The following is a 144,179-nucleotide window of genomic DNA, read 5'->3' on the forward strand; positions in this document are numbered from 1 at the left end:
TCTGAATCAGACAACGGTCAAAACACGTTGAGACCACAACATTGACAACATCACCTTTTAAGTTGTTATAGTGAACTTGATAGCAGACTGTTTCTTATTTCCACCTCCAGCAGCTACAGAGTGTTTGTGTCACCTAATAAAGGTGAGTCCAGTATTCTCTCTCTGTTAGCTCTGTGTTTGGTCTCCACCAGTCCTGAGGGAAATATCTGGCTCTTTAGCTGCTAAATGCTCTCTGACTGAGTCTGTCTGCTGTTTGCTGCTCAGTAGGTTGTGTACAGTGTAGGGGTGTGGAAAATAATAGATTTTTAGACGCATTGCGATGCGGACTTGGACGATTATAAATCGATTCACAAATGTCAATAATTGATTATCTAGAGGTTAACTGATAAGGTGATAAGATAAGATAAGATAAGATAAGATAATGTTGACGGAACTAAAAAGGCAGAACTCTGAAATGCGGATGTGCAGCTCTGGACCATCTGTGCACAAAACGGAGATGTGTGTTGACCCGATAATGGTAATTGTAATCGAATTGAATCGTGAGAACAGTGAAGATGCACACCCCTAGTACAGCGTATACATTTCTTTCTGTATCTCAAAGCTCTTTTAAACAGAGAGTTCAAATGTGATCCAAACTAGTTACATAGTCTGCTAATCAGCACCTGTTTACTGGTTTCCACTTATTATTTATTTATTCACCATTCTCTATTCCAGTGCTGTTCATACTGTGTCATATTGTATATACTGTATACCAATACACCTACCTCAGGTCATAAGGTCATAGGTCTTATTTATTTTTTCCAGCATCCTTTGCTCTATGCTCCATCACACTGTATACATGTATACATGTATGCATGTATGTGTATGTGTACCTGTATATCATATCCACCTTCAACATGTACATAATGAGAATAGTTTACTCTTGCATCCTTTGCACTCTGTTGTTAATTCTGTAGTTTGTGTTGGATTTTATTTTATTATTATTTTATTTTTGTATAAGTAAGCACATCGTGAGCACAATCCAGAGTCAAATTCCTCGTATGTGTACACATACCTGGCAATAAAACTGATTCTGATTCTACTAAATGGTGTAACTGTCATCTCTGCCACACAGACAGAGAACACAAGGAGTAAAACGAAACAATTCACCCCATAGTGATACTATACCATACTATAAACCCGATTCTGAGCTTTTTGTTTTGGGGGATAAAGCCTTGCTGTAATTAGAGCAATGCAGACGGCCTCTGTGCTGGGGTATTGCGCAACACCAGCAAGAACACATCGTCTCACACAGTCAGCAGCGTTTTGTGTGCTCGTGACATTGCAAGTTCATCTTCCAAGAACAACTAGCAAGAATGTTCTCCCCAAGAACACAAGTCCATTCTTTGCATTCTTGGTTTGCAAAACGTCACCATGTCACATGACATTAAACCTTGCGGGAACAAGGCAACTGCAGTTGCTTTTCTCAGGCTGCAAAAAGTTGGAACCACACTTTTGCCTAGTCTCGCGGCATTTTTCTTTGCAATTGCCGCAAGATCAGTCTCTTGATCTCAGCTCACAGTAAGCTCACGCAGGTAGAATGTGTCCCACTTTAACACCTGGTTCTGAGTGGGCATCTAAATAATAAAAAAACATATATTTTTAAAAGGTCACTTCTCTTATTACTGGAGGAAGATTAGCAGTCTGTCCTCTCCTTCTACTCCTCAACATTAGTAATTTGTTCACAGTCGATACATTTTTATGACCCATTTGAAACCTGAGCCAGCTCCATTAGCTGAGTAAAGACTCTTCATTGAACCTTCAGACTTGTTTGGTTCCATATGACCTATTTACCTTTCCCTTACATTTTCAGTCAGGCCACATCTTGTGTGGTTTATGAATAACCTCAGTACTTTTTTAAACCATGACCACAATCTTTATCTCTTCCTTTTTTACATGTCATCTCTTTACTCGTGTTTCCTGTTTCTCTACACTGACTGTTCAATAGAAGCAAAAAGCAAAATAAATTCAAAACATTATCCTGTTAGTCAGACCACGACATCAGGCAGAGCTCACTTATGTCATGTTGGAAGACCACATCAAACTCCATCAAACTGTTGTTGAGGTATGAAGACTGGAGAATGAATACACAAAGCTTTAAGGCTCTGCTCTATTTGTGTTTGAAGCAACACAACAGTCAGCATCACCACTATGAGGCTGGTCTAAGTTAGACAAATTTCCTGCTGCTTTTTATGCTGTTGTAGTCTGTTTGCAGAACACTGAACAGCTTTATTGTGGCCTCTCAAACTGCTCAGTATAATAACAGGCACAGTAGTAAAGTTTAATCAGCTCACCTCCTTAGAAGTAATAGCTTCTTCCAAGAAGTGTAGTAAACTGTGGTGCTGTGTAAACACTGAATTAAACAGAAGTCTCATGAAAATGTTTGCAGTGCATAATTCAAGGTCACAATGGTGTGTGTGAGACCTTTAACCTCACACCTGAAACACCACTACCATCTCTCTACTGATCACTGCAAACAGTCACAACAGTCTAATTAATTTAATGTGTGGCGGGTATTTTTTAACTGTCTGCACATATATTTGTACATGCCTCATAAGGTTATTTGCTTTTTGTCACAGAGTCAGGATGCCTTATTTTAGGAAATGATTGATTTGTTTCTTTAATTTGGGGTGGTGGTGGTATAGAATAACACTAGCTTATAGGCTACTATTATACAGGCTATTACTTATTTTTACATAGTATTAAAAAGTAAATAAGTTATTTAACAAGTATTCCATCATATATTTACAGAATTCTATATAATAAGTATTTTGATTATGTTTGAAGGATACGTACTGTAACGGAATTAATTACACAGTTACACAGACCTCTGGCCTATGTAGTAATTGTAAGTCGCTTTGGATAAAAGTGTCAGCAAAATGAGGAAATGTAATCTCAGCGATGTGTGATTTGTAGAGATGACTTGGCTTGTTTCAAAGGGACTTTTACCATGCTCTTGTTTTACTTTCAGTATTTAGCATTCTTAGGTCAGCTTACAGTAAACGTGTTCATTCCCTGTTATCTCTTATGTCTTTCTATTCATTTTTATGTACACTGTTGTTCCTGGACTGTTAGAAGGGTTTCTAATTAAAAGTCTGAAGATTTTACAGGCACCTTAATTTGCATTTGACTCATTCATGTTGTGAAGTTACATGTTTTTATCAATGTTTCCCCTAGGATGGAGTTGTAGCAGCGGAGGTGAAGCCAAACATTTTTTTGTGCGTGTAGTGCGTAGTATGTCTGAATATAAAACCCCAACACAACATGTCTCAGCAGTGTTGCTCTTGTGTCCATGAGCATGCGATGCACGTCAGAATAGTTAAAATTTCAGTTTTTTCCAATTTGTTTTTGTGAGTTTAGAGGAATGTTTTGGTGGTGGTTGTGTTAGTCATGGTCAGGGGTTTGGGAGTCCTCCCCCAAGAAAATTTTAGTTTTCCAATGAAAAATATGTTATTCACATTGTATTGGGCCATTATTTTCACAATATCTCTGAACAAATAGTTGAAAAAGCTAGAACAGATAATAAATAAACAACACCCAAAGATCAGTCTACAACCTTTAGATTTGGGGAAAGTAATTTGGTTGGTTATGATGCTCTCCACAGTGATTTTACATTTATGGCACAGCATGTTTTGGGCATCACACCCTAAAACCCTGTTAAGATGACCTCAGAATCATTATAGGCAGGACTTTTGTGTCTTTATTTTAAAGCTTTTCACATTTATCTGACATTTATATAAAAATAGGCACCATGAGAAATCTCCCTTCTGAGGGCATTTTATTTGCATATTAAAATATTAAATGGGTTTTCTTTCCTACAGAGAATTATCAACTGAATCTGGAGCTCCACCCAGCTTTAAGGATCTTTAGAGTTTCCTCTCATCGTTTGTCTGTCCAGCCAAAAAGTACATTTTTAGTTTTGGTTTACTCGGGAGCAGAGCTAAGTTACACTTTCAGCACAGCTACAAAGTCATTTAAACCAAGTTTATATGACCCCAGACTCCCTCCAAAAGTCCACTGTGTCCATCTGCTTCTCTGCTGCCGGAGCTGATCGAAGCCATTCTACTAAATGTTTCTGCTCACACCAGAAGCGCTGCAGTGCGTCCCAGAAGCGTCCCAGCGTCAAGCAGCACAGACGAACCAGGCAGGAAGTCAGACACTGAGACGGCACAGAATCCGGTCAGTTTTCAAAATAAAATACCTGGTACAGACCATAGACTGTATATTAAAAGGTACTTATTCTGAAATGCTCCCTGTGGTAGTTGTGATGCACCCGTCAAGACGATGAATGAAAGCGGGCCACAGAGAGCTTTAAAGAATGGAGTAACGTTAGAAGCACAAAAGAACAGACCGTATTAAAAACAAGTCATTAACGTGGGGCATGCTACACGCTGTGCTGAACACAGTCCTGTTCCCGAAGCCCTCGTGACAGGACAAAATGGCGGCAGTGTTGGTTGTAACCATACTGAACGCCAGCCCCCCATCCATGAGCAACTGGAGGAACGAAAGCACCGCCGGCAGCGGACAGGCGACCGGGTCCGTCCCGCCAGCGTTGGAAAGCCGACCACTTAGAGGAGTAAGAGGACTGAGAGGAGGCAGACCTCGACCTCCGGATGGTGCGAACCACCTCCCGGGAGAGACCTAAGTCCTCCAGGTATCGCCTCTCAGTGGCCAGACCCAGAGAGGCTGGCCGAGGAGCAGGTAACTCCTGATCGCACCCCCTGCCTGAGAGAGAGCGTCCCCCTCCAGGGGAGTTTCCACGGCTGCCCCGCCAGCAACCGCTGGAGATAGGGAAACCAGGATGCGTTGGTGCGCACTGGGGCCACCAGAGTCACCGGCAAGTTTGAAAACTGCAGGCGATCCAGAATACACGGGATCAGCCGCTCTGGCGGAAAGCATACAGCAGCCGGAGAGGCCAATGGGGGTGCGCAATGGCACGTCCTGCGGGCTTAGTGAAAACCAAAGGGCGCACTGAGCATTCTCCTTGTTGGCAAACAGATCCACCTCTGCCCCGCCTCAACTGGAGCCAGATCTGGTCGCCAGATCGGGATGGAGGTGCCACTCGTCTGACCGAGGGCCCCCCTCGACATGATGTCCGCCCCTCTGTACAGCATGCCATTGATGTATTCTGCTCTGATGGAGAGCAGGTGAGTGTGCGCCCACAGGAGCAGCCAAGCAGCTGCGCCAAGCGCACCCCGCCCTGGCGGTTTATGTAGGCCTATGAAGGAGGCCCAGGGGGACTACCGTGTTGGCCGTCAACATAAGGCCCAGAAGCCTCATGACCAACAGAGCTGCCACCGCCGCTCGAGGGACAACACGGCAGAGCAGCTCCACCAAAGCATTCACCCTCTCCGGAGTCCAGTACCACGCCAAGATAGGTGAGTCTCTGGGAGGGGAGAGGAGCACTCTTCTTCCAGTTCACCGTGAAGCCCAGGTAAGACAGGTGTGCAACTAGCTGGCCCATCTGCACCATCGCTTTGTCCCGGGGCGGCGCTAGCAGCAGCAGGTTGTTCAGATAAAACAGTTGGAAAAAGTGCGCGGGGCCAGGGAGTAACCGAAGGGCAGGCAGTTGTATTGGTACTGGCCGCCCTGGAATGAAAACTGCAGAAACTTCCTGTGTGTGTGTATGACGGACACATGAAAGTACACGTCCTTCAGGGCGATGGAGGAGAGCCAGTCTCCCTGGCACACACACTCCATCACCTGTTTCACTGTTAACATGCGAAAAGGTCTCACCATAATCGCCCTGTTGAACAGTGACAGGTCCAGGATGGGCCTCTCACCGCCCATATTCTTATTGAGGAGAGTCTCCACAATCCCAGCGAAGGAGCAAGGGGGGGGGGGGGGGGACTGCAGCCAGTGGATCAGGCTGTCCATCCATCTGTGCAGCAAGCAGGAAGCGAGCCACTCCGAGTAGTGTCTCTGAAAGCAGTTGAACTTGCTGATGTGGCGCTCTGGTGGCCCTGAAGGGAAGCCACTTTGCTGCCGTCACGGTTCGGTTGGGGGGTTTGCCCAGCCACGGCCCATGGAGGAGGGGCCCTCTCAAAGGGCGGGGATGCCGGCCGTGGGGGGGCCAGGGTCAGGGGCGCCAACACACGCCGCCATGCAGGAGGGAGCGCCTCCCTGCAGGCATGTGCAAGTCAATCTGACGGCAAGGCGCAGCCACCGGGGGAGGCAAGCCAGCACTCACTCCACCAGGGCCCTCCACGCTCCGCCACCTGGGGGGGGGCCACATTGTGAGAGACCTTCACACACAGTCAGAGGGGTCTGTTGGGTGTCCTCCCGTGTGTGGCGGGGACGGAGATCACCCAGCACAATGAAGCCTGTGTGGCAGACACTGTGGCGTCTCGCCCCGTTCTGGACGGCTTGCTGGAAGACATTGTTCTTCTTGTTTTCCAGCTGGAAAGTCTTTTGCTCTTTAGACAAATCTTCTGCTCTTTAGACAGCTCAGTGCTGAAGAAAAATGGGGAGCCGATGGCTGTGTCTCACCATTGTGTATATATACAAGGTGCAGACGTAGGAGAGGCCCACGCTGTGGGTGGACTTAGACTAAAATTCTCAGTGCCGCGCAGGTGCACAGAAGGGGTAAACCCAATAGTGATAGCCTTAGAGGGCGAAGCCTATAATAATAATAAATAGAACCACAGTTATGAGTCCTGAATTAATCAATTCTGATTCCTGTGCTGCCTTCTGACCACAGCCTCTAGCCGAGCTGTCAAACCCAGACACCCACAGTTAAGAGTTGTGAACTAATCAATACTGTTTCCTGTGCTGACGGAGCCCATGCAGCTGCTGTGTGACGAGTGAACGAGGAGTCCAAGACAATTCACGCATGCGTGAAAATGAATGAATTACTCACTGAGACAACCCGTTCCTCCTGAGTCACATAAAAGATGAGGTTAAATGAATAAAACGTTCTTTGAATGACACAACACTAGAAGGAGGTTAACCCTGTCAGCCAGCATGTTGGCCGTGAGGCCGATGTACGTAGCTGAAGGGTTAACCAGTCGACATGCATATAATCAATAATTTAAGTTTAGGCACACACTGGGCAATGGGCGATACCACTTAATTCCTATACGATCCAATAAAACTCCTTCTGATTCTGATTCTTCTTTCATTTGATAAGAGCTGCTGAATTTTGCCTGTACGCACACATGCAGCGTTGTTGTTCGTCCGCATCCACGTCAATAGCGCTAAACTGTATGCCCCACATGTGGGGCTCCCTACTAGCCGGGGCACTGGGGTGGCCGCATCCATGCACCCACGCTGTCTCGGCTTACGGGTTCACTCTCAGAGCATCGTTTTCTGAGAAAAAGCTTTAAAAACACGACCTGCTCAGCAGCAGACAGGCTCAGTCAAAGAGCAGCTGGTGAACATAGTGGAGCATTTGGAAGCCGAAATTTTCAGATTGAACGTCATGTTTCCTTGCAACGTTGCGCAACGTTCTGCAATAGGCTTCGAGGTATGTTTTCTCCCGTTTGGTGGGCGTGTCTCAGGTGTTAAGTTTGTAAAAACAGCGGTTTTGCTATGTTTTGTCTGCGCTGAACTCATCCCTGACTTATCTCATCACTTGACTCCAATCCATCAACTTCCTGTAAAATTCTCCAGCTCTTCTGCCACTCATCACAAGATTGTTCTGCCTTTGTGGTACAGTCGGCCAACTGCTGGATGTGTAAATAAGGAAAAGCTTTCAACCGAGAACATTTCTACATCCCATGCACGTGCAGAGGGGGTGCAATGGGTGCTTGAGCACCTGCCCTTTTGCCCTTTGATGCCCAAAGTGCCCTTTTGTCAATGACAAATTTAATTAATTATTTTTAAATTTGTAAAGGTCCTTTTGTGAAGACCTGCCGAATCAAACTATTAGTAAAATGAATTAATAATAATTTCGCAGTAAATAACATGACCCACATTATGACCTTTCACCTGATGATCTCATCCGTGACGAGCCCTGTAGAAGTAACGTTAGCTGCCATCACTGTTCCGACAGCTATAGCCTACTTATCAGCCCTTTTTAAAACATCGTCATTTAAATCAGAACAGTATTTGAATAGATTTAATAGCAATCCTATTATAAACTAAATAACTGGAAATACATATAATAACGTCAGTGTCAATATAAAAGAAATAATATTCCTGACATCAAAGTGAAGAAGAAATGGCCCTATGTAGATTTTGTTATGGCGGGTGCGGTTAGGACTCAGGAGCAGACAGAGACAGCGATTGAGGTTCGAAAGAGGGTTTTTAATGATAATGTAGACAATGAGTGGAATAGTATTGGCGAATGATCCGGAGCTGGTCTGCGGAAGTGAAGATAGTGTGGTTGAATAGAGGTCCAGTAGTGGTGGCCTTGGCGTGGCGGGTGGAGTGGCAAATGGTGTAGCAAACGGAGATCCCAGGCGCTGAAGCAGACAGAGAATAACACGTTACTCTAGGTTCTTTCACAAAAACAAGGTAAATCATTAGACGTCCTCAAGAGGTTTGGCTGTGCGTAGTTACCACTGAAGTGAGAACAACAATCTGGCGCTGACAGTCAGGTGTGCAGAGTCTTTAAGCCAGGGCTTGATTGGCAGATAGTCAGCAGCTGTGCTGAGAGCCGGGAACCTGGGAAGACCACACCACACACAGAGAGACTGGCCAAACCACAACACACTCACAAGACTGGTCATGGATAGACCGTGACAGATTGCAGACAAAGGTATGAAATGTTAATGTGAAGGTAAATGCTGCTCTGTCATGGTTATTATGGGCCGAAAGAATGAACACACACACATCTTTTTAGATTTATTATTAGACATATAGTCAAAATCCAAATATATCTCAGATTCACTATGCAACATATAAAATCATTATCACAAATATTGCCTATACACTCTCACACACACACACACACACACACACACACACACACACACACACACACACACACACACACACACACACACACACCTGTCTATAGATTTGTCTCACTCTTACCCCTGCCTTGGCTAACCTCGTCCTTTCTCCCAGTACTGTTTCTTTCCCAGATTATTTCCCACACTTTTTTGAACCTGGTATCTTATCTCCTCTACCTGCAGCTCTGGGTGTGCAGCAGTCTCTGTGAGCATCTCCCTCTTATTTTCTCGTAGCAGTCAGCCTTGGCAGTGGCTACAGCACTACAGCAGGTCCGTCATAGTGAGCCAGTCCCAAATACTGTCAGCAATCTTTAAATCTTGTCATGGTCACATATTTCATCAGCTTATATATATCCTATGTTTGTTATAATATCTCTAGTCACAGATCACCTCCAGTAGTATCAGCAGCAACAAAAGCAGCAGCAGCAGCAGCATCACCGTCAACAGCAACTGTTCCCTGTAAGTTATGTCAGCCCACCGTGTTTTAAAGCTAGATCTGGGTATTCCCTGTGTTTCTTTTTCAAAACTGTGTCACAGCATTTGTTGATGTATCGATACAGAAGCATCTGTATACGCATATAATCAAGGATTACATTACAATATATTTCTGTATCGATATTTTGAGAACAGCCCTTTTTAAATCCTTGTTCCATGTGCCCCTTTTATACTTTGAGCACCTGCCCTTCCAAAGGTCTCTGCACGGCCCTGCTACATCCGACTTATTGAAGCATCTGCTCAAGCAGCACAGCAACGTGAAACTTAAAGAAAGAAACTCCGGCAGCTACTGTCACTGATGCTTGGACTCATCGGGAGAGAGTGGCGTTATTAATCTAACGTTTTGTAACTACTGAATAGTGCTCTTTGGGGGTGAAGGGGGGTGGTAGTGAAAGCAGTGTTTCCCATAATTAGCCTATAATTTGGATAATTATCACGCTGACCGCCGCATGTTGATTTTCTAATTTCTGGGCGTATTTAAAATCATATTTGATTGAGGAGCTGTATTGAGGAGCATATATTTGTGCAGCACCTCATCGTCCCCCCCTCCCCTGGTGATAGGTCATGTTATTGTTACAGCAAGTGTTGCTGCATCAAGTGCCAAAAAGAAATCAGTTACCACAGTTATAACATTATCCAGATATCTGAATTGTTCAATATTGATGTTCTTGTCTGGTGATAGGGTTGGATTTTTCAGTTTTCCTACATCATTTATTTTGATACACTTGTTTTGAAAGAACAGCTTTTAATATTTGCAGTCTCATTCAAAATTCTGTATACAACTGATGATTGTGGAGCTACAGCAAGCACATGAATTTTGTTCTAATTTAAACTTTGGTTGAAAAAACATTTTTCAAGTTGGAAAGCAGCAGATGATCAATCTGTTCCACTGATTTCATTCTATATAGACAAAGCTGTGGTCGCAGGTTCTTGGTTTTTCGAGTCTATTTACAACAACCAGGTCTGCTGTCTGCATCTGTCTCATCCACCGTTTCTCTGACTTTGGCAAAAGAAAAGACATCACCATTTAACACCAGACATATATGAATCACTGAACAAATCAGAAATGTGAAGCAATTTAAAGGTCTGGAACCAGGTTAAAACTATCCAACAAATTATTATAAAATGACACTAGGCTTATTTTACATTGAACTGTTTCTTCTAAAGGCTGTTCTGATCTCAGCACTGAAACAAAACAAAGTTCACAGACACTTCCTCTTTCCATGCCTGGTTAATGACAAAGGAGAAGTAGGTCACTGGACAAGCATGACTCCTCATTACTCCTTCTTCTCCTTATTATAAGATCAACAAAATCACAAGCTGTTATGTTGAACTTTGCTCTCCACATGCAACTGATATTTAGGCAGTTCACAATTTTACCAGCTAAAGCTTCACTGATATAAAATGTACACATTTATGAATAAAAATAATTTAGCTCTTTTTGAGTGTGACCACGACTTCACTTTGCGTGTCTGACAAGATGTTCTGTAAATGTTCTATGTGTCTCATCAGCGCCATAATGGCTCAGTAGAGGAACAGGTTTGAACCCAGATGCACGACTCAGAGACAAGCATGATTGGTTAAAGTTCATGGTCACAAAACAGGCAGAAAACTAAACCAGGTGGGCAGATGGGTGATGGGAATGGTGGGAAAGGGGTTACAGCAGGGCAGGAGTGAGAGGGTGGATCTGAACTGACTGGAGAGTTAGACTACATCCACATTACTACGTTTGTGTTTGAAAACACAAACAATCTTCTTCGTCCACACCACCGTTTTAGCTGCGTATTAGAATTGATCCTCGTCTGTGTTAAAACTATTGAAAACACACATCTAGTGGCCGTTCACGTACACTGGGAATGCGCGTGCCGGTGTAAACATTCAATTCAATTTTATTTATTTAGCATCAAATCACAACAACAGTTATCTCAGAGCGCTTTTCATAAAAGAGCAGATATAGACCATACTCTATGATGTTATTTACAGAAGCCCAACAATTCCCACCAAGAGCAAGCACTAGGTGACAGAGGCAAAGGAAAAGGCCATCTGCCTCGACCGGTTGGGGGTGAAGGAGAGAGAGAGAGAGAGAGAGAGAGAGAGAGAGAGAGAGGAATGGAAGGAGAGAGAGAGAGAGAGAGGAATGGAAGGAGAGAGAGAGAGAGAGAGAGAGAGGAATGGAAGGAGAGAGAGGGAGAGAGAGAGGAATGGAAGGAGAGAGAGAGGAGAGGGAGGCAGCCTACATAATACACAGACAGAAGTACAGAGAGTAAAGGTGATGTTGCCATAGACTGAATGAAAAACGGTACAGATATTTATTATTAATGATAATAATAACAATTATAACGATAGCCACAGATCCAGAGTACGGGAAAGGGAAGTTAGTAACATGCATTAATGGAATGAGATAGCATACAGACGGAGAGAAAGTAGAGGAGAGAGGAGCTCAGTGCATCATGGGAAATCCCCCGGCAGTCTAGGCCTATAGCAGCATAACTAAGGGATGGTTCAGGACTCACCTGAGCCAACTATAAGCTTTATCAAAGAGGAAAGTCTTAAGCCTACTTTGTACCATGTAAAGCGACCTTGAGCTCTGGAAAGGCGCTATAAATAAAACTTCTTCTTCTTCTTCTTCTACTCTTACATGTGGAGATGGTGTCTGCCTCCTGAACCCAAACTGGAACCTGGTTCCACAGGAGAGGAGCTTGATAGCTGAACGCTCTGGCTCCTAGTCTACTTTTGGAGACTCTAGGAACCACAAGTAACCCTGCATTCTGGGAGCGCAGTGCTCTGGTGGGGTAGTAAGGTACTATGAGCTCTTTAAGATAAGATGGTGCCTGACCATTAAGAGCTTTGTAGGTAAGAAGAAGGATTTTAAATTCTATTCTGGATTTTACTGGAAGCCAATGCAAAGAAGCTAAAACAGGAGAAATGTGATCTCTTTTCCTGGTTCCTGTCAGAACACGTGCTGCAGCATTCTGGATCAGCTGAAGAGTCTTAATGGACTTTTTGAGCCTGATAATAAAGAATTGCAGTAATCCAGCCTAGAAGTAACAAAAGTATACATTTGTGTTTTTGCTTTGCATGACTGATAAGACCCAGTCAGAAAGCTAAATGTGAGTGTCTGCCTCAAGTGGTTCGTTTTTGCCCGTCCTCTCTAATAGGCTACCCCAGAGTTTTAAAACGAAAATGGGCTCAGAAGTGTTTTCAAACTTCTCAATTTTAGGTCTTCGTATTCGCTGTTTTAGTCTTGATGGGTGTCGCAAACGTAGCAAAAGGTCTTCGTTTTAAAATTAAAACATAGTAGTGTGGATGGGGCTAGGGTGTGAGAGCTGGCTGGAGTAGAAACAGTTTCATTGCATATGGCTTTATAGCCTTTCCCTTTCTGCTTCTGGCTGGCTATCACATTAAAACCATTGAGCAAGACTGAGGATAATAGTTAATATTTTAAAGTGATATAATAGCGAAAGAAGCATTACTACTCTTGAAATCTATTTTTGATATACTATGCAGAGCTAATGTTAGCCCATAATAATCTGGGCTGCTCCAACAGTAAATCAAGGATCCCCAAAAGTGCCAAGTAAATGCGGCCTATTATACTCAGCAAACACTGGGACATCTGTTCACTGTAACAAATTGCTGTAAAATAACGGCTGATTTTGTACCGTTATTCGTAAATACAGCTGAATACTGTAAATGTTGACTCCTTGGGGATTTTTTGTTTTGTTGCCCGAGTCTGCCCACAACCCATCTTACCACAGTCATGTTGCTTCATCCCGCCATCTCATTTAGCACTTGGTTAATGTAATAAAAAAAAGTTGTTCAGTATTATAGAGTAGTGATTTTATTCAACATAATAGAAGGAATGATTGACATGAAGGTAAGAAGACAAAACAGAGAAAAACAACACTTTTTATATTCTTGTCATGTGTATCTGTGCACATTTTTGGGCCTGTCATGGATAAGATGGATCTCTCATTTTTCCTTCTTAAATGTTGGCTATATTTTGATATTGTGCTAAAAGGAAAAAAAAAATATATATATATACAGTGTATATATACTGAACAAAATCATAAAACTCAGACAACATGGGTATTGCACAGGTCTGCCTCAAGCCACTCGAAAATGTGCAGTTCCATCACCCAGCACAATACCACAAATGTTGCAAGTTTTGAGGGAGCGTGCAATTGGCATACTGACTGCAGGAATGTTCACCAGAGCTAGGCCTTTTGTGTACATAGAGAAAGTCTTAGATCTTGAGGCAAATGGGGGCAAAACAAAAGAGTTGCGTTTATAATTTTGTAAGGTGTAAATATAGGCCACATAAGATTATTATTACGCTAACGTTGTATTATTTATGGCCTATTCTTAATTTTCTTGTTCTTGCAGGTATATGACTATAATATGAAAAGCTTAAATAATAAGTTAACATAATAACGTCTCTTAATATTGATCACCTTCCGTGGTTCCATGGGAAATGCACCCCAGAGGAGTTGTTGTTGATCCAGATATTATTAAAACAAAAATATATAATTCTTTACTTCATTCAGGATTTGAATCGATAACAATAATAGCTTAAATATTACCATATCTTATTTTACTAATAATTTGAAATGGTTGTATAGAAAAAGTCAGGGGATCACCAAAGATCCTCCAGTGAGGAACATCAATGTATTTTAATGCAATCCATCAGAAAGATTATATATATATATATATATATATATATATATATATATATATATATATATAATATATATATATATATATATAAAACCTGAAGTTTAATTAATTAGGCCTCAGTATGGACATTTTGGTCTTTGGGGATAATTTTGGCTTTGTTAGTGCTTATGGCATGTATTTGGGCCAGGTTTATTATTATATTATATTATATTATTATGATTGTATAATGCATTAGAGGTTTTTTTTTATTTTTATAGCTTATAGAACGTCAATGGACAAAAATGTTTTGGGATTTCTTGTGTTTTATCCCACACAGCACAAAAAATAAAAGTCAATAAAAGTCAATATTGGTGCTAATCTTTGAAAAAATACCAGGCTCTGATAATCCTGCATAAAATCCACTTTGCCTTAAGTATGCATTTATTTTTATACTAAAAGACCTATTTGTATGTGTTTTTTGAATTCTTGCCTAAACTGTAGTGGTTGAATAATTATTTTTTGATTTGCCTGGAATTTATAATCTAACTAATACGGTTAAATCACTCATGTGCGACGGGTTGTTGCTGCATTTTGACGTCAGTTTTTTGGGCCTACATGGAAGCTTCATGCAGGCTTTGGTTGGCTTCACTGATCGATCTCTGGCTTACCCCCTTGGTCTCAACATGGCGAATGAAGCCACCATGCTCCCTCAAGGTTGTAATGCCATGTGATACAGTGACGTTTTGCTCTGGTGGAAGTCGGACACAATTTCTGACCAGCATGCCTTACAGTTTTTCTCTATTGCTAAAACACTAAAATCCATTGGCTGAACAAAGTTTGCAGTTGCCTGAACTCATTTAGCTAATTGTGCAGTCTGTTGTCAATACCTTAAACCATTTCACAATTAATAAAACACAATTTGCAGATCTGACTTAGACTTTTCAGCAGAACTCTAAACACATTCTCATTATCAAAACATATTCTGTAATCCATACTGGTAAACACAAGTGGCAACAATCAAATACAAGTAGAGAACACAACCACTCAAAATTTATTTCACTTATTTCAAGTCATGTGACACAACCAATATAAGCCTGTTCAGAGAGCACTGAATGCATGACTGATTGCAGGTTCATATCAACAAAGAACAAGAAGTACAGTATCACAGAAACAAAGGACAAGTTTGTGAGATGCAGGGTATAGTACTTTAAAAATAGGGGTACAAGGAGGAGGAAGAACAAAAAAATCGCAAAGAGCAAAGCAGAGTATAATTTCTGATCAATTTTGGTGATGATAGAACATGTTTTCACTCATCAAAAGACAATGATGGACAAATATGAAATTTGCTGGCCTAAGGTCCAATTAGTTTCTCTGGATGGGTCTGAAACAGTGGTGCTAAAATCTGTTGTAAGTAAGACCAGAAGAACCAAAACAGCAGATATCCAGAAGCTGCAAAAGTACTGAAAGCTGCTAATAATATAATAAATTAAAATAAAAATAGTAAATAAATAAAATGGCACTGTTTCTCTCTCATTGTCAGCAAATCCACAGGACTATCAGGTTTTTTTTAGATACTTAACTAAACTAGAGGCTCCTGGTCATTAGACCATTAGTTCATAAAGTTGGTTAGAGAAGATGCTGTAGGTTATAATAGAAATAAGTGATTAGCAGCTGAAAGTTACTTCATTTTAAACTATTACTACTAACGTATGTGCAGAGAAGAACGCTAATGCTGTTGGAAAATGCTTAAGAATCAGGATTTTGATTTGCTTGCACTGCCTTTCACAAGCGACCTTCAGATTCTTGAGAAGAAAAGTCATTACATGCTGTTAACCACATGGCCTGGGAGCTTTAATTAGCGTCATTTAGCTTGTGCACTCACGTCAAAAGCTCCATCACCTTTAGATTCAGCCTTGACCCTGTAACAGCCTAAAGTCTGCTGCCCTACAGTCATTTGGCCAGAAACAATGATCTCTCTTGGGGTCCTTATGTTTCCTCTTTTAGGCTTATAGTTAGGGCTAGGGTATTTAATGAATTCTTATAAAATTGGAAATTATTTATTTCTCGTTTTATAATTGTGTATTTCATTGTTTTTTAATGTGTGTATCTTGTTATGTTTTCTCAGCCTTTTATCCAATTCTGCAATCTTTGTGTCTCTGTTTTCTGTAAAGTGTACTGGGACCATATAGCTGGTGATTTTACACTTTAAATAAATTTGACTTGTTTTGACTTGTGGTGTACATAATTTGTCATACTTTGGATGAAAGGCCTTTGAGAGGGTCTGTAGGAAACGTTACATTCAAATGGAAATGTTTAAGTTTTTGTTGCAGCTGATACAAAACGCTGCTCCAGGCCGAACTTGTACTAAGAAAAGTGACGACATCACACCAACCCGTGCCTCATTCACTGGTAACCTGAGTTTTAGAATTAATTTTAAGATTTGACTGCTTTTCTTTAAAGCCTTGAATGGTCTGGCTCTGGTCTGTATCTATGATCTGCTAACTCACTCTGTGCCAGGTGCCGGGAACACAGCTGTGGAACTCTCAAGACCTTTTGTATTTTTTTGTTTCTATAGTGTTTGTAATAATTTAAATGATAAAATCAGGTGTTTCTGTATGAGGAACTTTTTCCAAGACTATTGAAAACAAAATACATCTTGCCTAAGTTGTTTGACACACTCCTCAGTGATCTGATCTGACTCCTGTGATTTTGTTTGCTTTTGTTCTAATAATAAAAAGCGCAGTTACTTTTTCATCAGGTGTCTCCCATCCTTACTTTCGTCACTTAACATCAATGGTTACTCCCTAATCCCCTACTGGGACGTACCATGCTGTCATGGACCATATTCAGCCATCATATCTCGGGACTGGATCCCATATTTGTATGGACAATTTCTATACCAGTCCCAAATTGTTCCTTCACTTGGCCAGCATGAAGTTTGGAGCCTGCTGTACCTTTAGGGACAACAGAAAAGGATGGGAGAGCAAATGCCCTCTCCAAAAAACTCCAACAGAGGCACAGGGAGATGGATCAGAGGGGGCCCCCTGGTCCAGGGTCCTGGTTTGGTTAAAGCGCTCAGCACTTCTAATCCCCTTGGGATGCTAGTGTGTCGTTTGATTCCTTACCTTAGATTCTACCCCGATGAAAGATCTGTGTGTATCACACAGATCTTTCATCGGTGTAGAATCAGTATCGGGGCCTTACTATAGTTTGAGTGGTCTGATCTAGCTTTCCTGGGTGTGTCTCCCCACCCACCTTTGATGACATGAATGTCAGAATCACCAGCCTGCCCTTCCTTCCATTCACTGGTGAACACACTCCTCCTTTGAGCAGCAGAGCATGTGGCTCCTGCTTTGTTGTGCAGACAGATTGGATTGATTAGTTTTACTGCTCACCTGTTTCGGTAGTTCTCGATTTTTCAGGTCAGTAGTGACGTTCACCAGTCCCATGTCAAAGCTGTTATCCCGTTCTCTGCCACAGTGGCTTCCACATAATAACGGGTCGCAAAGGCATCCCTCCAGATCTTTGGGTTTGTCTGCTGGCTAGGAGAGAAAGCATTTCTTCCAGCCCCCTTGTGCTCTAGCAGTCCTCTACTACATTCATTGCAACAAGTAAGGGTTTAGTAGTGTGAACTATCATAACGCCCCACCCTGGATTAGCCTGAGCAAAATGTTCAAATAAGCTCTGCCTCATTAAGGTGACCTCTGACCCTGAATCTAATACCCCTTGCAGCTCAACTCCTTCAATAGCTACTCTTATGGTCAGACTTTGCCCGACAAATGCTTCATTGGCCCTTACCTCTCCCAACAAGCCATCAGCCCCCACCCCTTGGGCCTCAGCAGCAGGAAGGTTTAGTTTAAATCTGCCTGGGTAACTGTAGACCTACTCTTACAAAACTACTACAATTCGGCCTACTGTGTTGGTGGTCTCACAAAATAAATGTATTAAAAAATAACTCACAACTCACAACTGCACTGTGAGATCAGCAACACACAAGAATTACAGCACATGATGAACAAGAACTGTCTGGCTGAACTGGTGTCCCGACTGTGTGGAGTGGACAAGACAGGGTTCCAAACAACAGGAGCACTGATCATGTTACCTTTGGACCTGCCAATGCTGCCACCAAGTGGAAAAAATAAGAAACCTCCCACTGTGGAAATGCAAGGCCTGTGATGTTGCCCTTTGTGTCGTCATTGATACAAATCGCCTCACCTGCTTTTTGTTGTACATTTCCTCACCTGCTTGTTCTAAATAGATGTATATAGTTGATGTTATCTCAGTTTTACCTTTTTATGTTCATATGACCATTTTGTGTGTTTGAAAGTAAAAAGAACCCTGCCATTTTCCAAATCTGATTTTTCGTGTTTTGTGTGTTCTGGGGCCCAATATGTTGATACAGTATGTCAAAGTGGAAAATTGATTTATTGTCATATAGGTGGTGGTGTCTCACAGCCTGGGGATAAAGCTGCTCTGCAGTCTGGTGGTACGGCAGCAGATACTTCTATATGTCTTCCCAGAAGGCAGCAGGGTGAACATGCTGTGGCTGCGTGGGTACTGTCCTAAAACATCCTTTGGGCTCTGTTGTTTTTTGCAAGATTAATATGTGAAGGCTGAGTGGAGGGCAGTGGAGATGGCATGGTCTGTGGATCTGTTGGTTCTGAAATGAAACTGCTGAGACAGTGAGCTGTTGAAGATTTTAGTAATAACATCAACTAGCTGATTGACAGATGTTTTTGTACACAGCCGGAGATGTTATCAGGCCCAGCTACACTCATATTCACCCTTAGCAGGACTCTTCTCACATCTGCTCAGTAAAGAAGGGAAGCTAAAAAGCCTTAGGTCTAATCTGGGTTAGTTTAGCTCTTTTCCCAGCTCGCTTTCCTCTTTTCCTGGCCTGATCACACCATTGCGGTGACGTCTGGTCCAGCTGGTCTGGTTGTATGGACGGGTGATGCCGTGGCCAGTGATCGTCTCCAGGTGCGCTGCACTCATGCTCAGGAGATGGTAACCAATGATTTTCTGAGCAGTTTCAGTCTTACTTGTCTCAGTAATAAAGGTGATAGAAAAAAAAAATTAAAAAAGGAGCAAAGCTTGTAAAGGACATTCAGCTGACTTCATTTCTGTCCACTGCAAAGACAATTTGCCAGCATCACACTCTGCAGTGTCTTTCTGGACACTGCAGAGTGAATGTGCTCTGTCTCCTCCTGTGGAGAAACATTTAGTTTAAGCAGAAACATCTTGTACATTTGTAAAGACGTCACAGAGTGTAGCTCAGTCAGACAGTCCTCAGCCAATGAACATGTAGAAAACACTGCTGTCTCACCTGCTGTTATCATCTGTCTGAATTCATCACTGACATTTCTCAGTCCAGATGTTTCTGTTTAGTGAAATATTGATAAATTAGTGACATCATTTACTGTAATTAAATGAATTCTTCTTCAACTGAAAAAAAAGTTTCTTTGGTATTTATGTCACACAGCTACATGTGCAATGATTGCTGGGTAATATGTGTATGGCTGCCCAATCTTAAGTTTCTATTTAATCATGTGAGAAGATGACAACACTCCAGAAACCGAGTGAAATGCAAAATCTGACAAGCAGACTAGCAGAGCACACGTATTTTGTTAATATGGAAAGAAATGAATTTAAGGTGAGGTATTTACTGCATATAATCTTATCAGTTGTTAAACAGTGGACAGGGAGGAAATAAGACACACAAATTTGCCAATATAGAGTTCCTTTCTAGACAAGAACACAGTGTGTGCGTGTGCAGTTTGTGTGTGTGTGTGTGTGTGTGTGTGTGAGCAGTTTATCATTAAACGGAAGGTGGAAGAGAGCAAGGTCTCTAACATTCACCAGCTCCGTGATGTGGAGTGGAAGAGGACACCAGTGGCAACCTGTGAAGCTCTGGTGAACTCCATGCCGAAGAGGGTTAAAGCAGTGCTGGAAAATAATGGTGGCCACACAAAATATTGACACTTTGGGCCCAATTTGGACATTTTCACTTAGGGGTGTCCTCACTTTTGTTGCCAGCGGTTTAGACATTAATGTCTGTGTGATGTGTTATTTTGAGGGGACAGCAAATACAGTATTTTGCTCCATTTTGGCTGAATGTGGATTTCATACATTTTATGATGTGTGCTAAATTCACACTCAGTGAAGACAGTTCAGATGAAACTGTGACAGGAATCAGATGGTGTGTCAGCTCTTTATCTGACTTTGACTTGACAGAGTGAATTTCACAGCCGACATTCAATCCACATTTAAAAACCTCATTTTAGAAGATTTTTCCCTCACTTCTGCTTCTGCTTCCACCCCACTGGACCTTATTTCAGAAAAAATATGTACGTATCAACGGTGGTGAGACAGATTATCTTTTTATCCCGTTAGAATTGATCCCAGAATTTCACGTATGATGTCTGTCAATTTACAGTAAAAAAGTTGCAGTTTGTTGTGAAACAGTAAAGTAACATTTAGTTTTGTGTGAAACCCCTTCAATGAACTACATCTTTCGTCTGGCACAATGCTTGCTAATGTTCAATGCTTGGTTGCTACTTGATTTTTAGTTTGCTGGTTGAAGTCACTGCATCTGCCAAAAGAACACCACGGTTGTATTTCAGCTTTATATAATGTAACGTCAACTCAATAGTTCACCGGTCATCTGCTCGGTTCCACTTCATGTGTGCACAATGTCCACAGTCATATTATACCTGTATAACATATCCTGCTGTAATATTGTTTCAGATTTAACTATAGAAAATGTAGTATATCTCTCAGTTTTGTGTATCTAAATAGTAATACTGTCTCAGCGATGTGTGATTTAAATATATTAATGACTTGGCTTGTTACAAAGGGACACATACAAGCCAGGTCACAGTAAACATATTGTGCTACTGACCAGACTGGACTTTTTAGTCTACATACTTGTTCACACATCAGTTATCAGTCTATTTTGTCTTATGTATTCATTTTCATGTACATTAAGGTGTTCTGTGTTTTACAGATGTGTTACTGTCCCGTCGGAAAATGAAAAGTCTGAAGATCTTATTTTAATTTGCATTAGACTTATTCACATCGTTAAGGTATGATGTGGGAAATTGTTTTAACCAACTCAGAAGGCATTGATTCCACTGCATTATATTTAGATTATACACACACACACACACACACACACACACACACAGCCCCCTCAGTGGCCAATCGCCCTGGTTCAGAGGGGCTAAAGTTTCTTGTCTCTCTGGGACAATCTAGTCAGGATTTGAAAGCTCTACATATAGTGGTTTTGGATCTGGCCCTGGTCTAATGTGGAGAAGCAGTGAAATTTCCCTTTTTTTCATTTCCACAAATAAAATAAAAGTAAAAAAAATAAACGCTTTTTCATATATAAAAAAAGTGTTTCAGACAGTGTTAAGCCTTTGCATAAAATGCATAACAGGAAAACATTCAAAATCTGTCATATAATGAACAATAGCTGGCTATTAGAGAGAGAGAAAGAAAGGGAGAGAGATGTCATATTGGTCATCCAGAAACCTATGGGGGAAGATAAGTGATTGCGAGAAGATGAAAGTGTCACCACCTGCACCGAAGTCTATGGTACTTGTGCTTGCTTTGCTTTCACATTAGGAGACATGAGAAATGTCCCACAGAGTAACCAATGAGGTCACAAGTGGTCCATGTTCAGCAGTTACCATAAAGAATCACAGGAGATGTGTCTCTTCAGGCCTGTTTTCAGAAGTAGGTTTAAGCACCTTCCAGTCAGCACCACCTTCACTCTTTCCATGTGACCTTTATCATAATTAACCAGAATATCATTCTGCATGTTAAACATGTTTTCTTTACATATACCATGATAGATTAAGAGGGAGTCTAGGCACATTTATGTTTTGACATAGTACTGGATTATTTCTACTTAGACACTTATTTGTAAGGTAAACAGTTCTTGTAAAAACTATAAATACTATCAAATCAGTAACAGGCCTAATTGTGTTTGGCTTGAGGACTCACACAGCTTTACAAAAACTTTATTGTACATTATAAAAACAAAATGTAGTGACAAACACAGATTTACACTAACATGAACACACTGACTCTCAGTAACTTCTGGACACATGCAGCTCAGCCAATAGCATTCATTATTAATACTAAATGTCATTACTGTCTGTGAGCCGACTGTAATTTTATTCAACATCAGTTGTGTTTTTATCAGCTGACTCAGCAGTGAGATACAATTTTAACTCACAGAAAAAGTCCACATGCTGAATATCACCGGCTGCCAGGAGTTTAATGAGGGAATGTTTCAAACAAAGATATTTCACCTGTTCAAAATATTGCTAAATTAATATTATTTGGAAGTTTCAATATTCAGCATGTGGACTACCTCTCCTCCTCTCACACGCTGATTTGGAGCTGTACCTGCACACTGCACACTATCCAGCCTCTCTGCTTTTGATCAAAGTCTCCATTTGTCCATCATGTTGCAGTTCAGATTGTATCCGTTTTCTGTTCCAGCTCTTTGTTCTGGTTTATGACAGATAAAGTCCAGTTTCAGTCGTATCCTGTGTTCAGATCCAGCTATGAGCTCTGTGACCACCACAGAAGAAGAAAGAAGCCTACATGTACAGTCACATGAAGATGATTGGCTGGAAGTCTGTAGCTCACTCCATGTTGTTATTACAGGCTGACTTCAGTCTCTGTACAGTAACATCTGTATGAGATAATGATCCAGACTGTAGACCAGCACTTCTGAAGAGGACGTGTTCAGCTTGTTGCTCAGCGTGCAGGACATTCAGCTGATTTCATTTCTCTCCACTGCAAAGACACTGTGCCAGCATCCAACTGGATTATCACTGGATTCTAGAGCACATTCACTCTGCAGTGTCCAGAAAGACTCTGCATGTTTATATGTGCTCTGTCTCCTCCTGTGGAGAAACATTTAGTTTAAGCAGAAACATCTTGTACATTTGTAAAGACGTCACAGAGTGTAGCTCAGTCAGACAGTCCTCAGCCAATGAACATGTAGAACACACTACTGTCTCACCTGCTGTTATCATCTGTCTGAATTCATCACTGACATTTCTCAGTCCAGATGTTTCTGTTTAGTGAAATATTGATAAATGAGTGACATCATTTACTGTAATTAAATTAATTCTTCTTCAACTGAAAAAAAAGTTTCTTTGGTATTTATGTCACACAGCTACATGTGCAATGATTGCTGGATAATATGTGTATGGCTGCCCAATCTTAAGTTTCTATTTAATCATGTGAGAAGATGACAACACTCCAGAAACCGGGTGAAATGTAAAATCTGACAAGCAGACTAGCAGAGCACACGTGTTTTGTTAATATGGAAAGAAATGAATTTAAGGTGAGGTATTTACTGCATATAATCTTATCAGTTGTTAAACAGTGGACAGGGAGGAAATAAGACACACAAATTTGCCAATAAAGAGTTCCTATCTAGACAAGAACACAGTGTGTGCGTGTGCAGTTTGTGTGTGTGTGTGTGTTGAGCAGTTTATCATTAAACGGAAGGTGGAAGAGAGCAAGGTCTCTAACATTCACCAGCTCCGTGATGTGGAGTGGAAGAGGACTCCAGTGGCAACCTGTGAAGCTCTGGTGAACTCCATGCCGAAGAGGGTTAAAGCAGTGCTGGAAAATAATGGTGGCCACACAAAATATTGACACTTTGGGCCCAATTTGGACATTTTCACTTAGGGGTGTACTCACTTTTGTTGCCAGCGGTTTAGACATTAATGTCTGTGTGATGTGTTATTTTGAGGGGACAGCAAATAGAGTATTTTGCTCCATTTTGGCTGAATGTGGATTTAATACATTTTATGATGTGTGCTAAATTCACACTCAGTGAAGACAGTTCAGATGAAACTGTGACAGGAATCAGATGGTGTGTCAGCTCTTTATCTGACTTTGACAATGCTTGCTAATGTTCAATGCTTGGTTGCTACTTGATTTTTAGTTTGCTGGTTGAAGTCACTGCATCTCCCAAAAGAACACCACGGTTGTATTTCAGCTTTATATAATGTAACGTCAACTCAATAGTTCACCGGTCATCTGCTCGGTTCCACTTCATGTGTGCACAATGTCCACAGTCATATTATACCTGTATAACATATCCTGCTGTAATATTGTTTCAGATTTAACTATAGAAAATGTAGTATATCTCTCAGTTTTGTGTATCTAAATAGTAATACTGTCTCAGCGATGTGTGATTTAAATATATTAATGACTTGGCTTGTTACAAAGGGACACATACAAGCCAGGTCACAGTAAACATATTGTGCTACTGACCAGACTGGACTTTTTAGTCTACATACTTGTTCACACATCAGTTATCAGTCTATTTTGTCTTATGTATTCATTTTCATGTACATTAAGGTGTTCTGTGTTTTACAGATGTGTTACTGTCCCGTCGGAAAATGAAAAGTCTGAAGATCTTATTTTAATTTGCATTAGACTTATTCACATCGTTAAGGTATGATGTGGGAAATTGTTTTAACCAACTCAGAAGGCATTGATTCCACTGCATTATATTTAGATTATACACACACACACACACACACACACACACAGCCCCCTCAGTGGCCAATCGCCCTGGTTCAGAGGGGCTAAAGTTTCTTGTCTCTCTGGGACAATCTAGTCAGGATTTGAAAGCTCTACATATAGTGGTTTTGGATCTGGCCCTGGTCTAATGTGGAGAAGCAGTGAAATTTCCCTTTTTTTCATTTCCACAAATAAAATAAAAGTAAAAAAAATAAACGCTTTTTCATATATAAAAAAAGTGTTTCAGACAGTGTTAAGCCTTTGCATAAAATGCATAACAGGAAAACATTCAAAATCTGTCATATAATGAACAATAGCTGGCTATTAGAGAGAGAGAAAGAAAGGGAGAGAGATGTCATATTGGTCATCCAGAAACCTATGGGGGAAGATAAGTGATTGCGAGAAGATGAAAGTGTCACCACCTGCACCGAAGTCTATGGTACTTGTGCTTGCTTTGCTTTCACATTAGGAGACATGAGAAATGTCCCACAGAGTAACCAATGAGGTCACAAGTGGTCCATGTTCAGCAGTTACCATAAAGAATCACAGGAGATGTGTCTCTTCAGGCCTGTTTTCAGAAGTAGGTTTAAGCACCTTCCAGTCAGCACCACCTTCACTCTTTCCATGTGACCTTTATCATAATTAACCAGAATATCATTCTGCATGTTAAACATGTTTTCTTTACATATACCATGATAGATTAAGAGGGAGTCTAGGCACATTTATGTTTTGACATAGTACTGGATTATTTCTACTTAGACACTTATTTGTAAGGTAAACAGTTCTTGTAAAAACTATAAATACTATCAAATCAGTAACAGGCCTAATTGTGTTTGGCTTGAGGACTCACACAGCTTTACAAAAACTTTATTGTACATTATAAAAACAAAATGTAGTGACAAACACAGATTTACACTAACATGAACACACTGACTCTCAGTAACTTCTGGACACATGCAGCTCAGCCAATAGCATTCATTATTAATACTAAATGTCATTACTGTCTGTGAGCCGACTGTAATTTCATTTAACATCTGTTGTGTTTTATCAGCTGACTCAGCAGGGAGATACAATTTTAACTCACGGAAAAAGTCCACATGCTGAATATCACAGGCTGCCAGGAGTTTAATGAGGGAATGTTTCAAACAAAGATATTTCACCTGTTCAAAATATTGCTAAATTAATATTATTTGGAAGTTTCAATATTCAGCATGTGGACTACCTCTCCTCCTCTCACACGCTGATTTGGAGCTGTACCTGCACACTGCACACTATCCAGCCTCTCTGCTTTTGATCAAAGTCTCCATTTGTCCATCATGTTGCAGTTCAGATTGTATCCGTTTTCTGTTCCAGCTCTTTGTTCTGGTTTATGACAGATAAAGTCCAGTTTCAGTCGTATCCTGTGTTCAGATCCAGCTATGAGCTCTGTGACCATCACAGAAGAAGAAAGAAGCCTACATGTACAGTCACATGAAGATGATTGGCTGGAAGTCTGCAGCTCACTCCATGTTGTTATTCCAGGCTGACTTCAGTCTCTGTACAGTAACATCTGTGTGAGATAATGATCCAGACTGTAGACCAGCACTTCTGAAGAGGACGTGTTCAGCTTGTAGCGCCGTGCAGGACATTCAGCTGATTTCATTTCTGTCCACTGCAAAGACACTGTGCCAGCATCCAACTGGATTATCACTGGATTCTAGAGCACATTCACTCTGCAGTGTCCAGAAAGACTCTGCATGTTTATATGTGCTCTGTCTCCTCCTGTGGAGAAACATTTAGTTTAAGCAGAAACATCTTGTACATTTGTAAAGACGTCACAGAGTGTAGCTCAGTCAGACAGTCCTCAGCCAATGAACATGTAGAACACACTGCTGTCTCACCTGCTGTTGACTGCTGTTTAAAATCTCTGATGTTTCTGCTCCATTCACCTGCTTTGTGAAATATTGATAAAAGAGTGATGTCATTATTTACAAGAAAAATCATTCCTACTTCCTACTGTACATACAGTAAAATGGACTTATAACAGTAAAGAGTATAAAACATACCATTTGGGGACTGTCTGCATTTGTTTTTCTTCCTGTAATGCAACATTACCAAAAAACAGCTTTTTAACAAATTGATGATGTGACAGACAATATTATCTTCTATCAGAAACATGATTTTTATTGTCTAAATGCAAATCTTACGTCTGTTTGGATGCCATTTTTCTTTTTTCTGGAAAAGTACCGTATAGCTACATATCCAGATATTAATAAAAAATAAATCCCCACAACAGCACCGGTCACAGCTCGTGTCCTGTCTGAACTTTGTTCTCCACATTCAGCATCGGTTGAAGCAGTTCCTGCTTTCAGGTTTATTGATTCACATCTGGAATGATAGAGGGACATTTTTATAGCAACATTTGTAGGAAACCATGAATTCACTGCTGCTGGAAGAGTTCAGATGTCTGAAGCTTCTCTTACTGTGTGTGCGGCTGACAGGACGTAAATGTCCCATTTGAAAATGTTCCACTGCTGCAGTCAGAGCACTTTGTGTCTGTGAATGCTGTTCCTGTACAAACACAGATTAAAGATAATGAAACTAGGTTAGTAAACATATTATGAAGCGATCAAATATTTCATCAAACATAATTTAATTTCAGTGGATTTAAAAAAGACATGTCACAAAATAATCTTGGCATTCTCTTTGAGGTTTTGAAGAGATTCTATTGCAGCTCCATCCATCCATTGTCAACCGCTTATCCTGCGTACAGGGTCGCGGGTTCTCATAATCATCATTTCATTTAATTCAATTATCATTATCAGAATTACAGAGCGAGATGGGATTTGATTCACTGTAAAGAAGGAGCCTCGGCAGCCTCATAATCAAACTGACCCCTGTTTGAGAGAAAACTTGAATTATTCAAATGTCATGAGTTTTAGTGCTATAATGTAATATACAATAAAATCAAATGTAACACTGCTAATATGTTGATGTCAGTTAACAACTGTCAAGAAATTACATACTTTTAACTTTCACTTTTGGCCAATGTAATATCAGTTTCTCTGCGCATGTAAACGACAAAAAGTGCAAAACTACTTTTTCCCCCAAAATAAACAGTTCCTGACAGATTGAGAGAATTCTTCTGCTTTGTCTACTCTTAAACTAATGTTGTCCATGTAACTATTAGGGTTTACATTATCCCAGTAAATCTTAAAGTTATTTAAGTTATTTTTATTTTTAAATCGTGTCAGATTAAGAAGCTAAAGCTGTTCAATGTATCCTACACACATGTAAAACAATATGTCCTGTAGGTAAATATAAGTTTGGGTCGGTCTTGGCATCAGCAGATACACAAAATGAAAGGACAACTGAGCAAACTCCATTTGCTGCTGAAGCATCTCATGAGAACAATTTGGAAGCGCCACAAAAAAGAAAAAGTAGACCTAACCCTACAAATCAAATGGAACATTTTTATGTTGGAAAAAATCTTAAAAACACAAACCCATCAATCCATGTATGTTTGTTTCTTTGATTATTTTGTTTCAAATCCGAGTCGGAAAAACCAACTAAACAAGTTGATTGATTCTGATATTTAATGTGTCAGACTAGTTTAGCTTTGTGTGTTACACTTGCTACACCTGCAGCAGATACACTTGGGATGATGGTGCCTGATTAAATGTAATTAGGATGAGCTTGAACATCAAAATAAGTGTTTTTTTTTTAGAAAAACAGCAGGCTCACGTTCAGTTTGTAACAAGTTGTATCCTGTCAGTTTGTCAGTCCTACCTGAAGAGAGGCTGTGAAGTCTACATGTTACGCAATATGAGAACCACATACAATATTATTTATCAAATTGGGTCGGACTTGATGAATTTAGGATACACGTGTGATAACGTCCGGTTTTCAAAGTAAGACGTCTGTACTGGATGGAAATGAGATTAATTGGATTATATTCACAGAAAGTATAAAACATATTACATGTGACCCTCTCGGGCGGGTGCATCCCTACACAACAGCTCCACACTGTTTAGACCTGACTTTTATTTTCTTCGTGGGATGGAAGCAGCATTACAGAGAGCCTCCAGCAGCAGTAGTGCATAGATGATACATAAAATCAGGAGTGTCGGACTTTATCCAGCCAGAGTAAACAACCACCGGCCGTCCGCAGTTTCCCGGGTCCGCAGGCAATGCAACCCATAGTAGGTCTACCGGAGAGGGAGCAGGATGCTGGAGCATTCAGGGCGAGGGAGAGGAGGTCACGGGAGCACAAACAATATGACTGGCTGGTGATCCTTCTGGCTGGATGAAGCCCGTCCCTCCAGATTTACGCATGATCCATGATGATACAGAAAAATTTATGGCAAAAATAGCATATTGTCAATATTTTAGAGACCCCCACAAAATTTCACAAATCATGTTTTCAGGGGAGCTCATGTCTCATTAAGAGGGGTCAAGCTCCCCCTGGCTCCCCTGTAGTTCGCACCCTGGCTGTAGTACTTGAGAAAAAACCCTTGATAAACATTTTGGGTAACAACCAACAAATCAGCTCAGCATGGTGTGCTATTTAAATAATGAATGAAAATTTGTGCTTTTACCCAGTCTGTGATCATCTGAAAGCTGCCTTCATGGTGACTGGATGATGTTTCTACAGATTTATTTTGGTGCTGTTCAGTTCTCTAGTGGGGCCCTGAATAGTACAAAATTTGATGATTCGATTGGAGGAGCCTGATTTGACTCCCAATCTCACAGTTGAATCTTCGCAGAGCTGTTATCAAACGAGGATTTTTGAATGACGACAAAACAAAACTTATGTTGTTTTCCAGTGCAAAATCAAAGTCACAGACACTTCAATACTTCTCAGGGCTGCGAGGTTGAGTCTGTATCTCAATACAAGTATCTCGGTATCCAAATTGATGATTCTCTCTCTTTTAGACCTCACATTCAGCAGTTGGTAAAAACTGAAGTTGAAACTGGGTTTTTATTTTAGAAACAAATGGTGTTTTTCCTTTGAGGCCAAAAGAAGGCTTGTTGCTGCCACTTTCATGTCAGTACTGGACTATGGCGATGTTACACACATGCATGCATCCTCTCAAAGCTTGAAACTGTTGGATACTGTTTACCACGGAGCTCCGAGGTTCATCACAAACTACATTTACATTTATTCATTTAGCTGACGCTTTTATCCAAATCGACTACTATGTCAGAGGTCGCACGCCTCTGGAGCAACGAGGGGTTAAGTGTCTTGCTCAGGGACACATTGGGTCACAAAAGGGAGTTGGACCTGGGTCTCTCACACCAAAGGCATAGTCTTATCCATTGCACCATCACCACCCCGATCCCTTCAGAGCCCCTCATCATTGCTCCTTGTATGAGCGGGTTGGTTGGTCTGCATTGTCCACCAGTGGACTTAATCATTGGCACATTCTTGTTTACAAGGCTATTCTTGGTCTGCTTCCCCCATACCTACAAACCTACATCAAAAAGAAAGGCACAGGAAGATATTGTCTTCGTTCTGAGGACTTATTACTACCATCTGTCCCTCAAGTCCGGACTGAATTGGGAAAAGGGGCGTTTAAGTATGCGGCCCCCTGTGCTTGGAATCAGCTGCAAAATGTCCTGAATCTTCAGGAGCCGGTTTCACTGGTTGCTTTTAAAGTATTAAATGACATGGAGGCTGTACACACTGGCTGTAGATGTTATGAATGATCACTCGGACGATCCTTGTAGTTTATTACTTGTGGTAATATATACTAAATTTAGATATTTTATGACCTTGTAACCCACTAATTACTCCCATCATAAATTGTTATATGTTTTCCTTTTATGTTATATGTTTTAATGTCTGCAACCTTGTTAATTGTGCTGCTGCCTGTCTTGGCCAGGATGCATTTGGAAAAGACATTTTTAATCTCAATGAGTTTTCTTTCTAGTTAAATAAAGGTTTAAAAAAAAGGAGAAAAAAAAAAGGATCATACCATTTTGGCGCTATGGCTCAATGTCTGATTTTACATAGAACTCCCAATAAGTTAATTTACTGCCATTATTTTATTAACATCAGCATATAATGCTGTAAGTAAACATGTGAAAAGAAAGAAGCTTTTAATAAATCTTTTTAAAGTGCGGGAATAAATCCAAAATGGTAACCTTAACCCTTCAGGAGGAGGCGTCAGTGCGCATGTCTAGCGTAGCGTGTGTGTGGGGTAAAATGGGTAGAAGGGGGAGAGAGACAGAGCACCAGCAGCGCAGGTTGGCTGGTGTTGGGCAAAGTTGGGTGAGAACTTTGCGGGACGTTCGGATCATTTATCATCATTGGTGAACCACACAGACAATATTACCGGTTCATTGTTTTTAAGCAGTACTTGGAATAGACCCACGAGGAAACGCGAGGTCCATGCAACTGTTGGTGAATTGACGGACATGCACAACTCTGCGCACGACCGGTGAATGGCAATAAACCTAAGTGTAGCTGTAAATATTTAGGTTACAGTGACTAATGAATAGAGACTGCAGCTCTGCAGCTTCTCAAAAACACACACGATTTGACTATCTACCAAAATCACCCATACGTCCTAGAGAGCTGAATGTTTTTCAGCACATCCACCGATATGCAACAAACATTTGTCTCATTGCAACCTGTGGTCAAATCAGAAGTCAGTCACTCTACATTTTTCAGAATCTGCTAAATCAATGAATGTGCACAAGTCTTTCATCAAACGCTACCAAAATCAACACAGACATTCTCTAGATGACCAATATTAAGTGTATCAAACGGTTTTTAAATCGGTCTAACAGTCAGTCTGCAATGATATCCAGTATCTTGCTCTAACTTGTACAGTATGCACAACATTTTGTTATTTGCTCAGTTTTAGATCAAATGCCATCAAAATAATTGACACCCAAAACGAGCAGAATGATGTGTGATTTATTTCAGAAATTTCTCACCAACATCTTGACTGTTGTAAGCATTTTAAATTTAAACTGACAAAACTGTCCAGGTCTGGCACATTTGACGTCACTACCTCAACTTGTGAGAAGGTGTGTGGAAACAGCCTCTCACCAGTGGCTCAGTCAGCACGTCGCCTACTCTGGAGATCTGAAGTTTCAGGGTTCAAAACCCCAGGTGACTGAGTCAGACTGGCTGACAGTGGGGGTGTTCAGATCATAGTGAGTCTAAGTTCTCTTTTATTTGGATCCTGTGACACTTTTCTTAATTTTCTCTGCCTGAAAGTGTTTGTATGAACCTTTGAACACAAAATGTCGCAGGTGGGTTGAACATTTCACCCAGTAGTCGGGTACATAATGACAACCAAGGTCAAAAAATCAAGTTTGCGTTTTCCCAATTATCTCAAAATCACTTAAATCTGGATCTGTTCTTCTTCTCTGAATGTTTCAAATGTTGCGTTTTTCGCGACTTGCTTGGATCCCGATCACTACTGCTTCCTGCTATATTTTAAAACTATAGTTACAGCCTTAAAGTCAGCACGAGGAAACCAACCTTTCTGTCTGATGTATTGTCCTGGTTGACAGCTTGTGTGTCTCTGTGCTGTCATACAGCCGTTCTCTGTAGATTCCAGACAGTAGAATCCCTCCAGTGGTTCACAAACTGCATCTGATGTTGTTGTACATGACGTATTTATCTTCAAACCAGAACCTGTCAGCACATGTAGAGGTTACATATGGAGATACTACACTTTTAATTTCAGGCTTAAACATTAAGGAAAATACAGCAAAGGCTGTGCTGATGTTAACAGCGTAATAATTCCACTGCAAAAGAAATCATGTTGAATGTCTTGTGGCTTACTTGTGACAAAATATCTTCACTCAGTATTTCACAACACACAAGGTCTTTGTTTCTGCATGTATTGTGGCACTTTAAGAGCAAAATCAGTAATGTACAGTAAACTCATTAAAAAGACTTTCTGCTTCTACATAATGACATTGTTAAAACAGTTTCCTCAGTTGTTCCACAGTATTAACAGTGGAACTTGCAGCAATAAGACGTACTGCCTTTAACTCCAGGCTCTAAGTTTCTACTGATGAAGAAATATTCACAGAAACCTACTTTCAACACAAGTTGAACAAAGAAAACATTGTCTACGTCCAGTCGGCTGACTCATGAAGGTTCCCTCAGTGCAGGGCAAACAGGAAGTTATTGTGAATTCTGTACAATGCGTTTTAACTCGACTTCCTGTTGAAAAGAAAACACCAATTTAATTTAATGTAATGTAATGTTTCTATTAAATGAAAAAGTTCAATCTTGGAGGGTAAAGCAGATGGTGTGAAATCTCTCTCTAACATTCAGTTGGGTCTTACCAGTAGGACACACAGGACAGCATTCATTCCCTCTCTGATACTCTCCTCGATGACATGTGAGGCCATTTCCTCTGCAGACATTCATCACGAGTATCTGTGAAGTGAAAGAAAAAGGTTTTTATCTCAGTGAAGCCTGGTTGTAAATCAAATACATGGATAGAAGCTGTTGAACTGAACTCTGATAGAAACCAGCAGCACTTTGTGTTTGTGTAGATCTGTTTCAGTCAGCCAGATAGTTAGAGGTCCAAAAGACACTAAATAAATTTACTATAATTTTACTATAACATTAAGAGTTCTCAGCATTTAACCTTTGCAGTTGAGTTACAGCAGAAAGTCACGTGAGAGAGGTCACATTTCTGCATTTGACATTGGAGTCATAAGAGGGAAGTCATCATGTGGACCAGCACATAAAATGCAGAGAGTTGCAATCTTACATTCCTGTCAAACTCAGAGCTGTCAGAGACATTTTATAGAGGAGGCACGCCAGTCAATCACATACTCAATATAACTCTGGGGAAATGGGGAAAGCCCATAATGGCAAAGATGGCGGTTTTCCCGCCCCTCCCGTGAGAAAGCCAATCGTCTGCTTTTAACAGCCAAAGCAGGAAACATACTGTATTTCAGCCAATCGGGTGGTTCCACTGACGTAAGGGTCTGTTTTACTTCTACTGTGCATGTGTGGCATTAGAAGTATAACCGGTCGGGAAAATGCTTTTTAAACCTTATTTTGGGGCAAAGTCGTCAAACTTTCAGTGATTTTTATCAGATTTTACTGCTGATTCTTTTCATGTAGTTTTTATGTCCCGGAGACCAGTAAGACTGCAGTTCTGGCCCTCTCCCCATTCTTTCAGATAGGAGCTTGGTCTTGCTAGTCCGAAATAGCTGCCCGGAGGCATTGCCAAGATCAATATCAATATTAATATCAATTTTATTATATGGCACACTTAAAACAACCAATGTGCTTTACAGGTTAACAATACAACAATAAAACAGAAATTACACACGCAATAAAACACAACATGCAGTTTAAGATGTCGCCAGGTGAGTCTGCATATGTTAAGGTGGAGGGAGATTAGTAAGGGTACATTGCAGACAGTGCAGCTGCATCGGGGCCCGCACTGTACAGGTGCCCATGACGGGAGCGGGCCACGCCAGGTTACAAGCTGGACTTTGTCAGTTACTTGGTAAGAATGCATCTAAATTCACCAACTAATAGTAGACACACAGCTCACCGAAGATCAAGTGGTATATACACCCTCAAATGTGCACATCCCCCTTTGCCGTGGTGTCAGTCAGTAGTTTACCCAAAAACATCTGTAGCAAGCAAAGTATAAATAAATTAGATTCCACAGAATGAATATGGTCTTACTTTCTTTGGGATTCGTGTCACCTACATTTGCAATGATGACTGCTGGGTAATTTGTGTATGGCTGCCCAATCCTAAGTTTCTATTTGATCATGTGACAAGACAACAAAACTTTAGCTGGGTGAAAGCGGGTGAACCGATACTCCCTCCCCATCATCCAGTGTGACTCCCCAGTCATCCCCAAAGATTGCAGCTGACCCCTCCCACCCTGAACACAAACTGTTTCAGACTCTCCCCTCTTGCAAGAGGCTGCGGTCCATCAGGACTAAAACATCTCGCCACAAAAACAGTTTCTTCCCGTCTGCAGCCCCCACAGACACTCCCCCCTTGCAAATAATACAAATGTCTATACAGTCATTCATTTCATATCATGCACAAACCTGGCACATTGCACATATTTGTTGTTAATTGTTAATCTTTGTCAATGTATATATATGTACACAATACTCTTTTCCATTGCAATACGTCTGCACAACACAAACCCGGAATAATTCACATGTAAAAATCTGCGACGTTGTTCTTTCTCTGCAAATAGTTGTATTATTTTTCTCTATTCGTTTTATATATATATATGTTTTTTTTTTGTCTATTCCATATTTATATATTTTCTACATTTATTTATGTCAACTCTATGTCTGTATAGACCTTATCAAAGCACTTTTACACGACATCTGCATTTCCAATTCAATCACTGGTGGGGGTTCAGTATCTTGCCCAAGGACACTTCAACATGCAGCCTGGAGGAGCCGGGGATTGAACTGCCGACCTTCCGATTAACAGGCAACCCTCTACTAGGAGCTCTACTCCTGAGCCACAGTTGCCACAGTAGTGTAAAACACTACTTGGCAATAAAGCTCCTTCTGAACAGGAGGAGAAGGTCGGAAAGCTCCCAAATAAGATTGTATTTAATTTTTTTACTGAAGACATTGTCAAAGATTTTGCTCAATGCAAGGCTGTCAGGTCCCCATTCAAATAGGTGAGAACAAGTGCTTTTACATTTGGTGCTTTTCTTTCTTATTCACCATAACGTCTTGCCTCTCTGTCAAAGAGGAATGTGGTTGCCACGAATCGGGAAGTTATTGTACTGAAAATGCCCGAAATAGTCAGCATCATTTCAGCAGTGGACTCCTCCCCTGCACTCAGCTGTCTGTAGTGAAGTTTCAGGATTTTGACAATGACAGCACTGGCCATGCTCTTTATAACTTTCTCTTTGATTTCTGTACTTATAAATACAATAGTCTAGGTGACACATTGCGTCTGTAAATCCATCACAGGATGGTACTTTAGATTGCTGCGTCTGGGCGCACAGCACAGCCATAGCAGCGCGTGACTGTGTTAAAGTCTACTTTAACACATGTAGACTTAATAAGTAAGTTAATATGGAAAGACAATTAATTTAAGGAGCTTTAAATTATGGAGGTTAGGTTACTGCATCTAATCTGATCAGTTGTTAAACGTGCAAAGCGAGGACACAAGACATTTGCCAATACAGGGTTTCCTATTAAACAGCTCCACTCTCTTCTTGTTCAGAGGTTAAAGGCAGAGCAGCAGCTTATCACTCTGCAGAGCTGATGGACAGAAAACCTTCAACGTTTCAGTTTACTTTTTCTATTTTCTTTCTCGACAGTGAAATGTTTGTTGATGTGTGAGGGAGAGCATTATAAAGACAAAGGTTTTACAAAGAATGAAATGTTGGAGAGGAGCGATTTGATGCATGAATTTCTGTCAAGCAAATAAAAACTTGCTTTCATAACAAATTATTTTACCAGTAATGCTGCAGCTGTCACAGGTTTTCTGCTAAACATCATTCTGTACCGCAGGATCAGAGTTTTCGTGGGCTGAAGAAGGCATCTTACTGAGATCTGGAATGAAGTGAGAGTAAAATGCAGAACAGGGACATCATCTGAAACAAAAAACACATCCATGCAGAGATTACACTAACAGCCAAGCAAACAGTTTCTTTTGAGCTTTCTGCAGTGAGCAGATGTCTGAAACATCTTTTAAATGAGAAACCTGGTTAACACAGATACATTTGTGCTGGAGAAACCTGTTTTTAGCTTCAAACTGTCCACACATGAGCTCCAGATGAGGAACCACAGGTGGACCCTGGAAGTCTTTTACCTTCACTGGGAATCTGTTTATTGACTGGTCACTCACCTTATAACTGATTTACTTTGGATCAGGATTTAATTTCCTGTCCCAATAATCATCTCACGACCCCCCAGATTTATCTTGTGACCCTTTGGAGGGACATGAATCCCAGGTTTGTAAACACCAGACTAAACTATCAAACGGTATATAAAATACTTAAAACTAGCTAAACCTCAACAGTACAATTCTGCTTATGTATTAACAATGATGTCATCAGGACCATTTTTCTGCAGATTCAGTATTTTAACCTTTTAGACTTCAGGTATTTTGCTGATAATACTTCTGTACTTAAACCTGCAATAATTTATTTTTCTGGTAACTTGGGAGGCAATGGAAAACTGAAGTCAAGCCAGCCCTCGCGCTGTTTTGCGATGCGTGTTTTTTCTAGGCATTACGGTAACATCGTGTCGCAGCACATTTCAAAATTCTGAAATAACAGCTGGAAACATTCGAACCACACAGAACCTGGACTCAAGAGTTTCAGCGGTAAGACAATATGTTATACGTGGACTACGTTTCCCTCTTTAATCGAAATATATCTCAACCAGCTCGACTCACCTGTTTGTGCTGACGCAGTTTAATGATTTTAGTTTATTTTTCTTCTTCTTCGTTTGATTTGATTGGCGGTTGGCAACCAGCATTTAGGAGCATTACCGCCACCTACCGGACTGGAATGTGGAACAGATTATGTGCAGACTAACATATTTAAAACAAATCAACAAATAAAACAAAACAAACAAAAAAATTAAATCTATATCCTTTCTATTAATCCTGTATCTTTTAGATATTTAATAAGGTGCTTAGATATTCCCCATGCTTTCCTCTACATATCCTCTACACTCAACCAGCACACGTTGAATGGTCTCTATGCTATTACATTTTACACAGTGTCCAGTTGGGTGTTTACTTATTTTATAAAGAGAATGGTTAAGCCCTGTGTGTCCTATCCTTAGACGGGTAATGACGGTCTCTGTCTTCCGGCACCCACCCAGTTTTCTTCCCAGACCAACATGTTTCTGTATACTGTAAAGATGTCTTCCAGTTTCATTTAGTTCCCAGTATTCTTGCCATATTTTTTGCATTTTCTCTTTAATGACTGTTTAACCTTCAGATTTACTTAGCAGAACTTGTCAACTGACTTTGATTTAAGTGCATGTTTTGACAGAATATCAGCATCTTCATTTCCCTCTACCCCTACATGGGCAGGAACCCAAACAAAGCAGACAATCAGTCCCTTATGATATAATCTACACAGAGAGCTATGAATACTAAATACCAGATCTAGCCTACAGTGGCGCTGCCCAGCTATCTGATGCAATGACCACTTTGCCTTCCTTGTTTTCTTCTACCCACTGCAATGCCATCAGAATGACCATAAGCTCAACTGTATATACTGATAGATGATCTGTTCTCTATTTAATGCCTATTTTGTGTGCAGGGATGTAAATTGCAGCTCCTGTCCTTCCGGTCTCTGGATATCATCAGTAAAGACCATGCGGTTATCTCTATAGTGCTGCTCTATGTAACTTTCTGCTATTCTTCCTGTGTGTGCTTGCTTGGATTTCCTTTTGATTATTTGCTAAATATGCAGGTCAATGGATGGATTTACAAAAAACTGGACTGGATATGGGACTGCTGGGATATATTTTATACCGCACAGGCCAAGGCTCTCTGCTTTCGCATTTCCCACCCATCCAAAACTGACACAGCTACTCTTATTGTGTTCCCAACATTCTTCTAGGATGGTTTTAGCGGGTTGAGAGCTACAGTGTCCCTGAAGATTAAGCCAGTATGTTAGCATAATTCTTGTTCTTCATGTCCTTAGTGGCTGTTCCCCCATTTCTACTTGCATGGCAGCCACTGGAGAGGTCTTAAATGCTCCACTGCATGTCCTTAAAGCTTGTGCCTGTTCCACATCTAGTTTTTTAAGATGCCATTCTGCTGCTGACATACAGTATATGCTATACATCCATAATCTAGTGTAGCTCTCATCAAGGTCTGATATATTTTAAGCAATGATGTTGTAGTAACCCCCAGTCCCTTCCTGACAGACGTATTAAAAGGTTATTGATTTTTTTTGCATTTGTCTTTGACCTTATCAGTGTCCTGTTTCCAGGTCAACTTTTCATCAAACAACACTCCTAACAGTCTGACAACTTTTACTTGTTCGAGGGTTTGATCATATAATTTTAAGGAAACTTCTTTATGTCTCCTGGAAAAACATATCACTTGTGTCTTTGCACCCATTATTTGCCCACCATTCCACCTCTATAATTGCTGCCTGTAATGTTTTCTGAATAAATTTTAAATTCCATCTTCTTACCCATAGGGCCCCATCGTCTGCATACAAGGACTTCCCAATACTTCTTTCCACTTTTTCAAAAATATCATTGATCATGATGTTAAATAGTACTGGACTACACACACTGCCTTGTGGAGTACCATTTTCAACTTTATAGAGTCTTGAATATTCTGTGCCCACCCTGACCTCTATTGCCCTGCCAAATAAGAAGTCCAACACCCAGTTGTACAGTCTACCACCTACATCTAATTTATTAAATTTAATAAGTAACCCTTCCTTCCATAACATATTGTATGCTTTTTTGATTTCAGATTCCAAACATAAAATAGAGTCCATTGTATTTCTCCCTTTCCTCACTTTGATATGGTGAGTACAAATCTCTGCTTTCTAGAAAGAATGTTAATCTGTCTGTTATCATATGCTCCATGGTTTTCCCTAACTGTGACGTGAGTGCTATTGGTCTATAACTTGATGGGTCTGATGTATCTTTCCCAGGTTTTACTATTGGTACTATGATTGATTGTTTCCATGCTATTGGTATTTTGCCTGTTTCCCAAATCTGTTTAAATAATCTTAAAACTACACTAAGTGCACTATCCTCCAACCGAGCTAACATGCTGTAACAGATGTTGTCCTACCCTGGAGATGATTATCCACATTACTGACTACTGCTGTTTTATTGCCACTTATTAAGACTGGCATTATATAGCTCCTTCTGATTCCACTCATTTTTCTAACCATTCCCCATATATCAGCCAGTGATGTCTCTCTTCCAATCTTATTGCAGTAATCCCTCCAGTATGCCTGTGATCTTTTATAATTAATTAATGTCTCTAATGTTTTTTTAACTACCTAAATGCCTTGTTTCTTCTTTTAATAGCTTTGCTACAATTTACATCCCACCATGGCACATTCTTTTTCACTCTGCTTCCTGTACTTCTTGGTATCGTTTCCTCTGCTGCATTTATAATGACTCCCACCAACTTTTTATTAAATTGGTCCACATCTGATAAATCTTCAATCATCTTAAACTCTCACACTTATCTTTACATCATTTTTTAAATGTGTCCCAATCTTCTCCATCTAATTTCCATCTTTATATCTTGAGTTTTCCTCATGATGTATCTCTACTCCGATTTTAACTATTATAGGGTAGTGATCACTACCTCCTGATGATGTATTTAACACCTCCCATGTGGTAATGCCTGCTACTCCCTGCGATACTAATGGTTAATTAAGTCAATTGCACTTTCTGTATTTTGAACACTGTTATATCTGGTGCCACTTCCATCATTCATGCAAACTAATCCCTTATCCACAATTAATTCCTCTATGATTAATCCATTATACTTTTTACTTCCCCATAGTGTACTATCTGCATTAAAATCACCGCACCAAACCACTTTATCCCGTGTTTGCCCACCCACAGTGTTCAATGTGTCTATGTTTAATCTTTTGCAAGGGCTTATTGTTAGTTCATCTCTTCCTGTCCAGCTTTTGACTACTATTGCTTCATGCTCTTTTCCTATACTCATTAAAATAACCTTGTCCCATTTAGCACAAACGTTGCTACGCTACCACCTTTTCCATTCACCCTATCATTCCTAATTGCTGTGTAACCCTGAATTACAAAGTCCCATTGTGGTTTTAGCCGTGTTTCCTATATGCATATAATATTGGGTTTATCTTGAAGGTTTGAAATAAAATTCCTGTCCATAAGCAATTAGACTTCTTGCATTCCATTGCAGTATAGTTAGGATCATGAAGATCCACCACCTCATGATAGTGCTTGTGAGCTTGCTGTTCCTCCACTTAATTGTTCCTCAACCTCCTCCCACACTAACCCCTTGATTCCTAAGTACTTTTCTACTGCTTTAACTATTATTTTGATTTTTTCTGTTTTCTTCTTTGTTTGCGCAGAACAATTTACCACATCGACCATAAACAAAACAAACTCATTTTTCCCCACCATCATAGTGTCTTCCTTGATTTTGTCACATCCCTCACAAGTTCTTGACTTTTTACATTTTGCACTAACTTGTTTACTGTTTGGTCTGTCTGGTTGCAAACTACTCTCTTGGTTGCTTCAGTGTATGTTATCCCTTCTGATGTTTTAATTCTCTGTATTTCTACAGCTCTCTTACTAGCCTCGCATCCCCTGAAGGCCGAGCTGTGTTCTCCTCCACAGTTACAGCATTTTAGCTTAACTCCTTTTAAGCATTTCCTGTACTCATGTTCACCACCGCATCTGCACACCTTTGTTTGCCCTTACATACAGCTGCTACATGTCCATATTTTTGACACTTAAGAGGTGTGGGAACATAATGTCTGACATCATAGAACACAGGGGCGTTTCCAGGCTCTTGACACATTGGGGCTTAGCCCAGCACACACCTCTTTCATGTTTTAACCCCCCACCCCCTTTCCCACCTACCCAAACTTCATCTATAAAGCAACAGTAAATTCTATATGTACCCTACATTTATTAGGACTAATTACGACTTATAATAATTAACATTGATAATATTAGGGGGTTCCTCCCCCAGAATAATTTGGGCTTTAAAACACTTAATTTTCTGCATTCAGGTGATTTTCTCTTCACCAATTTATTGAGGAAATGTCTCAGGTGACAATTCAAAATAAGAAGAATATATTGTAATATGATGCAGTAAGACTGTCAGACATTCTGTATTGCTGTCAGATATGTTTCTCCTGTAGATCAACTTTTCTCATTTAATTTAATCCCTTCTGAAGTAGCCTAATGTCTTTTTAAATGTGCATATGGCCCCTTTTCACCTCAATGATAAATTAGCTTAGTTAATGTGAATTCAATGAAGAATTATTTATAGCCAAAGTATACAATAGCGGGGTCTGGGGATCCTCCCCCAGACGATTTTAAGCATTAAACACTTAATTTTCCTGAATTCTGGAGACATTTTCTGCACCAATTTATGATGGAAATGTCTTTATTTTTATAAAGGAAGGACAAAATTTAGGTGGCAGGTGATAATTCAGAATATAAAAATATAACAGAATGTAATGCAGTAATCAGTAGCTTATTTTTTTTAAAAAGTTTATATCTATCTATTGGTTATTTTCACGCATTTGAAGAAACAGCTCCAGCAGAGGGGGAGGGAGTAGGTGCTGTAAGAGATGTGATTGGGCCAGCCCAATGTCAGCCTGATCGTTGGCCCATTTTTTAAAGAACCGTTAAGCCAGTATAAATAATCTGACTTGTAGCCTACTCGATGAGATGAGCGCACTGCTGTTCATCAGGAAGAAAACCGAAAGTGAAAACACTTGTGATCAGACAGAAATATCACCACAATTCCACACTAATGTTCACTTCAGCACTTTTGAAGTGCAGATCACATCCGCTTTAGAGGGAATGAAGCATCCTGGAGCAGAGAGACAGTCAAACAGGGCAAAGTGTCTCTGAGCGAGTGGGAGAGAGACAGCAGGACACAGAGGACAGGTGTCTGCGTCGCGGTCAAGTGTCATGATATTCTCTCACTACTTTGCAGCGACTGTTAACTTGCTATACACTGACGAGACACTGACTGACAACATTTATAATTAAATGTATTGATTACAATTTTGCCAGGGACAATTCAGAAGTCGCGGATAAGCCCGGAAGTTCTCTGTCTCTCTCTCTCTCCTCTCAGCTCTTTGAAGACCTGCAGCTCTTAGTCATTCTGTGTGTTGCTTTCAGATGTTTCTCCTGTAGATCAACTTTCCCATGACACACACACACACACACACACACACACACACACACACACACACACACACACACACACTTCAGTGGCTAATTGCCCCAGAAGCAGTCAACCTGGGGAAATGCTTGCCGTTATCCTCTTGAGCTTGAGATGCTAGTTTAATGGGCTATTTGGGAATTTGGCATAATGCATATATAATAATAATAATATTAAAAACTAAGCATTACATTTTTAAAGTTCAATAAATGAATGTTTCCTAAGTCATTATTTTTTCAAATGTTTAACTCTTGTTAAAAATAAGAAATGGTATTATGTTTGATGAAGAGCACATTATTTTTAGGACTCAAAGTTTAGGACTTGAGAATTGACTTGTAACTTGTCAGTCTTGACTGAGACTTGCCTGTTTCAACTGGTCTTGACTTGGGACTTGAGCGCTTGAGACTTACTTGTGACCTGTAAAAAAATGCCTTGGTCCTGTCTCTATACAAAGTAGAAATTTACAATTTACAATAGCTGGGGACTAGAGGTGCTACCAAACACCAAGCTCTGAGTGAGGATCTAATTAAAAACGTATTTTAAAATTAAAATTAAACATTTCATTTCTCAGTCTTGGAGAAAGAGTGGCAGATTCTCTCCTCCTTCTCCTCCTCAACAACATTGGTAATTTACTGGTACTGAGAAGCCGCTCAGTGAACCTTCAGACTCAGATTAGAGATACATTTGTTGCATATGACCTATTTACCTTTCCCTTACCTTTTCTGTTTCAGCCTTTTTTAACCATGACCACAATCTTTATCTCTTCCTTTGTTGCATGTCATGCCGTCTCTCTACCCGTGTTTCCTGTCTCTCTACACTGACTGTTCAATAAAGACAATCTAAAACAACATTATCCTGCCAGTAGGGCTGCAACATCAGCTCATTCAGCTCAAACCCCAGTTTTGTTGGTGAGGTATGAGGAGAAGGATTATACAAAGCTTTAAGGCTCTGTTGGTATTTTGTTTCTGAATGAAACACACTCAGCATAATTTCTGAGGCTTCAGCTCTTCATGTTAGACACATTTCCTGTTGCTTACTGTAGTAGCTTGTTTGCAGAACATTGTACAGCTTTAATGTGGCCTTACATTTGAATGTTTCAAACTGGATCAATACTCAGTACAATAACAGGCACAATAGTAAAGTTTCATCAGACTCACCTCTTTAGAAATGAGAGCTTCTTCTAAGAAGTGCAGTGAACTGTGGTGCTGTGAAAACGGTGAAGAAAATGTGTAGGATTTTTGCAGTGCATGATTCAAATGCAGTGTTGGGTAGTTACTCAAAAAAGAACAAGGCTAGAGTACAGTACTATAGTACTTACAATACTTACATAACTTAAAATAGGTTGTCCTTCCAACCATCTAGTGCAAATATTAACTTGCTGAAAATAATATCAATAAAAAAATAAGACACTGGCCCTCATCAAAATATCAGATTATGCTGAGACTTCAAAGGAAAAACATATCATATGAAATGTACTTTGAACTGTGCATTTAACAGACCAAACCCACACAACAAACTTACTGTAGCTCACTAGCTGAACTATGGCTTTAAAGTAGATTTTCTCTCTTACTGGACATGCTTTTGAAAGAGTGGTTATACCTCATGAGCAGGACTCTCAATCGTCAGAAAACCTGTTCCTCCTCAGAGTCAGCACAAGTAACGCATCCTCACAGGCTGAAGAGCCTCAACACAGGTGCACTAGAGGGTATCACAGTCCTTTCACGAAACAACATGAAGTAATACCTCCACCCTTCTCTGCCATTTCTGCGTCCTTGTGAACTGGCGCTAAAGACAAAAGTTAGGTCGGAAAAGTGTTACACAAACGCGCACGAAAAGGGACGTTTGATTTATTTTTCTCTCCTCCCGTTATGCAGATAGTTCAAGAACCACTTCGCAAGTAAAGTTATTATTTTGTTATTAGTAACTGTAATGTGATTACTGAAGTTATCAACAGTAACGGGTTACATTACTGCGTTACAGACAAAAGTAATCTTATTACAGTAATACTTTGTAACGTGTTGCCCCCAACACTCTTCAAATGACACCTTTAACTACGGTTACACCTGAAAAACCACCACCTCCCTCCTCTCACTGCAAACATAACAGTCTAAACAGTTAAAAGTGTGGAGAGAATTGTTTTATTTAAGTACTGAGGTACTTGGCAATAAGAAAAAATACAGTATAAATCCAGCTGATACATGATTACTTCTTAAAATGACATAGTGTTAAAAGGAAGGGCTCGTGTCCCCAAAGCGTTTTTTGCCAGAAAACGCAGGGAGCGCTAGCGGGCGCTAGCATTTTTGAGGCGCAGCGTTTTTTCCGTCTGCTTTGGTTGCTATGATACATTTGTGATACAAGTAGTTCAACCTGACTTTACTGCATGTAAAAATGTCAACACAGAGTACAGTGAGTTCAGATGTCCGATGTGAAGCTTCTCTTACTGTGTGTGCGGCTGACAGGACGTAAATGTCCCATCTGAAAATGTTCCACTGCTGCAGTCAGAGCACTCTGTGTCTGTGAATGCAGTTCCTGTACAAACACAGATTAGAGATAATTAAACCAGTTCAGTAAACATATTATAGAGCGATTAATTTCTTAAATGACATCATTACATTTCATCAGACTGATCTGTCTGGTTTAATTTCAGTGGATTTAAAAAAACACGACCCAAATCATAGCCTTCCAAATTTTTTTATATTTTAGGAAAAATTAATTTTGATGAGATGTTCTATTGCAGCTCTTTTTTCATAACTACAGAGCGAGATGGGATTTGAATCACTGTAAATCCACGACAAACAAGATGTTCTGTAAATGTTCTACGTGTCTCATCAGTGCCGTAATGGCTCAGTAGAGGAACAGGTTTGAACCCAGATGCACGACTCAGAGAAAAGCAGGATAGGTTAAAGTTCATGGTCACAAAACAGGCAGAAAACTAAACCAGGTGGGCAGATATGTGATGGGAATGGTGGGAAAGGGGTTACAGCAGGGCAGGAGTGAGAGGGTGGATCTGAACTGACTGGAGAGTTAGACTACATCCACATTACTACGTTTGTGTTTGAAAACACAAACAATCTTCTTTGTCCACACCACCGTTTTAGCTGTATATTAGAAGTGATCCCCGTCTGTATTGAAACTATTGAAAACACCCATCTAGTGGCCGTTCATGTACACTGGGAATGCGCGTGCCGGTGTAAACATTCAATTCAATTTTATTTTATTTATATAGCATCAAATCATAACAACAGTTATCTGTACTATGTGATGATACTTACAGAAACCCAACAATTCCCACCAAGAGCAAGCACTAGGTGACAGAGGCAAGGAAAAACTTCCTTTTAAGAAGCAGAAACCTCGAGCAAAACCATGGCTCAGGGTGGGCGGCCATCTGCCTCGACCGGTTGGGGATGAAGGAGAGAGAGAGACAGTGAGAGAGAGAGAGAAGGATGGAAGGACAGAGAGAGGAGAGGGAGGCAGCCTACACAATATACAGACAGAAGTAAGCAAAGGTGATGTTGCTATAGACTGAATGAAAAATGGTACAGATATTTATAGTAGTGTAAATGACAATAATCGTAATGTTAATGATTTTAATAACAATGATAACGATAGCCACAGATCCAGACTACGGGAAAGGGAAGAAGTCGAGTTAGTAACGTGCATTAATGGGATGAGGTTGCATACAGAGGGAGAGAAAGTAGAGGAGAGAGGAGCTCAGTGCATCATGGGAAATCCCCCAGCAGTCTAGACCTATATCAGCATAACTAAGGGATGGTTCAGGACTACCTGAGCCAGCCCTAACTATAAGCTTTATCAAAGAGGAAAGTCTTAAGCCTACTCTTAAATGTGGAGATGGTGTCTGCCTCCTGAACCCAAACTGGAACCTGGTTCCACAGGAGAGGAGCTTGATAGCTGAACGCTCTGGCTCCTAGTCTACTTTTGGAGACTCTAGCACTAAGATCTAATAAAACCAGTACAGAGACAAGTCCTGTGCTATGATGAACTTTAAAGTACTGTGGTACATAGCCTGTTGATAAAGATAGATTGATCATACCTAGTAGAGAAGTGCTGACTAAGGGTAAAACGTCTTAAAAAAAGCAGCTTAGTCAGGATGGGTTGTAAGAGGCAAGTTGATGGTTTAGATGAACAAATTACTGAAGTTAGTTGGTAAAGATTGAGGGAAGAAAAGCAGTCTAAACATATATCTGGTTTTACAGCTGTTTCTGAGGTTCCTGAGTTTGGAGATAAGTCGGTGCCAGTTGAGGGCAGGTCTTGGCGAATTCTGTTTCTAATAGTTAAAATTTTATCATTAAAGCTCATGAAGTCGTAACTACTGAGAGCTATGGGAATACTTGGCTCAATAGAGCTGTGACTGTCAGCCTGGCTACAGTGCTGAAAAGAAACCTGGGGTCGTTCCTATTTTCCTCTATTAATGACGAGTAGTACGCTGCTCTGGCATTAAGGAGGGCCTTCCTATAAGTTTTAAGACTATCTTGCCAAAGTAAACGAGAATTTTCCAGTTTGGTGGAACGCCAATTTCTCTCAAGTTTCCACAATATTTGCTTTAATTTGCGAGATTCAGTATTATACCATGGAGCTAACCGTCTTTGTTTTGTTATTTTCTTTTTTAGAGGGGCTACAGAGTCGAGTGTCATTCGCATCGAGCACTATCAACAAGATGATTGATTTGGGAGGGACTGAAATTAGCATCCTCCATTACTTTGTGACTTGATAATGAATTTAGAGCTCATGGAATCGCATCCTTAAATTTTGCTACAGCACATATCAGACAGACATCTTGTATAGACATTTTTGCCCAATGGCGTGTAGTTCAGTAATACAAACTCAAAAGTTATCAAACAGTGGTCAGATAAAAAGGGATTCTGTGGGAACACTATTATTATTATTATTATTATTGTTAGATTCAATTGGCTTCTCTCAGAGAGATAAACGCAGTACTAAAGCTGTCATTCTCAACATCCACATGAATATTAATATCCACTACAATAATAACTTTGTCCATTTTAAGGACTAAAGTTGACGAAAACTCTGCATTTTCAGATAAGAATTGAGAATACGGACCAGATGCTCGGTACGCTATAACAAATAGAATTGGTTGCAGTGATTTCCAACTTGGGTGTGAAAGACTAAAAGCAAGGCTTTCAAATTAGTTAATTTTGAAGCAGATAGTGTACTCTGCAATTTCAGAAGATTTGGAAAGCAAATTTACCACAGAGCAAATACGGCAACATGCATGTTACAAGTGTATAGTGTTATTTGCACAGTATACATTTTTTAATAACAATACAAAACCAAAAACACTGCCATTAGCATTGTGTTTTTGTTTATGTTTAGTTTCATTGCATATGGCTTTATAGCCTTTCCCTGTCTTGTGACCAGCTACAATACCCAATCGGAGGTCCTCGGTAAGCTCTTTGGTTTTAGCCATGACTTGCAATTAACTTGTAACTGAATGTAACTAGAGAACTGTTACTTCAGCTGTTCTCAATGTATATGTGATTTATAGGTGGTTAGAGTGCTCTCTCCAGGTAGTACTTACAAGACCAACATGAAACTTGTGGACACACACTGGTGCAACAAGGGTGTCAGTTTCATTTTAAGTGTGTTTGAATGCTGTTCTCGTTACAAACATTTTACTTTCTGCTTCTGGCTGGCTATCACATTAAAACCATTGAGCAAGACTGAGGATAATAGTTAATATTTTAAAGTGATAAAATAATAGTGAAAGCAGCATTACTACTCTTGAAATCTATTTTTGACATACTATGCTGGAGTAGAATTCACAGAATTAATGTTTAGTTAGCCCATAATAATGTTATATAATGTTAATGTTTTCTTGTTCTTGCTGGTATATGACTATAACACAAAAAGCTTAAATAAGTTAACATAATAACGCCTTTTAATATTGATCACCTTCCGTGGTTCCATGGGAAATGCACCCCAGAGGAGTTGTTGTTGATCCAGATATTATTAAAACAAAAATATATAATTCTTTACGTCATTCAGGATTTGAATCGATAACAGTAATATCTTAAATATTACCATATCTTATTTTACTAAGAATTTGAAATGGTTGTATAGAAAAAGTCAGGGGATCACCAAAGATCCTCCAGTGAGGAACATCAATGTCTTTTAACGCAATCCATCAGAAAGATTATATACACCTGAAGTTTAACTTAGGCCTCAGTATGGACATTTTTGTCTTTGTCTGTTTTGTTTTGGGGATAATTTTGGCTTTGTTAGTGCTTATGGCATGTATTTGGGCCAGGTTTATTATTATTATTATATCATAATATATGACTGTATAATGCACTAGAGGGGCTTTTGTTTTTATAGCTTATAGAATGTTAATGGATAAAATTGTTAGTTTTAGAAATAAAAGAAAGTTGTAGAAAGAAAGTGTGGAGAAGGCAAAATTGCCAAATTTAGCAGTTTTTAATTTCTGGCTTCTGCTCTCTTGCTTTTAAAGCTGTTAATTTTAAAATGAGCAAAACAATGAATGAAAATTTGGTAGTTGTGATCAGGGCTGATGTTGATTAAAAAATTTATGGAAGTGAAAGTGGAAAATAATAATATATAGTATTTTATAGGAGTTTTTTGGTCACAGACAGCATTGTCTGCTATAACCAGTGGGATTTCTTGTGTTTTATCCAACACAGCACAAAAAATAAAAGTGCATAAAAGTCAATATTGGTGCTAATCTTTGGTGCTAACAAATACCAGGCTCTGATAATCCTGCCAAATACAAACTGATGGTTGAATATTTTTTTTTGATTTGCCTGGAATTTATAATCTAATCTATAACTAATACGGTTAAATCACTCATGTGCGACGGGTTGTCGCAGCGCTTTGATGTCAGTTTCGGGCTTACATGGAACCCTCCATGCAGGCTTTGGTTGGCTTCACTGATCGATCTCTGGCTTACCCCCTTGGTCTCAACATGGCGAATGAAGCCACCATGCTCCCTCAAGATTGTAATGCAGTGACGTTTTGCTCTGGTGGAAGTCGGACACAATTTCTGACCAGCATGCCTTACAGTTTTTCTCTATTGCTAAAACACTAAAATCCATTGGCTGAACAAAGTTTGCAGTTGCCTGAACTCATTTAGCTAATTGTGCAGTCTGTTGTCAATACCTTAAACCATTTCACAATTAATAAAACACAATTTGCAGATCTGACTTAGACTTTACAGCAGAACTCTAAACACATTCTCATTATCAAAACATATTCTGCACTGTAATCCATACTGGTAAACACAAGTGGCAACAATCAAATACAAGTAGAGAACACAACCACTCAAAATTTATTTCACTTATTTCAAGTCATGTGACACAACCAATAACAGCCTGTTCAGAGAGCACTGAATGCATGACTGATTGCAGGTTCATATCAACAAAGAACAAGAAGTACAGTATCACAGAAACAAAGGACAAGTTTGTGAGATGCAGGGTATAGTATAGTACTGAAAGCTGCTAATAATATAATAAATTAAAATAAAATAGTAAATAAATAAAATGGCACTGTTTCTCTCTCATTGTCAGCAAATCCACAGGACTATCAGGTTTTTTTTCGATACTTGACTAAGCTAGAGGCTCCTGGTCATTAGACCATTAGTTCATAAAGTTGGTTAGAGAAGATGCTGTAGGTTATAATAGAAATAAGTGATTAGCAGCTGAAAGTTCCTTCATTTTAAACTAAAGTATGTGCAGAGAAGAACACTAATGCTGTTGGAAAATGCTTAAGAATCAGGATTTTGATTTGCTTGCATTGCCTTTCACAAACGACCTTCAGATTCTTGAGAAGAAAAGTCATTACATGCTGTTAACCACATGGCCTGGGAGCTTTACTTAGCGTCATTTAGCTTGTGCACTCACGTCAAAAGCTCCATCACCTTTAGATTCAGCCTTGACCCTGTAACAGCCTAAAGTCTGCTGCCCTACTCAGTCAATTTGGCCAGAAACAATGATCTCTCTTGGGGTCCTTATGTTTCCTCTTTTAGGCTTATAGTTAGGGCTAGGGTATTTAATGAATTCTTATAAAATTGGAAATTATTTATTTCTCGTTTTATAATTGTGTATTTCATTGTTTTTTAATGTGTGTATCTTGCTATGTTTTCTCAGCCTTTTTATCCAATTCTGCAATCTTTGTGTCTCTGTTTTCTGTAAAGTGTACTGGGACCATGTAGCTGGTGATTTTACACTTTAAATAAATTTGACTTGTTTTGACTTGTGGTGTACATAATTTGTCATACTTTGGACGAAAGACCTTTGAGAGGGTCTGTAGGAAACTTTACATTCAAATGGAAATGTTTAAGTTTTTGTTGCAGCTGATACAAAACGCTGCTCCAGGCCGAACTTGTACTAAGAAAAGTGACGACATCACACCAACCCGTGCCTCATTCACTGGTAACCTGAGTTTTAGAATTAATTTTAAGATTTGACTGCTTTTCTTTAAAGCCTTGAATGGTCTGGCTCTGGTCTGTATCTATGATCTGCTAACTCACTCTGAGCCAGGTGCCGGGAACACAGCTGTGGAACTCTCTCTGGACCTTTTGTATTTTTTTGTTTCTATAGTGTTTGTAATAATTTAAATGATAAAATCAGGTGTTTCTGTATGAGGAACTTTTTCCAAGACTATTGAAAACAAAATACATCTTGCCTAAGTTGTTTGACACACTCCTCAGTGATCTGATCTGACTCCTGTGATTTTGTTTGCTTTTGTTCTAATAATAAAAAGCGCAGTTACTTTTTCATCAGGTGTCTCCCATCCTTACTTTCGTCACTTAACATCAATGGTTACTCCCTAATCCCCTACTGGGACGTACCATGCTGTCATGGACCATATTCAGCCATCATATCTCGGGACTGGATCCCATATTTGTATGGACAATTTCTATACCAGTCCCAAATTGTTCCTTCACTTGGCCAGCATGAAGTTTGGAGCCTGCTGTACCTTTAGGGACAACAGAAAAGGATGTCCAAGTGGGAGAGCAAATGCCCTCACCAAAAAACTCCAACAGAGGCACAGGGAGATGGATCAGAGGGGGCCCCCTGGTCCAGGGCCCTGGTTTGGTTAAAACGTTCAGCACTTCTAATCCCCTTGGGATGCTAGTGTGTCGTTTGATTCCTTACCTTAGGTATCACACAGATCTTTCATCGGGGTAGAATCAGTATCGGGGCCTTACTATAGTTTGAGTGGTCTGATCCAGCTTTCCTGGGTGTGTCTCCCCATCCACCTTTGATGACATGAATGTCAGAATCACCAGCCTGCCCTTCCTTCCATTCACTGGTGAACACACTCCTCCTTTGAGCAGCAGAGCATGTGGCTCCTGCTTTGTTGTGCAGACAGATTGGATTGATTAGTTTTACTGCTCACCTGTTTCGGTAGCTCTCGATTTTTCAGGTCAGTAATAATATAATAATAATAATCCTTATTTGTAGAGCACTTTTCAAAAACAAGTTACAAAGTGCTTTAACAAGTGTAAAGAATAATACAAAAAAAAGAATATAAAATTAGTAAAATACAATAAAATAAAAGGGATAAAATAGAGTCAAATAAGATCGGGAAAAGCTCTCCTATAAAAGTATGTTTTAAGAAGGGACTTAAAAGAGTTCACTGACTCAGCCGACCTGATTTCCTCGGGCAGGCTGTTCCAGAGCCTCGGGGCCCTGACAGCAAACGCTCTGTCCCCTTTAGTTTTCAGTCGAGACTCTGGAACAGACAACAGACCTCTGCCCGAGGATCTCAAGGTACGTGCTGGTGCGTATGGGACTAAAAGGTCAGAAATATAACAAGGCGAGAGGCCATGAAGAGCTTTAAAAGTGATCAATAGAATTTTAAAGTCAATTCTAAAACATACTGGGAGCCAGTGTAATGAAGCTAAAATAGGAGTAATGTGGTCATATTTCTTTGTTCTGGTTAAAAGCCTGGCAGCTGAGTTCTGGACAGTCTGGAGTCGATCAATAGATTTTTGGGTTAAACAGGTGAAAAGGCTGTTGCAATAATCCAGGCGTGATGAGATGAAGGCGTGTAAAATGGTCTCGGTGTCCTTAAAAGTTAACATAGATCGAATTTTAGCTATATTTCTAAGTTGATAAAAACATGATTGAACAAGCTTTGTGGTGTGCTGCTCGAAATTTAAATTACTATCAAACCAAACACCAAGGTTCTTTGCCACAGGCTTAATGTGATTTACTAGGGAACCAGCAGATGGCAGTATTTGATTTGCCATCTGCTGAGACCCGATGACCAGGATTTCTGTTTTGTCTGAGTTCAGCTGGAGGAAATTATTTGACATCCATTTTTTAACTTCACAAAGGCAGTTGTTAAGTGAACTCAGCATTCCAGGGTCTGTGGATCTGACGGGCAAGTATATTTGTGTGTCATCAGCATAAATATGAAAAGAAATGCCATGTTTATGGATAATATGTCCAAGGGGAAGCAGATACAAGGAAAACAAAATGGGTCCTAAGACAGACCCCTGAGGCATACCATATTTAACTGGACAGAATGAAGAGACATAGTTGTTTACAGACACGCAAAACTTCCTATTTGACAGGTAGGATGAAAACCATTCTAGAGCAGTACCAGAGATCCCCACCCAGTGCCTCAGTCTGTCTAACATGATGTTGTGATCAATGGTGTCAAAAGCAGCGCTAAGGTCCAGGAGTACAAGGACTGAGCACATACCTTCATCAGCAGACATTAAAAGGTCATTGGTGACTTTAAGCAGGGCAGTCTCAGTGCTGTGGTACTTCCTAAAACCAGACTGAAACTTTTCAAATATTTTGTTATTTTCCAGCACAGTGAGCAGCTGTTTGGACACAATTCTTTCTAGAATCTTTGCAATAAAAGGCAGTTTTGAAATTGGTCTAAAATTTTGTGGGAGGGAGGGATCTAAACCAGGTTTCTTTAAAAGTGGGTTCACGCAAGCCGTTTTAAAATAATCAGGGACACAACCAGTAGATAGGGAGCTGTTGAAACAGAGATCAAATGGGGCCCAACAGAATCTGTTACTTTCAGTAAAAACTTTGTAGGTATTATATCAAGTGGGCTGGAGGACACTCATTTGTGATATTGTTTTTAAAAGCTCAGACAAGTCGATGGGATAAAACTGGTTAAAACTCTGTTGTTGCTGGTGAGGAACCTCTGAGTAAGAGGCCACGGGGGTAATAGAGGCTCTGATTGACACCACCTTATTGGTAAAATAAGATAAAAACAATTCACAGTCATCATTACTTCCAGCTGAGGCACAAGGAGGGGTTGGGTTTACCAGCTGATCCACAGTCTTAAACAGAAACCTGGGATTGTGTTTATGTGTAGTAATGAGTTCAGAAAAATAGTGTGTTCTCGCATCCTTAACCATTTTATTGTAGTTAATTAATAAATCCTTCAGACTGAGGTAATGGACTTGGAGACTGGATTTTTTCCATCTGCGCTCTGCTTTCCTGCATTCCCTTTTTAGGCTGCGAATGCTGTCATTTATCCAGGGTTGCTTACTAGCTTTAGACGTAGGCCTAACCTTTAGAGGAGCAGTAATATTTAGTGACGACAAGCAGATATGATTGAAGTGATCACCAGATTGTTGGTGTTGGAATCAGACAGGTGTTGGCTTTGGCTCTGAAAGACTGCGCAAAACTTTGAAACACTTTGTTCATTAAAGATGCGACAACACACGGAGCTTGGTGAGGCGGCATGAGTAACAGGCGAATCGCAGCTAAAAACAATACATCTGTGGTCAGATATGGTCATGTCCACCAATTCCACAGAGGAAATGCTGACACCCAGGGTAAAAACCAAGTCCAGTGTATGACCACGGTTATGTGTTTGCCCTTTGACATGTTGTTTGAAGTTAAAAGAAGTGGCCATATTTAAAAAGTCAGTTGCATTAACATTGTTGGGGTCATCAACATGAATATTAAAATCGCCACAAAGAACAATTCTGTCATAATTTAAAACCAGAGTAGATAAAAATTCAGGAAGTTCTGATAAAAATCCTCCAGGCGGTTTTGGGGGGCGATAAATTATAACAAATATGATAGGTTGCAGCCCTCCAACTTTAAGAGTGAGAACTTCAAAGGAGCTAAATTCATCACAGCGTACTTGATGACATTTAAAATTTTCCTATACACGCTCACTAGCCCACCACCACGACCACTGACCCTCGGTTGACTAAAGCAATCATATTGAGGCGGACACAGTTCAGCTAGCTGGCTATAGTCATTCATTTGCAACCAGGATTCAGTTAAAAACATAAAATCTAGATTTGCAGACAAGATAAAATCATTTAAGATAAAAGTCTTACTTGAAAGTGATCTCACATTGAAGAGAGCCATTTTAAATGAGTTTGTTCTGGGTGCTGGAGTTGGTGCAGTTGTCCTAATCCTTAAGAGATTACTAATATTTCTGTGTGGGATGTGCACATTTCGGTTTACTGGTCTATGCGTGATGATGACAGGAATAGAAGTCTGTGGAACAACGCTGGGAGCAGACGGCTTTACATGCCAGCAGGTGGAGACAGTTGTTTGTGGCAGTGAGGCAGAGATCTGTTTAGTGAGCGGTGGTGCGTCCAGGTGTGCTGCATGAATGATTAGTCATTCACGTAAGACATGTGTGGACCGCACCACATGCTGTATGTGAGCAGCTAACATTTCTGAGCCCCGTTTGTTTGGGTGAAGTCCGTCTGTCTTAAAAAGAGACATTCTTTGCCAGAAAATATTAAAATTATCCACATAAAACACAGGGTGAGCCCTGCAGGCGGACTGGAGCCAGTCGTGGAGGCCAAGGAGTCTACTGAAGCGGCCAGCACCGCAACCAACTGTGGGAATGGGACCAGAGATAAAAACAGACTTTCCGCACTGCTTTAAAAAGTTAAGAAGACGGTTAAAATCTAATTTTGTCAGCTCAGACTGCCGAAGAGCTGTGTCATTTGTTCCGACATGGACTATCACTCTTGTGATGGAGGACGGGAGCGACGGCATCAGGTCCTGGAGTTTTTTTAAAATGACAGCCGTGGTGGCACCGGGGAAGCAGCGAGTGGTAGCGTTAAAGAAACGGATGTTTCTGGTTATGGAGTCACCAATTATTAGTGTGGTTGGGGAGAAAAGAGGACGAGGAGATGCCGGTTGTGGCGTTCCAGAGCAGGACTGAGCAGAATCTGCTTCAACACTGCGTGCGGACTGAGGATGGAGTGTGTGAGCTGCCGAGTGTTGTGTTGGAGTAGCAGTAACAGACCTGACAGAAGGGCTACCCGACGGTGCAGGGTAGAGACGGCCTCCGGAGCGTCTGAGCACAGCCTCCTTCAGGATCCTACGTCGGGAAGCGGAGGTTTTTGACCGGGATGACGGCCGCCGATCAAGTCCGGCGGCAGACCGGCGGCCCAGTGCAGGAGATGTAGCCGGTGAAGGAGATGCAACAGTGTCGGCAGGCACTGAAAAACACGGTGTCCTGGAAAGTCTGTTAAAGTTAAATCAGCAGGGAAGAGTAAAGTCGTCGGATGTCTTCCATAAGGTCAGCAATCTTCTTGTTCGCTTTCCTTAACCCACGTAAAACTTAAATAAAGTTAAGTTAAATAAAAGGATATAAAAAATGTAACGAAAAAAGTGGATTAAAACTGGATAAGAGTCCGGTTCAAGACGGAGCTTCCGACAGGTGGCTACAGACGCCAACGCACGCGCAGAGTGCAGATTTCGTCAGCAATTACGTCAGAGATCTTGTGACAAGATGAAGACAAAGGAGAGACAGTAGTGACGTTCACCAGTCCCACGTCAAAGCTGTTATCCCGTTCTCTGCCACAGTGGCTTCCACATAATAACGGGTCGCAAAGGCATCCCTCCAGATCTTTGGGTTTGTCTGCTGGCTAGGAGAGAAAGCATTTCTTCCAGCCCCCTTGTGCTCTAGCAGTCCTCTACTACATTCATTCCAACAAGTAACGGTTTAGTAGTGTGAACTATCATAACGCCCCACCCTGGATTAGCCTGAGCAAAATGTTCAAATAAGCTCTGCCTCATTAAGGTGACCTCTGACCCTGAATCTAATACTCCTTGCAGCTCAACTCCTTCAATAGCTACTCTTATGGTCAGACTTTGCCCGACAAATGCTTCATTGGCCCTTACCTCTCCCAACAAGCCATCAGCCCCCACCCCTTGGGCCTCAGCAGCAGGAAGGTTTAGTTTAAATCTGCCTGGGTAACTGTAGACCTACTCTTACAAAACTACTACAATTCGGCCTACTGTGTTGGTGGTCTCACAAAATAAATGTATTAAAAAATAACTCACAACTGCACTGTGAGATCAGCAACACACAAGAATTACAGCACATGATGAACAAGAACTGTCTGGCTGAAGTGGTGTCCCGACTGTGTGGAGTGGACAAGACAGGGTTCCAAACAACAGGAGCACTGATCATGTTACCTTTGGACCTGCCAATGCTGCCACCAAGTGGACAAAATAAGAAACCTCTGTGGAAATGCAAGGCCTGTGATGTTGCAGTGGAGATGGCATGGTCTGTGGATCTGTTGGTTCTGAAATGAAACTGCTGAGACAGTGAGCTGTTGAAGATTTTAGTAATAACATCAACTAGCTGATTGACAGATGTTTTTGTACACAGCCGGAGATTTTATCAGGCCCAGCTATACTTATATTCACCCTTAGCAGGACTCTTCTCACATCTGCTCAGTAAAGAAGGGAAGTTAAAAAGCCTTAGGTCTAATCTGGGTTAGTTTAGCTCTTTTCCCAGCTCGCTTTCCTCTCTTCCTGGCCTGATCACACCATTGCGGTGACGTCTGGTCCAGCTGGCGTGGTTGTATGGACGGGTGATGCCGTGGCCAGTGATCGTCTCCAGGTGCGCTGCACTCATGCTCAGGAGATGGTAACCAATGATTTTCTGAGCAGTTTCAGTCTTACTTGTCTCAGTAATAAAGGTGATAGGAAAAAAAAAATTAAAAAAGGAGCAAAGCTTGTAAAGGACATTCAGCTGACTTCATTTCTGTCCACTGCAAAGACAATTTGCCAGCATCACACTCTGCAGTGTCTTTCTGGACACTGCAGAGTGAATGTGCTCTGTCTCCTCCTGAAGAGAAACATTTAGTTTAAGCAGAAACATCTTGTACATTTGTAAAGACGTCACAGAGTGTAGCTCAGTCAGACAGTCCTCAGCCAATGAACATGTAAAACACACTGCTGTCTCACCTGCTGTTATCATCTGTCTGAATTCATCACTGACATTTCTCAGTCCAGATGTTTCTGTTTAGTGAAATATTGATAAATGAGTGACATCATTTACTGTAATTAAATTAATTCTTCTTCAACTGAAAAAAAAAGTTTCTTTGGTATTTATGTCACACAGCTACATGTGCAATGATTGCTGGATAATATGTGTATTGCTGCCCAATCTTAAGTTTCTATTTAATCATGTGAGAAGTTGACAACATTCCAGAAACCGGGTGAAATGCAAAATCTGACAAGCAGACTAGCAGAGCACACGTATTTTGTTAATATGGAAAGAAATGAATTTAAGGTGAGGTATTTACTGCATATAATCTTATCAGTTGTTAAACAGTGGACAGGGAGGAAATAAGACACACAAATTTGCCAATAAAGAGTTCCTATCTAGACAAGAACACAGTGTGTGCGTGTGCAGTTTGTGTGTGTGTGTGTGTGTGTGTGTGTTGAGCAGTTTATCATTAAACGGAAGGTGGAAGAGAGCAAGGTCTCTAACATTCACCAGCTCCGTGATGTGGAGTGGAAGAGGACTCCAGTGGCAACCTGTGAAGCTCTGGTGAACTCCATGCCCAAGAGGGTTAAAGCAGTGCTGGAAAATAATGGTGGCCACACAAAATATTGACACTTTGGGCCCAATTTGGACATTTTCACTTAGGGGTGTACTCACTTTTGTTGCCAGCGGTTTAGACATTAATGTCTGTGTGATGTGTTATTTTGAGGGGACAGCATTTTGGCTGAATGTGGATTTAATACATTTTATGATGTGTGCTAAATTCACACTCAGTGAAGACAGTTCAGATGAAACTGTGACAGGAATCAGATGGTGTGTCAGCTCTTTATCTGACTTTGACTTGACAGAGTGAATTTCACAGCCGACATTCAATCCACATTTAAAAACCTCATTTTAGAAGATTTTTCCCTCACTTCTGCTTCTGCTTCCACCCCACTGGACCTTATTTCGGAAAAAATATGTACGTATCAACGGTGGTGAGACAGATTATCTTTTTATCCTGTTAGAATTGATCCCAGAATTTCACGTATGATGTTTGTCAATTTAAAGTAAAAAAGTTGCAGTTTGTTGTGAAACAGTAAAGTAACATTTAGTTTTGTGTGAAACCCCTTCAATGAACTACATCTTTCGTCTGGCACAATGCTTGCTAATGTTCAATGCTTGGTTGCTACTTGATTTTTAGTTTGCTGGTTGAAGTCACTGCATCTGCCAAAAGAACACCACGGTTGTATTTCAGCTTTATATAATGTAACGTCAACTCAATAGTTCACCGGTCATCTGCTCGGTTCCACTTCATGTGTGCACAATGTCCACAGTCATATTATACCTGTATAACATATCCTGCTGTAATATTGTTTCAGATTTAACTATAGAAAATGTAGTATATCTCTCAGTTGTATCTAAATAGTAATACTGTCTCAGCGATGTGTGATTTAAATATATTAATGGCTTGGCTTGTTACAAAGGGACACATACAAGCCAGGTCACAGTAAACATATTGTGCTACTGACCAGACTGGACTTTTTAGTCTACATACTTGTTCACACATCAGTTATCAGTCTATTTTGTCTTATGTATTCATTTTCATGTACATTAAGGTGTTCTGTGTTTTACAGATGTGTTACTGTCCCGTCGGAAATTGAAAAGTCTGAAGATCTTATCTTCATTTGCATTAGACTTATTCACATCGTTAAGGTATGATGTGGGAAATTGTTTTAACCAACTCAGGAGGCATTAATTCCACTGCATTATATTTAGATTACACACACACACACACACACACACACACACACACACACACACACACACACACACACACACACACACACACACACAGCCCCCTCAGTGGCCAATCGCCCTGGTTCAGAGGGGCTAAAGTTTCTTGTCTCTCTGGGACAATTTGAAAGCTCTACATACAGTGGTTTTGGATCTGGACCTGGTCTAATGTGGAGAAGCAGTGAAATTTCCCTTTTTTTCATTTCCATAAATAAACGCTTTTTCATATATAAAAAAAGTGTTTCAGACAGTGTTAAGCCTTTGCATGAAATGCAACACAGGAAAACATTCAAAATCTGTCATATAACAAACAATAGCTGGCTATTAGAAAGAGAGAAAGAAAGGGAGAGAGATGTCATATTGGTCATCCAGAAACCTATGGGGGAAGATAAGTGATTGCGAGAAGATAAAAGTGTCACCACCTGCACTGAAGTCTATGGTACTTGTGCTTGCTTTGCTTTCACATTAGGAGACATAAGAAATGAAGTCCCACACAGAGTAACCAATGATGTCACAAGTGGTCCATATTCAGCAGTATGTTACCATAAAGTATCACAGGAGATGTGTCTCTTCAGGCCTGTTTTCAGTTTTGTGCATTTTGAACCTACTTCTTTCTTAAGCACCTTCCAGTCAGCACCACCTTCACTCTTTCCATGTGACCTTTATCATAATTAACCAGAATATCATTCTGCATGTTAAACATACCATGATAGATTAAGAGGGACATTTACGTTTTGACATAGTACTGGATCATGTCTACTTAGTAACACTTATTTGTAAGGTAAACAGTTGTTGTAAAAACTATAAATACTATCAAATCAGTAACAGGCCTAATTGTGTTTGGCTTGAGGACTCACACAGCTTTACAAAAACTTTATTGAACATTACAAAAAAAATGTAGTGACAATGTTTGAACACAGATTTACACTAACATGAACACTTGACTCTCAGTAATCAGGACACATGCAGCTCAGCCAAAAGCATTCATTATTAATAGTAAATGTCATTACTGTCTGTGAGCCGACTGTAATTGTATCCGTCTTCTGTTCCAGCTCATTGTTCTGGTTTATGACAGATGAAGTCCAGTTTCAGTCTGACTGTGTTCAGATCCAGCTGTGAGCTCTGTGACCACCACAGAAGAAGAAAGAAGCCTACATGTACAGTCACATGGCTGGAAGTCTGTAGCTCACTCCATGTTGTTATTCCAGGCTGACTTCAGTCTCTGTACAGTAACATCTGTGTCAGATAATGATCCAGACTGTAGACCAGCACTTCTGAAGAGGACGTGTTCAGCTTGTAGCGCCGTGCAGGACATTCAGCTGATTTCATTTCTGTCCACTGCAAAGACACTGTGCCAGCATCCAACTGGATTATCACTGGATTCTAGAGCACATTCACTCTGCAGTGTCCAGAAAGACTCTGCATGTTTATATGTGCTCTGTCTCCTCCTGTGGAGAAACATTTAGTTTAAGCAGAAACATCTTGTACGTTTGTAAAGACGTCACAGAGTGTAGCTCAGTCAGACAGTCCTCAGCCAATGAACATGTAGAACACACTGCTGTCTCACCTGCTGTTAACATCTGTCTGAAATCATCACTGCTGTTTCTCCATTTGGATGTTCCTGTTTTGTGAAATATTGATAAATAAGTGATTTAATTTAATTACTTGCAAGAAAAATCATTCCTTCTTCCAACTGTACATACAGTAAAATGGACTTATAACAGTAAAGAGTTTAAAACATACCAGTTGGGGACTGTGTGCATCTCTTTTTATTCCTGTAATGAAACATTACCAGCTTATTAACAAATTGAGGATGTGACAATATTATTAACATATCAAAAACATGACAGTATTTTTATTGTCTAAATGCAAATCTTACGTCTGTTTGGATGCCATTTTTTTCTTTTCCTGGAAAGGTACCATATAGCTACAGCTCCAGATATTAATAAAAAAAGAATCCCCCCAACAACAGCAGCAGCGATCACAGCTCCTGTCCTGTCTGAACTTTGTTCTCCACATTCAGCATCAGTTGAAGCAGTTCCTGCTTTCAGCTGCAGATCTATTGATTCACATCTGGAATGATAGAGGGACATTTTTACAGCAACATTTGTAGGAAACCATGAATTCACGGCTGCTGGAAGAGTTCAGATGTCTGAAGCTTCTCTTACTGTGTGTGCGGCAGACAGGACGTAAATGTCCCATCTGAAAATGTTCCACTGCTGCAGTCAGAGCACTCTGTGTCTGTGAATGCTGTTCCTGTACAAACACAGATTAGAGATAATGAAAATAATTCAGTATAATTATGAAGCAATCAAAGGCTGATATGACATTATATTTCATGTTTTATTGTCTGCAACCTTGTTAATTGTGCTGCTGCCTGTCTTGGCCAGGACGCTCTTGGAAAAGAGATTTTTAATCTCAATGAGTTTTCTTTCTGGTTAAATAAAGGTAGAAAAAAAAAAAAAAAAAAAAAAGGATCGTACCATTTTGGTGCTATGGCTCAATGTCTGATTTTACATAGAACTCCCAATAAGTTCATTTACTGCCATTATTTTATGAACATCAACATATAATGCTGTAAGTAAACATGTGAAAAGAAAGAAAGAATCTTTTTAAATTGCGGGAATAAACCCAAAATGGTAACCCTAACCCTTAAGTAGAGGGTGTCAGTGCGCATGTCTAGCGTAGCGTGTGTGTGGGGTAGAAGGGAGACAGAGCACCAGCAGCTCCTTCTGAATTCTGATTCTTCTGAAATGCAGAATGATGTGGGATTTATTTCAGAAATTTCTCACCAACATCTTGACTGTTGTAAGCATTTTAAATTTAAACTGACAAAACTGTCCAGGTCTGGCACATTTGACGTCACTACCTCAACTTGTGAGAAGGTGTGTGGAAACAGCCTCTCACCAGTAGCTCAGTCAGCACGTCACCTACTCTGGAGATCTGAAGTTTCAGGGTTCAAAACCCCAGGTGACTGAGTCAGACTGGCTGACAATGGGGGTGTTCAGATCATAGTGAGTCTAAGTTCTCTTTTATTTGAAGCCTGTGACACTTTCTTCTTAATTTTCTCTGCCTGAAAGTGTTTGTACGGCTTAAACTTTAAACCTTTGAAAAACAAAATGTCACAGGTGGGTTGAACATTTCACCCAGCAGTCAGGTACATAATGACACTCTCTGATCTCAAGGTGATGCTGTAAAAATCAAGTTTTGCGTTTTCCCAATTATCTCAAAGTCAAAATTCTTTCATCACTTCAATCTCTCAAGTCGTCTGCATCTGTTCTTCTCAAATGTTGTGTTTTTTCGCAACTTGCTTGGATCCCAATCACTGCCGCTTCCTGCTATATTTTAAAACATAAACTATAGTTATAGCCTAAAAGTCAGCAGAAAGAAACCAACCTTTCTGGCTGATGTATTGTCCTGGTTGACAGCTTGTGTGTCTCTGTGCTGTCATACAGCCGTTCTCTGTAGATTCCAGACAGTAGAATCCCTCCAGTGGTTCACAAACTGCATCTGATGTTGTTGTACATGACGTATTTATCTTCAAACCAGAACCTGTCAGCACATACGAGATACTACACTTTTAATCTTCTAGACCAACATGCTTTTTTTTTCAGGCTTAAACATTAAGGAAAATACAGCAAAGGCTGTGCTGATGTTAACAGCGTAATAATTCCACTGCAAAAGAAATCATGTTGAATGTCTTGTGGCTTACTTGTGACAAAATATCTTCACTCAGTATTTCAGAGTATTTCACAACACACAAGGTCTTTGTTTCTGCATGTATTGTGGCACTTTAAGAGCAAAATCAGTAATGTACAGTAAACTCATTAAAAAGACTTTCTGCTTCTACACAATGACATTGTTAAAACAGTTTCCTCAGTTGTTCCACAGTATTAACAGTGGAACTTGCAGTAATAAGACGTACTGCCTTTAACTCCAGGCTCTAAGTTTCTACTGTTGAAGAAATATTCACAGAAACCTACTTTCAACACAAGTTGAACAAAGAAAACATTGTCTACGTCCAGTCGGCTGACTCATGAAGGTTCCCTCAGTGCAGGGCAAACAGGAAGTACTTGTGAATTCTGTACAATCTGTTTTAACTCGACTTCCTGTTGAAAAGAAAACAACAATTTAATTTAATGCAATGTAATGTTTCTATTAAATGAGAAAGTTCAATCTTGGAGGGTAAAGCAGATGTTGTGAGCTCTGCAAAGCTGATGGTGTGAAATCTCTCTCTCTAACATTCAGTTGGGTCTTACCAGCAGGACACACAGGACAGCATTCATTCCCTCTCTCATACTCTCCTCGATGACATGTGAAGCCATTTCCTCTGCAGACATTCATCACAAGTATCTGTGAAGTGAAAGAAAAAGGTTTTCATCTCAGTGAAGGCTGGTTGTAAATCAAATAGATGGATAGAAGCTGTTGAACTGAACTCTGAAAACATAACATACAGTTTAAGTATCGACAGGTGAGTCTGCATATGTTAAGGTGGAGGGAGATTAGTCAGGGGTGTAGGTATGGACATTATAGACAGTGCAGCTGCATCGGGGCCCGCACTGTACAGGTGCCCATGACGGGAGCGGGCCATGCCAGGTTACAAGCTGGACTTTGTCAGTTACTTGGTAAGAATGCACCTAATAATAGTAGACACACAGCTCACCGAAGATCAAGTGGTATATATATATAACCTCAAATGTGCACATCCCCCTTTGCCGTGGTGTCAGTCAGTAGTTTACCCAAAAACATCTGTAGCAAGCAAAGTATAAATAAATTAGATTCCACAGAATGAATATGGTGTTATTTTCTTTGGGATTCGTGTCACCTACATTTGCAATGATGATTGCTGGGTAATTTGTGTATAGCTGCCCAATCCTAAATTTCTATTTGATCATGTGACAAGACAACAAAATTTTAGCTGGGTGAAAGCGGGTGAACCGATACTCCCTCCAGTGTGACTCCCCAGTCATCCCCAAAGATTGCAGCTGACCCCTCCCACCCTGAACACAAACTGTTTCAGACTCTCCCCTCTGGCAAGAGGCTGCGGTCCATCAGGACTAAAGCATCTCGCCACAAAAACAGTTTCTTCCCGTCTGCAGCCCCCACAGACACTCCCCCCTTGCAAATAATACAAATGTCTATACAGTCATTCATTTCATATCATGCACAAACCTGGCACATTGCACATATTTGTTGTTAATTCTTAATCTTTGTCAATGTATATATATGTACACAATACTCTTTTCCATTGCAATACGTCTGCACAACACAAACCCGGAATAATTCACATGTAAAAATCTGCGACGTTCTTTCTCTGCAAATAGTTGTATTATTTTTCTCTATTCGTTTTATATATATGTTTTTTTTTTGTCTATTCCATATTTATATATTTTCTACATTTATTTATGTCAACTCTATGTCTGTATAGACCTTATCAAAGCACTTTTACACGACATCTGCATTTCCAATTCAATCACTGGTGGGGGTTCAGTATCTTGCCCAAGGACACTTCGACATGCAGCCTGGAGGAGCCGGGGACTGAACTGCCTTGAACTGACCTTCCGATTAACAGGCAACCCTCTACTAGGAGCTCTACTCCTGAGCCACAGTTGCCACAGTAGTGTAAAACACTACTTGGCAATAAAGCTCCTTCTGAATTCTGATTCTTCTGAAATGCAAAATCTGACAAGTAGACTAGCAGAGCACATGTGCAAGCTAGCAGTCATGCCATTTAAACATAAAAGTTGTTTCAAGTAGAGACTGGAGATAAAAGAACAGGAGGAGAAGGTTGGAAAGCTCCCAAATAAGATTGTATTTTATTTTTTACTGAAGACATTGTCAAAGATTTTGCTCAATGCAAGGCTGTCAGGTCCCCATTCAAATAGGTGAGAACAAGTGCTTTTACATTTGGTGCTTTTCTTTCTTATTCACCATAATGTCTTGCCTCTCTGTCAATGAGGAATGTGGTTGCCATGAATCGGGAGGTTATTGTACTGAAAATGCCCGAAAAAATCTGCGTCATTTCAGCAGTGGACTCCTCCCCTGCACTCAGCTGTCTGTAGTGAAGTTTCAGGATTTTGACAATGACAGCACTGGCCATGCTCTTTATAACTTTCTCTTTGATTTCTGTACTTATAAATACAATAGTCTAGGTGACACATTGCGTCTGTAAATCCATCACAGGATGGTACTTTAGATTGCTGCGTCTGGGCGCACAGCACAGCCATAGCAGCGCGTGACTGTGTTAAAGTCTACATTCAGACGGCAGGCCTTAATGCTCAATTCCAATCTTTTTCCCAGATCTGATTTTGTTTGCTTGACAGTTCACATAATTGCTTAAATGTGGCCCCTATCAGACTCTAGTGTGAAGTGTCCATGGCCTGAATGTGACCCACATGCGCAGAAGAATAACACAATACAGAAGTACACAAGGAGCAACAGAGGTTAGCTCCGGTTAGCTCGCGGGAGACTCCTGTTTTTTATTGTCCTCTCACAGGTCACATTTCTCCCGAATTATGACAATTGTTCACAACTTCCTGTTCTTTTCTTTACGGTTTCTGGCGCTGTACAACGCAACCACCCCACCACTGACTCCCTCTCTCTCTCCCCACTGTGTCCACTTGGACAAATAGCATGCAGATAACTCAAAAGAGAGCTCGCGGTCCGGTGGATTTCAGGTGTAAGAAAGGGAAATTATGAGCAGATTATAGCAAGGTAGAGGAGAAAGAGAGCCACGTGAATAATAATGGCTTTTGTGGAGCTTTCTCGTTCCCTGCAGCTCAGTGTACAGCAGAACAGCTGCTCTAGAGTGACTTCAAAGTTGCATTTAATCCGATCTGTATCGGTTTTGGACCACATATGAAAATGGGACAATTCTGAATTGGAAAAGATCAGATTCCATGTTACTTGGCCGGTTCACACTGTCATTAAGAGATCAGATCTGAGTCACATATGGGCAAAAAAAATCTGATTTGGGTCACACTGGCCTGCAGTCTGAACGTAGCCAAAGAGAAGGAATAAAAAGAACTGTTAAATTGAATAAGTTAATATGGAAAGACAATTAATTTAAGGAGCTTTAAATTATGGAGGTTAGGTTACTGCATCTAATCTGATCAGTTGTTAAACGTGCAAAGCGAGGACACAAGACATTTGCCAATACAGGGTTTCCTATTAAACAGCTCCACTCTCTTCTTGTTCAGAGGTTAAAGGCAGAGCAGCAGCTTATCACTCTGCAGAGCTGATGGACAGAAAACCTTCAACGTTTCAGTTTACTTTTTCTATTTTCTTTCTCGACAGTGAAATGTTTGTTGATGTGTGAGGGAGAGCATTATAAAGACAAAGGTTTTACAAAGAATGAAATGTTGGAGAGGAGCGATTTGATGCATGAATTTCTGTCAAGCAAATAAAAACTTGCTTTCATAACAAATTATTTTACCAGTAATGCTGCAGCTGTCACAGGTTTTCTGCTAAACATCATTCTGTACCGCAGGATCAGAGTTTTCGTGGGCTGAAGACGTCATCTCACTGAGATTTGGAATGAAGTGAGAGTAAAATGCAGAACAGGGACATCATCTGAAACAAAAAGAAACACATCCATGCAGAGATTACACTAACAGCCAAGCAAACAGTTTCTTTTGAGCTTTCTGCAGTGAGCAGATGTCTGAAACATCTTTTAAACGAGAAACCTGGTTAACACAGATACATTTGTGCTGGAGAAACCTGTTTTTAGCTTCAAACTGTCCACACATGAGCTCCAGATGAGGAACCACAGGTGGACCCTGGAAGTCTTTTACCTTCACTGGGAATCTGTTTATTGACTGGTCACTGCACATTAAACCAGTGGCTTATAACCTTATAACTGATTTACTTTGGATCAGGATTTAATTTCCTGTCCCATTAATCATCTCACGACCCCCCAGATTTATCTTGTGACCCTTTGGAGGGACCTGAATCACAGGTTTGTAAACACCAGACTAAACTATCAAACGGTATATAAAATACTTAAAACTAGCTAAACCTCAACAGTACAATTCTGCTTATGTATTAACAATGATGTCATCAGGACCGTTTTTCTGCAGATTCAGTATTTTAACCTTTTAGACTTCAGGTATTTTGCTGATAATACTTCTGTACTTAAACCTGCAATAATTTATTTTTCTGGTAACTTGGGAGGCAATGGAAAACTGAAGTCAAGCCAGCACATTTCAAAATAAAAGTGAGCTTCTGCTGAACATAATGCAATTGATGTGGCAGAAACGATTGAATAAATAAATAAATGCTTAAGACACCACAAGTATCTAAAGAAAATATTACAGTCTGACAGAAAGCTTACTACATTCAGCCAAGATTTGAACATAATATTACAGCCCTTCAAAGTGTGTAATATTTTCGCCATTTGACAAGATTCAAATTGACATCAAAAGGAAACTTCCTGTTTCCACTAAGTCATTTCATTTCACAGTGACAGCAGACCACCCCAGGGAGACCCTCTGTCAATATCAGAGCAATCTGATGTTTGGTTTTAATATTACAGCCATTGAAAGTGTGTAATATTCGCCAAGATTCAAATTGACATCAAAAGGAAACTTCCTGTTTCCACTAAGTCATTTCATTTCACAGTGACAGCAGACCACCCCAGGGAGACCCTCTGTCAATATCAGAGCAATCTGATGCTTGGTTTTAATATTACAGCCCTTGAAAGTGTGTAATATTTTCACTATTCGCCAAGATTCAAATTGACATAAAAAGGAAACTTCCTGTTTCAACTTTTAACAACTCTAGTTTAGTGCCCTTTCACAGGGGCCGATGTGATGCTAACCTGCGCTTTTTGTTCAAAATGTGGTCTCACATTTGATTCACATACAGCAGTGGACGGCAAGAGGCAGCCAATTAAAGCTATCAGTACAAGACTCCATCAAGATGAGAGGAGGTGGATTACTCTTGGTGCTGAAACGCAGTCAAGATGGATGTATGTAGGCTATTTATGTAGCCTATATAAATAACCTAATTGTAGCCTAGATATTGATTTATTTTAATTAATATATTACCATATTTTAATATAGGCCTACACTTAAATATATGTTGTGTGTGTATCATGAATGAACTAATTTCATTTTGTTATGCAGCCTATTGCTGTAAAATGACTAATAAACAACCTTGTACCTTTTCTCTAAACCTATGAAAGTGTCTCAGTCAAAATGTAATTCAATGTTTGGAACGTTGATATATTATTGTCGCATATGTTGACATCCTTGCAGGTATACAGATGAAATAACTTTTAATTAAAAAACAGTAGATCTATAATGTAACACTGTAGTAAAAGCAGGGCTATGCCTACAGAAGCTTAGAAACGAACAAGAGAACAACCCTAAAAAAAAAAAAAAAACTATATAAGGCCTACACAGTCGACTGCTAGTAGGCCTATAAAAGAGGTACTGGCTTCTGATCCTCAAACTTGAGAACTCTATTAAAATGAATGAATTATCAGGATGATTCTTTTGTGGCTGTCCACCTCCACAGTTTTTCCAGTCAGAACAATTAATCATGTTGATAATCTGTCCAATCCAATGACACTGTCACAGTCTTTGTTCTTGTGACTTGTTTATTGTGGAAATGGAAATCTAGTATGAGCAGAGGTGTGTGTATGTGTGTGTGTGTGCGTGCGTGCGTGCGTGCGTGTAACAGTAAACAGAGACTGGGACTATGTTGTTTTCTTCATGTGTTGAAAAAGGTCTTATGTTGTGAGAGTACCCTGACAATCATCTTTGTCAACCTTGTCCTTTGTAGACCTCTGTCAATATCAGATTCCTCTGATATTGACAGAGGGTCTCCCTGGGGTGGCCTGCTGTCCCTGTGAAGTAAAATGAGTCAGTGGAAACAGGAGGTTTTCTTTTTATGTCAATTTGAATCTTGGCGAATTCCCGAAAATATTACACATTTTTAATGGCTGTAATATTAAAACTGTGTTCGAATCTTGGCTGAATGTAGTAAGCTTTCTGTCAGACTTTAATATTTTCTTTAGATACTTGTGGTGTCTTAAGCATTTATTTATTCAATCGTTTCTGCCACATCAATTGCATTCTGTTCAGCAGAAGCTCACTTTTATTTTGAAATGTGCTGCGAGACGATGTTACCGTAATGCCTAGAAAAAACACGCATCGCAAAACAGCGCGAGGGCTGGCTTGACTTCAGTAACGGAAACATGCTGAGAACACACATCATGACTTAAAGTGGTTATGGCAAGCTTGGTTGAATGTGAATTTCATACACGTGACAATGTGTATGCTGAATAACCAGCGGGCGATTTGTGAAAAAAAACGGGGGGATTAATCAAGGAAACGTTTACATTTCAGACCAATCCTATCAGGAAGTGATCCTTCTCCTACTGAGTCTAATAAAACACAAATATCTCCAAAAGTTCAGAAACTACTGACTTCGGATCAGTATCAGAAGAATGTAGGCTATAATTTTGAACAGCATTTTACCTTTAGGTTTAGAAATAATTAGGCCTAAGTTACGATGTCTGCTAACTTTCGCTTTTGCAATTGCGTGCAGTTCTGTAAGAGCGGAAATTAACAGCTTTTGTTCACCTGAAAACATCCGAACCACACAGAACCTGGACTCAAGAGTTTCAGCGGTAGGACAACAACAAGTGGGTTCTACAGTGTTCTACGTGGACTACGTTTCCCTCTTTAATCGAAATATATCTCACACAGCTCGACTCACCTGTTTGTGCTGACGCAGTTTAATGATTTTAGTTTATTTTTCTTCTTCTTCGTTTGATTTGATTGGCGGTTGGCAACCAGCATTTAGGAGCATTACCGCCACCTACCGGACTGGAATGTGGAACAGATTATGTGCAACATATTTAAAAACAAATCAACAAATAAAACAAAACAAACAAAAAAATAAAATCTATATCCTTTCTATTAATCCCGTTTCTTTTAGATATTTAATAAGGTGCTTAGATATTCCCCATGCTTTATCCCCAAGGAGGTTCTCGTCTGTGAACCTTTAGAAGCTTATTTTTCTCTACAACTGCAGCTATTTTCCTCCTTGCCTCTACATATCCTCTACACTCAACCTGCACACGTTGAATGGTCTCTATGCTATTACATTTTACACAGTGTCCAGTTGGGTGTTTACTTATTTTATAAAGTGAATGGTTAAGCCCTGTGTGTCCTATCCTTAGATGGGTAATGACGGTCTCTGTCTTCCGGCACCCACCCAGTTTTCTTCCCAGACCAACATGTTTCTGTATACTGTAAAGATGTCTTCCAGTTTCATTTAGTTCCCAGTATTCTTTCCATATTTTTTGCATTTTCTCTTTAATGACTGTTTAACCTTCAGATTTACTTAGCAGAACTTGTCAACTGACTTTGATTTAAGTGCTTGTTTTGACAGAATATCAGCGTCTTCATTTCCCTCTACCCCTACATGGGCAGGAACCCAAACAAAGCAGACAATCAGTCCCTTATGATATAATCTACACAGAGAGCTATGAATACTAAATACCAGATCTAGCCTACAGGAGCGCTGCCCAGCTATCTGATGCAATGACCACTTTGCCTTCCTTGTTTTCTTCTACCCACTGCAATGCCATCAGAATGACCATAAGCTCAACTGTATATACTGATAGATGATCTGTTCTCTATTTAATGCCTATTTTGTGTGCAGGGATGTAAATGGCAGCTCCTGTCCTTCCGGTCTCTGGATATCATCAGTAAAGACCATGCGGTTATCTCTATAGTGCTGCTCTATGTAACTTTCTGCTATTCTTCCTGTGTGTGCTTGCTTGGATTTCTTTTGATTATTTGCTAATATGCAGGTCAATGGATGGATTTACAAAAAACACAGAGGAAGATCTGGATATGGGACTGCTGGTATATATTTTATACCGCACAGGCCAAGGCTCTCTGCTTTCGCATTTCCCACCCATCCAAAACTGACACAGCTACTCTTATTGTGTTCCCAACATTCTTCTAGGATGGTTTTAGCGGGTTGAGAGCTACAGTGTCCCTGAAGATTAAGCCAGTATGTTAGCATAATTCTTGTTCTTCATGTCCTTAGTGGCTGTTCCCCCATTTCTACTTGCATGGCAGCCACTGGAGAGGTCTTAAATGCTCCACTGCATGTTCTTAAAACTTGTGCCTGTTCCACATCTAGTTTTTTAAGATGCCATTCTGCTGCTGACATACAGTATATGCTATACATCCATAATCTAGTGTAGCTCTCATCAAGGTCTGATATATTTTAAGCAATGATGTTGTAGTAGCCCCCCAGTCCCTTCCTGACAGACGTATTAAAAGGTTATTAATTTTTTTTGCCTTTGTCTTTGACCTTATCAGTGTCCTGTTTCCAGGTCCACTTTTCATCAAACAACACTCCTAACAGTCTGACAACTTTTACTTGTTCGAGGGTTTGATCATATAATTTTAAGGACACTTCTTTATGTCTCCTGGAAAAACATCACTTGTGTCTTTGCACTCGACACCTTAAGACCCCAGTAATTTGCACACCGTTCCACCTCCATAATTGCTGCCTGTAATTTTTTCTGAATAAATTTCAAATTCCATCTTCTTACCCATAGGGCCCCATCGTCTGCATACAAGGACTTCCCAATACTTCTTTCCACTTTTTCAAAAATATCATTGATCATGATGTTAAATAGTACTGGACTACACACACTGCCTTGTGGAGTACCATTTTCAACTTTATAGAGTCTTGAATATTCTGTGCCCACCCTGACCTCTATTGCCCTGCCAAATAAGAAGTCCAACACCCAGTTGTACAGTCTACCACCTACATCTAATTTATTAAATTTAATAAGTAACCCTTCCTTCCATAACATATTGTATGCTTTTTTGATTTCAGATTCCAAACATAACCATAGAGTCCATTGTATTTCTCCCTTTCCTCACTTTGATATGGTGAGTACAAATCTCTGCTTTCTAGAAAGAATGTTAATCTGTCTGTTATCATATGCTCCATGGTTTTCCCTAACTGTGACGTGAGTGCTATTGGTCTATAACTTGATGGGTCTGATGTATCTTTCCCAGGTTTTACTATTGGTACTATGATTGATTGTTTCCATGCTATTGGTATTTTGCCTGTTTCCCAAATCTGTTTAAATAATCTTAAAACTACAGTAAGTGCACTATCCTAATCCATTAGTATCTGTCTTTTTACTTCCCCATAGTGTACTATGTGCATTAAAATCACCGCACCAAACCACTTTATCCCGTGTTTGCCGACCCACAGTGTTCAATGTGTCTATGTTTAATCTTTTGCTAGGGTTTTTAGTAATTAATTATTGTTAGTTCAGCTCTTCTTGTCCAGCTTTTGACTACTATTGCTTCATGCTCTTTTCCTATACTCATTAAACTAAACCTTGTCCCATTTAGCACAAACGTTGCTACCACCTTTTCCATTCACCCTATCATTCCTAATTGCTGTGTAACCCTGAATTACAAAGTCCCATTGTGGTTTTAGCCATGTTTCCTATATGCATATAACATTGGGTTTATCTTAAAGGTTTTAAATAAAATGCTTAAATTCCTGTCCATTAGCAATTAGACTTCTTGCATTCCATTGCAGTATAGTTAGGATCATGAAGATCCACCACCTCATAATAGTGCTTGTGAGCTTGGTGTTCCTCCACTTAATTGTTCCTCAACCTCCTCCTACACTAACCCCTTGATTCCTAAGTACTTTTCTACTGCTTTAACTATTATTTTGATGTTTTCTTCTTTGTTTGCGCAGAACAATTTACCACATCGACCATAAACAAAACAAACTAATTTTTCCCCACCTTCATAGTGTCTTCCTTTATTCTGTAACATCCCTCACATGTTCTTGACTTTTTACATTTTGCACTAACTTGTTTATTGTTTGGTCTGTCTGGTTGCAAACTACTCTCTTGGTTGCTTCAGTGTATGTTATCCCTTGATGTTTTAATTCTTGACACTTAAGAGGTGTGGGAACATAATGTCTGACATCATAGAACACAGGGGCGTTTCCAGGCTCTTGACACATTGGGGGCTTAGCCCAGCCTCTTTCATGTTTTAACCCCCCACCCCCCTTTGCCGCCTACCCAAACTACATCTATAAAGCAACAGTAAATTCTATATGTAGCCTACATTTATTATGAATAATTACTACTTATAATAATTAACATTGATAATATTAGGGGGTTCCTCCCCCAGAATAATTTGGGCTTTAAACACTTAATTTTCTGCATTCAGGTGATTTTCTCTTCACCAATTTATTGAGGAAATGTCTCAGGTGACAATTCAAAATAAGAAGAATATATGTAATATGATGCAGTAAGACTGTCAGACATTCTGTATTGCTGTCAGATATGTTTCTCCTGTAGATCAACTTTTCTCATTTAATTTAATCCCTTCTGAAGTAGCCTAATGTCTTTTTAAATGTGCATATGGCCCCTTTTCACCTCAATGATAAATTAGCTTAGTTAATGTGAATTCAATGAAGAATTATTTATAGCCAAAGTATACAATAGGGGGGTCTGGGGATCCTCCCCCAGACGATTTTAAGCATTAAACACTTAATTTTCCTGAATTCTGGAGACATTTTCTGCACCTATTTATGATGGAAATGTCTTTATTTTTTATAAAGGGAAGGACAAAATTTAGGTGGCAGGTGACAATTCAGAATATAAAAATATAACTGAATGTAATGCAGTAATCAGTAGCTTAATTTTTTTTTTAAGTTTATATCTATCTATTGGTTATTTTCACGCATTTGAAGAAACAGCTCCAGCAGGGGGGGAGGGAGTGGGTGCTGTAAGAGATGTGATTGGGGGCCAGCCCAATGTCAGCCCGATCGTTGGCCCATTTTTTAAAGAACAGTTAAGCCAATATAAATAATCTGACTTGTGGCCTACTCGATGAGATGAGCGCACTGCTGTTCATCAGGAAGAAAACCGAAAGTGAAAACCGAAATATGACCACAATTCCAATTGTTTTCGTTTGTAATACTAAAACGAAAATGCCGTTTATCTGTTTTTTGTTTCAAAACGAATAACCAAATAACCGTTTTTGGTGTCAGAATCAAAAATCGAAAAACCAATTAAAATCGGCCCGTTTTTCGTTTTTGGTGATTCATTTTATTGTTATTCCTTTTTGAACAAAGTATGAAGAGAGTCTGTGAACTTCAGTCAATTCGTTTCTCATGATAAACCAAAAACGGAAGTCACGTGATCTATTCCTTTTATGGAAGCGAAAGCAACCAGTAAAACCTTAAAAATAAAAGTAGCCCATGTACCATGTAGTTAGAAAGGTGATTTTAGACTAAAACTAAACCAAATTAACGTTTTTTTAGTAAAACTTAAGTAGCACTGGGTGTGAAAAAAAAAACACTTTAGCTAACTGAAACAAAAACAATAACTAATAAAATAATACCTGTTAGGCTGTTCGGGAGAATTAAATATTTTTAAGACCATTGGTGACCTGTAACTTCAGATTAAGACAAGTGAACTAATGTTATATGTAGCTTTAGGACAGCAGTTAGCCTATTTATTTAAGTTTATATTATTTTATTCATATTTTAGTTTCACAGCATATTTATGGGCCTTCTTGCTATGTGGGAGCTCAACCAGCAGAGGTCACTCTGCCCCCTTCTGTGGCGCCAACAGGCAACAAGGTTCTGACCTTTTGACTTGTGTTTCTATCAAAGAGAAGGCTGCACTGCTACCACAGCTTGTAAATGTGGCTCTGTTTTTGTGGATAAGGATGATGTCAACTTATGTCTTTTAATACACATTTATATACAGTAGGCTTTTATGTACAATAGTACAGTGAAGTAGGGCTCTGCAGTGCAACTCTTTCACTCCCATATGCCCAGAAATTATTTACAAGCACAGTGGGTGAGTGAAGACTAAAACCTACTGTAAATAATGTTAAGGTTATATTATACCAATAGTAATTTATACTAGTTCCTCCTTCAGGCTGTGGTTAGAGCCTCTGCAGTGGACAGATGTACGCTCACCTAAAGGATTATTAGGAACACCTGTTCAATTTCTCATTAATGCAATTATCTAATCAACCAATCACATGGCAGTTGCTTCAATGCATTTAGGGGTGTGGTCCTGGTCAAGACAATCTCCTGAACTCCAAACTGAATGTCAGAATGGGAAAGAAAGGTGATTTAAGCAATTTTGAGTGTGGCATGGTTGTTGGTGCCAGACGGGCCGGTCTGAGTATTTCACAATCTGCTCAGTTACTGGGATTTTCACACACAACCATTTCTAGGGTTTACAAAGAATGGTGTGAAAAGGGAAAAACATCCAGTATGCGGCAGTCCTGTGGGCGAAAATGCCTTGTTGATGCTAGAGGTCAGAGGAGAATGGGCCGACTGATTCAAGCTGATATGCTTCATACCTCGTTACAACCGAGGTATGAAGCAAAGCATTTGTGAAGCCACAACACGCACAACCTCGAGGCGGATGGGCTACAACAGCAGAAGACCCCACCGGGAACCACTCATCTCCACTACAAATAGGAAAAAGAGGCTACGATTTGCAAGAGCTCACCAAAATTGGACAGTTGAAGACTGGAAAAATGCTGCCTGGTCTGATGAGTCTCGATTTCTGTTGAGACATTCAGATGGTAGAGTCAGAATCTGGCGTAAACAGAATGAGAACATGGATCCATCATGCCTTGTTACCACTGTGCAGGCTGGTGGTGGTGGTGTAATGGTGTGGGGATGTTTTCTTGGCACACTTTAGGCCCCTTAGTGCCAATTGGGCATCGTTTAAATGCCATGGCCTACCTGAGCATTGTTTCTGACCATGACCATCCCTTTATGGCCACCATGTACCCATCCTCTGATGGCTACTTCCAGCAGGATAATGCACCATGTCACAAAGCTCGAATCATTTCAAATTGGTTTCTTGAACATGACAATGAGTTCACTGTACTAAAATGGCCCCCACAGTCACCAGGCATCTTTGGGATGTGGTGGAACGGGAGCTTCGTGCCCTGGATGTGCATCCCACAAATCTCCATCAACTGCAAGATGCTATCCTGTCAATATGGGCCAACATTTCTAAAGAATGCTTTCAGTCTACAGGGTCTTGGTGATAGGTGGCTTAAAATGCCTGTAATAAAAATAATTTTAAAAGTGTTCACTAAAGTTGGATAGCATACCATCCAAAGTCCTAACCTGCTCCCTGATCACACTTCAACACTTCAACTTTCCCATGACACACACACACACACATACACCCTTCAGTGGCCAATTGCCCCAGAAGCAGTCAACCTGGGGAAATGCTTGCCGTTATCCTCTTGCGCTTGAGATGCTAGTTTAATGGGCTATTTGGGAATTTGGCATAATGCATATATAATAATAATAATAATATTAAAAACTAAGCATTACATTTTTAAAGTTCAATAAATGAATGATGTTTCCTAAGTCATTATTTTTTCAAATTTTTAACTCTTGTTAAAAATCAGAAATGGTATTATCTTTGATGAAGAGCACATTATGACTTTTCTAGGACTCAGTCTTGACTTGAGACTTGACTCAGACTTGCCTGTTTCAACTGGTCTTGACTTGGGACTTGAGTGCTTGAGACTTACTTGTGACCTGTAAAACAATGCCTTGGTCCTGTCTCTATACAAAGTAGAAACAAAGTAGTAATTTTAATACAAATAATGATTTTTCCCAAAACCTGATTTGAAGCATAAACCTAACCAAACCCTAACTATACTGTTGTCACATCGTAAAACTGATATTTGATTTGTAAACAATGTTAAAGGCACAGACAGATGATGATGTCCAGGTGATCAGATCAGAAAAAAGCTTCTACGTGGCAGTTAAACTAGTACTAAAAAATCATTATCTGCTGGTAAATCAGACTGTTATTGTTCCAATAAATGAGTTTCATCTGATAATTGTGTTGGATGATGTGGAGCCTTCTACAATACTGTAGCTGGGGACTAGAGGTGCTACCTAACACCAAGCTCTGAGTCAGGATCTAATTAAAAACGTATTTTAAAAGGTCACTTCTTCTGTCATTACTGGATTTATTCTTCTCCTCAGCAACGTTGGTAATTTGTACTAATATTGAGACGCAGCTCTGAAGCCGCTCAGTGAACTCGGACTCAGATTAGAGATTAATTTGTTGCATATGACCTATTTACCTTTCCCTTACCTTTTCTGTTTCAGGCGTATGAATAACCTCAGTACTTTTTTTAAACCACAACCACAATCTTTATCTCTTCCTTTGTTGCATGTCATGCCGTCTCTCTATCCGTGTTTCCTGTCTCTCTACACTGACTGTTCAATAAAGGCAATCTAAAACAACATTATCCTGCCAGTAGGGCTGCAACATCAGACAGAGCTCATTCAGCTCAAACCCCAGTTTTGTTGGTGAGGTATGAGGAGAAGGATTATACAAAGCTTTAAGGCTCTGTTGGTATTTTGTTTCTGAATGAAACACACTCAGCATAATTTCTGAGGCTTCAGCTCTTCATGCTAGACACATTTCCTGTTGCTTACTGTAGTAGCTTGTTTGCAGAACATTGTACAGCTTTAATGTGGCCTTACATTTGAATGTTTCAAACTGGATCAATGCTCAGTACAATAACAGGCACAATAGTAAAGTTTCATCAGACTCACCTCTTTAGAAATGAGAGCTTCTTCTAAGAAGTGCAGTGAACTGTGGTGCTGTGAAAACGGTGAAGAAAATGTGTAGGATTTTTGCAGTGCATGATTCAAATGAGACCTTCTAACTATCACCTAAAAAAACACCACCTCCTTCTTTTGTCAGTTAAAAGTGTGGGGAGAATTGTTTTATTTAAGTACTCAGGTACTTGGCAATAAGAAAAATATAGAATAAATCCAGCTGATACATGATTACTTCTTAAAATTACATGTATGTATTATGTAACAACAATTCCATCATATATTTGCAGAAAATTTGATACATAATGAGTATTTTGGTTATGTTGGAAGGATACATTCACTCATTTGGCAGACGCTTTTATACACCGAAAACCAACTGTCCACATATGTGGACGTCATGGAACAGTGGTGTGAGATTGTGTTAAGTTAGATTTCTGTAAGCAGCTAGTATATCTGTTCTTTTTTCAAAGATGTGATGAATTGTAATAAAATAGACATTTAACATATTAACATATATAACAATGCAAAAGTGCATATTATAGCATTAAATGGCAAATTTTGACTGCTCTGCAGTATTATTCTCACATAATGTAAAGAATTCAGTTTTAACTAGAACTATGTAATCTGTTACATGTTGGATGTTGATATGTTGAACTGAGATGATTCAACAAGAAGTTAGATAAGGATACAAACATGCTACTGGGTTTTGCATACATGTAACTACAGTTATAAATGAGTGTTTTTCCTGTACTTGTTCCTAAAATGTGTTGTATTGTTAATTACTCAACTATTGAGCTTAAATACATAGCATAACATGACATAAAAAAACATATTCATATTGTCAGGTGTGGCGTTTTACTCCTTTGTTGCATGGTGTCCACATAGATAAATAATTTTAAAATAAAACTGAATTTCAAAAAAAATTTTAAATGATTTGTATTTTAGCACAATTTTAAGTAATAAAAAGAATCTTATAAAATCTAGATAATGTTTTTAATAATTCATGCATGAGTGGGCTAGACACTTTTTTTGTAGTGATCCCAGCAAATATGACACCATAATTCATTTAAATATGTTTTTCAATAAAAATTCGAAAAAAATTGTAAAAACGATTAGTCCCTGTAATATCGCAGATCATATCACAATTGTGGCAATACATCAAAATAATCGCAATTAGATATTTTTTTATTTTTTTATTTTTTAAATAGTTCAGCCTCACACGTGACTGGATGGAAAAGACAATAAATTATGTAAAAAGTGTTTCTTGCTGACATACAGACTCTCTCTGATTTTAATTGTGTCCATAATAAATATTTATTGGAGAAAAAACTGAAAAGAAAAATCTTTCTAATAAATAAAGAAAGCTTCTTCTGTTGAACTTTAACAGATGGTGAATCGGAACGCAAATCAGATAGGTCTATGGAACTTGGCAGTTGAATCGGTTATCTGTCAGTGATGTTGTGATGTTCCAGATCAGTCCAATCAGCTGCAGCGTCCAATCAATAAGGGATATCCAATAGGGGGATGTGTCGTCAGTAAAAGACTCAGGAAGGGCTGCTTTCAAGTCTCCTCGCACATGGCTCCTCAGATTGCGCCTTGATGCACAAATAATTGAGAATTGAGATGCACCTATAGTTTTTGTGAATGCTGTTCTCGTTAGTGTACATATGATCCTAACATTATCATCTGCGCTGTGGTGTCTTTGATGCCTTCGTTATACTGTACGGCTTATAGTGCATAGCCTATAGTGTGTTGTGGCTTCCAGTGGGCCTTAAGGTGTTTTCCACAGAGTGGAGGGGAGAATGAATCATCTGGATGGGTTTTACCTACATGCGTGCACATCTCTGCCTGTTTTTAGTCATACTGTGAGGGTGAGTGCTTTCTTTCCAAGTTGAGACATTTAAACTAAGATCAAAAGTAACCGAGAAATGCACAGTTCTAAGTACAGCAGACTGAAACAATATTCAAAGCACTGAATAATTCAGGCCAGGATCGTTTCTTTACTTATTTTTTTGTGTGGGATAGTATTTTTTATGCTATTTTGTTCAATTCAATGGGGCTTTGGAAACAGATGTTTACATTGCCAAAGCGAAGTGTGAAAGTGTGAAATAAAAACATGCACATAAACAGAAAGCATTGTGCTATTAAAAATATATATACAGATAAGTAAATTAAAATTCACATTATTTTAGTGTACATCACTTTGGCCAACTCTGGATGTTTTTGAATGTGCTTTATAAATACATTTGATTTAATTTGATGATCTCTCTCTTGAGTAATCAAATCAGTTTTATTTATACAGCCCAATGTCAGAAATCACACATTTTCTCTAAGGGGAGACTTTTGGACAACGAAAAACTCCCTCAAAGCCCTTTAACAGGAAAAAAAATTTAAGAAACCTCAGGAAGAGTTGAATGAAAAGAGGACATGAGGGAGAAACTAGGGAGAGAGACAGGTGTTGGTACTGTGCTTGCAGGGCCAGGGGTATTGGACTGGGAGTGTCTGAGGATAAAGGGCCCTCATGTGAGGAAGGCCCACAAAGATTCTAACAGATAGCCGTGGATGCGGGGAGGGACTAATAGAGAATGCTTATGTACAAGGCCCAGATATTTGTGGGACGCCCCTGTGCAGGACTCAAACAAACAGTGAGTGACAGAGATTCAGTTGGTACAGTATTTTCATCCGCAGCACAAACATGGACTATAAGCACTCGGCTTTATAGATACCGACCCGCTGGAAGGATAAAGGTAGCAGGACCTGAAGTATCCAAGAATAGGCAGCTAACTTAAGGGTAAGCAGAAATTTTTTTTTTTTTCATTTTTGGATTTAAAGGCCAGACAGAGTCACTCTGTCTGTCTTCTTTTTAATTTTGGGGACAGACAAGAGATTTGATTGTAAATAATGTTTATATGAGATACATTCTTCTGTTCAAAGACCAAAAGCATACAAAAATTGGGGAAGAGCTGCGAACATTTACAAAATACTAAGATGTGACACATGATTTCATGTGGCTAGCAATGACTCATATACAGTAATTCTGGTAAATTATTCTGCACCAATTTTTGCCTTTTCTGCATCAAATTATGTTTCAAAATATAAATCAAAATAAAATGGAATAAATGCAGTAAGGAGCAAAGATATGTTTCTCCTCTAGATCATATTTTCTCATTTTATGTCATTCTCATTGAGTCAACACACAATGATGACAGGCTTTTTTGTCATGTTCACTGAGAGAGAATGAAAAACGTTGTTGACGTTGTTAAAGTTACTCATTGGTGCATGCACATTTTTGGGTCATTTTATAATCAGTAACTCGTTTTTTTTTAGTGCACCCTACAGAGCAGCCTCGGGCCAATGTTTCATGGATGAAATTTCACATGTATCATGACCAGACGTACAAAAAACCTCTTTGAGTGATGGACTTAATATTTTTACTGTGCAATCTAAAGGCATTGGTGATGAAAAGTTGTAAAAAAAAAAAAAAGTCAGTTTTTGCTGGAGTGCACTGGCAACAGAAAGTAAGGCCTGTGTTACAATCATCACATGATTTACATGAGTTTCACAATGTGTTCCACACTTGACCAACTGGGACATAACGTATGTTACCAGGTGCTTTCTAGCGCCACCTAGGGGACACAGGAAGTGACGTTTATGTCATTTATGTCAAGTCCAAAGCATGTGACAATTCAGAGCCATGCAAGCAGAGCTGTGGCATCTGCATTGTGGCCGTGGCACACCCTGATGAACTTTACGTGCAAGAGTCTGTACAACGCTGCTTGCAGCCTTTTTTTTGTCAACCCTTTATTGCATTAACACAAATGGCGAAGTATTGTGTGACATATGTATACAGGAGTGCGATATGTTAACAACAGAATAGACAAGAAAGAAAAAACAGATGGAAAACAGGCTAATCAAAAGTGTATTTGTGGAGAAGTAAAATAAAAAGCATAGCAGATAATTGTAACAAGCTAAGTGAGCATGGCTGAAATGTATTTCATTTTCTTTTATTTATGGAACAGCAGGCATCTGTAAGTGTATTTACATGGTCAAGGAAGGGAGTTCATACTCTTGAATTTGTTGTTAAGATTTCAGTAATTTGTCTACAAATGTAACCCTTTGTCTAACCCATGACATAGCTAAGGTAAGCCCAAATTCATCAGAGAAGTCATGTTTTTAAATTGTTTTGGGAAGTCAGGGTTAATTGCCATTTAGGTATCAAAAAGAGGGGGTTGAGAAACATCAGTGATTTAAGTTAATGGAAGATTTTTGTAGTATATGATGAGCATTTGCACGTTTGTTTTTGGTTTTGTTTTGCCTACACTCTTTAGCTAAGGATGTATTGTAAGACATATCATATGGAGAGAAAGTACATAATGAAAAAGAATATCTGGCTCTTTGGCTCTCTACCATAGACCAATAGCAGTGCAGCACTGTGTATTATCCAAAATAAAAGATTAAAAAAAACTTTGTTATTAAACATGATAATTACGTTGTCCATTTGAAAATAATGACCAGCTTACAAAAACAATGCATTCCCAAAATATTAACAGATTATTGGTGCCATGTTATTACAACATTTGGGAAATTATTACATTATCAGGTTCTGCAACAAAAGGGTTAATCCAATAATGTAATAATCTCCTGTTAATGTAACAATTTATTACATTATTTGGAAGTTATTACATTATGAAGTTTTATTACATTTTTGATGGAGGTAAGAGGATATTTTTATTACATTAGTCTAAAATTATCACATTATTGGGTTCTACACATGTCCCTACCCCGGTGTAAATGACATTCATGTGTCACGATCCTGCTTTCATTAAGTTAAAAACTCCATCAACTTCACACATAAAGGTCAGTTTACTTATCATGAGGAGTACAACTCAGCCTGTGAAAACACTCGTCAAATCTTTCCATTAACATATTCCTTTTATGTGATTGTTGTATTGAATTTATTCTTTTGGATGACATTGCTTTCATTGCTGCTCACAAGTTAAATGGAAACTCCACTGACTTCACACATAAAGGTCATTTCATGAGTTTACAATGAGTACAACAATGTGTCACATCTGAGAAAAAAACCCCTTATGATGTCATCTGGGTTATTGTCATATCAGCGTGTGTTTGGGGATTACCCATTTCCTGCTTTAGAAACTGGGGCTGTGTAGTTTAAAAGACAGCTGCTGTGTGGAATGAGACACAACCAGTTGGCAAAGGTAAGGTAAAGGTACTTTATTGTCCTATACATGTTGCGAAATTCATTCTCTGGTCACTTAAGGGACCAGTGGGCAGCCGCTGTGCATCGCCCGGGGACTAAATCCAGGTCTGTATCAGTGTCTAGTCAATAGCATTGACTGAAGAACCTGACATGTTTTTGATGGTGGAGGAAAGCGGAGCACCCGGAGGAAACCCACACAGACATAGGGAGAACATGCAAACAGAAACACAGAAAATGGAGGAAACCACGCTTAAGGCATTACCAGGAAAGGATGTTTTTTAACAAAAGGAATTTAATGTAACAAATATAACAAATAATTTTAAAGCTTAACAAATGTGGCTGGCAAAACATAGTACCAGGTTAACCTAAACAAACAAATAACAAAGCAACACGCCGTGGTGCAGGGGACCAGGAAAAAGCAAGCAGTCAAGCCCCTCAACAATCAGGAAGGGGCGGGTTTTATGCAATCTGGAGACAGTGGGCAGCTGCCTCTGATCTGCCTGATGGCCTCAGCTCCACTCCACCAGGAAGTTCACCCCGCAACAAAACACAGACAGAGATACACACACACAAACAACCTGGCAGAGGCCCTGGGGCCGTCACACATGGGAACACAGGTGCAGAAAAATGCAAGCAGGTTCTCTGGACTGATGAGTCAAAATCTGAAATATTTGGTTGCAGCAAAAGGCAGATTGTTTGCTGAAGGACTGGAAAGCGGTACAAGAATGAGTGTTTGCAGGCAACAGCGAAGCATGGTGGAGGCAAGTTTGGGGCAGAAAGGTACCTAAAGGATGTGTATTATACAAATGAAAACTGCACAAGAAAGCATAATTAAATAAGGCTTCAGTTGTCATGACCCCTGCATCTGTCACCAGAATTTGGGACAGAGTGAGTTTAATTTGTTTTTTCCTTTGGGTGAGTGAGGCTTGTTTGGTGTGTTTTTGTTCTGTTTTTCTTCCCTCCCTTTCTCTCAGTTTTTTAAATCCTGGGCATGTCTGGTTTCCTGAGTTAGCTCTAGCTGCACCTGCTAGCAATCACGCACCTGTTTCTGATCAGTCATCCCTACCTCTTGTTAAGGAGAGACCAGGGGCGAGTTCAGCATCGACAAAACTTGGCAAAACGTTTTTTTTCAACGGAAACAGTGGTTCCCTGAACACCCTGTTGTGTAGATGGTCCTTAACACAGAGTTGTCTTTGCCATATTTATTCTGAGGCCTCAGAGGTACAAATCATAGAGAGTACAGAGCAGTCTGCAGGAGAGTACAAAGGAAAGAGAAGTGTGTATATGTTTTATAGAGCTGTGGAGTGTGGTTGTTTTTAGCATCTGTTGCTGTAAGGAAACAGGAGTGTGAGTGGCAATTACTAAAACAATGAGTTACAAACAGGAACTTTGTCTGATACCTGTTAGGCTGGATTGGGGCCCTGTGTCATCGGCGTGAATAATAATAATAATAGAAAAATAGGAAAGTACCGAGGATGCAGTAAGGGAAAACTGACGGGGAAGTACATCTTGCTACATGAATGACATCAAACAGTATGAGAAACATAAGATAATGCTATAAGATATATAAATTACTCATTCATTGAACAATAAAACATGATAGAAAAGACATTGTATGAAATAATAATAACCAACTCGCCTTTTAGCAACATTTACAATGGTGGGTGTGGGGTGTATCTGTAATCCTAGCCATGGGTGTATGAGATATAGAAACAGTGCTATAAGGAATGCAATAGAAAATATAAGGCAGAAACATTCTATCAGTGACCAAGATCATCTGTATGTGGATCTGTAACGCTTCCGTCTCTCATGGTTTTCCATACTACCTGTACGTCAGAGGCAGCAGAGTTCAGGGGTTCCTGATTGAGGTGCATCTAACACCTGCAAGTTAGTCCACATACAACATACACAAAGGATGCCCCAAGTCCGACAAACAATATAGACAGCACAATGATAAGGAGGGGAAGCAATATCAGTGATATAAATGACTCTGTAACTGTTCTGCGTAGTTGCTGTTGTGGTAACGTCTGTACTAAGAGCCTGTGACCAGGGAGAGCGTGGATGGGAGTGGAATTTACCTTGTGGATCTGTTCAGGTGTGACAGTCATTGAAGTCTGTTCCCAGGGACAACACGCGGCTCACTTTTAGGGTTTCTTGCATCACTTAAATCAGCAGTGGTGAGACCAGATATTTTTCCCACTAGCTCTCTTGTGCTGTAAAACAGCCTGTGAGTCCGAGACAAAGGGTGTTACCAATCCCTCCTTCACTCACAACACAAGGTCAGGGAAAAGACAGTTTCAGTTACTGATTGTGCACGCCTGTGACTCTGTTACTACAGGTTTTTCTCTTTTCTTTCCCTCTTTCAGTCTACACGAGTGGTGCCTGTAAGGGCCAGTTTTAGCAATGCTCCAAGAAACACCAAAACAACAACCAACCAGAGGAGGATCAGGAAGTTACGGGTGAGGTCACTCATGATGTCCTCAGTGTCTACAACGTCGGGTGATGACTTGGCACATCACATGACCCTTATGTGATGACTGGCTGTTCAGTGACTTTCTTGCAATGGCTGGCGTGGACCCACGTGGGTCGTTCAGCGACCTTGACTGCTGTCTGGGTGGGGAGGAGCACCTGGTATGGACACTGCCACCGTCTGGAATACCAGGCTTTTCTTTTGAAGTCTTTTATAAGGATGTAGTCACCGGGCTGGATGTTGTGGAGTGGTCCCGTGGCTGGGGCTGGAAGGACTGTTGTAACTTGGCCTCTGATGTCTCTTAGATTAAAAGACAGGTTAGTACAGTATGTCAGCATAGAATCTTCACAGAGAGTTGTGGAAGGGAGCGGTTTTCCTGGAGCTTCCAGGCCGATGTGTGAGGGAGCAGCAAAAAGGATTTCAAAAGGGCTCAGATTAGATCGTTTTCGTTTCCGCATTCTCATGTACATCAGCCCAACGGACAGAGCTTTTGTCCAGCTGGCTGGGTGGTACACACAGTGTTTTCTAACATTTATGCCGAGGTACGTTCTCGGTTCCTCTCCGGGAACCATCACCTTATCGTGGTGGAGAGGTTTGTGTGCCCCGGTGAACCTGGAGACTGTGTTGTCGGGAGCCTAGTGCTCCTGGTAGGGTCTCCCAAGGCAAAGTGGTTCCAGGTGAGGGGCCAGACGGAGAATGGTTCACAAAGACCCTTGATGACAAATCGAGGAAGAGGTGGAGAGACCCTGCCCGGAGGAAGCCCGGGGCCCCCGTCTGGAGCCAGGCTCAGAGGGAGGGCTCGTCGGCGAGCGCCTGGTGGCCCGGGTTTGCCACGGAGCCCAGCCGGGCTCAGCCCAAAGAAGCAACGTGGCACCCCCCTCTCCATCCTTTGGACCCACCATCCATCGGAAGATCCGCAGGGGTCGGGTGCGCTGCCACATGGGTGGCAGTGAAGGTCAGGGACCTCGACGGACCAGACCCGGGCAGCAGAGGCTGGCTCTGGGGACGTGGAACGTCACCTCTCTGTGGGGGAAGGAGACGGAACTTGTGCGGGAGATGGAGCGCTACCAATTAGATCTGATGGGGCTGACCTCCACGCACAGTCTCAGTTCTGGAACCGTACTCCTTGATAGGGGATGGACACTATTCTTCTCTGGAGTTGCTCAAGGTGTGAGGCACAAGGCGGGTGTGGGGATACTCACAAGTCCCCGGCTGAGCACCGCTACGTTGGAGTTTACTCCGGTGAACGAGAGGGTCGCCTCCCTATGCCTTCGGGTACTGGGGGGGAAAACTCTGACTGTTGTTTGTGCATATGCACCAAATAGCAGTTTAGAGTATTCGGCCTTCTTGGCGACCCTGAATGGAGTTCTGTATGGGGCTCCAGTAGGGGACTCCATAGTTCTGCTGGGAGACTTCAACGCGCATGTGGGCAATGATGGAGATACCTGGAAAGGCGTGATTGGGAGGAACGGCCCCCCTGATCTGAACCCGAGTGGGTGTTTGTTGTTAGACTTCTGTGCTAGTCATGGATTGTCTATAAAGAACACCATGTTCGAGCATAAGGATGCTCATAAGTGTACATGGTACCAGAGCACCCTAGGCCGAAGATCAATGATCGATTTTGTAATTGTTTCATCTGATTTGAGGCCGCATGTTTCGGACACTCGGGTGAAGAGAGGGGCAGAGCTGTCAACTGATCACCATCTGGTGGTGAGTTGGGTCAGGGGGTGGGGGAAGACTCTGGACAGACCTGGTAAGCCCAAACGGGTAGTGCGGGTGAACTGGGAGATTGTTTGAGAAGCATGATAATGCATCTGGGGGTGATGTTGTGACTAAGAATGAGGTCCCTGCCCAACAAATTTATAGGACATACAGTAGACAATAGGAAACTATGTTTTAGTGCTGTGGGAAATGGGTGATCTGGACTCTGTTTTATAGAGCTGTGGAGTGTGGTTATTTTTAGCATCTGTTGCTGTTGATACATGAATGACATCAAACAGCATGAGAAACATACAATAATGCTATAAGATATATAAATTGCCATAACAATTCCCTGCCGGATGTTCTTAAACATCCGTGACCTTAAAAGAGAAAGAGAGATCACTTTGATTTTAAAACATGGCTCCTCTGAGTGTATGACGTCCTACAGATGTAGGCAGAATATTCACACAAATTACTAGTGATGGCAAGTTCGAATGTTTTGATGGAGTCGAATCTTCAAATCTTGTTCATTAAAATTAACTAATCAATTCTTAAAAGAACTCCATCACAGAGAAAATAACAAAGAAATAAACACATAATATGAACACAGCAGTTTGGCAGTTCTGGATGCAGAATGGGCCACATCAGGTCTGGATTCTGCTGACAGAGTGAAACAAACATGAGCACATCGCTCTCAAACACTGCAGGTTGTTCACCAGTCAGGAGCTGTGAAACAACAGCACGGCTCTGTTGGTAAATGAAAAGGAAAAGTTACGATGCGTTATCTGGCGGACCAGATCAGCTGTTAGCTGCAAACACACCACAGGGCTAACATGCGGTGTGGCTGTGTTAACGGTGTTTCAATGTTTTAATGACTGGGTCCGTTTGTTTTGGAGAGGAGACTACCTCAGAGGTAATTCGGCTCCCATTAGAAACTGAAGTGTTAAAACTACTGTATAGCACAACATCACTGCGCTGTAATAACGTTATGCTTTATCAAATGTCCCATAATTAACCAAATAGGTATATAATGTCAGTCCAGTGACTGTGACCTGACAATTGACCTGCCTCTCATTCTGCTGGCAGTAACTCTGCCGAATGAACGAAAGACTGAGGAGGACCCATGTGAGCGGTGAACAATTAGTTCATTCCTGCCCCACATTGGCCGAGCTGTCATGTGACAAATGAATGACTCAAACCCAGAGACCCAAAGTTGAGAGTCGTGAACTAATAACAAATTACTCCCTCAGACTACTCGCGCCTCCTGAGTCATATACAAGATTAGGTCAAATGAATGAAACGTTCTTTGAACGATGCAACACTACACAGAACAGACACACACACACACACACACACACACACACACACACACATGCAGCTTCCTGCATTTGACAGAGGAAATGCCCTCCCCTTGTTACCACAAACCGCCACATTTCAGCAGCAGCAATACACATCTTTTGTGACACGCTGACACCAGGGTAGGTTTGAGCATCTGTTAAGAGGTGAAAGATGATCAGAACACAAGACACCTCATCAAAGCATGTTGCATCTGACAGGCAGATGTTGGATTAATGATGTCAGTTGATTCAGACCAAAAGAAGTAATTGCCAGTCCTCAGTTAACAGTTAACATCACCCTGACACTCTATTATGATCAAAAGCTCCAGAACAGCTTTCATTATGGTGTGCTTTTTAACTGCTGTTTTCAAAGTCAAGAATCAACTTTGAACCTCAGCTATTAAACATCCATTCTGTTTACATCTGGACCAACTGTCTCTAATCCCGATGGTTAGTAAACCCAAAAATGTATCATTCTTTTACTTCAATCGAATAATACCATAAATATTACAATATGTTTTTACATATGACTTCTTGCAGAGAAATAGTCAGGGCATCACCAAACTTATTACATTTCCTTCAGTGGGGAACATCCATGTCTGTGTCAATCACCTTGGTTCCCAAACAGTTAGAGTCATGATCATAGGTCATTAAGTGTACATGGGATGAAAAAGTTTTACAGCTCCTTTACTTATCCACCTATAATGTATGGTAATGTATCTATCTAATCATACATCATGCCCAAGCGGGAACAGGTCTGCCAAGGGAGCATGGCCACAAAAACACACATTTAATTCTCAAGTGAAACAAATAACTAAAACTCAAAGAAATTAAGGTAACATTTGCATAGACATTTTTGAGTAGGATCAAAGTAAAATAAAGATGCTAGAATAGCTGTGTAAATTTATACGCATTAATTTAATCTACTAATTTGAATAGCACTGTGTAAATTTAACCAGCGCCGTTGAAAAAGCTTATTAGGAGTTGGCTTTCTCTTTTTCTGACTTTCTCTGGTGAGTACATTTAGTTTTAACTGTCATTTTAACAGCCCTGTTAAAATTTAAGTTAAGGTGAATCACAGATGCACCTAGCTAAGCAAGCTAGCTAACTCCATCTGTGTTGTGTTCATCTGTGTTGTGTTCGCTCTTGAATCCCTAATGAAAACCTAACAACTACTGGATTACTCAAGGAAAACATGGTGACCATCAGATCTTTAGCATGTGCGGTCAACGTCTGCTCTTGGTAGTATATTTTAAACCCTGACGAAAACTCTCTATAGGATCAGCGCGTCATGATGTGTTTGCACAGGAAGTCAATGTTATTGGCCTTGATTGTCACATCCTCTAAGCACCCACCTATAATGTATGGTTATGTATTCTTCATTCTTATTCTTCAATGTAGGGCAGCTATGTATCACCCTCTATATGAAAGAGCCAGGTTACTGCTTAAAATAGCCAAGCTGTCATGTCTCCAGGTAAAACAACACTCTCATCCAGCACCTGCTGAACAGTGACAGATTAAGGATGGGTTTCTTTCGCAACCCTAAAATAACGAGAGTAAAAGCCCTGTTTTTCTTTACTCTGAGGAACTCTGGAAATCTCATTATTTAGTGTTCAGTGAGTTCTTGCAGCTCTGATTGCAGTGTGAGACATTGTTGCCTCTATGACTGGATTGTTTTCAGTATCCCACTGAACACTGGAGGGAGAGGCAAACTGTAGTGTGTAGCCTCTGCTGATCAGTCTGTTCATCCAGTTGTCCTTTCAACATATACACGAACACTCAGGGTGCTGAAAGTGGGTGAACATGTTCTTGCTGCGTGCGTCACAACCCATGGGGGGCTTGGACCAAAAGAGCTGAGAGGAACTGACCAGGAACATCAGCCAGTGATGTGTGTGTGCTGTGCACGTGAGGTGTAGTGCAGACACTGGTGCTCATTATAACACACTGCTTTTTGTAGAAAAAACGTGGCGGAATGTGTGGCAGACAGAGTGAGTCTGACACCTGACAACGTGGTTCTCCAAACCACGTTTTGTGACAAAAACACACACGAAGTGACACGATAAGTGATACGTGCAATGACCAAAAACCACGCACGGAACAGGAGTTGTTAATTATTTTAAAGATAAACTTTATAAAGACAAAAAATATATATATTGATATGGTGAAAGAATGAATTTGCACATGCGGGCAGACGGGATTAACTGTGAGAGAGTTGATGACTTAGGTGAGTAAAATGTTTTGTAATGACAAAAGCAGCTGCCTGCTCTCACTGGCTGGATGTCGATGTCAAGTTGGCCGACTACTCCAGATTTTTAGCATGCTAGATATCTGTCTGGTGTCAGAGATGCGTCAGCAAACCTCTTTGATGCGTCGTTGAGTAGTTCACACATAACGATTGGCGAGCCCCGAATGTCTGCGAAGTCAGTGGCTTGCAAATCAGGCTTAAAATCGTGTAGTGTGAACTAGGCTTTAGCTGAAAATCTAATGACAGCCAGCTGACACAGTGTGGGAGATGTGGGGAGGAGCAGGGGTGTAAGACGCAGCCCCAACGGCTGGTAAGGGGCATCTCTGCCGCTGATGGTGGTCCCCTTTGGTCAAGATGGTCCAGCCGCTGGCTGGGTCCAGCCGACGTGGCGCCTGATATTCTCTGCCACCTCCAATACCGATCTCATCCAGCGGAGAAAGCTAGCAGGGACATTTTGTTCGCTGCCACCAAAGCCTGGAATGCACACTGGTGGGTCCGGTCAGCCAGGTGGGCAATAGCTGGTCTTTTGTGGATGGAGGCAAAGTGCCATCTGGCCATGTTGGGCTCCAAGGGAGGAAAAGGGGAAAAACAAACCTCTATGAAGCCCTCAACCTTCGTAATGGGAAAGTAGGTAGAAATTGGTTCTAGGGTCCGTTGCCACACACTTTTTAATTTTATTTTCTGATGCTCAGAACACATTGCCACACAGGATTGCGCTTGGTTGGTTGAGCCAAGAGCACATCACCAGCCATCTCATCTTGGGGGGACCTCTTGTGCTGGTGAAACGAGGAGGTTCTTGCAGGTGGTCGCTGTCTTGATGATTTAGTTTTGGTTGTTGTCTGGTTCTGGCCACAATTTCTTCGCAGCAGTGAAAGCGTCTGCTCTCTCCTGCTTCTTGGCCAGGGGAATGCGTACACAAGAAATGACGCCTGCAGGGTGAGAGCCAGGCCAGTGTGCTCTGGACCCAGGAAAGACTCACTGTGGTCAAAGCCCATGATGTATCTCATTTGGTAGGTGGGACACACACAGATGACAGTCTGGTTGGTTCTCGCTCGTCTGTGCCGAAAATCGTCGGAAACGGAGATATTAGTGTTCATATTTAACTAATCTTTTATATGACCAGGGAGTAGGATGAGTGAGTCTCAGTGAGTAATTGGTGTTTCATTAATTTTTATGCATACACTTGTCACATGGCAGCTGCATTGGCTCAATCAGAACAGGAAACAGAAATGATTAGTTTGCGACTCACAGCTGTGGGTCTCTGGACAGCTCAGCCACAGCGCTGTGCCGCACTAACTAGTTCGAATGAATGAATTGAATGAAATGAATTCATTCATTTTACTGACCAAGAATCGAAGATCCAAGTCAATCAAAATCCTCTGAGTTCCCCTCACTTCCAGAATTCATGTCTGAGTTACCCAGGATTGCACAGAGACTTCACTACATAAAAAAATGATTACGTAGGGACTGTTAGTGGTAGAGAACACAGGGAGACAGAGATATGTTGATTATCCAGAGTTCCCAGACACCTGGACAAATAAAACCACATCTTTCTGCATGGCTGGACACTGTAGTCTGTAGTCAAAAATAGATGTTACTAATAAAGGTTTTTTTGTGTGTGATTTGGGTGAACTAACTCTTTAAGCAATTGTTGGAAAGGGTGCATCCAAAATGTTTAAAGATAACAAGACATCAACTAAACAAGCTGTTTACCATGATTGCATCATGTGTTGTGTGCGATGTGAAGAGGCTGCATCATCTTGCATCTTGTTTTTTTAGCACCTCTGATTGTAGGAATACATCAGAGGCTGAGTAATGAACTACAGACTGTGAGTTCTTCAGTACCTAGAGGCAAATTAAAGGTGATAGAAATTAATAACTGTGTATATGTGTGTGTGGGGTGACTCTGTGTTAATGACCTGATATAATAGATGTTTTCCAATGTAAAAATAAACACTGATGAATATAGAGATAAGTTTGTTCATTTTGATCTATTAATTTGAGTTGACCAAAATATCCTTACTGACACTTTTGTTAAATGATGAAGAGTATATTTTCAAAAGACATTTACTTGTGCCAGTTGAAAATGCCAATGCAACTGCGTGCAATGCAACATATATACACCAACAATACATTAGTCTGTCTGGCAGACAGCCACCACATTCATGACCCAGAGGGGCAGATCTTGTGTATACAACCAAGATCATTGCCCTGTAGTGTAATAGGGTGCAAGTATATGGAGTTGGTTGGTGCACTGTTGAAAGTGCTCTGAGGTGCGCAGGAGTGTGGAACAGGCCTACATCCAAGTGGCAGTTGTGTTGGTTCTTGCTGAATACTGAAACTGAGGGGACAGAGGGTCTCGGAATCTTGATGGTTGGAGAGGGAGAAGAAACAATAGCTACACGGCTTGACGAGAATTCAGCTGTTTGACTGTATGATGTAATTAACGTTCAATCTAGCTCACAAACTGTAGTAGTTTTTTCAGTAGAGGTGATATATATTAGATGGTGCAAATGCTGATCTTGCTGTCCCCACTTCTGCCCCACATCAGATGCACCTCCCATTTGCTCTTGCCTAGACAATAATGAAGAAATATATAAATGGAGAAATGGATTTAGTTAACCAAAGCATGCTTATTAATTCAATAAAGTTGGGGCAAACTATTCTGGAGAAATCCAACAACATGACAAATACCATGATATAAATTGAACAACACCGCAAGCAATCTAAGTAAACTTAGCTATGTTGTGGGTTAGCAAACTGTCGCTATGTTAACATGCAGAGAGGACAAGAAGGTCCCAGAGCCAGTCCACCAGCTCCAGACCTCAGTGAACTAGAAAGTAAACTGAATGTACGTGGGCAATGCTGGAACAGCTGGAATAGTGTTGTGTGGCTTGGTCCGAGCTACTGTGTTTGTTTCCCATTTACAGAGCCAGGGCTGACCACAGACAAATTTTTTTTCAGCAGAACGGACAGCTAGGGCCCCATTTTAAAGATCTAAGGCGTGAAGTGTGTGTTGCAGTTGCAGTCGTGGGTCACACCACTCCCCTACACTGGTTTCTTTACTGATAATTTACTGATTTCTTTAACGATTTACTCTCATGATTAGAGAGGCTGCTGTCAGTCATATTAAACGTTTCTGTGTGCGCAATAAAGTCACAACAAATATTGTGGGGCATCATTTGCACTATGCTCCATCGCACTGTGTACATGTGTACATGTATGCATGTATGTGTGTTTGTGCATATCACATCCACCTCCGACATGTACATAATAATGATAATGATAGGCCTAATAATAATTTACTCTTGCATCCTTTGCCTTCTGCTCATTGCACTATTTTTCTCAATCTGTCTATATTGTTTTTGTTTTTGTTTATAGTATGTATATATGTGTTCTGAATACTGTAGTCTGTGTCTGATTTTATTATTTTATAATTGTATGACTAAGTACATTGTGAGCAATGTACTTAGTCCTTGTATGTGTACACATATTTGGCAAATAAAGCTGATTCTGATTTAAGCAGCAAAACAAAAAAACTGTAGTTATAAACTTGACATGACATGACAAGAAACTCTCCAGAGGACACAGAATTCAACTTTTAGTTTGTGAAATAATTTAGATGCTCTGATGGAGCTTAGGATTGATCAGGAGGACAGCTGCTTTACTCCAAACAGTTTCATTGTATGAACCTAGACTGTGTGTGAGACCTTTTGGATGTATAGAAGAACACAGAACATGAATTAACATTAGATCATGACCGATCCTGTGATTTAATTATCAATGTTACGCTGCTGTGCCTCCTGTGTAAATTCGCACAGCGTCTCTCTGACCATCGGAATAATGCGTCCATAAAATACCAAAAAACAGTGAAATACTGAACCGTTGAATTTAGACTTATTTTTTTGGTCAATGGCGCAATCGCTCTCTGCTGCCTCAATATAGCAGTGCGCCAAAAGTTCACACCTCATTTTAAGAACAACACTCTCATGGGCGCACAGATGGGAGCAAGTGCATTGGCTATTTAAACAATGTGAGTGCTTGGCGCTAGTCAGTTGGAAACTAGCAATGACACTTGCATTGCGCTTAGAGTCTGGTGCAAGATAGGGCCCCTAGGCGTTCCTAACACAACAATCCTAACAGAACACAAAAGTTACAAAAAGAGTACAAGTTTAACCAGGCGGGGTGGAGGGAGATTTGGAAAAGGGATTTCATGGGCAAGTGTAGTGAGAGCTGGAAAACAGAGCTGGTGCCTCCAGGTGGGCAGCCCGAGGGCTGGACTGGAGGGGTGTAAAGGTCTGAAGGGCGACCAGAAGGGCGTACCAAAGTGCTGGACCAATGTGGAGGACTACCAGGGAACCAACAACAAATGTGGAACATCCCAGGGGGTCTGTGGCAGCTGCAAAACCCCACAGGAGGCCGTGCAGGGGGTCGATGATGAGTATGGAGATGATAAACGGAGCCAGTGACCACCTGGGAGCCAGGCATGAGAGTCGGTAGAGCCAGGGAAACCAGAAGCAGCTGAAGCACAGGATTTGAGGGCTTCCGTAAATTAGCAGAGTGCTAAGGGTGGAAATGAGGCTCTGCCTAATGGGGTTGATGCAGCACAGGAGCCAAAATCGTAAGCATCTTGGGAGCAGGGAATCATTGCAGTTCAGTAGTGATAGTGAGTTGCTTTAGCTCAGCAATGTCAGAGGGGGCTGAAGCTGAGCAGGGGCTGAACTTAGCAGTACTTCTGTGCTGCGGCAGCTAAACAGAAGCAGGGTGCTGTAAAGGTCGCACCTCAACGGGATCAGGATTGGGCAGCTGCTCAACAAAATCTAGGAGATTCTGTTCCTCGGCAACAGGGACACTGAGGGCAGGAGTCAGCCAGACCAAGGACAGTGCTCTAGTGGGGCAGTGGGGTTTAATGAGCTCTTTGAGGTTGGATGGTGCCTGTCATTTAACCCCTTGACGCAATAAAAAAAAAAATTATGTCTTTTCATTTGCTTTCAAGCTGCTAAATTAAGTGAAGTTTGTTAATTTGTCTATAGAACAGAGAAAAGATATAAATTCAGGTATGATGTAGGCATGATGCAAATCAGCCAGGCATAAACGAGAAACCAGGGCTTGCAAAAGGTTCCTAGGTACGTATCTGCACAAACTGGCATCGGGGGAATACATGCGCTATCTTGGCTGCAGTCTGAAAGGAAAAGGTGTGATGCAATTTCGCGACAATCGGCATCAAGGGTTTAAGGCTTTGTAGGTAAACAGAACACTAAATTCTATTCTGTATTTCACAGGGAGCGCTAGAACAGGAGAAATATGCTCTCTTATCTGCAGTCAGGATCTGCTGGAGAAGCTTAAGAGACTTAATTGTGCTGTTCATTAGTAGATAATTGCAATAGTATAGCCTGGAAAAAAGAAATGTGGGGACCAGTTTTTCTGCAGCATTTTGGGACAAGATGTCATGGTTTTAGCATAATTAGTCAGAAAGGGCAGTTCTTGAAGTTTGTGCAATGTGCAAGCTGAATGACATGTCCTGATCAAAGACAACCAGAGTAACAATGTCACAAAATAATACACCTTGAAGGTGTTTGGGCCCAATTAAAAACACTTCAGTTTTGTCTGAGTTCAGCATCAAAAAAATGAAAGGTCATCCAGTTTTTGACATCCTGAATGTACACTTAATGTTTGGCTAACTGACTGGAATCGTCCAGCCTGATTGATAGACATGGCTTAGACCATTTTAAAATGAGACGGGAAAACAGACTGAAACAGAGATCAAAATCACAAAATCACAGAGCAGATAAGACAAACTGTGACAATAAAGGGCTATGCCAAGATTGTTCCAATCGACAGGATCAGGAGATTCTGACTATGGCAACGACGCTAATGCCAGTAGATCCTTTAGACTCAACATTTTTGTTTTTCATCTGGGGTTTTTGGCTTTATTGCTGAAACATGTATTACATATGACAGCAATACAGCCACCTGAAAAGGAAGCCGGGGTTTGGATTATAGAGCAGCGGACCTTTAGAAGATTCACACAGTCAGATCAAGCGGACCAGGTACAATGGGGGTGCTGTGATCATCCCAGGAGGAGAGGAAAGAGAGCAGGAATTTCTTTGCTGGCCCCGCTTGGACTTAAAGCTGGGGTAGCCAATGTTGAAGAAACTTTTATAAAGAGTGTGGGCAGGTAGGCAGGTAAGTATGTAGGCAGGTAGACAGGCAGGTAGGCTTACTGCAGTCCTCCAATAGCCACAGATTTAGACCTGCTGTGTCAACATCCCGGATCCGGACGAGCTGGCAGATGAGAAGAGGTGGACTCTGGGTTTACATGGACAATGCTTGGTGATCAAATACTGTCATGGTCATGGTAAGTCTATATATATAAAGATGAAAATCATATTGTATCTATATCTTATATTAATGCTGATAATTACATATCTAACATTGTGTACTTAAAGTCACCTTCTCTGACATTATACTATCCACTAAGACATGGCAGGTTTTGTGTTTGCATTAGCATCTGTGAAATTGTGAAGTCTAAGGCCTCTCCATTAGTGATGTAGTACTCAAGACTGGTCTTGGCCTCGAAAACTTTCTTAAGACCACTTTTTGATGAAATTGGTCTTGTCTCGGACTCGACTCGGGATTTTATTTCATGACCAGTCAAGACCATAACTTTGGGAATATCAATAAATTGCTTTTGCATTGTCTGATTTATTTGTTAACATCCTAACTTTAATTGGATGTAAAACGTATTACTTTGAATGCAACCAATGATGCTTTTTAAAAATGCGTTGTTACCGTTAACGTCTGCTCCTCAGATGTCTGATTCTGCCCTAGGTTGTAGATGTCTGACCCAGCTGCTTTGTTTTATGTACTTCTTTGTTTTCAATAAATCAGTAAATCAGCCAAAAGATGTTGTAATCCATTTACTCGTTCATTTCTGCACCGGGAAATATCCATTTTTCCACGACATGTTCCTTTCTCTGTCAGATGACCTCATGTTTTATCTACATTTCGGTCTCAATGTGGTTTTGTTTACTCCAACCTCTTACAGACCATGATTTAATACACAACATATCTAATTCAGTTATATCAATGCATTGAAAGTATTGTTTTATCACCATTCTGTGTCTAATATCAAAAACTCTGAATGGAATTTAATTATTAGGTTGTTTTTTATTGTAATAGGTATAATGCAGACATTACCATGTAGTATAACCGACAAACACCTCTTTATTTATTTATTTATTTTTTTGACATCATTTCACTTTAATAACAAATATTAAAAATATCAAGTTGAGACATTTGTGATTCTTAAATATGGACAATAATGTTTATTTTAATGCTAAAATTGTGAGTTTTGAACTGTGAGTTTACGCACATCATTTTGAAAATGTCTATAAACTTGAAAAAAGTGTTCATATGAAACTGCAGCCCAGTTTACTGATAATCTCTGTCTGCAATAAAAGGCAGAGGGGTTGTTACACAAAAATACGACACAAACGTAGAGTCATTTCTAGCTGAATTTGACTACTGACATTGGAATATTGAAAAATAAATTTGCTTCCTTTCATTGTGTTGATTATCACTGTGACTGATTATTCAAAGACCTGTAGCAGTGGCTGGAGTACTATCTGTTCATGAATTGTTATGAAGATACAACAGACAAAATAACATGAATGCATATATGAATACCACATTAATAGATAGAAGATAAAATAAAGCAGCATTTGTGTATTTGTTCAGACTTTGTCCTCTTCACTTGAGTGATTCTGAAGCAACGGCACATAAAAATAATTTTCCTCCTTCACAGAAAAGCTCATGTGTCTCGTGTTCGTCACTCCACAGTCTCTCTCTACAGTATGTTGGCCCCACAGGAGTGAGGCTGCAGTATCTCAAGTGTAACAATGAGTTTAACAGATTTTCTAAACCAGGGGTAGAAAAAGGCGTAGAGCAAAGGGTTTAGACAGGAGTTAGTAAGTAACATAGAAACCATAAGAAGCTGAGATGAAGAACCGATTACGAGGTCATTGCCTGAGAGATACACACAGTAAAATGGACAGTAACACATGAGAAACACAGCAACAACAACACCAAGACTCCTGGCTGCTTTCAGCTCAGATTTCCTAGCTGTTACAGTTGCTGAACGTTGCAGTGTGACTGCTCTAATATGGGAGCGCATGGCACGAGCCTGAGACACAGCCACTGCAAACACTTTCATATACAGAATGATGATAGCAGAGATGGGAATGATGAAGCTGAAAAGAATGTCAACAGCTCCTATTATGTTAATCAAACATTCTCCATAGCAGGAATTAAACTTTCCTGGTTGTTTCAGGTTATCATATAAAAAGAAAACATTGTAGAAAACAGCAAAACCCCAACACAGGCAAACACAGATTTGAACTCTGTTTGTAGTGATTTTGGTGGGGTAGTGCAGAGGGTAACAGATAGCCACGTAACGGTCGACTGATATGAGCACCATGGTAACGGCTGAGGAAGAGACGTTGATGAAGTTTATAAGATAACACAGAGTACAAACCAGGTCGCCCAGGAGCCAGCAGGGCTCTGTTAAGAGGATTTGAAACGGCATCAAAAGGAGCCCCTGGAGGAAGTCTGAGACAGCCAGAGAGAGGAGGAGGAGGTTGGTGGGGGTGTGGAGCTGCCTGAAGGGGGAAGAATATCATCACTGTGAATGTTACAAACACCAACAACATTATCACCAATAGAAGTAGTTGTTTTATAAAAGCAGTAATGAAAGTTGAAACTCCACTGTATCTATATGATAAATATGGCTGTTGTAAGCACTGTTGAACAAAGGTCTCATCAAACCATCAGCATGTAATACTCAGATCTCACTACAACAAAACATAATCACTGCTAAGACATTTATCTCTGCCTGAAGTGGGAGATGGAGATGATGACCAGCAGGTTGAGTGCTGCAGTGAGCAGAGAGATGGAGGACAGCACAACATAAATGAACATTGCCTCAGCCTGAGGGCGAATGTGCTTCTTGCAGGAGGTGTTGAGGAGTTGTGGAAAGCAGAGTTCAGCTTCCTCCAGGGTCTGCATCATCAGAGAGAGAGGAGGAGAGGAGGGGCTGCTGAACACACAGCTTTCTCAGCTAAGTTCTGTCATACAGCTGATTTATATCTCTCCTCATCCCCTCGCCCCCCCGTCTGTCTCTCTCTTTCACACCGATCTTCGTTCTCTCTCGCTCTATGCGTCATACTCTGCATCTTCATCACTCTCTGGTGTAACAGGTTGTGTATGTTTTGTTATGGCTGATGGATAGACTCTAGTTACATCAGCATTAGTTATGGCCTTTGGGAAAGAGATCATGTAAAAAAAACAACCCTTCAACAAAGTACACTGTGAAGTTTAAACTTAAGTTTTAAACTTGAGTTTTACGTGGGTCAACTTAAGTTTTAAACTTGAGTTTTACGTGGGTCAAGGATTTTAGTCATCCGACATGGATTTTAAGCTAGATGACCTTAAAAACGCCATCAACGGTAGTGATCACAACAAAGCTCCACCGTTATGCTAGCCGAGATAAATCTGCCCCATGAGGACTGCACACTCCTTAAGAAAGCGAACAAATAGATTGCCGACCTTATGGAAGACATCCGACGACTTTCAAAGGAACTCAAAGAGAAAGATTCCCTGCTGACTGGCTTTATGGATGTGGCTTCAGTACAAGCCAAACAGATTGTTTCTCTTAGCGCAACCGCTAACATCCAGGACACTGTGCTATGGGACTCCTCTCCCCTTCCAAGGCTTTCCTCCTGCTCGACTCTGAAGCATCAGCCAACCTGGGCTGAAGTGGTGGTCCGTGGCTGCAAGAGAGGCTCGGACGGGGCTGCCTCTCCTCCGCACATCGGCCTATGTCTCATGACACTCCGGTCCATCCCGCGGATGCACCTGCGGCTTCAAGTCTCCCTGATACGGATCCCTTTCGGCGGATAGTGCCTGCCGACACTGTTGCATCTCCTGCACTGGAGGCAAACGGTGATTGGCTGGGCCGCTGGTCTGCCGCCGGGCCTGATCGGCGGCCGTCATCCCGGTCAAATACCTCCGCTTCCCAACGTAGGATCCTGAAGGAGGCTGTGCTCAGACGCTCTGTCTCTACCATGCACTGTCAGGCAGCCCTTTCAGGTATGTAACTGCTACTCCAACACAACACTTGGCAGCTCACACTCCATCCTCAGTGTGCATGCAGTGTTGAAGCAGATTCTGCTCAGTCCTGCTCTGGAACCCCACAACCGGCATCTCCTCGTCCCCTTTTCTCCCCAGCCACGCTAATAATTGGTGACTCCATAACCAGAAACTTCTGTTTCTTTAATGCTACTACTCACTGCTTCCCCAGTGCCACCACAGCTGTCATTTTAAAAAAACTCCAGGACCTAATGCCATTGCTCCCGTCCTCCATCAGAAGAGTGATAGTCCATGTGGGAACAAATGACACAGTTCTTCAGCAGTCTGAGCTGACAAAATCTGATTTTAACCGTCTTTTTAACTTTTTAAAGCAGTGCGGAAAGTCCGTTTTTATCTCTGGTCCCATTCCCACAGTTGGTTGCGGTGCTGGCCGCTTCAGTAGACTCCTTGGCCTCCACGACTGGCTCCAGTCCGCCTGCAGGGCTCACGGTGTGTGTTATGTCGAAAACTTTATTATTTTCTGGGAAAGAATTACTCTTTTTAAGACAGACGGACTTCACCCAAACAAACGGGGCTCAGAAATGTTAGCTGCTCACATACAGCATGTGGTGCGGTCCACACATGACTTAAGTGAATGACACCACCACACCACCGCTCACAGAACAGATCTCTGCCTCACTGCCACAAACAACTGTCTCCACCATCTGGTGTGGTGTCCGAACAATAATGCTGCGATGATGTGTTGAGAAGAAATCCACTTGACACTGTTCTTGATCATAAAAGTTTATTACATCAAGGAGTTCAGCATCAATTACAAGCTCTGCAGCAGCTTGGAGAGTGACCCAGCCCGATGACCACTCTGTCTCTCTGTACATCAAACACAGCTTATATAGGACATGTTTAGGTATCTGCTAAATACAATATAAGGGTTTGAGTCTGCAAACTAAGGCTCCAATCCATATAAGGGCACAGTGCTGTAGGATAAGTGTAAACATCTGTTAGACACCATAGAAGGGTTCAGTACTACTCTGAGGTAACATAACACGGGGTCAGAGGTCAAATTCCATAGAAGGCTTCACTCCCTACATCACCATCAATCACTACTCCCCCCTTAAGAGGTCACTGACCCTCTGTCCAGCTGCTAGAGTCAAATGCACATATGTTATACACAACATATTCCCCCCTGCGAGACTTAATTGAGTCTCGAAAAACAAATGGAGATAACAATTTCTCCAACACATGCTTCTTGCAATATTATTTTTAACAATATATCAACTTTATGGAGTGTGAGAACGAAAAACCTGTCCGGCAGCCTTCATTCCAAAATGCCCTCCAAGACAATCTAGACAGGAAAATTTTCTCATGGCCCCTCTGCCTTAGGCGGCCACACATGGTACTCCAGTTTAATTAATAAAAGACATCTTTATCAGTCAATGCAGAGATATGGTTTAGCCAATACATGTGAAAACCTCAGGAAATGAAACAAATCAAAACAATGTCCGAATTCAGGCTAGTCAACCCATCGGAAAAAACCTGAGGTCCCTATATATTAACCCCATAACTGAAAGTATAAGTCTTTACACAGTTAACACAAAAAGAATATGATTGTTAATTAAGTATTATTCATTCACATATGTATTCATATCTATATCAAAGCAAACATAGGAAGGTATTCCACTGCAGCTCCTCAGCAGTGTCGAGTTCCAGTGTAGTGTCGATGCAATCCAGACGTTTCCACACCGTCCTTGTCCAGAGTTCATTCATATTGTCCTTGTTTGAGTATTCCCATCTGTACATCCCCATATACTCTGGAAGAAAAGAAAACACCAACCAGTATCTTGTTGCAAATAACACATGAAAATTAAAACCTCAATGTATGGAAATACAAAGTAACATTAAAATGGATATCTTTCCATCATTACTTCATCCGGTTCCACTTCATCATCTCCATCTAAATCAGCCATAGTTAACAAAGGCATCTGAGCGTTCTCCCCAGGCATTACCACGCCAACCCATCTCAATATCATAGCTTTCGCAAAAGTCAATAGCACCGTACAAAGCAAACATCAAACACAGCGCTACAAAGGCTGCTACCAAAATCTGAACCACCACTGCTCCCACGGCTTATTTTGTAACCAAGTATCTGCTGACCATCCAGCTCCCTCAGATTGACCAAATGCATCCCTTATACTCTTTAATGCATCTATAACACTGATATTATCAGAACTATCGGGGATCAAAGTATAACAACTGTCCCCCGTCAAATTCATAGCCACACACAAACCACCTTGTTTGGCTAAAATATAGTCAAGAGCCATGTCATGTTTCAACAATGTCAATCTGTGACTTCTTTGAGTATTTGACAGAAGACTAAACCCTCGTATAGTTTCATTTGCAAAACCCCATTAATTTTTTCACAAATCCTTTGACTTTGTGGGTGATAAACTGCTCCAAGATGTTCCCAATAATTCCCAATTTTTGCAAAATCAATGTCACTGTTTTATCCACAAATTCCTTCCCATTATCTGACGATATTCGATCCGGAAGTCCACACCTGCTTATGACCTCTCTACACAAAAATTTGGCAACCGATTGAGCGTCTTTCCACTTTGTTGGACAGGCCTCCGGCCATCGTGAAAATCTATCCACAACCACTAGCATGTATCTTTTCCCTTCAACTGGTTTTATCATATCGACAAAGTCAACAACTAACTCACGCATAGGGGTGGGAATGTAACCAGGAGGAACAGTCACACCCCTGCAGACATTATTTTTCAGACAGATTGTACACCTGCCTACGACATAATCAATCTGTTCAAGCAAATATGGTGCCCAAAAACCATACTCCTTTGTGATTTTTCTCCTAACCTCCCCCCTGGCAACATGAGCTAACCCATGTGCTTCCTGAATCATCAAACCTAACAGGTCCAGAGGTGCTACTATCAGTCCCTCGTGATTTCTCCAAAGACCCGTAGAATCCTTAACAGCACCTCGGTCTAGCCATAACTGTTTATCAATCATAGAAGCAGCTTCCTGCATCAAAATCACATCCTTAAGCGTAATTTTGTCTTCCATGTCCACCCCATGAGTGACCAGAAAAACCTTGCCCAATTTGTCAGCTCCTGTGACAGCTTTTGCAGCTTTATCAACAGCTTTGTTCCTTGTGTCACTCTTGACACATCTGTTTTATGAGCTGCACACTTAGCTATCGCTATCTCTTTAGGCCTCATCATAGCATGCAACAGTTTTATTACTTGTGCGTGATTTTGTATCGGAGAACCATCTGTTTTCTTAAACCCCCGACCTTTCCACACTGCTCCAAACAAATGACATACATTATGTGCATATGCAGAATTAGTATATATTGTCACTCGCTGTCCATCTGCTAACAAACACGCTTCTGTTAGCCCCACAAGTTCTGCAACCTGTGCAGACGCAGGCTGTGGTATTACTTCAGCTTTTTCAACAACAAATCCAGTTCCTTGAGCTTTTACTACTGCATAGCCAGCACACAATTTATCTCCCACACGATAACAAGACCCATCAGTCCAATACTCCAGGTCTGCCTCACGTAATGGAAGGGCTTGCAAGTCTGATCTAAGCCTCTTCTCTGCCTCTTGAACACAAGCATGTGGCTCACCATCCTCTGACGTTGGCAAATTCTCAGCTGGATTTACCGTATCACACCTTACCAGGGCGACATCCTCCTGCTCTAAGAGCCTATGATGGTCTCTAAGCCTTGGCATAGTTAATGTGTATTTTCAATAGTTCAGCAGATTCTTGAGACTATGATGGGTAAGAATTGTTACTGGGTAACCCCTCGTAACAGATGATGCTTTGTCATACATTAAATAAACTCCCACCATTGCTCTGTAGCACAGTGGTAGCCCTAGTTCTACTATGCAGTCGAATAATAGGAAATAGGTTGAGGATTCGACCCTGTACCCGTCGGCTGACAAAGGACTGCACATGCATATTTACCTCCAGTGGAGGTAGACACATATAACAAGAAATTCTTAGAGTAGTCTGGTAGTGTGAGCGCTGGTGCCTCCTGTAACCTCTGTTTGATTGTTTCAAATGCCACAAGGCCTTCCTGTGTCCAGGAAAGATTGCTGTGAAGTTGAGCGTTCCCAGTATCCTTAACCATAGCTCTCATAAGGTCCTGTTAAACTAGAATAATCCTTAACCCATGCTGAAGAATAACCAGCAATACCGAGAAATGTCAACATCTCTCTGACAGTTCTAGGCTTTGGAGCCTTACGAATAGCCTCCAATTGACAATCAGAAATGCTTCTGTGTCCATGCGTTATTGTCTGACCCAAATATACAACCTTCTCCTGGCAATATTGCAACTTCTTTTGTGAGGCCTTATGCCCCTTTTCTGCCAATATCTGTAGCAATTTAATTGAGTCTTTGTGACAAGTGTCTTTATCTTGTGAACAGATCATAATATCGTCGACATATTGAATCACAGTACTCTGCAATATCTGATCCATCCCTACCAAATTGTCTTTCAATACTTGTTGTTAAAAATATGAGGACTATGTTTAAACCCTTGTGGCAATCTCTCATACTCATAGAACTGTCCTTTATATGTGAATCCAAATAAACCCTGACTCTCTACACTAAGGGGAACACTAAAAAATGCACCACACAAATCCAACACCGTGAAATGTGTTGCATCAGGAGGAATTTGGGCTAACAAAGTATGTGGATCTGGAACTTCTGCTGGAAAATCAGTTACCACTTCATTTACTGCTCTCTAATCATGAACCATACGATAAGTCTCATCAAGTTTCTTCACAGGCAACAAAGGCGTGTTACTCTGAGGATTTGTTGTTATCTTCAAAACACCTGCTTTCAAAAGTCCTTCAATTTGTGGTTCGTTTCCTTGAATTGCTTCATCCTTCAATGGATACTGATACTTCCAAGGAGGTCTAGCTCCTGGTCGAAGTTCAACTTTCACTGGTTGGGCTGACTTCACAAGTCCAATATCGGTACTGTGTTGAGACCACAAACATTCTGGAACTTGTCGCAACATCTCCTCTTTCATAGAATCTGAATCCATCTTGGCACTACAAATAGATTCATGTGTCATCCATACAGCTTGTGGCTGTCCTTGTCCTTTAGCTAAAATCATGATTTTGACGAATCACTGATCTGTACTCCTCTAAATTGCCAAATTCTCTTTCATCGGTACAAAAACAGCTTCCTCTGCTTCTGTCATCATTTCCCCTATGTGTTTCTGCGCATAGTCTTCAGAAACCAACAAGGTCACATGTTGCACACTCTTCTCAATTTTGAATTCTTTCTCCAGATAATCAGTGTTTACCTTCATAGCTGCTCCTTGTGGTCCCAAAATTATGCAACATGAGCTTAGTTGAATTCCCTTTGGTTGATGAGCCAACCATTCCTCAGGGTTTGATTGGGCAGCATTCTTGAAATACTTGAGCGTACAATGAAATGGATATTCCGGAAGTTTCGCATCTGGCATGTTTGCCACAATAAATTTCTCCCTTATCTTAGCCAGCTCCAAAAAATCTGCACTGAGATTTCCAATCCAGAATACTGCAGAGGACTCCATCTCTGTTGTCATCAATAATTGGTGGACCTTTTGGCACTTCTATCAGACAGCCATCTGGTGTACATTTTATTGTGCAGTTCAATCTACACAAAGCATCTCTTCCCAATAAAGCAATAGGTGTATGTTCTGATACCAATATGGGTATTGTAGTTTTCTGATTTTTATAGCAGAGCTCAATTGGTTCCGTGAGAGGAATCCGCTGCTTCACTCCCTCAAACCTGATTGTCCGAATCAGTTGATTGGACATAGAAAGATGTGTAGCATCTTCAGGCCGAACACAGGTGAAAGCAGCTCCGCTATCCGCCATCACTTCCAATGGTCGGTTATTTACTTTCACCTCAATTGTTGGATCTCTTTCCGGCCCTGATGCTACCAGCTGACACCCCCCTTTCGGATTTTCTGGGCACCTCTAGAATCCTGGCTCCGGGCCCCTGTGAGGGTTCACTAGTCCTCCAAGCGACCTTGACTGGCCCCTGAATCCTCCTCTGAAATTTCCTCCTCCGAAATTTCCTCCTGACCTATTGCACTCACGGGCAAAGTGACCAACCTGTCCACAATTGTAACACACTTCTGGAAACTGCTGAAAGTATGGATTAAATCCTCCTCTTCTTGAGCTTCCTCGTCCTCTTCCTCTCCAATTCTGCGTCTGTCCATAAACTGGCTGTGGATATGAAACAACTGGAACCACTAGTGGTGGTTGGGGCAATTGCGGTTGTTCCTGGTTTGACTGAAGCTGTGGTGGTGATTGTTGCTTTGGTAAATACTGATCCTGCATAACCAAAGCCTGTTTCTTCTCCTTCTTCTTATTTTCCACCAGTTGTATTTGATTGAGTTTTCTGAGAGTCACTTGGTCCTGTTCTTTCTGATCATGTTCCCTTTTCCTATATAGATCCACTTGATGGGCTATATGATCTGTATAGACCCCTATTGCCATTCTTCCAAGTCCAACCACCTCTGCCAGTTTGCTCCTTACTGGTGGGGGCAGCCCCATCTGTAGTTTAGCTCGCAAAATTGACCGCTCCATTTGACTCGCCTCTGGATCATTTCTTGTAATATTTCTTCACACCTGATGAGCTCTCGACACATAGGCTCTCGGATTCTCTTCTTTTCCCAATGGATCAATCAAAATATTGTCAGGATGCACATTTGTTGGAAACGTGTCTTTCAGTGCTCTCCACAGTCGATTCCTACTTGCAGCGAACAACTCAGGATCATTTACAGCAGTCCCCACATATCGATTAAGTCCAGCTCTCTGAAAAATTTCTTCCATACCTGGAATCCCAAGGAGATTAGCAAAAAGTCTCTTAATATCTCCTATGGCAGTTTGTGTTCCTACCGTAATTTCTTCCAACTTCGAGATCCAAGGATGTGCTCCATCTTGAAGAATAGGCAACTTCTCAAGTATATCTGACATATCGATATTCTGCAAAGGCTTATACTCCAGATTCTGTCCTCGGATTATCACTGGCAGCATCTTCTTACTTGTGCTCCCTTTTCTTGGGCGTAATGCGTAATTCTCCAATTTTTTGGGACCCTTTTTCCCTCAGTTTCTCCCTCTGTATTGTCAGCTTCTCGAGATGTTCTTCCAATTCTCTTATTTCTTCTGGATAAGTCGACTTCTCCAAGCATGATATGCATCAATCCATGTCTTTTTCTATTTCTTCAGTAGTCATTGTAGGATAAAATCCTCTTGAACATGAAGCGCCTTTAATCTCCCACTCTTCATCGCTGTCTCCATCTTCACTTTCATCAGAGATCTGATCTCCTGTATCCTTCTTCTTCCAACTTTCATCACCCCTTCTTTCCGCTGTGGCCAGCCTCCGTCTGATCACAGGATCATATCCACCCATTATCTCTTCTAAATCACTCTGTTCATCATGATCTTCCATTCTCCTAAGCCTCGCTCTACCCTTAGTTTTCAAACGTGTCATTTTCTTCTTACTTTTAGAGCTTGGATTCATCTTTATAGTTGTGGTGCCTTTAGGGCTTTCTCAATTTTTTATGAATTATTTCGTTGGTTTTTATTTTTAGTTGGAAATGAGGTACATAACTACTTCACAGTTTGTTGAATATGTTTCAAATGCTGTTCTTCAGTCACCCACCTTGCCAAAGATTGCAAGTCCTCCATGAAGTACTCTGAATGTGATAGCACCTATCATGATGCTGCTATGCATCCCGGCCCATCAACTCCTTCACCACCACAGGAGAACGGCGGGGAGGGAGAAAATCACCCTAACACAGCCGTTGTTAGAACCAGTTGCACAGAAGTTTGCGGCCCAAACCAATGGAGTCGCTCATGCTCAAAGATCTGCCTCTCAAAGATATATCCGAAGGATGCCAAGGAGAGGGCCATCAAAGCCTATGTAATTCTGGATGACCAGAGCAATCACTCATTAGCTAGACCAGAGTTCTTCGAGCTGTTCAATGTGGAGAGCAAACCATTCTCTTATCACCTCAGAACCTGCTCTGGAATTGTAGAAACATCCGGCAAAAAAGCAGAAGGATTCCAGATCGAGTCATTGGATGGCAAAGTTCTCATCTCTCTCCCACCACTCATTGAGTGTCACGAGATCTTGAACAATCGGTCTGAGATTCCAACGCCGAGCGCAGTCTTACAACATCCCCATCTTCAACACATCGCCAAGTACATCCCGGAACTGGACCCATATGCAGAAATACTCCTGCTATTCGGAAGAGATGTCCTTAGAGTACACAAGGTCAGGCAGTAGGTCAATGGACCACACAACGCCCCCTTAGCCCAATGTTTGGACCTGGGATGGGTAGTAATAGGAGAGGTGTGTCTGGGTAATGTGCATAAGCATAAATTTTTCAACCCTGCACAAGTTTCATGCATGTAAAAGAGACGCAGCAAAGCTCTAACAGGCCTGAGAGGATGCTTGGTAAGACAGTGTTCAACCAAAGCGAGAACGATAACAAACCTGCTCAATCAGTGGAAGAGACCATCTTCCTAAAAATAATGGACACAAACGTCTACAGAGATGAACAGTTAGGTTGCCCCACTACCGTTCAGAGAACCACGCCAACCTCTGCCAAACAACAGAGAACAGGTGGTCAAGCGGTTCGCCTCTCTGCAACGAACCCTGAAAAGGAAACCTGAGATGCAGGAACAATATGTGGCATTCATGGAGAAGATCTTTGCTAACGGACATGCCGAAATAGCACCCCCTCTGAAAGAAGCTGAAGAATGCTGGTATCTCCCAAGGTGTGGGGTTTACCATCCACAAAAAGGGTAGTCTTTGATTCCAGCGCCCAGTACTCCGGTACCTCCCTTAACGACGTACTCCTAACAGGCCCCGACCTAAATAACTCCCTCCTAGGCGTCCTGCTACGCTTCCGGAAAGAGAAGATCGCTATCATGGCAGACATCCAGCAGATATTCCACTGTTTTTTGGTGCGCAAAGACCACCGCAACTTCCTCCGTTTCTTATGGCACAAAGACAACGACGTCAGCAAGGAAGTTATAGAGTACCGGATGGCAACAGACCATCACCCGCCGTTGCCACCTACGGACTGCGAAGAGCCATCAGAGAAGGTGCACAGGAGCATGTTGCAGATACAGTCAACTATGTGGAAAGGCATTTCTACGTTGACGATGGGTTGATATCCGTACCATCTCAAGCAGAGGCAATGGCTGAGTCAAACCTTCGCTTACACAAGTTTGTGTCAAACTGTCCAGCTGTAACGGAGGCCTTCTCACCTGAAGATTGTACCCCGGTAACCAAGGACCAAGACCTGGGTGGAGAAACCGCACCGACACAGCGGAGCTTAGGTCTACTCTGGGAGATCACAACTGACACCTCACCTTCTCCACATCAACCGCAAAGAAACCCTTCACCCGCCGCGGAGTCCTCTCAACAGTCAACAGTGTTTTTGACCCCCTGGGTTTGTTGGCACCCGTCACGATCCAGGGAAGAGCCCTCCTCAGAGAACTTACCTCTGAACTGTCCGACTAGGATACACCCCTCCCGGAAGACAAACTATGCAGATGGGAAGCCTGGAGACATTCGCTCAGAGACCTAAAACAACTGCATGTACCGCGTACCTACACAAAAACCTCCAGAGTTGTGTGTGTTTTCTGACGCATCAACTAAGGCGATTGGTGCTGTGGCGTACGTGAGAGCAGTTCAGCAAGATGGGAAAGTTGACGTGGGATTTGTTATGGGCAAGACAAGGCTAGCACCCCAGTCCGAGCCTACAATCCCAAGGCTGGAACTGTGCGCCGCAGTCTTAGCTGTAGAGATGGCAGATCTCATACAGGAAGAGCTAGACCTGAAGTTAGATGCGACAAAGTTCTATATGGACAGCAAAGTAGTGCTAGGCTACATTTGTAACGAGGCAAAACGGTTCTATGTGTATGTTCACAATAGAGTGCAACGCATTCGACAGTCCTCAAAGCCTGAACAATGGAACTATGTACGTACAGAGGAAAATCCTGCCGACCATGCGTCAAGATCCTTACCTGCATCCCGTCTGGCGCAGACCTCCTGGTTCATGGGACCCTCCTTCCTGTGTCAGCCTCCAGCAGAAAAAATGCAAGTTAGTGAGACATATGAGCTAGTTGAACCTGGAAGGGACCCAGAAATCCGACCCCAAGTTCAGACCTGTGCTACATACCTGGAAGAATCTATGCTTACCCCAGACCACTTCCAACGGTTCTCCACCTTCAACTCCTTAGTAAGAGGAGTAGCATACCTCATCCACATGGCAAGATCCTGCAAGCACTCAAATAAACAGCAAATGCAAAGGCTGGCACAGATGTAATTCACCTCGTACTCCAGACGAAATGGCCCAGGCAAGGAATGTTATCCTCAAAGCAACACAAATGGCAGCCTTTGCGAAAGAACTGTCTGCCCTCCGAGCCAACAAAGCAATACCCAAAAATAGCCCCATGCAGAAACTCAGCCCAATCTTGGAGGACAACCTCATTTGTGTTGGGGGCCGATTAAAGCATTCAGAACTCCCTGCTGCCTTCCCAAAGGTAGCCACATCTCCTCACTGCTCACCCAACATCACCACGAGCAAGTAAAACACCAAGGCAGACACCTGACAGAAGGCGCGATTAGGGCAGCAGGATTGTGGATTTTGGGAGGCAAAACATTAATCAGTTCAGTAATCCACAAATGTGTAACCTGCCGCAGGCTGCGCGGAAAGCTGGAAGAACAATTCATGGCTGACCTGCCACCTGAACGCCTTAAAACCTGCCCTCCCTTTACATATGTGGGGATCGATGTATTTGGTCCCTGGTCCATCTCTACCAGACGCACCAGAGGAGGACAGGCAGAGAGCAAGCGGTGGGCCATCATGTTCAGCTGTATGAGTTCAAGAGCAGTGCATATCGAGGTAATCGAGGCTATGGACACATCTAGCTGCATAAATGCCCTCAGAGGCTTCTTCGCACTCAGAGACCCTGCAAAACAGCTCCTATCCGATTGTGGCACCAACTTCATTGGAGCGCGCAAGGAGCTTGGGATGGACAAAAGGCTGCAGAAGTTCCTCCGTGAGCAAGGATGCATCTGGGAATTCAACCCGCCACATGCCTCCCATATGGGAGGCTCTTGGGAGCGCATGATTGGTGTCGCTAGAAGAATCCTTGATTCAATGTTTCTCCAACATAACACTCGCCTAACCCACGAAGTTCTTTGCACACTGATGGCTGAGGTCACAGCCATCATGAATGCACGTCCACTCCTACCTGTCTCTGCCGACCCGGAAAACCCTTTCATACTCTCACCGTCAATGCTTCTTACGCAGAAGACTGGAGCTCCACCCCCTCCAGGAGAGTTCTCAGACAAGGACCTTTACACAAAGCAATGGAGACAGGTTCAGGCTCTTGCAAACCAGTTCTGGACCCGCTGGAGCCGTGAATACCTACCTTCCCTGCAACACAGACAAAAGTGGACAGTATCTCGAAGAAACCTTGAAGTTGGAGACCTAGTTCTACTCAGAGACAAGCAGACTGTCCGCAACTGCTGGCCTATGGCTAGGATCACTGCCGCCTTCCCTGGAAACGATGGCCACGTAAGAAAGGTCGAGGTGAAAACAGCTGACCAGGGTAATGTGAAAACTTTTCTTAGGCCAGTTGCAGAAATTGTTCTACTTCTGCCGAAAGAATGATCTAGAGACTAATGTATTGGACTAACATAAATTCTTAGTCACACAGGTCAGGCGGGGAGTGTGGTGCCTTTAGGGCTTTCTCAATTTTTTATGAATTATTTCGTTGTTTTTTATTTTTAGTTGGAAATGAGGTACATAACTACTTCACAGTTCAAAATAAATAATCTGTAAATTAGTATTATTTTCATTTCACGCCATGACTCCACTTCCTGTTTAGCTACTTCCGGCTTCGTCATTTCCTGTTTAGCGACCTCCTGTTTATCTCCACATGCGGAAAGGAAAGCAGACATGTATGCTCTGAGACTAATCTGCTTGCATCCACTCTGGAACATCATAGAGGCAATGCCATAAGTTAATTCCTTTGACAATAGACATGTTAAAGTTCATATATTAGCAGGGATTTGTTTTTAAAAAAAACGTTTTTGTTTTTACCCTAGTGTGCAAGCTAACAGCCATGCTAGTAGTCCCTAAAACTGCTATCTACAGTGTATCACCACGATGTATGTTCATATTTACAACTATGTACAATGGTGTTTAGTTTAGTTAAGAACATTGAATATGTTTGTACTGCCTTTATTTACAGTTTTCACCACACAGACAGCATATATGGAGAAGTGTCTCAGTAAAGGATCAATCTTACTACAACTCTCTCTTCATTGGCTATGGTTTAACTGAGTGTTTAGTCGGTGTTTTACACACACTGCACAACAACACTACAATAGTTGTTTCTGCTTGTCCTCTCTCTATGATTCGTTCCTCTTTATCTCTGATGCAATAATCACCCTCCTGAATGATCACTGGAAGCTGAGGATAGACGTCCTTAAACTCCGCTTCCTCCTCGTAAGGTGGAGGTCTTCTTGCTGAATCCGTATGTGAGAAGGGTGTGTTGACTTCTGCCATTAGTTTTTCTGTTATCTTTGCCTCTTTTGGCATTTTCTCTACAACTCATTCCCTTTTATCTTGTGTATCTTTCATCAGGTTTTGACCCTCATGTTCAAACAACTTAAGAACACCCAGCTCTCTTTGTCTCTTTTCTTTACGTCGTTCCCCCTTTTTTCCCCTTATTTTGATCCGCCTTATATGTGGACACAAGTACTTGCATTATTTTAAGTACACCTGGGTTAAGAGTCCCTTCCACAGGCCATGGTTGTTCAATATTAGGCCAACGTTTATGCCATTTTTCAGATAACTTTACAATACCATTAACTAGAGGATTTTTTTTTGTACTACATCAACCGGAGTAGTTACTTTCAACATTTTAATGTCCTTTTTCCGCATAGTGACAACTCTTTTATATTTCTTTATTGTAAATTATTTTTATTATTACTTATTTGTTTATTTTTCTTTTAATTCTACCTAATTGTTGATAGGTGGCAATCTTACCACATCCGCTAATGAAAAATCAAGGGAATTTGTCAACTCCAGAGCAATCACAAAAATCTTGTTATCTAGCACTCACACAGCGCCAACTACTACCTAATAAGCACCCACTCACCTTAGTTTTATCCCAAAATCTCAATACCAGAATTCCAACTTGAATTCAAACGACCCCTGCACAAAAAAAACTCCAGTATGTAATATTCAGATACAGTAACTGATCAGTCTGTTGCCAAGTCTTATTCCGTGGAGTCTTATTCTCCAGCTAGCCTACACTTAGGCTCCAGCAAGAGCCGGAATAATCCTGGAAAAAGCGCAACACCAGCTACTGAACGAGAGAGTGAGACAGATACACTTCACAATTGAAGTCCTGAACAAAGAAATGGACAACATACACCACAAAGTAGAAACATATCTGCCCAGTACAGCACTGGGAAAGGTCATGGACTTCATCAAGAAAGCACAGCTATCTCAGCACAAAAAGAGCAAAGAAAGGCAGACCCGGAAATTCCAAAACCTACAGTCCAGAGCGAGCTGCACTAACAGAACAGGAGAATTGTCTTGGAGGAGAAAGGACAACAACCCCACAACACTTGAAACAGACAACAGATGGGTGAAAAACTTGTCAGATAGGGAACACACCCAACCAGAGAAAGACGTTCTGGCCAAAGGATTAAACTTTGCCATTACACCACAGCAACTACCTATAGTAGACCTCCTCACAGAATCGGCCATTAGGAAAAACAAATTAACAGAAACAGAAGCGGAAGCTCAGACTAAAGGTATCTGCAGCCCTTTCTAATGCGAAGGCCCCCCCTTCCAACCTCACCATCCAAGAAAGGAAGGCTGTGACATCTCTAAGCAAGGATCAAAACATCACTATCCTACCTGCTGACAAAGGAAGATGCACGGTAGTCCTTAACACAGCGGACTACCAGTACAAAGTCAACACACTACTAATGGACACAAACACGTATGAGACACTGAGACGAGACCCAACCAGCGGATACAAGAAAAAAGGCCATAGAATGTCTACAACAGTTACAGAAGGACAACACCATCACCCGTGAACAATATTACCGTTTGTACCCTGGAGAAGCCATTCCATGCATTTATGGACTACCCAAGATACACAAAGAAGGAGCCCCACTCAGGCCGATTATCAGCAGCATTAACTCGGTCACCATTGCCAAACACATATCTACCATATTAACTCCTTTGGTGGGAAACACGCCTCACCACGTCCAAAGCTCTATTGACTTTGTAAACAAAGTTCGAGGACTAAAACTGGATCCAGATGAAACCATGGTATCCTATGACGTGACTTCTTTGTTCACCTGCATCCCCACCATAGAGGCAGTAGAAACCGTCAGGAAATGGCTAACACAAGACAACACCCTGGACAACAGAACTAGCCTCAGCCCTGACCAAATCTGTAAATTACTCGACCTCTGTCTAAACACCACCTACTCCCAGTACAACGGTGGATTCTACAGACAGAAGCATGGCTGTGCCATGGGCTCACCGGTATCCCCGATTGTGGCAAACATCTACATGGAAGAAGTGGAGAATAAAGCCCTCAACTTCTTCAGAGGAATAGCACTGAGCCACTGGTACAGATATGTGGACGACACCTGGGTCAAAATTAAAAGCCAGGAAGTGCATGCCTTCACAGAACACATCAGCTATGTGGACAGTAACATCAAGTTCACACGAGAAGATGTTCACAACAACAGTTTGGCCTTCCTGGACTGCGCTGTACACATTGAAGAGGACAGGAGCCTGCAGATTGGTGTTTACAGAAAACCCACACACACAGACCAATACCTACTCTTCGATTCACACCACCCACTGGAGCACAAGCTAGGGGTCATGAGAACACTGCACCACAGAGCGAAAAACATACCAACAAGCGCCCAAGCCAGAGAGAAGGAACAGAACCACCTGAAGAGGGCACTTACAGCCTGTGGATACCCTAAATGGACCTTTGTGAAAACAGCCACAAGATCCAAGAAGAACAAAACTACAGGGGAGGAGGAAAAGAAGGTCAAACGCAACAACATTGTGATTCCGTACGTGTCTGGAGTTTCAGAGAAACTCAGGAGGATTTTCAACACACATAACATCCCTGTGTTTTTTAAACCAAAGAACACACTAAGACAGATGCTGGTACACCCCAAAGACCGCACACCCAAACACAAGAAAAGCAATCTAGTGTATGCGGTCCAATGTAGTGAGGAATGCACAGACCTGTATATTGGGGAGACTAAACAACCACTACACAAACGCATGGCTCAACACAGAAGGGCCAACTCCTCAGGTCAAGACTCTGCAGTCTACTTACATCTGAAGGACAGAGGACACTCATTTGAGGACCACCAGGTGCACATTTTAGACAGAGAAGATGGATGGTTTGAAAGAGGTGTCAAGGAAGCCATCTACACCAGGGTTGAGAAGCCGTCATTGAACAGGGGAGGGGGTCTACGCCACCACTTATCCCCCACTTACAATCTGTCCTTTCATCACTTCCCAGGAAACTCAACAAACGTAACCTATTGGCCTCAGGTGAAGATACCAACGATGGTCATTCAGTCTTGGCCTTGGGTAGTCCTAATGACCATAACGACTGTCGTTACAACAGCCAGGAACACTAACCAGCGGTATTGACGATCCTGGCAAATGACCCCACTGAGGTTATAATAGCTTAATTTCCCTACTAGTCAGTCAGAACTGAAGACTTCCCTTGGATGAGGGATGAAACGTCTTCTAGTATCTTCAACCAAGTCCAGTTGCCCTTGACTTTAAACTTCTTTGAATAACCATGACCTGGATGACTGAGAATCTTCACAGACATCATACGTGACATCTTTGACCAGAGGGACATGAGGAACTGAGTTAGGTATGTGATTTATGTGTAGGTTGCTCTGTCATCTGAGATCCAGTGTCCAAACATCCCTTCCCTGGCCTCAGTTTCTCCCCTTCCAGTCAATCAGCCATGTGTTCCTTATCAGCCCCTGGGCAGTCTCAGGCCCAGTGTTTGTGCTTTTTGCAATAGAAACATGCGTCCAATCTGCCACTTCCTTTTCCTCTGTCTCCACGATGCCGATTTTTTGTCACTACCTTTACCTTTTCTCTGGCTTTGCAACTGTGCCATTTGCAGCCTGTCTTTCTGCTGTGCTCTTTGATCTTTTTTATCCAAGAGGACATCTTCAGCATGGATGGCATGTCTTTGAACAATCTCCAGGTGTTCATGTTGCCATGCCAAACAGTGCCGCTTCACCATGTTGCTGATTTTGTGTCTCAGGCTGGTGAGAAAGTTGTTCCTGAGAGTCGCTTCCCAAAGGGTGATGGGATGTGATGGTTCCCATCACTTCTGGCTTTGTCAGACCGCTGTGGATTTCGTGAAGCTCAGCGATTCTGTTCAGGAAGTCTCTCACTTTAGCGTCACGTACTTGTGTGTACCCTGTCAATAGTGCCCAGTCCAGCTTCCAGGGAAATAATTCCCCTATGTTCTTGCAGAGATTATTAACCACCTGTCTGTGGCCTGCGTTTTCTGTGTCGTCCCAGGAAGGTTTTGAAAGTCTAATGTCCTCTGCGGGATAACCCGCTGACACCCGTGCCCAGGTTACCCCCATCTGAAGAGTCATCAGTCGTCTCAGTTCAGGGGTCTGAAATGTTGGCAAAAGATCATCAGATGTTCAGCATATTTCACTCCACAGTCCTGGACTCGAGGAAGCTGTTGTGATGCTTCCTTAATCCCGCTGTACAGCCACGATCTGTGGACCAGCTGTGCGTTTCCATTTCCTGACGCCACTTCCATCATTGGGGCTGTCATTTGGAATCTTGTAAGTGAATTGGATCTTTGACTATAAACCGCGTTGGATCTGGTGTGGGCCGGGCTGCGACGGCTGGTGCTGTGATTGCTGGGGGTGCATTGTGCACCTCAGGGCGATTTATATGCTTCCCTGTACGGTCATGGTGTTGCGGCTCTCACTGGTTCCCCTCCCACAGCCGCTGCTGTTTACTCGGCCTGTGGGTAGATATTTTCAACAACAGGTTTCTGCTCCTCTGGCTGTCTTTCTGGCAGTGGCTGTCCTGCCGCTGCCGCACCGGCTGTAGGTTGGTCTGTGCGTGGAGCAAGGGATGACGTGGTCATGGAGGAACTGAGTCCAGGTCCCGATCTAGTTTGACACACTGAGATGCAGAATTGTTAGGAGTCTGTCTCTACCTTTAATTTCCTGTCCCTGTGGCTTCCTTCTCTTTTGTACCTTAAGAGTGTCTAACTGTCTAAGGCTAAAACCTGCTGCTGGAAACCCACACTGCTTTACCCACATGTCCAGCTGTTCAATGCTTCCCAAACCATAGTTAGCAATCATGTAATTAATGTTAGGAGCATTCATTACGGACTATTAAGGATCTTGTTGCTTCATTCACAATTCAGTCATTCATCTGCAGTAAACACATTCAAATTTGCTCACTTATTCACCCTTGTATTCCGTTAGGAAAACAACTCTAAATAAAAACCCTTTTTACTTAAATTTAGTTCTGAGTCCTGTGACTCAGTACTAAAGGTTCTTATGGATCACAGCGGTGAGCGAGCCCCAGACACTCAGGCGTCAAGCCCTCAACGTCTCACCCATATTTTGGAGGGGAGGTTTGAAGTCCCAGAGTTCCAGACTCTGACTGTACGGTTTTCACCTTCAGCTCCGAGCGTCCAACTCTTCCCACGCGTGTGATCCTGCCGACAATGCCAAAATTGTGCTGGCAATCCGAGGTTTTCAAATAAATAGCTCAGGCAAACAATTGTCTTTCTGTGAATTTTATTCAAGTCTTCTGCAGAAGGACTCACAGCAGCACACATTGAAAAACTCAGATTGCCAGCACAGGAGGTAAAGGAATCTGCTACCCCCCTATCTTTGAAAAGATATCTGCTGTCCTTTCAGCACCAGCGTGATGGTCCTGCGATCTTATAGACACCTGTCAGGATTCAAAGCAGTACCCAAAAGCAGACCGGAGCCAATGGTGAATTTAAGAGCTTTATTTGACAACAGAGAGGGAATAAGCGAGCTGAGGGGGATCAGGGCAAGATCCGGGTTCTGTTGGGGAGGGAGAAGTTGTGGGAGCTGGCAGGCACGGCGAGGTGGGGATAACTCCAGACAACTGTGCAGACTGGCGGGGACAGGTAATCCAGGGGAACAGGGAGAATTTCCTGAAGGTGAAAGACAGAGCAAATTAGCAGGCAAACACAGAACTAACTAGACTTAGGATTAAACTGCGATCAGAGGCTGGTGTGACGCGTGCAACTCAGGTTACACAACAATCTGGCAAGGACTGGAGAGCTGGCCAGGGTTAAGTAGTGAGCGGTGAGGAGGGAATGCAAAACAGGTGCTTGATTGTGACAGAGAACAGGTGTGCCACACCGACCTGCTCCAGGAGACATAAGAGAAGACAGACAAAAACAAAACCCACCAAGCACACAGCACAAAAGGCAAAAAGCAAATCAAAAGCCACTCGCACACACACAGCCACCAGCCAGGGTCATGGTTAAGAGGGCGTAACAACTCCATGGCATACTGTCGCTGTGCTTATTCCAAAGAGATGAGAGATTGTCCTGTACCCTGACCCTGTGGCATGCTACCAAAGTGCAACTGCTACTCGTTTCTCCACAGACACTGATGACCACAGATGACAGCACTTCTCAACAAATTTCAGCTCATTCCGATGGGCAGGGAGGTCCCAGAACAGAGCTATACATACTTACTTACTGCAGTGCAAATATTAGTTTATTTGATAAAAGTTGTCCTGAATATTGGTTAGTGCACAGGATGCAGGGTTGTTTTTTTTTACATGATCTCTTTTCCAAAGGCTAATGCTAATGTAACTAGAGTCCATCCATCAGCCAAAACAAAACAAACACAACCTGTTGCACCAGAGAGTGATGAAGATGCAGATGCAGAGCATGATGCATAGAGTGAGAGAGAAGGAAGATCAGTGTGAAATAGAGAGACAGACAGGAGGGGAGGGAGAAGAGGGAATGAGGAGAGACATAAATCAGCTGTATGACAGAACTTTGCTGAGAAAGCTGTGTGTTCAGCAGCTCCTCCTCTCCTCCTCTCTCTGACGATGCAGAACCTGGAGGAAGCTGAACTCTGCTTTCCACAACTCCTCAACACCTCCTGCAAGAAGCACATTCGCCCTCGGGCTGAGGCAATGTTCATTTATATTGTGCTGTCCTCCATCTCTCTCCTCACTGTGGCTCTCAACCTGCTGGTCATCATCTCCATCTCCCACTTCAGGCAGAGATAAATGTCTTAGCATTGATAATGTTTTGTTGTAGTGAGATCTGAGCATTACATCCTGATGGTTTGATGAGACTTTTGTTTATTAACAGTGCTCACAACAGCCACATTTACTATACTGATACAAAGACAAGTACTTCTATTGGTGATAATGTTGTTGGTGTTTGTAACATTCACAGTGATGATATTCTCCCCCCTTCAGGCAGCTCCACACCCCCACCAACATCCTCCTCCTCTCTCTGGCTGTCTCAGACTTTTCTCGTGGGCCTCCTTGTGATGCCGTTTCAAATTCTCTTAACAGAGCCCTGCTGGCTCCTGGGTGACCTGGTGTGTGTTCTGTATTATTTTATAAACTTCATCACTATTTGTTCCTCAGCCATTACCATGGTGCTCATATCATTTGACCGTTATGTGGCTATCTGTGACCCTCTGCACTACCACACCAAAATCACTGCAAAGAGAGTTAAAATCTGTGTTTACCTGTGTTGGGGTTACGCTGTTTTCTACAATGTTTTCTTATTATATGATCACCTAATACAACCAGGCAAGTATAATTCCTGCTATGGAGAATGTTTGGTTAACCTAATAGGAGTTGTTGACCTCCTTTTCAGCTTCATCATTCCCATCAGTGCCATCATCATTATGTATGTAAGAGTGTTTGCAGTGGCTATGTCTCAGGCTCGTGCCATGCGCTCCCATATTAGAGCAGTCACACTGAAGCGTTCAGCGACTGTAACAGCTAGGAAATCTGAGATGAAAGCAGCCAGGAGTCTTGCTGTTGTTGTTGCTGTGTTTCTCATGTGTTACTGTCCATTTTACTGTGTGTATCTCTCAGGCAATGACCTCGTAATCAGTCCTTCATCTGAGCTTCTTATGGTTTCTCTGTTAATTTTGAACTCCTGTCTAAACCCTGTGATTTATGCCTTTTTCTACCCCTGGTTTAGAAAATCTGTTAAACTGATTGTTACACTTCAGATACTGCAGGCTCACTCCTGTGGGGCCAACATACTGTAGAGAGACACTGTGGAGTGACTGACACTGGACTCATGAGCTTTTCTGTGAAGGAGGAAAAGTGTTTTTATGTGCCATTGCAGAGTCACTGAAGTAAACAAATACACAAATTCTGTTTTATTTTATCTTTTGTCTTTTAATGTGGTATTCATATATGCATTGATGTTGTTTTGTATGTTGTATCTTCATAACAATTCAAGAACAGATAGTACTCCAGCCACTGCTACAGGTCTTTGAATAATCAATCACAGTGATAATCAACACAATGAAAGGAAAGAAATTTATTTTCCAATATTCCAATGTCAGTAAAGTGAAACTCAGCTAGAAATGACTCTACGTTTGTGTCGTATTTCTGTGTAACATTATTGTCCATATTTAAGAATCATAAATGTCTCAAATTGTTATTTTTATTATTTGTTATTAAAGTCAAATGATATAAAAAATAAAGAGTGGTTAGGTGTTTGTGTGTTATACTACATTGTAATGTCTACATTATAATACAAAGAAATTTAATAATTAAATTCCATTCAGAGTTTTTTTATATTTGACACAGAATGGTCAGCCCGTTCTTATCTCAGGGCGTCCAGTACCAAACCCTTTCAGGAAAAGCGTCTCACGGAGACGCACCGGGTGCGAAGAGTGTTAAGGGTGTTGACAGCCCCCCGAAGCCCCTACCCTTACCACAATCATCAGAAACGTAAGAAATGTTTGTACCTAAACCTAAGTCACTGACTTTATGCATGTCGACTGGTTAACCTTATAGCTGTGGGTGAGGTTAGCCTCCTTTGTGTTGCTGCAATGCAGCAAACGGGGGCTTTATATACGCTAAAGGTACCCTTTAGAGTAAAATCCTTATGCTTTGTCACACTGTCTGAAAGCATCAGTTATGACGCACTGAGATGAGAATGCGTTGGAATGGTGATAAAAAATGCTTTCAATGCATTGATACAACTGAATTGGATATGTTGTGTATTAAATTATGGTCTGTAAGAGGTTGGACTAAACAAAACCACACTGAGACCGCAATGCAGATAAAACATGAGGTCATCTGACAGAGAAAGGAACATGTCGTGGAAAATGGGATATTTCCCAGTGCAGAAATGAACAAGTCAATAGATTACAACATCTTTTGGTTGATTTATTGAAGGAGGAAAACAAAGAAGTACATAAAACAAAGCAGCTGGGTCAGACATCTACAACCTAGGGCAGTATCAGACTGGCCCCGAGCTGAGGACAAACATATCATATAAAGCAGGGAGACTGCCTCTTCACACAGTGGCCTTGAAAACTCCATTTGCCATGTTAATGGTGAGTTGTGTTGTAGTGAAGACTGCACAAACCAAGACCAAGTCAAGACCAAGACCAGAGTTTAACGAGGCCAAGACAAGACCAAGACTTTTAGGGGCTGATCAAGTCGAGACCAAGAATTTGGGAGAGCGAGACCGAGTCAAGACCAAGACCAGTTCCCCATATTGCATGACACATGAATCCGTTCTCATCTCAGGGCGTCATATACCGACGATTTGAGAAAGAGTGACAAAGCTTAGTTATTTTACACGCACCGGGTGCGTCTCAATGGGCCTTTCCGCAACTAGACCCTCGCCACTTCCACTCCGACACGGAGTGAACTGTGGTCAAAGTCAAATCAAGCTCCCTAACCCGCATAGGGTCTAAATACAGCGACAGTTTTCGGACGAACTACCCTCTCTCCCCAGCATAAATAGGATCTGATGTTACCGCTGCACTCACTGCTATAATACGTGTATCAAATAAACAACAGTGGTATTAAGATTTAGGATTGATGTTGAGGAAAAGTGTGTTTTTTGCAATAACGAAACTAAAAGCATTTGTCATTCATTTTGTGTTTGTGTTTGTGTCGAATATTTCTTTTAGAATATGACTTTATATATTTACGAAAAAATCTTTTATGAAAAGATTGATATTCATTGTAAAGAAAACCCTATTTATTTGAACCTCTTTAACTTAGCCTATATGAAAAATGTTACATTCACAAATACAACATTTAAATATAAATCCAATGGGCTACGTTGTTAACCTGCGAATGGTGATATGAAATGTTAGTGTAGTTTCGAAATAAAAAATTCTACATGTTAACCGGTGAAGTCACACAGAACGCAAATTGAAAGAAAGGTCCCCCATCATGCAGCAAAGGGTGTTACACACCTTCAACAAGCCAGCATTGGTGCTGGCATTTGAGGGTTTAACAACCCACTACCACTCCGCCCCCATTGGTTTCGGATGGCACTCAATGTGGCAGACCCTCCGCATGAACACGCAAACGGAGTGGAAGTATGTCGGGAGAGGGAGTAGCAAGCAGTTTCGGAAAGGCCCTATGAGATGCTCTGGGGCATCCCGTACAGACCGGAAGTGCTATTTACCTAGCGGTAGCTAGCTAGCTAGCTACGTTTGTGATAAAGGTGTTGACAGCCCCCCGAAGCCCCTACCCTTACCACAACCATCAGAAATGTTAGTACCTAAACCTAAGTCACTGACTTTATGCATGTCGACCGGCTAACCCTACACCTGTAGCCAGGGGTGTAGCCTCGCTTGTGTTGCTGCAACGTAGCAAACGGGGGTGTTTCATACAGATGCTCAAGGGTACCGTTTGCATAAACTCCTTACGAAAGCGTCAGTTACGACGCATTGAGATGAGAATGTGTTGGACACACAATGTGGAACAAGATCATAGGTACTTCTCAAATTGATCTGAAAAATCCACATTCCCATTAAAACACCCACATACAAATACTTTGAGCTGAAATCAATGTAAGCATCTTTATTCAACACTCCTTTTCCATGCTTACCATTGCAGGGAGGGGTGACAGACGTTAACGGTAACAACGCATTTTTAAAAAGCGTCATTGGTTGCATTCAAAGCAATATGTTTACATCCAATTTAAGTTAGGATGTTAACAAATAAATCAGACAATGCTCAAGCAATTTGTTGATATTCCTAAAGTTGTGGTCTTGACTGGTCATGAAATAAAATCCTGAGTCGAGTCCGAGACAAGACCAAGTTCATCAAAAAGTGGTCTTAAGAATGTTTGAGACCAAGACCGGGCTTGAGTACTACAACACTAATGGAGAGGCATAAGACATAACAATTTCACAGATGCTCATGCAAACACAAAACCTGCCATGTCCTAGAGGACATGTTTTTACTTGGGCCAAAACACCTTTAAGATGTATTATTTAGTGACATTGTGGTGGTCTTTGATCAGGACATGTTATTCAGCTTGCACATTGCACAAACTTCAAGAACTGCCCTTTTTGACTTACGTAATTACGCTGAAATCAAGAACATCCTGTCCCAAAATGCTGCTGAAAAACACATTTATTACTTCCAGGCTTGACTATTGCAATTCTTTACTAACGGACAGCAGAATTGAGTCGCTTAAGCTTCGCCAGCTGATCCTTATTCTAGCGCGTGAAATATAGAATAGAATAAAAAAATATCTGCCTACGTACAAAGCTGTCAATGGCCAGGCACTGTCTAACCTTAAAGAGCTCATCATACCTTACTGCCCCACTATAGCACTGCACACTCAAAATGCAGGGTTGCTTGTGGTGCCTAATGTCTCTAAGATTAGAGTGGGAGCCAGAGCACTCAGTTATCAAGTGCCTCTATTATGGAACCAGGTCCCAATTTGGGTTCAAGAATCAGACAACATCACCGATTTTAAGACTAGACTTAAGACTTTTCTGTTTGATAAAGCTTTTAGTTAGGGCACGATTGAGCAAACTTACAGTTATTAAATCGTTTTTATTATTTTATTTTGTTGATTTTATTCTGATTGTATTATCTTGTGTTTTATCATGTGCCATCTGTATTTTGTATTTGTATTTGATCCTACTCTGTTTTTATTTTGTAAAGTGTATTGGGACCATGTCTTTTGGTAATTTATGCACTTTAAAGAGAACTTGTTTGATTGATTAATTGGTAAAGTCAGGAACAAGTATCTTTATGTACTAGACAGGCGAAATACCTAACTACAATAAATAACAACAAACACTTCAAGAGAGTCTGAGTAAATGATTCCAGTATTGGTGCCACACCATTGCAACAGTCATTTGCCCATCATGGGGCCCAACCAAAAATGAGCTGTGGACCCCTAATGACTCTTTTTGTGGTAATATAATAATAAAAAGATGTGAACGGACGAGTGTTAGCAATCAGAGCACAGAGGAGAATTTAGAGATGAAGTTGTCAGGTGGTAGTGAATGTACAGTGGTGGTGGTAATTTGTGCACAAGTAAATGCTGCAGCTCCTCAAGACCAACAGAACTCTCATGTATTGTTTCCTAACTGCTGGGGGGAGTGTAGGGGGTTAGCTCCGAAGACAATATCGACTTCGGCCTTGTAGAGCCCTTTCAACTTCGTGAAGAGATATTGCCCCTCACCAAGAAAAACAAGCGGAGCCCAAGTTTCGACAGCCTCCCCTGAAAGCTTGCTGTGCTTCACCTTAAAGCCAAAGTTCAAGATATGAGTATTCAAATAAACTGGAAATACTGTATGTACTCGACAACAGAGCACAGGAAAGTGTATTGCCTCTGTGCCACTACATCATTATTTACCCAGATATCTGACCTCCACTTCAGATATCACTTGTAAAGATTTCTAGAGTTCCACTGAGCTTAACACAGAAGGGTAGCACCAGCTGGCATAGCTGCTATGGATTTAGTTTGTTCACCAATGACCTTGGCTGCATTAACCTGGTGCAACATGAAGTCATGACCGTCAAGCCAAATGGTGTGGGAAAACAACATAGTACTGTCCAACAGATACAACAGAGCTTGGAGGCATGACTGGCCATCCACAGCCACACATTAGGGCTGACCCCAAATTGTCAAAGATTCGATGCTTCGATGGGCGGAGCCTGATTTGACTGATCTCACAGCTGAAACTTCGCAGCGAAACAAGGATCATGCCATTTTGGCCATAAGGACTAGTTTTCTCCCAATAAGTTAATATACAGCCTATTACAATATACATTTCAACATTTACTGCTGTAAATAAACACTGTAAAAAGAATAAAACTTAAAGTGCGTAAATAAATCCAAAATTCTAATCCTAACCTGGGTCGTCAGTAGTAGCCAAAGCGTGTATGTGTGTAGTGGCAAAAGAGGAACACTTGGGTGACTGTGGCTCAGGAGATAGAGCGGGTTGCCCATTAATTGGAAGGCCGGCAGTTCAATCCCCGGCTCCTCCAGACTGCATGTTGAAATGTCCTGGGGCAAGATTCTGAACCCTGAATTGCCCCTGGGGACTGTTCCAGCAGTGTGTGAATGTTAATTTCTGTTTGAGCACTTAGGCTCAGAGTGTAAATGGTGGATGTAGTGTGAAAGTGCTTTGAGTGGACTATAAAGGCGAATTTGCATTCGCTCAAGAGCCCCAGCTTCACTGGTGTTATGCCGAGTTGTCTGCACCTCTTTCGGGTTAATTTATCACCGTTGATTAATCAGACAAAGAATATTTTATCGTTTTAAATAGCTGACAACTGTCGCGATGTGCATACAGTTGCAAAGCTCTGCACAAGACTGGTGAATGACAGGCGAGAGAGAGAGGGAGAAAAGGGTGTTGAAGAAGCCTCAGTTTAGCTGGAAATTTACAGTGTTGAATGTTGAATGAACAGAGACTGCAGCTCTGCAGCTTCTCAAGATTAACGCAGAGCTACCATGTGTAATCCTGTCTGGAAACAGGTACATTCAGATTATATAGAGAAAAAACTGATTTTGATTTAAGAGTCAATTTTTTGACCATGAGTACTTTTTGTTTAGTATCTATACTATTGCCGATAGAATTGGATGACTTATATTTGATTGAAATGTAGTTTCTTAGGTAACGTGTGATGCATTTTTTCCTTTCTAATTTCAAACCACTATGCTAATACAGCTCGCTAAACATTGGCTGACAGGAATGGGGAAGGTTGTTATACTTCTTTAAAGTGTTACAACCATCCACTATACATACAACTAGGGACTTTCTTGATTATAATATTTTACAGAGTCCCCTTTACAGTCTGGGCCCACCAAGCCTGCACTTCAGGGTTACCAGCATTCATTTGTTAGCTCTGTGACCAGTACTCCCCATTCACACATTGTTCAGATGTTGGCATATGTATCGGCACTCAATCTTTTCCATACTCCGTCTCTGCCGGTGGAGAGGGCAGAGAAGCATACAGGCAGCTTGTGAGTAGTGCCTGTGCGCAAGAAAAAGTCCCAATACGCCAAAGAGTAAACACAGACACACACCTCTTTTTTGTTAGACCTAAGGATGTACAAATATGTTTTTTACATTTTAGTAGTATTTATTAAGTATACTGTTAAATGTGTTCCCACACAAGGTCAGTAAACAGGGTAGGCGGCTATTTAGGACTCTGCTGTTAATTGAATTGTTAAACTGTCACCTGTCACCTGATATTTGTGTTTCCTTTTCCAAGACATTTTCTCAAATAGCCCCAAAATACCCCCCCCCCCCCCCCCCCCCCACACACACACACAGTTCTCACCTTTAATTTGCCTCTAGGGACTGAACAGCTCACAGTGTAGTTCATTACTCAGCCTCTGCCGTATCACTGCAATCAGAGGTGCTAAAAAATCAAGATCCAACATGATGCAGCCTCCAGAATACATGGTGTAGTCATTGCTAAGAGACCCAACCTTCATCAATGTAAACAGCTTTTTTAGTTGAGAGCTTAAAGAGTTAGTTCACCCAAATCACACACAAAAATACACTTTTATCAGTAACATCTATTTTTTCATGGCAGACTGACTACAGTGTCCAGCCGTACAGATAGTTTTGGTTTTATTTGTCCAGGTGTCTGGGAACTCTGGATAATCATCATACCTCTGTCTCCCTGTGTTCTCTACCACTAACAGTCCCTACGTAAACATTTTTTTATGTAGTGAAGTCTCTGTGAAATCCTGGGTAACTCGGACATGAATTCTGGAAGTGAGGGGAACTCAGAAGATTTTGATTGATTTGGATCTTTGATTCTCGGTCGGTAAAATAAACTTCTTCTAGAAGCACATTTGTGAGGTCAGACACAGATGTTGGACGTGAAGGTCTGGATCGCAGTCTCCGCTGTAATTCATCCCAAAGGTGTTCCATCAGGTTGGGGTCGGGACTCTGTGCAGGCCAGTCAAGTTCCTCCACATCAAACTTGCTCATCCATGTCTTGATGGACCTTGCTTTGTGCACTGGTATGCAGTCATGTTGGAACAGGAAGAGGCCATCCCCAAACTGTTTCCAAAACGTTGGGAGCATGAAATTGTCCTAAATGTCTTTGTATGCTGAAGCATTAACAATTTATTTCACTGGAACTAAGGGGCCAAGCATAACCCCTGAAAAACAACCCCAAACCATAATCCCCCCTCCACCAAACTTTGTACAGTCCCCTCCAAAAGTATTGGAACAGTAAGGCAAATTCCTTTGTTTTTGTTGTTCACTGAAGACATTTGGGTTTAAGATCAAAAGATGAGACAAGACAAGAGTTCAGAATTTCAGCTTTAATTTCCTGGAAGGGAAAGATTATTTCCATTTCTCTCTCCTTCTCCCTCTCCTTCTCCCTGGGTCCCGTTCTACACAATTTAAGAATGCTGAGCTTGTAGCGGGGAGAGGGAGGAGCGTGAGCGCTGTTAATGGAGTTTCGCGATTACCGACGCGATTGAAACTTGTTCCCCTTCGAGGGAACTCAAACTGCGTCGGTTACGACACTATGGGAACGCCTCTAGGCGTAGCAGGTCTGAACGTGAATGAAATCACTCCAATCCTATTGGTTTGTTGCTAGAACGGTAAGGTGTGACGGAATAACCGGAGGAGTATAAAGCACACCTGTACACACTCATCATTAGCTTTTTTCTATTCAGCAGGCGCTCTGTATGTTGTTTGAAGAAAGCTCCAGTCCTACAAGCAGTGTGTCTTACCTGAAGAAGAAGTCTACCAGCATGTCCGGCAACCAGATGTACAGAAGGTGTGTTTTTTCTTGCCCTCGGTACATCACGGATGGAGATTCTCATGAGATGTTAGTCTCATGTTTGGAGATGGAGCACGCCCGGGCAGCTCTCGAGGGGGCTGCCTGCGCCCGTTGCGAAGCCCTTTCCGTGCGGGTACTGAGGTACAGCATGGCTCTCTTATACGAGGATGGCGGGATGTGTTCTCCCCCTGGTGCGGGCCCAGCGGCTTCACTCATGGGGTTCACAGCGTGATCTGTCGGAGGATTTCGGGACAGCTGAGGCTTTTTCCCGACCTTCATCCGCTGGCTCTGACGCTTCCTTTCCTCGTTCGGGAGCCCGTTTCTCGGATTCTCCCGCTCACGGTTTGGATCCGGAGACGCTGCAGCAATCCGACTCCGAGGAGGTGGACGTGCTCAGCGTAGTGGACGATGACTTCCTGTTGTCCGGGCTGCGTCATCAGGCGGCGCCCGACTATGACGTGCTGCTCGAGGTGGTGACTAGAGCTGTGGCTAAGCTCAACATCAACTGGCCACAGGAGGAGCAGACACCACAGGCTAGTGGTAAGCTTGATGAAAGGTTTCTTAAGCACCACGCGCCACCTCCACGCCGGTCTCTGCCATTCTTTCCTGATTTACATGATGAACTGAGTAAATCATGGGGCAGACCCTTCTCTACACGGCTTTCCACACCCCGATCTCTGAACTACAGTAATGTGATAGGGGTTAGGGAGCGTGGTTATGGGAGGATGCCTCGGGTGGAGGATGCACTTGCGAGCTATCTCTCCCCTCGACCTGGAGAAGCCGGCGTTACCCTCCAAGCCATGTCGCACCACATCTATGCTCCACCACCCCCTTTGGGGCTGGTTCCGTTGGCCGGTTCAAAACTCGCCCTCCAAAATTCAACGAGGTGGTTTGGACTGTGGTCCGCCCGGAGCAAGGTCCGGTGTTGGGACAGGAAGTTCTTACTCTGCTGAGGAAAGGGGCCGTGGAACGTGTCTCCCCCCCAGACAGAGACGCCGGTGCTACAGCCGGTACTTCATAGTCCCCAAGAAGGACGGAGGGGCTGCGCCCTATTTTGGATCTGCGGGTTCTAATCAGTCTCTGAGGAGATTCAGGTTCAAGATGCTCATCATCCCCGCCATCGTGACGCACATCCAATCCGAGGATTGGTTCATCACGATAGATCTAAAGGACGCCTATTTCCACGTCTCCATCCGTCCTTCTCACAGGAAGTTCCTGAGGTTCGCCTTCGGGGGTGTGGCTTACCAGTATCGGGTCCTTCCATTCGGCCTGGCACTTTCCCCTCGCACATTCACCAAGTGTATGGATGCAGCACTGGCCCCGCTGAGGCTCCAGGGCATCCGGATTTTCAACTACCTCAGGGTAGAGATGGCCTCTGGAGCGTCTGAGCACAGCCTCCTTCAGTATCCTACGTTGGAAAGCGGAGGTTTTTGATCGGGATGACGGCCGCCGATCAGGCCCAGCGGCAGACCAGCAGCCCAGCCGGGGAGATGTAGCCGGTGCAGAAGATGCAACAGTGTCGGCAGGCACTGTCCACCGAAAGAGATCCATATCAGGGAGACTCGAAGCCGCAGGTGCATCTGCTGGATGGACCGGAGTGTCGTCAGACAGTGCTGCATAGCGGTTGGAGAGGCCGATGTGCGGAGGAGAGGCCTCTCTTGCAGCCACAGACCACCACTTCAGCCCAGGTTGACTGAGGAGTCGAGCAGGAGGAAAGCCTGGTAAGGCTAGAGGGGTCCCATAACACGGTGTCCTGGATGTTAGCGGAAACAATCTGTTTGGCTTGTACTGAAGCCACATCCATAAAGCCAGTCAGCAGGAAATCTTTCTCTTTGAGTTCCTCTGAAAGTCGTTGGATGTCTTCCATAAGGTCAGCAATCTTTTTGTTCGCTTTCTTAAGGAGTGTGCAGTCCTCATGGGGCAGAGTTATCTCGGCTAGCATAGCCACCGGAGCTGTGTTGTGGTCAGTAGTGTTGATAGCGTTTTTACAGTCATCTAGCTTAAAATCCATGTCGGATGACTAAAATCCTTGACCCACGTAAAACTCAAGTTAAAAACTTAAGTTAAATAAAAAGGATATAAAAAATGTAACGAAAAAGTGTCTGCTGTGTGCTTGGTGTGTTTTTTGCGTCTGTCTCTGTGTTCTGGTTTTTTCCCTCATGTTCTGAGACTGCTGGTGGGAGTGGTCGCTGGTGCTCCTGTCTACTCATCTGGGCTCATCTATTCAATCAAGCACACCTGTTCCAAATCCTGCAATCTACTCACCCATGAAAGCCAGACCAACCTTCCAGTCCCTGCTGGATTGCTGTACCACTCAGTACGAGCATATGCCAGCCAACCTTTGTCTTGAGCTTTCTGAATCTTGTCTGTCTTTTGAGATACTGAGAGTTAACTAGTTTTTTCTGTCTCGACCGCAGAGTACCAGCCTGGACCCGTACTCTGATTACTCACCTGCACCACGAGACCCAGAGCACTGGAACCCGGACCCCAAATCCTCTGACCAACTAGAACATCAACCGCCCAGCCCACATCTGTTTGCACTGGTTTTGAATTAATTCTTCTATTTGAGCTGATACTCTGGTCTGCTTTTGAGTTCTGGCCCCCGGTCCTGACAGCGAAGCCTATACGAAATAGAATTGACACAAAGCTGCTTCTTCTCAAAAATGTTGATGTTTATTGTAATTCGTCCCTGGCATCTAGGGAATGTGCGACTAACACTGTTAGTCGCACATTCCCGCACAAGCGTTGTAATGTAACGCTTTGACCCCCGGCTTGGCTATCATTAAAAGTCTGGAAACTGACAGTACTCGTACTGTCATTTAACATTACAGAGTAACGCCTCTTACCTTCCCCTTAACCATCTCTGAAGCAGGAGTTGCGATTTGGCTAGGTTATAAAAATAGCTGTGTTAGGTGGGCCTACATACAATTTTGCTCTATAGTAGAGACACCTTCATATTCACCAATACTGGTGGTCAAAAACAGCTTGGAGCACAACCGAGTGACAACCTTTTCTGTTAAATAGGAAGTTGGGTTGTGCTCTGGGGCCTTGACAGGTATGTGTGTTCTGTCAACAGGTGACATCCACCGCCCATCAAAGCTAGTTAATACATCTCAAAGCCTTTGTCCCTTGGGCAGTTCAACACAGTGGCCAAACACAGACCTTAGTGATAAGAGATGAAACATTGTCCTGTACCCAGACCCATCCTACCAAAACGCAACTGCCAAAGACACTGACAACCGAGTATTTCTTCGTGACAGCGCAGGTCCCAACTTGTTGATGTAGTCGAACAAATTTCAGCTCATTCTGATGGGCAGGGAGGTCCCAGAAAAAGAGCTATATTGCCAAACACATTTACTTACAGCAGTGCAAATATTAGTTTATTTGATAAAAGTCCTGAATATTAATTACTTCACAGTGTACTTTGTTAAAGGGTTGTTTTTTACATGATCTCTTTCCCAAAGGCCGTAACTAGTGCTGTTGTCACTAGAGTCCATACATCAGCCAAAACAAAACAAACACAACCTGTTACACCAGAGAGTGATGAAGATGCAGATGCAGAGTATAACGCATAGAGTGAGAGAGAAGGAAGATTAGTGTGAAAGAGAGAAGAGGGAACGAGGAGAGAGATAAATCAGCTGTGTGACAGAACTTTGCTGAGAAAGCTGTGTTTTCAGCAGCTTCTCCTCTCCTCCCCTCTCTCTGATGATGCAGAACCTGGAGGAAGCTGAACTCTGCTTTCCACAACTCCTCAACACCTCCTGCAAGAAGCACATTCGCCCTCAGGCTGAGGCAATGTTCATTTATATTGTGCTGTCCTCCATCTCTCTCCTCACTGTGGCCCTCAACCTGCTGGTCATCATCTCCATCTCCCACTTCAGGCAGAGATAAATGTCTTAGCATTGATAATGTTTTGTTGTAGTGAGATCTGAGCATTACATCCTGATGGTTTGATGAGACTTTTGTTTATTAACAGTGCTTAAAACAGCCACATTTACTATATTGATACACTGGAGTTTTAACTATCATTACTGCTTTTACAAAGACAATTACTTCTATTGGTGATAATGTTGTTTGTGTTTGTAACATTCACAGTGATGATATTCTCCCCCCTTCAGGCAGCTCCACACCCCCACCAACATCCTCCTCCTCTCTCTGGCTGTCTCAGACTTTCTCGTGGGCCTCCTTGTGATGCCGTTTCAAATCCTGTTAACAGAGCCCTGCTGGCTCCTGGGTGACCTTTTTTGTACTCTATGTTATCTTATAAACTTCATCAATATCTATTCCTCAGTGATTACCATGGTGCTCGTATCATTTGACCGTTATGTGGCTATCTGTGACCCTCTGCACTACCCCACCAAAATCACTGCAAAGAGAGTTAAAATCTGTGTTTACCTGTGTTGGGGTTACGCTGTTTTCTACAATGTTTTCTTATTATATGATCACCTAATACAACCAGGCAAGTATAATTCCTGCTATGGAGAATGTGTGGTTAACCTAATAGGAGCTGTTGACCTCCTTTTCAGCTTCATCATTCCCATCAGTGCCATCATCATTATGTATGTAAGAGTGTTTGCAGTGGCTATGTCTCAGGCTCGTGCCATGCGCTCCCATATTAGAGCAGTCACACTGAAGCGTTCAGCGACTGTAACAGCTAGGAAATCTGAGATGAAAGCAGCCAGGAGTCTTGCTGTTGTTGTTGCTGTGTTTCTCATGTGTTACTGTCCATTTTACTGTGTGTATCTCTCAGGCAATGACCTCGTAATCAGTCCATCATCTCAGCTTCTTATGGTTTCTTCGTTAATTTTGAATTCCTGTCTAAACCCTTTACTTTACGCCTTTTTCTACCCCTGGTTTAGAAAATCTGTTAAACTGATTGTTACACTTCAGATACTGCAGCCTCACTCATATGGGGCCAACATACTGTCGAGTGACTAACAGGAGACACATGAGCTTTTCTGTGAAGGAGGAAATGTGTTTTTATGTGCTGTTGCAGAATCACTGAAGTGAAGAGGACCCAGTCTGAACAAATACACAAATGCTATTTTATTTTCTATTAATGTGGTATTCATATATGCATTGATGTTATGTCCTCATCACAATTCAAGAACAGATGGTACTCTGGTAACTGATTATGTGATCTTTGCAGCAGAGTCCGTCTGCTATTTTCCAATATTCCAATGTCAGTAAAGTCAAACCAAGCCAGAAATGACTACATTTGTGTTGTGTTTTTGTGGGGGTTTGTTTCTGGTTTTATAGACATTTTCAAAAAGATGTCAGTTCAAAACTCACAATTTTAAATTTTTTAATATATAAACTATTAATAAATAAACATTATTGTCTATATTAAAAACGTCTCAACTTTTTATTTTTTGTTTTTAAAGCGAAATGATGTAAAACAAAGGGGTTAGGAGTTTGTCTGTTATAGTACATTGTAATGTCTGCATTATACCTACTATAATAAAAAAAAAATCAATTAATTATATTCCATTCAGAGTTTTTGATATTTGACACACAATTGTGACAGAAAATGCTTTCGATGCATTGATACAACTGAATTGGATATGTTATGTATTAAATCATGGTCTGTAAGAGGTTGGCCCAAACAAAACCACCTTGAGACCACAATGCAGATAAAACATGAGGTCATCTGACAGAGAAAGGAAAGTGTTGTGGAAAATAGGATATTTCCCTGTGCAGAAATGAAGAAGTAAATTGATTAAACAAAACTTTGCCTTTTGGTATATTTATAGAAGGAGGAAAACAAGGAAGTACATAAAACAAAGCAGTGCAGGGTCAGACGTCTACCACCTAGGGCAGTATGAGACATCTGGCCCTGAGCTGAGGACAAACATATAAAGCAGGGAGACTGCCTCCTCACACAGTGGCCTTAAACTCCACTTACCATGTTAATGGAGAGGCATAAGACATAATTTCACAAAGTGGTGACTTTAAGTACACAATGTTAGATATGTAATTGTCAGCATTAATATAAGATATCGATTTTCTGCCACCAAAGAATGAATGAAATATCTGGGGCAGAGACAAATAAAGATGCCTTCAATCAGGGATTGCTCTGCACAAAAAGTAAAGAATGTCTCCTCCTGAAAAAAACAATAAATACACTTATTTATATACATACATACACGTAAGCACCCAAGGAAATAATTCTGCAGTGAATTTTTTGAATTTGCGTCTGGGAGAATGCAAACAGCAGTAACAAGATAATAATGACAATATGATTTTCATCTTTATATATAGACTTCAACATTTGGGAATGTATCCATTAACCTTTACAGTATTTGAGCACAATGCATTGTCCATATAAACCCAGAGTCCACCAGGAGGACTGCAGTAAGCCTACTTGCCTGTCTACCTGCCCACACTCTTCCTGGTTCCTTCAACATTGGCTACCCCAGCTTTAAGTCCAAGCTTGGCCAGCAAAGAAATTCCTGCCCTCTGTCCTCTCCTCCTGCGATGATCACAGCACCCCCATGGTGCCAGGTCCTCTGCTCTATAATCCAACCCCAGCTTCCTTTTCTGATGACTGTATTCCTGTCATATGTAATACATGTTTCAGCAAGAAAGCTAAATACCCCAGATGAAAAACAAAAATGTTGAGTTTGAAGGAGCAACCGGCATTAGCGTCTGTTTGCACAGTCATTGCCAGAATCTCCTGATCCTGTCGATTGGAACAATCTTAGCAGCCCTGTGTCACAGTTTGTCTTGTCTGCTCTGTGTTTGTGATCTTGATCTCTGTTTCAGTCTGTTTTCCCGTCTCATTTTAAAATGGTCGGTCTCAGGTGTTTGTCTCATGTTTGTTCCTGTCTATTTCAGTTTTGGTCCGTTTGTCTGTTTGTTTTGTCCATGTGCTTGTTTATGTTTATTTTGTTACTGTCTGTGTCGGGTGTTTGTCTCGTGTTTGTTCTTCTATGTTCTAGATTTCGGTCTATAGGTTCTCTCAGTTTGGTCAGAGTGTCTTGCATTTGGGTTTACAACCTGCAACTGTGCCTGAGCACATGGCAACTATCCTGACATTTATCTCAAATCAAATCAAACATAATAGAATGTTTAAAGACTTTTTTTAAAGAAGTGATCAGAATAAAAATGCAGCAAAGTTTGAAAGAGCTACCACTTGCTGCATCTACATGCACCGCTGCTAAATGTGTTATTATGTTATACCAGGTCACTGATTAGCGGATCACGGGCCGTATCTAGACCCAGACACCGTTCTCTCCGGACCTGGACCCACAGCCGATCTATTATTGAGAATTACTATGACGGAGCATTTATATTTTTAACCAAACATCTCATGTGATGCTGCTCAGACAATCAAACCTGTGCATTCTGATAAGCACTGCAAGTCTGCAAGTGAGAACACACAAGAGAGCGAGGAGACAAAAGAGAAAAGAGATTTCATGTGGCTTCTAACTAGGGGTGGACAGGTAATCTGGCATACCGGGCAAATGCCTGATGGGCCGACGCACCTTTGGGGCTGATATACAGGTGCTGGTCATATAATTAGAATATCATCAAAAAGTGAAACTTCATTCCACACAGACTGATATATTTCAAGTGTTCATTCCTTTTCATTTTGATGATTATAACTGACAACTAATGAAAACCTCAAAATCTGTATCTCAGAAAATTAGAATATTGTGAAAAGGTTCAATATTGAAGACACCTGGTGCCACACTCTAATCAGCTAATTAACTCAAAAAACCTGCAAAGGCCTTTATGGTCTCTCAGTCTAGTTCTGTAGGCTACACAATCATGGGGAAGACTGCTGACTTGACAGCTGTCCAAAAGACCACCATTGAAACCTTGCACAAGGAGGGCAAGACACAAAAGGTCATTGCTAAAGAGTCTGGCTGTTCACAGAGCTCTGTGTCCAAGCACATTAATAGAGAGGCGAAGGGAAGGAAAAGATGTGGTAGAAAAAAGTTTACAAGTAATAGGGATAACCGCACCCTGGAGAGGATTGTGAAACAAAACCCATTCAAAAATGTGGGGGAGATTCACAAAGAGTGGACTGCAGCTGGAGTCAGTGCTTCAAGAACCACCACGCACAGACGTATGCAAGACGTGGGTTTCAGCTGTTGCATTCCTTGGGCCACATTTTCTTGGCAGAGGGTGTGGCCATTAACCCCAGTACAGTCCAGAAGCTGCAGGAGTGACCAACATCACTCCAGGATATCCTCCGATTTGTCAGCTTTCTGAATCTTTCTGTCTGCTACTAGATTGGAGATCTGACATTTCACTGATAAACCACAGAGTTGCAGAACATTAGGCTTCATAATCAATGATGGTTTTTATGTTACATCCACACACACTGTCAAACTTAAAGTAGGACACCCCCCCAAACGCAATTGCACCACACGCTTCATGCCATGGGCTTAAAATAGGGCCCAAGCTGTCCGTTCTGCTGAAAAACAATTTGGTGTTTGTGGTCTACCCTGGCTCTGTAAATGGGAAACAAACACAGTAGCTCAGACCAAGCAACACAACACTATTCCAGCTGTTCCAGTATTGCCCACGTACATTCAGTTTACTTTCTAGTTCACTAAGGTCTGGAACTGGTGGGCTGGCTCTGGGACCTTCTTGTCCTCTCTGCATGTTAGCATAGTGACAGTTTGCTCATCCACAACTTAGCTAACTTTACTTAGATTACTTGCGGTGTTCACTTTGTATCATGGTATTTGTCTGTTGCAACTTCTCCCGCTCCTACCGTCAAGAACTTAAATTCCATCCCTCTGTCCCCTCAGTTTCAGCATTCACCAAGATCTCCCACACAACTACCAGCGTACTTGGATGTAGGTCATGGGATAAGGCTGAGTGCAGTGGCAGGTAGTAGAGGCATGGACCCAAATGCAGACAATACACAAGGAAGGTGCAGTTCAAAACATTTATTAACTCAAAAACCTAACTGAAACATGCTTACATGGGATCACAAGGTAAAGTCCAAAACTGAGGAAAAGGCAAAATAATCCAGAGCACTGGCAGAGTATGCCAATGGCAGACCAGAACTCTCAATATTAGACAATAAGAACCAGACAAAGACTAAACAAAACTGAGGGCTTATATGCACACAGGAAAACGAGCAGGGAGGGAACACAGCTGAAACACATCAGGTAATCAACAAAAGGAAACAAAGCTAGACAAGGACACATGAGAACTGAATGCTACAAAGTAAAACAGGAAGTAAAGCACACAGGAACACACCAGGACAGATCTACCAAAGTAAAACACAAAACATTGAAAGACCGCAAATCGGGGCAGGGAACGGAGCCAGGATCAAACAGGAGACAGGACTACACTAAAACCTGAAGACACAGGACTAAGGACTCGAACAGGTAAAAATTATGCAGATAAAACATAAGAATAAACTAAGCTACAAGACAAGACAAGCCAAGCCAAGCACTGGACTAATAACTGACGCAACGAACTAAAACACAGGACTAAGAACTAAGAGATGAGACAGATACTAAACTAAAACATGCGAATGAATAAAATAAAAAACAAGCCAACACAGAACCAAAAACAGACTTAAACAGGAAAACATGAACACAAACCACATTCCTAACAATGTAGGCCCGTTCCACACTCCTGCGCACCGCAGAGCACTTTCAACACTGCACCCCGTTACACTACAGGGCAGTGATCTCGGTTGTATACACTAAATCTGCCCCTCAGAGTGGAGTCCAAGAAGTTGGCTCCGCAGTTCAAGGGACCATTTCCTAAGATCATCTCTCAAAGGTCATGAATCTGGTGGCTGTATGCCTCCGTCTCCCTCAATTTAAAGTCCTCTCCAAATACTTCCTGCAACTCATTTAATTTTCCTTCTGAGTAACCTTTTATCAAAAGTACAGTGACCAGCACATTTAGGAAATTACTGAGCTTTTTTTTTCAGAAATGACTCTTTATATCTAAGACCAAGACCTGAAGCACATGTGAGACCTGCGCGGGACTGTTTTCTTGATGCCGCTCCCACTGATTTTGATCATTACATCTCAACTACAGACCTACCTCACTAAAAACAATCTGGCTTCAGACCCAAACATAGTACAGAAACTGCTCTGATTAAGATCACCAACTACCTCCTCTGAGCAGCGGATTCCGGTCTTCTCTCCATTCTCATCCTCCAGGACCTCACAGCAGCTTTTGATACTGTATCACATCCATGCCTAGTAAATATAGGAATTGTGGGCATTGCCTATCAATGGTTTGCTTCCTACCTCTCAGAAAGGTCACAATATGTAAAAATACAAAACTACAGGTCAGAAACCTCCAGAGTCCATTACGGAGTACCCCAGGGTTCAGTGCTATTATTTATCATCTACCTCCTCCCTCTTGGCAACATCTTCCGGGGCTACAACATCCATTTTCATTTGTTATGCTGATGATGCACAGCTTTATCTATCCACAAACCCCAGCTCCACACTCCCCTCCATTACATTCACTGCTTGACACATGACATACAGACATTGATGACAACTAATTACCTACAAGTCAACAAAGACTGAGCTACTGCTCATTGGTTCAAAATCAGCTCACTCCCCATAAATGGAACTGCTATAACTGTCTCCACGCAGGTTAAGAGCCTTGGTGTAATATTGGATAGTACCCTCTCTTAGTACAGCCATATCAATAACGTATCCTGGATCGCCTTTTTCCACTTACGAAACATCTCCAGACTACGCCCTGCTTTAACTCAACACTCAACGGAAGTCCTAGTAAATGCCACATCACACATTGATTGCTGCAATGCAATGTTAGCAGGCATTCCATACAAACTTATTCACCGACTGCAACTCATCCAATATATATCAGTCGCCTCCAAAAGTATTGAAACGGTAAGGCAAATTCCTTTGTCCTTTGTTGAACTTGAGTGCCATTTAAGGTGCCATCAAATAATTTTTTATATATATACAGTCCCCTCCAAAAGTATTGGAACGGTAAGGCAAATTCCTTTGTTTTTGTTGTTCACTGAAGACATTTGGGTTTAAGATCAAAAGATGAGTATGCGACAAGAGTTCAGAATTTCAGCTTTTCTGGTATTCACATCTAGGTGTGTTAAACAACTTAGGACATATCACTGTTTGTATTAGACCACAGCCTTCTTAGGTGAGCAAAAGTAAAGGAACAAATAATCTTAAAGTAATTTACATTTAATTTGGTGGTATAACCCTTGCATGCAATAACTGCCTCAAGCCTGCGACCCATCGACATCACCAAAGTGATGCATTCTTCATTTGTGACCGCAGCTTCTTTCAGTTCTTTTTCAGTTTCTCCCTTCTGTCTTCTCTTAAGGAGGTGAAATGCATGCTCCATTGGGTTAAAGTCAGGTGAATGACTTGGCCAGTCTAAAATCTTCCACTTTTTTCCCCTGATGAAGTCCTTTGTTTTGTTGGCAGTGTACTTCACTGTCATTGTCCTGCTGCATGATAAATGTCCTCCCGATTAGTTTCAATGCATTTCTCTGTAAATTGGCAGACAAAATGTTTCTGTCCACTTCTGAATTCATTCTGCTGCTACCATCATCAGTTACATCATCAATAAATATTAATGAGCCTGTTCCAGAAGCAGCCATGTACGCCCAAGCCATGACATTACCTCCACCATGCTTCACAGATGAGCTTGCGGATCATAAGCAGTTCCTTTCTTTCTCCACACTTTGGCCTTTCCATCGCTTTGGTAGAGATTAATCTTGGTCTCATCGGTCCATAAGATTCTGCTGCTGGGTCCTGCCTCATCTGCACCTGCCACAGCAACTTCCACCAAGGAAGCAGTTGGTTAAACTGGCCCATTCTGCTACCTCTTCTGACAACATATTTTTCTTCTTAATTCTTATTTTTTAAGCACGACACATTTCTTTTTCCACTTTCTTTTTTTTTATTTACCATCTCTGTTGCGCTTGTCACACAACCCTGCGTTGAGTTCAGCCACGACAAAACGTAGCAAACCGGTGCAAAAGGTTTTGGATTAAACTCGCCCCAGATGGAAAGTAAACTCCTCTGATCAGCGCAATTGAGCCAATCAAAATTCAGCAAAAACGGGGATCAGTCCAAGTTGGGAGGGGCTCGTATCCCCCGTCAGTAGTGAATATAACTGATGTAACAATGTACCTTTTAAACATTAATATTTGTATAATGAATATTAACGATCTGAGCAGCTTTGAAGTAGCTTAAGCAGGCAATCGGGGGCGGCGGGATTTATACATCCAAAGACCAGGTGTTCAATGGAGACCTGCGTTTATTTGTCAAAATGTGTTTCCACACCAGGCCAGTAAACAGGGTAGGCAGCTATTTGGGACTTAATTGAAATTTTATGGTAAATGAGAAAAGTCGATCTACAGAAGAAACATATCTGACAGCAATACAGAAGGCCTGAGAGCTTTACAGCATTATAATACACAATATTTTTTATATCTTACACTGTCACCTGAATTTTATGCGTTTTTTTGTGAGTCGATACAAGTAGAGGTCATTTACTCCTGTGGCATCACCAGGGTACAGGTGGTAGGCGGTCGCTACATTCCGGCATGTAGGCGGGTGGCATGCTTCAAGATGGCTGCCGCCATCCCCACTACATCTCCCAGAATGCATTCTAAGCATTGCATTCTAAGATGGCCGCCACTCCACTACAAACCCCAGAAGTCCACACACGGCCGAGAGCTGTAGGTGTTTTGAACCCCTAATTGAGGATGGACAAGGGAAAGCATGAAGGACCAGCTAAGAGGGGCAGGGAAGCCTGAAGCACATGGCAGGAGGATTCAGAGTCACCAGACTGACCGCAAAAGACAACCCACATCAAGGTTGATGTTGTGTTGACCACAAAGCCATTTATTCAATGTGTTAATTTGAAGTTAGTTTTTACTCTCCGACACTTTAAGTTGGACAGTTGTTTAAGCGAAAGAGGATGAGCAACTTGTGTTTTGTTTGCCACGAGGAAAAATAAAGCCTACTTTTGTTTGGAAACCTATTTTTTGACTGTTTGTTTGCCTTCAGTGTCACTGCCACCCTGTAACCTGCTCTGGAAACCTCTCATGACGTCACACTCCATACTTTGGGTAGGTGGTACAGGTGAAAACATGAAAGATTTCTGGGCTGGGCTAAGCCCCCAATGTTTCCCCCCAAGAGTTAGTGTCAGTGAGGATATTTTGGTCAACTCAAATTAATAGATTAAAATGAACAAACTCATCTTTGTCATATTTTATTAGTGTTTCTTTTTACATTAGAAAACATTTCTTATATCAGGTCATTAACACAGAGTCCTGACTGGCAGTAAACTGTTCCAAAACACACACACATACACAGTTATTAATTCCTATCACCTTTAATTTGCCTCTAGGGACTGAACAACTCACGGTGTAGTTCATTACTCAGCCTGTGCCATATCATTGCAATCAGAGGTGCTAGAAAAAACAAGATCCAACATGATGCAGCCTCCTCAACACATGGTGTAATCATTGCTTAGAGACCCACTGTTTATCAAGGTAAACAGTTTTTTTAGTTGAGTCTGTTATCTTTAAACATTTAGGATGCAGCCTTTACAACAATAGCTTACAGTTTTTTTCAATTGCTAAGATGCAATGGTCAAAACTGAAGCCAATTTATCAAAACTCTTCACACAGTCTGCATTACCAACATGCATCTTGGCCAAACAGTTAATCTGACCTCCACTCAAACCACAAAAACAAGTCTCAAAATAGACTCATTCAACCAAAACACTGGCAAGAATTCTCATTTAGAAAGCATACAGTCTCACTCATAACACACTGACCTACAAAACACTAAAAACAGGGAGCATTACATAAATTAGGTTTCCATTATATAATAACAATAACATGTTTTCACATGTTGACGGTACTATATGTAACAAGAATGCATCTGCAATTTGCCTTAATATGCTTTATTTGTTCTATATCTGTGGATATTGTAAACTGTGAAAAATCTTACTGGAATTCCAGAGCTGCAAACAGAAAACAAAAACTCATAATGTACAGTACCTGAGGGTGCTAGTCCTCCCTCTTTGCTGCATTTGGCCACAAGTTCTCATCAACATCACATCTTATGTCTTCCCTTGCGATGCATCTTGGAAAGTATCTTCTGGAATGTCTAATCCAACCCTGGCAGTCTTCAGGAGAAGTTTCTCCACATCCCGCATTCATGGCATCCAATAAGGTCATGTGGATGGTGGTCATACACCTTCCACCTCCATGCAGAGAAAAACTCCTCTATGGAGTTTAGGAAGGGGGAGTATGGAGGCAGGAACAGTACTGACATCCTGCGATGCGCAGCGAACCAGTCTGTAACTGCAACAGAGTGGTGGAATGCCACATTTTCCCACACAACAACAAAGATAGGTGAGTTTCTTGCTCCTCTCTCCTCTGCTGGCGCAAGGCAATTATGCAGGTCATCCAGGAAAGACATGAGCTTCTCCGTATTGTAGAGGCCAATGAGTGGTTT

General features: G+C 41.5%; 3 protein-coding genes, 1 long non-coding RNA gene and 1 pseudogene across 7 annotated transcripts; 2 read left to right on the top strand and 3 right to left on the bottom strand.

Moving 5' to 3' along the window:
* Nucleotides 1–22,087: 22,087 nt before the first annotated feature.
* On the bottom strand, nucleotides 22,088–23,184 carry LOC119905750. Its single transcript, XR_005444875.1, has 2 exons — nucleotides 23,125–23,184; nucleotides 22,088–23,005 (listed from the first exon to the last, which is right to left on the bottom strand). It is a non-coding gene; the product is annotated as an uncharacterized LOC119905750 (long non-coding RNA).
* A 2,298-nt stretch (nucleotides 23,185–25,482) lies between these two features.
* Nucleotides 25,483–70,366, bottom strand: LOC119905745 (tumor necrosis factor receptor superfamily member 14-like). Of its 4 annotated transcripts, none has more exons than XM_038723043.1 (10): nucleotides 70,264–70,366; nucleotides 66,974–67,110; nucleotides 63,798–63,891; nucleotides 63,522–63,647; nucleotides 62,935–63,090; nucleotides 61,707–61,794; nucleotides 26,831–27,011; nucleotides 26,690–26,721; nucleotides 26,525–26,575; nucleotides 25,483–26,405 (listed from the first exon to the last, which is right to left on the bottom strand). In XM_038723043.1, exons 2-9 carry the CDS (start codon nucleotides 67,013–67,015, stop codon nucleotides 26,569–26,571), a joined length of 726 nt encoding a protein of 241 aa, XP_038578971.1. In that variant the 5' UTR covers nucleotides 67,016–67,110; nucleotides 70,264–70,366; the 3' UTR covers nucleotides 25,483–26,405; nucleotides 26,525–26,568. The 4 variants fall into 4 exon arrangements, with proteins under 4 accessions (XP_038578971.1, XP_038578968.1, XP_038578967.1 ...); XM_038723040.1 differs by lacking the exon at nucleotides 26,831–27,011 and adding an exon at nucleotides 61,418–61,611 and having other exon boundaries at nucleotides 70,264–70,365; XM_038723041.1 differs by lacking the exons at nucleotides 25,483–26,405; nucleotides 26,525–26,575; nucleotides 26,690–26,721; nucleotides 26,831–27,011 and adding exons at nucleotides 60,397–60,986; nucleotides 61,106–61,159; nucleotides 61,282–61,313; nucleotides 61,418–61,611 and having other exon boundaries at nucleotides 70,264–70,365.
* A 28,643-nt stretch (nucleotides 70,367–99,009) lies between these two features.
* LOC119905184 (trace amine-associated receptor 13c-like) lies at nucleotides 99,010–100,226 on the bottom strand. Its single transcript, XM_038721950.1, has 2 exons — nucleotides 100,054–100,226; nucleotides 99,010–99,820 (listed from the first exon to the last, which is right to left on the bottom strand). Exons 1-2 carry the CDS (start codon nucleotides 100,224–100,226, stop codon nucleotides 99,010–99,012), a joined length of 984 nt encoding a protein of 327 aa, XP_038577878.1.
* Nucleotides 100,227–120,528: 20,302 nt separating this feature from the next.
* Nucleotides 120,529–121,718, top strand: LOC119905046 (annotated as a pseudogene).
* An 11,678-nt stretch (nucleotides 121,719–133,396) lies between these two features.
* LOC119906111 (trace amine-associated receptor 13c-like) lies at nucleotides 133,397–134,986 on the top strand. The gene is made up of 2 exons (XM_038723635.1): nucleotides 133,397–133,592; nucleotides 133,830–134,986. The coding sequence occupies exons 1-2, from the start codon at nucleotides 133,417–133,419 to the stop codon at nucleotides 134,647–134,649; spliced, it is 996 nt and encodes a 331-aa protein (XP_038579563.1). The 5' UTR covers nucleotides 133,397–133,416; the 3' UTR covers nucleotides 134,650–134,986.
* The last annotated feature ends 9,193 nt before the right edge of the window (nucleotides 134,987–144,179 follow it).

This window comes from Micropterus salmoides, unplaced genomic scaffold (genome assembly GCF_014851395.1).
Source record: "Micropterus salmoides isolate LMB-PRFRI ecotype aquatic unplaced genomic scaffold, ASM1485139v1 Ms_hic_scaffold_16, whole genome shotgun sequence".
In the NCBI taxonomy this organism is placed as follows: Eukaryota; Metazoa; Chordata; class Actinopteri; order Centrarchiformes; family Centrarchidae; genus Micropterus; species Micropterus salmoides.

What these genes read in the sequence shown, in the direction of transcription:
- LOC119905745 (XM_038723039.1), bottom strand. Translation starts at nt 36,230, where the DNA reads ATGGATGTGTTTTTTGTTTCAGATGATGTCCCTGTTCTGCATTTTACT. An exon ending in TGACAGCTGCAGCATTACTG is followed by an intron (nt 33,034 to 36,071) that starts GTAAAATAATTT and finishes TTCACTTCACAG; the next exon opens with ATACTCGTGATGAATGTCTG. An exon ending in TCCTGTCAGCCGCACACACA is followed by an intron (nt 27,012 to 27,106) that starts GTAAGAGAAGCT and finishes CTATCATTCCAG; the next exon opens with ATGTGAATCAATAAACCTGA.
- LOC119905184 (XM_038721950.1), bottom strand. Translation starts at nt 100,226, where the DNA reads ATGCAGACCCTGGAGGAAGCTGAACTCTGCTTTCCACAACTCCTCAAC. An exon ending in ATCTCCATCTCCCACTTCAG is followed by an intron (nt 99,821 to 100,053) that starts GCAGAGATAAAT and finishes TTCCCCCTTCAG; the next exon opens with GCAGCTCCACACCCCCACCA.
- LOC119906111 (XM_038723635.1), top strand. Translation starts at nt 133,417, where the DNA reads ATGATGCAGAACCTGGAGGAAGCTGAACTCTGCTTTCCACAACTCCTC. An exon ending in ATCTCCATCTCCCACTTCAG is followed by an intron (nt 133,593 to 133,829) that starts GCAGAGATAAAT and finishes TCCCCCCTTCAG; the next exon opens with GCAGCTCCACACCCCCACCA.